The sequence below is a fragment of the Chiloscyllium punctatum genome, chromosome 40 (assembly GCF_047496795.1).
Source record: "Chiloscyllium punctatum isolate Juve2018m chromosome 40, sChiPun1.3, whole genome shotgun sequence".
Taxonomy (NCBI): Eukaryota; Metazoa; Chordata; class Chondrichthyes; order Orectolobiformes; family Hemiscylliidae; genus Chiloscyllium; species Chiloscyllium punctatum.
The window spans coordinates 17,853,518-17,997,696 of record NC_092778.1 but is presented as its reverse complement, the minus strand read 5'-3'; the positions used below and the strand labels follow the sequence as shown (position 1 = coordinate 17,997,696).

General features: G+C 40.7%; 3 protein-coding genes across 3 annotated transcripts in view; 1 reads left to right on the top strand and 2 right to left on the bottom strand.

Moving 5' to 3' along the window:
- LOC140464403 (uncharacterized) overlaps positions 1 to 2,747 on the bottom strand; it is a 3,621-nt gene extending 874 nt beyond the window's left edge. Inside the window, exons 1-3 of the mRNA XM_072559403.1 lie at positions 2,618 to 2,747; positions 2,276 to 2,425; positions 1,652 to 1,781 (exon numbers count right to left, since the gene is read on the bottom strand). Of these exons, the coding sequence (XP_072415504.1) occupies positions 1,652 to 1,781; positions 2,276 to 2,372 (227 nt within the window). The 5' untranslated portion in view covers positions 2,373 to 2,425; positions 2,618 to 2,747. The remainder of the gene's footprint in view (positions 1 to 1,651; positions 1,782 to 2,275; positions 2,426 to 2,617) is intronic.
- Positions 2,748 to 34,306: 31,559 nt separating this feature from the next.
- Positions 34,307 to 102,842, top strand: ift70 (intraflagellar transport 70). The gene is made up of 19 exons (XM_072559401.1): positions 34,307 to 34,484; positions 40,829 to 40,894; positions 43,297 to 43,506; positions 45,760 to 45,816; positions 48,616 to 48,751; positions 50,206 to 50,310; positions 53,686 to 53,814; positions 55,210 to 55,259; positions 58,537 to 58,689; positions 60,467 to 60,532; positions 63,275 to 63,328; positions 65,261 to 65,326; positions 67,403 to 67,479; positions 71,215 to 71,425; positions 85,553 to 85,624; positions 92,486 to 92,589; positions 95,297 to 95,375; positions 99,712 to 99,841; positions 102,183 to 102,842. The coding sequence occupies exons 1-19, from the start codon at positions 34,431 to 34,433 to the stop codon at positions 102,317 to 102,319; spliced, it is 1,956 nt and encodes a 651-aa protein (XP_072415502.1). The 5' UTR covers positions 34,307 to 34,430; the 3' UTR covers positions 102,320 to 102,842.
- On the bottom strand, positions 102,825 to 137,888 carry c40h16orf89 (chromosome 40 C16orf89 homolog). The gene is given in 9 exon segments (XM_072559402.1): positions 102,825 to 104,133; positions 107,776 to 107,835; positions 111,515 to 111,616; positions 114,627 to 114,789; positions 118,699 to 118,816; positions 131,945 to 132,095; positions 133,242 to 133,394; positions 137,649 to 137,865; positions 137,868 to 137,888. Coding segments are annotated over 9 exon segments (1,116 nt in total). The 3' UTR covers positions 102,825 to 104,002.
- Between the last annotated feature and the right edge of the window lie 6,291 nt (positions 137,889 to 144,179).

Here is a 144,179-nt window from a genome sequence, read left to right as displayed (position 1 = left end):
TTTCACAGTGCACCTTTATATTCTTAGGTTAAGCTATGATCCAGCTCAACTTCCTTGATGCATTAAAGGGGCTATTAATACAATGGTAGGTGTCTTTTTCCATCTTTTGTCTATACTGTACAAATCTGATCGATGAATATACTTCAGTAGTGCCTTTGCAAATGGTTTCTCATTTTGGCCAGTGCACGTTCCTTCCAGAATGAATGGGTTTGAGGTTTCTATTTAATCCTGTGCCGTACAACCTGAATTTATCCGTAACTATCATCTGGACGGTTTGTATCGGATTTCCTGCTATTGTAGTGGAATTCGTACCTTGTTTAAGAAACCAACAGGAGGATACAAGAGGTACTTCTCCTAAATAGTCAAGAACAACTTTTGTTTTAAAGATCGTTTTTCTAACTGATTTATAAGTATTGCCATTACAATTTACTGCATTAACCTATTCATGTAAGTTGCTGATAGGAATGTGGAAGTGATGTTGGTCTGTTTCATGTGGCAGTGGAGACATTGTGAAATGTTCTAGCCAAGAACTGGACCCAAGAATGATTTTCTTGTTCAATATTTGCTAACTGTACAGGGGTTATCTGTGTGTAAAGATATTATTTGTAATGGGAATACTAACGGGCCATATACTAAGCTCTACAAAACTAAGCCGCCTCACAAGTGGCGCATATTGCCCATTCCATGTGCTCTGGAGATTGCTTTAAACTCTGTTTTATACATGACCACAGCTATAAATATTTGAGATCTGCACCCATTTCAAATACTTAATGTTTTGGGGTGATCTGGAAAACCCAGAAACATTTCTGATTCTTTTACATTCTCTTTCCTTTACTTTAGCTTTCCAAAGTTCTGAAATAATATGACAACTAAGCCAAACGCGTTCGTTACTTTACAATATTCGAAAGCCACCTAGTCTTATGAATGTGGAGTGCTTTGTTAAAGTTGCAAACTTTGGATCTTGCTACGGCCAAATCCAATGCCACATCAAAACAAAATGCTTCTGACTGCTGGAGGTGCCTGCAGCATTGGCATCCAAGATTGTGCCAACGTGGGATATGTTATTCGGAATTCCTCAAAGCCAAACTGCCTATTTGCTTTCCAAAGCTGTTTTTTTTTAAAGAAAACCACAACACTTCTGTTTTACTTTCAGGGGCAGATTTATAATTATTTTTGATGTGGCACAGACTCCAGAATGACACATCCAGATGCAAAATGATGGTTCCAGCTACATCACTGTAAGTGGCCAAACCAAACATTCCTCTGAAATATTTACTCAGTGCAGTTCCAAAATAAGTTCAGTCCAACAATTGGATCAAGGTAGAGAATCAGCGAAAAGTGCCAGCATTTCTAATGAAATCCCAACTCAAACCGGCTGGGAAACAGCCACGTTTACACTTTTAATGAAGCAGGTCGTATTTTTTAATTAGGCGTACAGAAACAAGTTCAAACATCAATTCCAACCAAACACTGAACATAGAATTTGAAACTGAATCCACCAGCTTTTACTTAATTCAGCAGCATAATCATAAATTTAGCACTGCTGGAATGAAACTGTAACTGAAAAATACCCCACACTAACTTGAATTTTAGTCAATGTAATTAAACACATCATTGTAAATTATTGCAGTATGCAACAAACATCTGTCACCTGGCATAGTCTGGGAGGAGGGACTGGTGGCCATTCATCAGCATGTCTCTCATCTGAGTCAAAATGTCAAATCTCCAGTTGTCCAGTATCTGTGTCAGATTGGCAACTCCGCGCATATTAACTTTATCAGCTACAAAAATAGGGTAAATACTTATAAATTATAACTGAACTGCTCTGAAAACAAAATTGGCATAACAAAGCATTGTAAACTGCCTCAGAAACAAGTCGCTCTGCGATTTCTCTTCATCAGCTGACAAGCAATTTGGAGCAGCAGCATGTCACTTTACAAACAAAGATTCAAACACAAACCCATGTCATCCTTATTCTCGCAGAATTCACCCATTCGATAGTGATAGCACTTTTAAAATAAACAGCCCGAACAACGCTAGAATATTACCTAAGTATAAGCAACATTCTCTGTGTTTGTGATACTGTTGTTTTTTTTATATCTATCCCAAATTAAATATTTCAAGTTTACAAACACTAGATGTCACATTCTTCAATGAATACAAGTCATCAACTAAAAACGTATTCGCATTAATTATTGAAGCAGGATTTCTTTTAACTAATGAAATTTTACAAATGCAATTGCTGTAAATCAGATACGAGAGGCATTTTACTTACATCCATCTTTGTAGTTCCAGTCACCACTTTTAACACCTTTTCTGCCCTGCATCCCTGGCAGGAGAATTAGGAAAAAGACAAAGAGTCTGAGGAACATCCTGAGTTGAAAAGTAGGAAATTGTCCTTGTCAACAGTCCTAAAGTGAGATGACTTAAAATAAAAGCAAACAAGTTAGTTGTTGCATTTATTGAAATACAAATATAAATACCACAGAGGATTAAATGAAAAACTTTTAAAATATCTATGAGTTTTAACAGACTTTAAAATAGAAACAATGCAATATTAATATACGTCTTTTCAAAATGACCTCTATCACAGTGAAGCATAAATACAATTGCCTACCCTATGTTGAACCGAGAAGTGAAGTCCTTTCGTGCAACAAACACTATGAGATGTTTAATCTGGAATTGATTTTGATGTTTTACTGGAACATGCAGAGATGGCTGGCTGCATCACATGCTCAGGGTGTGGAAAACAGAAAATAAGCACTTAACATCTGCACAGATCTAAAAATGTCTCTGCCACATGTTTTAGATTTATTCAACACAATAAACATGAACATTTGTTTACACTATGTCCTCTTAACATGGATCAATTCTGATGAAAATAAATTGTTTTCACACATTTTTAATAAATACTAATTCTAAATCTATACACTGTTTCAAAGAATACCAAAAATATTCTTTGTGTATTCATATTTCAGGCAACAGTTTGGTTTGGCAGCTTCCAATGCAGTAGCTAGAATAATCATTTTGCAATTTGGTGGATCACTGTTATTTTCTGCATCCCATACACTGTACATTAAAACTTACTGTAATGGGAGAAATAGCAGGAAAAGTAACTTGTGAATTGTAGACTTTGATTGTCACATTGTAAATATAGCAAGAGATTGCACACTCCTGTCAGTTCTTAAAGGGTGAATCTTGCAGGTTTTGTTTTGGTTCGTTCCAAATTATGTTGAGTGTTTTGAAGCACTCCCTATCGCAAGGTCTAGCAAAATGATTCTCATTTCAAACTAAGCTTGTCTACTTTGCTAGCTACTTGCCCCTATGTTATCCCTTACATCCACATCTATTCCTATCTTACCACACACTATTTCAAGAACAACACACAACTCACTGGATATCTGCTGAAAGACCAGTGTCCCTGGTGTCCAGACCATGTTTAAAAGCTCATAGTGCACCCAAACAGTCAATCCAGAGTTGCCCTGCATGGTTCCCGATATGGAGGGGCAGAGTTAAATTCAAATCACGCTTTGCTGACTGTGACATTTTTGATTCACGCCTCAGACGTGGGCGTTGCTGGCTGGCCATCTACCATCAGTTCTGAGGAAGGGTCACTCTATCTGAAATGTTAATTCTGATTTCTCTCCACAGATGCTACCAGACTTGCTGAGCTTTTCCAGCAGCTTCTGTTTTTATTCATTTATTTCCCCATCCTTGGTTGCCCTTGGAAAGTGATGGTGAATGACTTCTTGAGCCTCTGCAGTCCATCTGCCGTACGTAGGATGGTGTCAAGCTGCTTGTGTGTTGTTGGAGCTGCACCCATCCAGGTCAGTGGGGAGTATTCGATCACACCCCTGACTTGTGCCTTGGACAGGCTTTGGGAAGTCCAGAGCTGAGTTACACAGCGCAGTATCTTTTGCACTGATGATGCTGGGTTCTTCCTTCATTGAGGGTGGGGATATTTATGGAACGTCCTCCTCCAGTAAGTTGTTTAATTGTCCACCACCATTCACGATTGGGTGTGGAAGGACTGCAGAGCCTAGACCTGATCCGTTGATTGTGGGATCACTTGCTGCTTCTGCTGTTTGACATGCAAGTAGTCCTGTTTGGTAGCTTCACCAGGTTGACACCTCACTATCAGGTATGCCTAGTGCTGCTGCTGGCATGCTCTCCTGCACTCTCCATTGAACCAGGGTTGATCCCTGGCTTGATGATAATGGTTGAATGGGGGATATGTGAGGCCATGAGGTTTCGGATTGTGCTGGAGTACAATTCTCCTGCTGTTGATGACCCACAGCGCCTCCTGGAGGTGAAGTCTTGTGTTGCTAGTTCTATTTGAAGTCTGTCCCAATTAGCATGGTGATAGTGCCACACAACACAATGGAGGGTATTTTCCATGTAAAGGGAGGACTTTGTTCCACAAGGACTCTGTGGAGATTGCTCTTAATGGACAGATGCATGCACAACTGGCAGATTGGTAACGATGAGGTCAAATACACTTTCCATTCCTGCTGGTTCCCTCACCACCTTTGCAGACGCAGTCTAGCAGCTATGTCCTTTAGGACCCAAGCAACCTGATCAGTAGTACTGCTTGTGTGGTGAAAATTGAAATCCCCCACCCAGAGTACATTTTGCACCATTGCTGCCCTCAGTATTTCCTCCAAGTGTTGTTCAACATGGAGGAGTACTGATCCATCAGCTGAGCGAGGGTGCTATGTGGTAAACAGTAGATTTCTCTGCCAGTCACAGAAAACGTTTCAGCAATGCAGCAGGAGCTCCTTCAGTGACAACTTTCAGATCTCCATTGGCCTGCAGTGGGTGGACTGTCCAACCACAGGTAAAATTACAGTGAGGTTGGTGGAGTTGGGTAGATACTGGGAAAACTACTTGTGATCTTTTATCCAATTTTATTTTGCCAATCCATCTCAAGGGCAACTTTAAACACCACCCATTGACATTGTTTTTCTCTCTCCTCAGTGTTTCCAGATGTTCCAGTTCTAATATTCCCAGAAATAAACGCGGGCCCTTTACAGACTAAAACAGGACTGAGTATATTTGTGAATAAGGAAATGGGGGAGACATTAAATATGACGCATTCTATTCAACTTCCCAGTGGCAATCATGACAATATTCCAGGATCAGTGGACAAGCAAGGGTCTAGTGACAATGAAGTTAAGAAACAATACTGTAGAAATTAATCAAACTAAAGTCTAACAAATCTAATGGCTACCATCACATGGTTTTTAAAAAGAACTAGCTGCAGAGCAAACAGGTGCATTCATATGTATTTTCCAAAATTCCTTCGCGTGTGAAGAATCCTCACAGGTTCAAACATAAAACAGAGAACATAGAACAATACAACGCAGTACAGGCCCTTCGGCCCTCAATGTTGCACCAATCTGCGAAACTGATCTGAAGCCCATCTAACCTACACTATTCCATTATCATTTATATACTTATCCAATGACCAGTTAAATGCCCTTGAAGTTGGTGGGTCTACTTCTTTTGCAGGCAGGGCATTCTACATTGCAGACCTCGCTGTACTATTCAAGAATGGAGGGAGACAGGAAAGAGAAAATGAGAGGCCAGTTAGTTATATAAACATCAATAGTAACCAAAATACGATAATCTGTTGTAAGGAGCATTGTAACATGCTCCTTAGCAATCATAATAGGATTGAGTAGAGTCAACAAAGATGACAGATTGAGTTTATTGATGAAGATAGAGAGAGGGCTGCTGAAGGTAATGATGTTGGTGTGATACAGTATTTGATAAAGTGCCACACTTGAAGTCTGCCAGTAAAGCCAAGGCCCATGAATTGAGAGGGTCAGTGACACTTTGGATACAATGGATACCTTTGGCTGTGACAGGAAACAGAGAACACCATCTCAAAGAGAATGGTCTGTGAGAGACTGAAATGTGTGCCAGAAAATGGAACTTAACACACTTTTAGCCCTTTGTGTTGCATGTAGATTTTGATATACTTCTGATTGTAGAGTCTAAACCACTTAAGTCAATATTGAACAGCAGTGTTCAAAGTACGAAGGTCACTTTCTAATTCTGTGGATGCAAGTGACTACTTTTAACCAAGTAATGGCCTCCCTCTATTTGGCCCAGCATTGTATTTTAGCCCTTTAAGGATTCCATGGTCTGGAATTCCCACCATCGTGACCTATGTGGTCCCCAGCATGTAATGGGAGTATCATCAGAATATCCTGATCAATTTATCTTCTATCTCGGGAAAATGTCAACTCAGTTGACAGGACATAGACAAATGGACTCCTTGAATAAATAAATCAGATCAGAAAAGTGGCTTAAGATGTGTCATAACATTATAAATGCAGAATGCTGTGATTTTTTAAAAAATTTGCATTCTGGTGAATCTCACTTTTCTCGCTATTTTATGCACATGTAAAATTGCAATGAGGTTGGTGGAGATGGGTAGATATTTGAAAAGGCACTCGTGGTCTTTTTTTTTGCCAACCCATCCCAAGAGCAATATATAATTCCACCCACTAACAATGTTTCTCTCGCAATGAAAATGAGACTCCCGGTGAAATGTACTTTCCTAAGCACTTTCTGTTCCTTTGTCACCCTCAGAGCTTCTTTCAAGTGATGCTCAACAAATCATATTCCTATTATTCCGCTCAGTTTAACGTAATTCAGTCAGGCAGAACCCAATAGTCACTCTTCCTCTTTAATATGAGATGTCCATTGGCTGATTTTGGAGGCCAAGCGGGAAGATTTACATTCATGGCCAAAGAAAAAGAAAATAAATATTGCTTGAGAACACATGGAACTTATTAAATTATACATTTGATATTTTTAAACTAGGTCTGACTCAATCACATTAAAATCAAGCTCAACATAAACAGGCGTGAAATGTTTTTCTCCTGTTTCAAAAATAATTATTTTACCTGAAACAAAAATTGAATCGCACTTTTGAGGGATTTGATTGAGTTAACCATTGTGGCACTGAGGAAGTTATTTTAGCAACTTAACTATTCCATAAATAAAATTAATCCTTCATGTTAAGCATGTGATGTGGTGTTAGACTGGTGTGGACAAAGTCAGAAGTCACACCACACCAGGTTATAGTCCAATAGGTTTATTTGAAATCACAAGCTTTCGGAGCACTGCTCCTTCATCAGGTCACCTATTTCAAATAAACCTGTTGGACTATAACCTGGTATCGTGTGACTCATGCTAAGTATAGTTTACAGCTTACTCAGTTTATAATTATGTCTTTTGCCTCTTTATGCTGGTTTTGCATGAGATAATTGGGTGATTTTCCAGAATTAACAGTTAACAGTGAGGCTCAGAGTGGTGGGCAGAGGTCCAGAACTGCCAAAAGGCTGCCGCTGATATAAGATTCTTAACACACTTGCTTTGGAAACTTCCAACACACTCTCATAATTGAAACAGCTAACAAGTCATTTTGATATTTGTAAAGTGGGAGAAATTGGAGTACAGTAGCAAGCTCGCAAACGATATCAAAACAGAGAGTAAAAGCTTCTACAAAGGATGAGGGTAGCTGAGGGAAGTGTTGGTCTCTTGGGGTAATTAGTAATGGGAAATATGGACATAGCTGAAACTTTAAACAAGTGTTTTATATATGTCTTCATGGAAAACATCCCACAAATAATAGGAAATTAAGAGGTAAATATAAGGGAGGAACCAAAATAAATACAATTAGCACTAGGAAAAATAAGTGGACAAGGGCAGCACAGTGGCTCAGTGGTTAGCACTGCTACCTCACAGCACCAAGTACCTGAGTTCAATTCCACCTTTGGCAACTATCTGTGTGGAGTTTGCACATTGTCTCCATCCCTGCATGAGCTTCCTCCTAATGGTCCCATTTCTTCTGGCAGATGTGCAGGTTAGATGGATTGGCCATGCCAAATCACCCATAGTGTCCAGGCGTGTGCAGGCTAACCGGGTTAGCCATGGGAAATGCAGGGCTACAGGGATGGGGTGAGTCTGGGTGGTTCTTGGAGGGCCAGTCTGGACCTGATGGGCCAAATGATAGGGATTCCGTGATTCTAAAGGTTGACAAGTTTCGTAGGTCCGATGGCCTGCATAATAAGTCTTAAAAAGAAGTGATGGTGGATATATTGGTTGCAATCTTTGACTATTCCCTACAGCCTGGAGAAGCCCCAGTAGGTTGGAAAGCCATAAATGTAACATCACTATTCAAGAAAGGTGGAAAATTGAAACAGAAAACTGTAGGCCAGTTAACCTAATAATTATCATTGGGAAAATACTAGTTTCTAAATAGCAAGGCATTTAGAAAGTCCTAATAGTATCGGGCAGAGTCAATGTGGTTTTGTAAAAGGGAGACTGTGTTTGACAAATTTGAGGGCTTTTGATGATGAAAAAGGCAGGGTAGACATATGGGAACCAGTTAATGCATTGTCTTTGGATTTACAAAAGGTCTTTGATAAGGTGTCACATAAAAGATTACTGCACAAGTTAAAGCTCAAGACATTAGGAATGATATGTTAACGTGGATGGAGAACAGATTAACTAACATGAGGCAGACAGTGGGGAAAATGGGTCCTTTACAGATTGGCAGCACTGTAACTAGTGGGGGAACCAGTGGTGGCATCTCAACTGTTTACAATCTATGGAGAAAGTGAGGATTGTAGATGCTAGAAATCAGAGTCAAAAAGTGTGGTGCTGGAAAAACACAGTAGGTTAGGCAGCATCTGAGGAGTGGGAGAGTTGATGTTTCGGGCATAATGCAGGGCTTCTACCCAAACATCGACTCTCTTGCTCCATGATGCTGCCTGACCTGCTGTACTTTTCCAGTGCCACACTTTTCGACTGTTTACGATCTTTGTCAATTGACGGGACTTTCTGTGATGATACAAAGGTAGATGGCAAAGCAAATTCTGGGGAAGACACGTGGCTGCACATGGATATTAAAAAGTTATGTGAGTGGGCAAACTATAGGCAGATGGAGTAAATTTGGAAAAATTACACATTGTTCACTTTGGCAGCAAGAATAGAAACCCAAAAATTATTTAAAATGAAAACAGAAATTGTTGGAAAAACTCAGCAACTCTGGCAGCATCTGTGAAGAGAAATCAGAGTTAACGTTTCAGGTCCGGTGATCCTTCCTCAGAATAATATTTAACTGGATAGAGACTCCAGAATACTGCAATACAAAAAGCCTTGGGTTTCCTTGTGCATGAATCATAGAATGTTAGCATTTAGATACAGGAATTAGGAAGCAAAGTATAATCTTGACCTTTACTGTAAAGGGATAGAGTATAAAAGTAGGGGAGTCTTCATATATCTTGTATGAGACATTAGTCAGGTTGCATCTGGAGCACTGTGTATTGTTTTCATCTCCTTTATTAAGGTGGGTTATAGTTGTACTGGAGGCAGTTGAGAGAAGATTCACTCGGCTGATTCCAGGGATGAAAAGTTTGTCTTATCAGGAAAGGTTGAGCACCTTGAAACTAAACTCATTCCCCCAGAGAAGAATGCAAGGTGATCATACTGAAACAAAAAAAAACTGTTTAAGAGGGGGCTCCACAGGATAGGTGCTGATGAGATTAGTTCTCTCATGGGGGTGGCTGGAACAAGGGAACGCAGTGCAGAAGTAAGAGGTCCCCTGTTTGAATGGACATGGAACAACGTCTTCTCTCAGAGGGATTTTAATCTTTGGAGAGACTGGGTCATTACATCTGCTGAAGATCAAGTAAGGCTGATTTTTAATGACAAACGTTAAGAGTTATGGGGAAGTGGAGTTAAGGTTAACAGCCAGAGAGTCTGTTTGCTCAGACCCTTGAGTTGGGATGATATGTTCAGGTTGTACAGGATGTTTGTGAGGCTTCTTCTGGAGTACACTGTGTATTTCTGGTTACTCTGCTCTAGGATGGATATTATTAAGCTGGAAAGGGTTCAGAAAAGTTTAACCAGGACGTTGCTGGGATTGGAGGTTTTGAGTTATGGGGAGAGATTGAATCGTCTGGGGCTTTTCTTGCTGGAGTATAGAAGAGTATAAAGGCAGTAGGAATATATTTAAGAGGGAAATCATGGCAAAAAGGTGACATGAGATAGCTTTGGCACATAGTGTTAAGGAGAATCCAAAGATATGCCACAAATATATTAAGGACAAAAAAGTAACTAGGAAAAGAACAGGGCCCCTTAAAGATCAGCAAGACCATCTATGTGTGGAACCGCAGAAGGCGGGGGAGATACTAAATTAGCATTTTGCATCAGTGGTTACTGTGGAGAAGGAAGCTGGAGAACTTGGGGAAATAAATAGCGACATGTTGAAAAGTGTCCATATTACAGAAGGGGACGTCTTAAAACGCATAAAGGTAGATAAATCTCCAGCGCCTGAATCAGGTGTACCCTAGAACTCTGGGGGAAACTGGGGAAGTGATTGCTCGGCCTCTTGCTGAAATATTTGTATCATCAACAGTCACAGGTGAGATGCAGGAAGACTGAAGATTGGTTGACGTAGTGCCACTGTTTAAGAAAGGGTGGTAAGAAAAAGCCAGAGAACCAATGAGCCTGACATTAGTGGTGGGGAAGTTATTGGAGGGAATCCTGAGGGATAGGATTTACATGTATTTGGAAAGGCAAGGACTGATTAGGGATAGTCAGCTTGGCTTTGAGCATGGGAAATCATGTCTCACAAACTTGATTGAGTTTTTTGAAGAAGTGACGAAGAAGATTAATGAGGGCAGAGCAGTGGACGTGCCTATTTGGACTTCAGCAAGGCATTCAACAATATTCTGCATGGGAGACTGATTAGCAAGATTAGGTCACAAGGAATCCAGGGAGAACTAGCCATTTGGGTACAGAACTGGCTCATAGATTGGAGACAGGGGGTGGTGGAGGAGGGTTGCTTTTCAGACTGGATGCCTGTGACCAATGGTGTGCCACAAGGATCGGTGCTGGGTCCACTGCTTTTAGTCATTCATAGAAATAATTTTGATGTGAATATAGGAGATATGGTTTGTAACAAAATTGGAGGTGTAGTGGAGAATGAATAAGGTTACCTTAGAGTATGACGGGACCTTGATCAGGTAGGCCAATTGGCCAAGGAATGACAGATGGAGTTTAATTTTGATAAATGTGAGGTGCTGCATTTTGGAAAGGCGAATCAAGGCAGGACTTTTACACTTAATGGTAAGGTGCTGGGGAGTGTTGCTGAACAAAGCGACCTTGGAGTACATGTTCATAGTTCCTTAAAAGTGGAGTCATATATAGATAGGATAATGAAGAAGGCATTAGGTACACTTAACTTTATTGGTCAGTGCATTGATTATAGGAATTGGGAGGTCTTGTTGCACCTGTACAGGGCATTGGTTAGACTTTTGGAATACTGGCCTCCCTGTTATAGGAAACTTAAAAGGGTTCAGAAAAGATTTACAAAGATGTTCAAGGGTTTATGCATTAGGGAGAGGCTAAACAGGCTGAGGTTATTTTCCTTGGAGCATCAAAGACTGAGAAGTTTATAAGATCATGAGGGGCATTGATAGGGTGAATTGTCAGGGTCTTTTCCCCAGGGTAGGAGAATCTAAAACTAGAGGGGAAAGATTTAAAAGGGACCTGAGGGGCAACGTTTTCACACAAAGGCTGGTATGTGTATGGAATGATCTGCCAGAGGAAGTGCTGAAGGCTGGTACAATTATAATTGGAGGTTTTTGAGGGAAATGTAGGCAAATGGGACTAGATCAATTTAGGATACCTGGTCAGCATGGACAAGTTGCACCAAAGGGTCTGTTTCCATGCTGTACATTTCTAAGACACTATGACTCCATGAGGTTGAGGGGTGACCTTATAGATGTTTATAAAATCATGAACATTATAGATACGGTGAATGGTAGGTGTCTTTTTCTCAGGGTGGGGGATTTCAAGACTAGGGGGCATATTTTCAAGGTGAAAGGAGAAAGATTTAAAAGAGACATGAGGGACAAGTTTTTCATACAGAGAGTGATTCATGTGTGGAATGAACTTCCAGAGCAAGTGTTGGTTGCGCATACAGTTACAACATTTAAATGATATTTAGACAAGGACATGAGATAGAACTGTTTGGAGGGATATGGGTCAAGCACTGGCAGGTGTGACCAGTTTAGTTTGGGGCTATGTACAGCATGGACAGGTTGGACCGAGGACTGTTTCCATGCTATATCACTCTATGACTCGGGTTCTTGTCTTTCTAAATGCATGGAAGTCCTGCCCCTCAGAATCCTCTCCAACAACTTACCCATCACTGACATCAGGCTCACTGGTCTATAGTTCCCTCGATTTTCCTTACCACCTTTCTTAAGTACTGGCATCACGTTAGCCACCCTTTAGTTTTCCAGCACCTCACCCGTGGCTGTCGAAGATACAAAAAGCCAGCAATGGGACCAGCAATCACTTCCTGTTTCCCACAATGCTCTGGGGTACACTTGATCAGATCCCAGAGATTTATCAACCCTTATGCATTTTAAGACTTCCAGCACCTCCTCTTTTGTAATATGCACACTTTTCAAGACATCACTATTTATTTCACCGAATTCCTTAGCTTCCACATCCTCCTTCGCAGTAAGTACTACTACCAAATATTCGTTTAGTATCTCACCCACATCCTGCAGTTCCACACGTAGACAGTCTCGTTAATCTTGAAGGGCCCTATTCTCTCCTTGGTTACTTTTTTGCCCTAAATGTATTTGTAAAATCTCTTTCATTGATATATATTGAACAGGAGCCCTTTTTCAGGAAGAAGGGCTCATGCCCCAAAACGTCGATTCTCCTGCTCCTTAGATGCTGCCTGACCTGCTGCGCTTTTCCAGCAACACATTTTCAGCTCTGATCTCCAGCATCTGCAGTCCTCACTTTCTCCTATATATTGGAAAGCACAGGAATCAGAACGTTAACCCCTGGGGGAACTCAACTACCAACCTTCCACCAGTCTGAAACACATCCTTAAACCATGTCTTTGTTTCCTAAAACTCAGCCAATTACCTAACCATGCTGCTACTGTGCGTGTTATAACCCAGCTCTTTGGTCACAAATCTACTGCATTGACTACCTTCTGGAAAATTATGGACATCACATAGCCTGCAGACTAGATTTAAAATGTAAAAAATTACTAATGATGCAAATTCTATAAATTTAACTATTATAAAACAAACATATTTCATAAAGCTTAGTCAAGCAGTTCAAAGCTTGTTACATAACTTACTCAACAGACGCAAAGCAATGAATATAATGAGCCCCATTCCACCAGCAAATGTTTCAGATTATATTATAGTGCCAGGTCGTTAAAAGCAGTTCCTTGGAATTATTTACAAGCCTATGGGTTACTTTTGAGAAGATGTTTTCTTCTGTAATGAACGCATATAATAGGCTGCCGTGCTGTGAAATTCATCATTAAATTGTAGACATCTGGCGAATATCCTGGTACCTGCAGTTCAACTTCGATTATTTTTAGGGTATTTCCATGAAGGAATATACTTTGATCAAGGCTGTGCAGGTTACTGTATTCTTTAAAACTATTCTAAAGGACAAAGTTGATTTCTGGGTCCGTTGACACAATGTTAGCCAATATTGAAAGTTCTAAAGAGAGGAAAAATTCCTTCAACATCTATAAATAAATGAATCTCCGAAAATATATGTTTTGCAGAACACTGGTTTGGCTGAGACAAGAAAACTGAGCAGAGTTTCGTGATTTTGTGGCTTTTTCTTCCATCGTCGCCAACCCATTGAATGAAACACTCAGCTGCCAGCGAAATTGCTTGCACATTTCATTTAACAATGAAATCTGCAATAAATTACTACTTTCATTCATGGCTGTTTTGATCTTTGAAAGTGGAAGAGTATTTAAAATGGAGTATTGCTCCAATGATAGCTTGTAAAATCTAACTGTCTTTTGCCTTGAGAAACTAGGCAGAATTGTCCAGGCCGAAAGGAAGCTTTAGGAGAGGTGGCCAGGGGAACTTAATTGGGCGAAATGTCAGTTTCCCAATGAGGGGTTTTGCTTGTAGATTCTCCGAACCTTTCAAGCAGGTCAGCTTTCCCCGCCTTTGTGATCGGAAACCTGTGACGGAATCATTAACATTTCATTCATACTTATCACTATCGCAGCCTTATGCAATTTCATTGATGGGCACAATCTCGTTCGGCACAAACCTGAACCAAATGTGTCCACAAACTGGGCCATAGTTATGATACATTTACCTGATGGTACATGTTCATTCTTCCAAGATCCAACACCAACAAATTTCTTGAGTTACTTGACTTCTTCATAACTAAGTCAATTCCTTTGTGCAAATGTTTATAATGCTGAGGATGTGTGGAGGCTTCAGGATCCTGGAGGAAACTTATGATGATGTCGTGGAGCTGCGCATCACTGAATATAAGTAGCACAGAATGGGTGGAGTCAGAACACAATGGAAATTTACACTAGACTATAACAAGACTGTATTCCAGAATGAGAAAGAACCTTGAGAACACATGGATCTGATGACAGAAAGAAGATAGATTAGTCTTTACCTGATAAAACGATAAGATTAGCATTTAGTTTTGAAAGATTACCCCGTGTGCAACAGTATTTAGTATTCATTATGTATAAGACATAATGTCCAAACATGAAGACATTTCTCAAGTTTGCCTTTTCATTGATCAGCCTGCTTTGGAACCAAACTCAGATTGTGAGACCAAACCACGTGATAAAACAAAGCGTCTCCATGTTGATCAGCTCATGAAAAACCTCGCTGTATTCAGTCTAGTTTGTTAATGTTAAACGCGTACGGTGTTAGGGATCAAGCCTGACTGGGCCAACAAGACTTCCCAAGAGGGGCAGCCATGTTAACTGATGCCAGCAAACATGACCAGAGCTGGGTTTAACTCAAAAGGGAGCTTTATTACAAAGGCTATCATTTGTGGTCGACCGTAAGCCCACGCAAACTTTTGGTGAAAAGTTATCAGATGTGTACCTCCTCCTAGTCATGATGCAAGATCAATGGCCTGAGAGGATGTAAGCTTTTAGAATCACTGCTCCTTGTATATTTTAAGTAAAAGTCCTCGCAAATGTGTATGTTGCAGTATATCACCGTGGTGCCAATAGTGCTATATGGGTCACTGCAATGAAGTCACAGACATTGATTTAACAAGAAATATCCACGGAGATGCCTGGCACTCAATCTCCTGTGTGACAGCCCTCTGCAGTAGCAACCTTACGGTGCTACGGGTGAAAAGTGCCAACAGTTGCCTCAACATTGCCTTGTATGCCTATTAGCACCAATCCAGCATCTTCATCAATCAAATCAAGGGATTCTTCTTTCCATCAATGTACAGTTTGTCTGTGACCAAAGACCATGCATCATACATGTCTATGTTACTATCCTGCCAGCAGCTGTAAGTACATTGAGATGAAGGCTCATGATTTATTATAATTGTTTGAATATTGCGTTTTAAATTGGATACATCGAAGTTTGATTTGTATTGCATGTAATGAAGGGAATTACATGGGTTTTAGCTTAATTCTTGAATTCTACGTTAAAAATCACACTACACCAGGTTTATTTGGAAGCACTAGCTTTCGGAGCGCTGCTCTTTCTTTAGGTGATTGTGGAGAATAAGATTGTAAGACACAGAATTTATAGCAAAAGCTTACAGTGTGATGTAACTGAAATTATCTATCTTATTTGTTGCTGCAATCCCATCTGATGGTAATCTTGGACAAGTCAGATCCTAGACTGAGACCTGGCTTGATAGACCATGAGTTTTACTTTTGCAATTTGTTTACTGTGATGCTCAGTCATTCATCACATTCACAAGCAGCTGCTAATGTACCTTGAAGAAAGAAGCATAAAAGTTTATTACAGACAAAAATGAAAAATATACTAACTATATTACAAAATACAAGAACATATCTTTTTCAATATATAATTTCAGTTACATCACACTAAATTTTGCTATAAATTCTGTCTTAAAATCTTATTCTCCACAATCACCTGATGAAGGAGCAGCGCTCCAAAAGCTAGTGTTTCCAATCAAACCTGTTGGACTATAACCTGGTGTCGTGTGATTTTTAATTTTGTACACCCCAGTCCAACACCAGCATCGCCAATTCTTGAGTTCTGTCAGTCATAGTGAATTGTCTGAAAATTTGATCTTAAGTGTATTTATAATAAATGTTTACAGTTTTGAAGTAGATCTTGCAGTAAATGCATTCGGAAAAAACGGTAGAAACAATAACTGCTGTTGCCTAGTGACAGAGATACAAGAGCCCAGGATCACAGAAAGAATAAACCATTCTGAAGATCAGGTAGTGCTCATGCAAGTTCATTCAAAGTGAAAGGGAGTCATGGCTGGGGAAAAGGTCTTGAGTGGTTTCAAAGAAAACTTTAGAAGCAAAAGATCGCTGGAAGTTGAAGCCATTTGTGTTTGCTCAAAAAGTGCTTAGAAGCCATAAGAGGAAAGTTCCAGAAACCAATTATAGCTATTCCAACTGAATGAGAAACATTGACGTGGAAACAGAGTGAACCTTCACTGAGATCTGTTGTTCAGGTAAAATGGTTAATTCTTTATTTCTGTTCTTGTGTTTTATAATACAGTTAGTTTATTTTTCATTTTTGTCTGTAATAAACTTTTATGTTTCTTTCTTCAAGGTACATTAACAGCTGCTTGTGAATGTGATGAATGACTGAGCATCACAGTAAACAAATTGCAAAAGTAAAACTTATGGTCTATCAAGAGGGAAGTCAGGAGGGCAAAATGGGGACATGAGATAGCTTTGGCAAATAGAATTAAAGAGAATCCAAAGGGTTTTTACAAATATATTAAGGACAAAGGGTAACTAGGGAGAGAATAGGGCCCCTCAAAGATCAGCAAGGCGGCCTTTGTATGGAGCCACAGAAACTGAGGGAGTTACTAAACGAGTATTTTGCCTCAGTATTTACTGTGGAAAAGGATATGGAAGATATAGACTGCAGGGAAATCGATGATGACATCTTGCAAAATGTCCAGATTACAGAGGAGGAAGTGCTGGATGTCTTGAAACGGTTAAAGGTGGATAAATCCCCAGAACCTGATCAGGTGTACCCGAGAACTCTGTGGGAAGCTAGAGAAGTAGTTGCTGGGCCTCTTGCTGAGATATTTGTATCATCAATAGTCACAGTGAGGTGCCGGAAGACTGGAGGTTGGCAAACGTGGTGCCACGTTTAAGAAGGGCAGTAAAGACAAGCCAGGCAACTATAGACCGGTGAGCCTGACCTCAGTGGTGGGCAAGTTGTTGGAGGGAATCCTAAGGGACAGGATGTACGTGTATTTGGAAAGGCAAGGACTGATTTGGGATAGTCAACATGGCTTTGTGCGTGGGAAATCATGTCTCACAAACTTGATTGAGTTTTTTGAAGAAGTAACAAAGAAGATTGATGAGGGCAGAGCAGTAGATGTGATCTATATGGACTTCAGTAAGGCGTTTGACAAGGTTCCCTGTGGGAGACTGATTAGCAAGGTTAGATCTCATGGAATATAGGGAGAACTAGCCATTTGGATACAGTACTGGCTCAAAGGTAGAAGACAGAGGGTGGTGGTGGAGGGTTGTTTTTCAGACTGGAGGCCTGTGACCAGTGGAGTGCCACAAGAATCGGTGCTGGGTCCTCTACTTTTTGTCATTTACATAAATGATTTGGATGTGAGCATAAGAGGTACAATTAGTAAGTTTGCGGATGACACCAAAATTGGAGGTGTAGTGGACAGCGAAGAGGGTTACCTCAGATTACAACAGGATCTGGACCAGATGGGCCAATGGGCTAGAAGTGGCAGATTTGGGAGGTCATGTTGCAGCTGTACAGGACATTGGTTAGGCCACTGTTGGAATATTGCATGCAATTCTGGTCTCCTTCCTATCGGAAAGATGTTGTGAAACTTGAAAAGGTTCAGAAAAGATTTACAAGGATGTTGCCAGGGTTGGAGGATTTGAGCTACAGGGAGAGGCTGAACAGACTGGGGCTGTTTTCCCTGGAGCATCGGAGGCTGAGGGGTGACCTTATAGAGGTTTACAAAATTATGAGGGGCATGGATAGGGTAAATAGACAAAGTCCTTTCCTTGGGGTCGGGGAGTCCAGAACTAGAGGGCATAGGTTTAGGGTGAGAGAGGAAAGATATAAAAGAGACCTAAGGGGCAACTTTTTCACACAGAGCGTGGTACGTGTATGGAATCAGCTGCCAGAGGATGTGGTGGAGGCTGGTACAATTGCAACATTTAAGAGGCATTTGGATGGGTATATGAATAGGAAGGGTTTGGAGGGATATGGGCCGGGTGCTGGTCGGTGGGACTAGATTGGGTTGGGATATCTGGTCTGCATGGACCGACGGGTCTGTTTCCATGCTGTTCATCTCTATGACTCTATGACTCTATCAAGCCAGGTCTCAGTCTAGGATCTGACTTGTCCAAGATTACCATCAGATGGGACCGCAGCAACATATAAGGTAGAAGCAGGAGTGGTCCATTCAATCCCTCGAGCCTGCTCCACCGCTGATAAAATCATAGGAGGTCTGATTATGGTATCAACCCTACTTTCCTGCCTACTCACCATCACCTTTAACTCCCTTGTCAATCAAGAATGATGCTGTCTACCAGTTCTCTGGTGAAGAGAATTCTTCAGACTGATAACCACGCTGAGTGAGAAAAAAGTCTTCTCATCTTTGTCCTAAATGGAACAAATCATTATTAAACAATGTTCTCTAGTTTCCAACACTTCCATAAGTGGAAACATCCTCCCAGTATCCACCTCAAGGTCTATTCCCCTCAAGGTCTTTCAGTAAGGTCACCTCTCATTCTTCTAAACAACAGATACAGGTCCAACTTTCTTCACAAGGTAACCCATTCAACCCTAACATCAGGTCAGTGAACTTTTCTTTGAACTGTTTCTCATATAATTGCACCCTTCTTGACTTGATTTATTATTGTCACATGTACCAAGATAAAGTGAAAAGTGTTGTTTTGCGTGCCCTACAGGCAGATCGTACCTTAGAAACTAATTAAGGATCTGGATGTAGGTTTGCTTGCTGATCCAAGATTCATTTTCAGACGTTCCGTCACCATACTAGGTAACATCTTCAGTGAGCCTCTGGACAAAGCACTGCCGATGATTTCTGCTTTCTATTTATATGTTTGGGTTTCTTTTGGTTGGCGATGTAATTTGCTATGGTGATGTAATTTCCTACAGTGACGTCATTTCCTGTTCATTTATCTCAGGGGGTGGTAAATGGGGTTCAAGTCAATGTGTTTATTGATCGAGTTCTGGTTGGAATTTAATGCTTCTAGGAATTCTTGTTCGTGTCTCTGTTTGGCTTGTCCTAGGATGGATGTGTTGTCCAATCGAAGTGGTGTCCTTCCTTATCTGTATGTAAGGATACTGGTGAGAGAGGGTTATGTCGTTTTGTGGCTAATTCATATAGCCTGGTGGCTAGTTTTCTGCCTGTTTGTCCAGTAGTGTTTGTTACAGTTCTTGCAAGGTATTTTGTAAATGACATTAGTTTTGCTTGTTGTCTGTATAGGGTGTTTCAAGTGCATTAGCTGCTGTTTTAGTGTGTTGGTGGGTTTGTGGGCTACCATGATGCCAAGAGGTCTGAGTAGTCTGGCAATCATTTCTGAGATGTCTTTGATGTAGGGGAGAGTGGGTCGGGTTTCTGGACACATTTTGTCTGCTTGTTTGGGTTTGTTGCTGAGAAATTGGCAGACTGTGTTCATTGGGTACTCATTCTTTTTGAATACACTGTATAGGTAATTTTCCACTGCTCTGCGTAGTTCTTCTGTGCTGCAGTGTATGGTGGCTTGTTGAAATGATGTTCTGATGTAGCTTTGTTTGTGAATGTTGGGGTGATTGTTTCTGTAGTTCAATATTTGGTCCGTATGTGTTGTTTTCCTGTAGACATTGGTTTGAAGTTCCCCATTGGCTGTTCACTCTATGTGACATCTAAGAATGACAGCTTGTTTTTTGCCTCCTCTTTAGTGAATTTTATGCCAATAAGGGTATTATAGATGGTCTTGAAGGTTTCCTCTAATTTGTTTCGTTTAGTGATGACAAAGGTGTCATCCACATAGCGGACCCAAAGTTTGGTTTGGATGGTTGGCAGAACTAACCAATTCAGGATAATAGGACAGTATGCAGAATACAATGTTACAGCCATAGGGAAAGTGCAGAGAAAGATCAACATTAATATTTCAGAGATTCATTCAAAAGTCTGGTAACAGCAGGGAAGAAGCCATTCTTGAACACATTAGTACGTGTATCTGTTTGTTTATTCTGCCTGACGGAAGAGGGTGGAAGAGAGTATAACTGAATGGGAGGGGTCTTTGATTATGTTGACTGCTTTCCCAAGGCAGCGGGAAGTTTAAATGGAGCAATGGATGGGAGGCTGGTTTGCGTGTTGGACTGGGCTGTGTTCATGACTTTCTGCAACTTCTTGCAGTCTCAAGCAGAACGGATGCCATATCACGCTGTGAAGCATCCAGATAGGATGCTTTTTATGGTTTTCTTTAAGTAGGGAAACCAAAATTGCACACAGTATTCTAGTTGTGGTCTCATTAAGGCCCTGTAGACATTTACTAAAATTTATTTACTTTCAATTTCAATTCCCCTTGTAATAAATGGCAATATTCCATTTGTTTTCCTTATCAGTTGCTGTATCTGTGTACTGATCTTTTATGAGTCAGGGTATTGAAGGAGATGGCTAGAGTGATGATGAATGTATCAGGTGTTACCTTTTGAAAACTTCATAGATTCTAGAAAAGTTCCTGCAAACTGGAAATAGTAAATGTAAGAAGAAAGAGGAAGAAAGACTTGTTGGTTTGACATTAGCAGTAGAAAATATGTTAGAATTTAATATAAAATATGGACTGGTTAAGCTAAAGGGTCTGTTTCTGTGCTGTATGATTCTATATAACATTTGAATAAAATAGTAAAATTGAGTAGAGTCAATATAAATTTGTAAAGAGGAAATCATGTTTAACAAACCTCTTGGACGTTTTTGAGGGTATTACTTATAGCACAGAAAACAGAAAGCCAGTAGGTGTGGTGCACTTGGATTTTCAGAAGGCCTTTGATAAAGTGGTCAGGAAATTAGAGTGTGTGGGCTTTGGGGTTAATATACGAGTGTGGTTGATAATTGGTTAACAGACAGAAAGCAGGGAGAAGGAATAAACAGACCATTCTCAGGATGGCAGACTGTTACTAGGTGGAGTACCACAAGGATCAGAATAAGGTCGATAGCTGTTCACAATCTGTATAAGTGATTCAGATGTTGCGACCAATTGTAATATCTCTAACTCTGCTAATGACGTCAACCTAGGTCAGAAAGTGAGTTGTGATGAGGATAAAAGGAGGCTTCAAGAAGTTTAGTCAGGCAAAGTGAGTGGGCTGGAATATGATAGATGGAATAGAGAATGAATACATTTAAGGTATTTCACTTTGGAAGATATAGAAAGAATATTTCTTAAATAGAGAGGTAGAGAAGGTCCTGTGTCCAAAGACCTGGCATTCCTTGTCAATGACTAACTTTAGGTTAGCTGGTGAGTAAACAATTTGAAAAATGCATTCATACTGGTATTTGTTTGAAGGGGATTTGAGTCTAGAAGTAAAGGTGCCTTGCTGCAGACTAGCTGGAGTGTGTGTGCAACTTTGGTCTCTTATCTAAGGAGGAACATACTTACCAGAGACAAAGTTCAATGGAGGTTCAGCAGATTAATCCCTGGGATGAAGGGATTGTTTTATGAGAAGAGATTGAGGAAACGGAGTCATATTCCTGAAGGTTTTGAAGAATAAGATGTGACTATTGAAACTTAGAAAATTCCTCCAGAATGGACAAAGATAGGATCCTTTCCATGGCTGCTGAGTCAAAATCCAAGGGGCAGATGTCAGCATAAGAGTTTGACCCATTTAAGACTGAGGTGAAGAGGAATTTATTCACTCAGCGGATATTGAATCTTTGGAATTATTAATAGAATTAATAGAGGCTTTTAAGAAACAACATAGACAAAGGAGAAGATGTGCTGTACCTGGATTTCCTGAAACTGACCTATTTATGTCTATTCTCTGCTTCCTGTTGGCTAACCAGTCTTGAGATATCCAAATATGTTATCCCAAGACCATGAGCTTCCATTTTGTAACATAACCGTTGATGCGTTACCTTATCAAGCCTTTTGGAAATCCAGGTAAAGTACATCTATAGTGTTCCCCTTTGTCAATATTGCTTTTTTACTTTCTTAAAGGCTTCTATTAAATTTGTCAAATGCACTTTTCCTTTCACCAAACCACATTGACTCTGCTTGACTATATTGAGATTTACAAAGGGCCTAACCTCCTTAATAATATCAATGCTTCTTGTATTTTCCCTATGACAGATGTCAAGCCAAAATTCTCTGCTTTCTATCTCACTATTTTCTTGAATAGAAGTCATATTTACTGTTTCTAAGCTGATGGGATCTTTCCAGAATTGAGGAAAGTTTGGAAAATTACAAACTCTGTGTCCACTTTTTCAGTGATCACTTCATGTAGTTTTTGCAGTAGTCTTCCCCTGGTGATTATAATTCCTTCTGTCAGTTCACCTCTTGACTTATTAATATTTCTAGGATGCCATTTAGGTCTTCTACAGTGCAGACATACACAAATATCTGTTCAATCCATCTACTATTTCCCTATTTTCCATTTTCATTCCATAAACTCACTTTCTGGAGGACTGATGTTCCCAAAATTGTTCTTTTTAATTTTCAAATAAATATAGAAACTCTTACTCTCAGTTTTTATATTGCTAGCCGACTTTTTCTCATACTCTAATTACTCCTTTTGTTTCTTAAAGTCACTCCTTGATGATTTTAAGTTCTGTTTCATCATCTGTTCCACCATCTGTTACAGAATTCTTCCAATTTGATATTGTCCTTAACTTATTTAGTGAACTGAAAATGGTGCCTCCTTCTTCTGGAATTTTTATTTCTAACTAGAATGAATCATTGTTGAGTGTAATGAAATATCTCCTACTGCATCTCCACTGATCTACCCTTTAGTCTAATTACACAGTTCATCTTAAGCAGCTCTGTCTCAATATCTTTGTAATTGTCTTTATTTATGTTTAAAGTACTCATCTTAGATCTCCTCTTCTCTCCCTCACATTGAATGCAAAGTCAATCATGTTAAGATCATTGATACTTAGAGGCTCCTTCACTATAAGGTCATTTATTAATTGTCTCATTGTGTATTACCAAGTATAGGATAATCTATTTTCAAATTGGGTCTACAATTTGCTGCTGTAAGAAAGTGTCTCAAAAACACTATAAATTAATCTTCCAGGCTATCTTTACCAATCTGTTTCATCTCATTTCAATGCATGTTTAAATCATTCATGGAAGCACGGTGGCTCAGTGATTAGCACTGCTACCTTACAGCGCCAGGGACCCAGGTTCGATTCCAGTCTTGGGCTGGATCCAAACTCTGTGTGGAGTTTGCACATTTTCCCCATGTCTGCATGGATTTCCGCTGGGTGCTCCAGTTTCACACCACAGTCCAAAGATGTGCAGGCTAGGTGGATTAGCCATGGGAAATGCAGGGTTATAGGGATAGAGCAACGGGTGGGGCTGGGTGAGATGCTCTTCGGAGGGTTTGTATGGATTTGATGGGCTGAATGGCCTGCTTCAATACTGTTGGAATTCTATGATAATTCCAACACTTTTCTCACAAGTGTCCATTAGCTTTTCCTATATAACCTATGCTAAAATGGAACAAATGCTAGGAAACCTCTAAACTACTTTGAAAGTGACCTCTTACTGTTTCTATTTTTATCTCTTTACAAACTAATTCTACCACCTCAACCTTTGGAATGAAGATCATTACTCACTATTGTGCTAATTACTTCCTTACCTAAAATAGAGCGACTCCACCACCTTTCCCTGGCATGTGGTATTTCCAAAATATCAGGAAATCTAGAACATGAGGTGCGTACCTCAGTAACCTTGCAGTCACATTTCAATCATAGCTACTTATTTCTATTTATGCTAATGACTCATCCAATGCTCTTCCATTCAGAAGCAAAAGAAAGCCTTCAATTCTGCTGTTTGTCTCAGTTTGTAAACCCTGAGCACTATCTGTTGAAACACTAGCTCTCCGGAACTTGTCCAGGATGTGTCAGCACAGTGACAGCGCAAGTCGACAATAAGAACCATGTTACTACATCAAACGTCATTGAGTCATAAGATGTACAGCATGGAAAAAGTCCCTTCAGTCAAACTCATCCATGCCGACCAGATATCCTAAATTAATCTAGTCCCATTTGCCAGCATTTGGCCCATAACCGTCTCAACCCTTCCTATTAGTGTACTTATCCAGATGTCTTTTAAGTGTTGTAATTGTACCAGCCTCCACCACATCCTCTGGCAGCTCATTCCATACATGCACCACCCTCTGCATGAAAAGGTTGCTCCTTAGGTCGCTTTTATACCTTTCCCCTCTCACCTTTAACCTATGCCCTCTAGTTATAGACTCCCCCACCTCAGGGAAAAGATCTTGTCTATTCACCCTGTCCATAAGGTTACCCCTCAGCCTCTGACACTCCAGGGAAAACAGTATCAGCCTATTCAACCTCTGGCTAAAGCTCAAACCCTCCAATCCTGGCAATATCCTTGTTAGTCTTTTCTTCATCCTTTTCAACATCCTTCCTATAGCAGGGAGACCAGAATTGAACGGAAAAGTGGCCTCACCAATGTCCTGTACAGCATGATTGAACAATTTGCATGTTTAAGCGATATCTCCACCTTTTGGCCTATTTAGGATGAACTTTGCTGTGCGAGTCTGACTGGATATCTGGCTTTGTCATCCTTTCCTGCAACTATAACAACATTGTCATCATGAAGGATCATCTCTGATCGCCACCTACACCATGAGATTTGCAGCCAGCAGGATCTGCATTATAAACAATGGCAACGAGAGTAACTGATTAAAGAGGACTTCATCAAAGCAATCCTCTTCTATCCCTAACATCCCAACAATACTGTGCTATTTTTGGGTAGAAGAAAGGAGCCATCAGTCAGTAGCTCTTACGATGGTAATACAAAACTGGAGTGGGTGGGCCGGTAATTTAATATGACTGTAAAAGTCAGCTTTTTTCTTCAAAAAGGATTTGACCACCTGGACCCTATACTTAACTTCCCCATTTGATGTTGCTATCTTGACGAGCTTGTTACATGTTCACGTCCAGAACTAGCTGGAAGACTCATGACCAAACTATGGCCCATTGTTTGACACTGCTGCATCAATGAACACACGTGTAGCAAACATTTCTTGCAAGATCCTTACAACAGCTTCTCTGGTTGTGTGTGTGGCCAACCATCAAACACAAATAGGTCTGTTTAATTTAAGAGCTACTCACACAGTAAGTGCCTAGACAATCAGCAGGAACTTATGAAAAGAGAAACAAGGGAGAAATAGCACATGAGGCTAAAGCCTTCACTTCTGACCTGGCAAAATGTTGTGGGAGAGGCTGTATGGGTGAAAGAGAGTTGAGGATAGTCCCACCTATTATGATCCTGGCTGACAATTTGACAAGTCAGATCCCAGAATGCAATCTGGTTTGATGGAATTTTTCATGTTTCGTTTTGTGTTTTTCATGTGGTTGGTGTTGGCAGGTGGGCAGAAGTAGGCAGCCATTTTATATAAAGTTTTCAAAACAATGGGAAGGAAAGGGGTGCTATCTTTGGAGCAAAATCTTTGTCTATTGATGTACCTACTTCTCTTGAGAAATTGTACCCCTCTTCCATCTTACCTCACCCTATGTATGTTAAAATTCACCCTCCAATGCACTCCCCCCTCCCTCCACCACCCCCCCCCCCCCACCCACCCACCCCCCCCCCCCGCCCCCCCCACACCCCACCTCCACAATGTGGCAAAAAGTTAGATTTAATAATGGTAAGAATAAACTTACTGAATTGTTATAAGAACTCAGCAGGTCTGGCAGCATCAGTTAACGTTTTGGGTCCAGTGACCCTTCTACAGAACAAACTCGAAATGTTAACTTTGATTTGTCACTTCACAGTTGCCTCCAGACCTGCTGAGCTTTTCTGGAAATTTGTGTTTTTGTTTCTAATTTACACCATCCACTGTTTTTTTCAATTGTTATAAAAACTCATTTGGTTCACTGATGTCTTTTAGGGAAGGAAATCTGCCATCTTCACTCTGCTGGACCTACAGACTCTGGATGCACAACTATATGGTTGACATTTCATATTTTTATTTGTCCTTGGGATCTAAGTGTTGCTAACAAGGTCAATATCTGTTATCCATCCCGAATTACCTTTGAAAAGGTAGTGATGAGCCATCATAACTGCCCTCTGAAATGGGTGTTGTATTAAGCTGCTGAAGTCAATAAACAATAAATAGTGAGTCCAAATGGACTCCCAAAATGCAAGGATACATCCAGCTGTGTTGACCCTTCAAATTCTAACTCATCAACATATGTGGGCTTATGTCATGGAAAATCAGGATCATTATCCCACAGACCATTCAAGCAGCATATTATAGTCATATCCACCAAATCAGACCTTACATCCAATGCTTATCTACAACCATCCCTGATTATGGATTAAATCAATAGTCGATCAGTTAGGCTACCTTCTATGTTCTTGAATGCAAATTTCTGGTTGTAGTTTTCAATCTTATTACAAACGTTGGTAATAGACTCGTCTAACTCCTGACTGAAGCCTTGAAATGACTACTGGAATTTCCGATGACTTGAATTTGACTGGAGAGTTGATTCAAAGGGTCTGTTTCAGTCTGTATGACTCTATGTGACCTGAATCCATTATCTGCTCTTTCTTGCGGTCCTCTTCTGCAAGCTCCCTCTGCTGAATAAATTGGATTCTTCCTTTCCTATCCTCTGAGTAATGAGCTCTTGAGACAACACTGCAAGATATCTTACCTGTTTTGAAATGGAGTTTCAAGTGAAACCATTTACAACCTGATGTTTTCCACTGTTTTCTGGGATATCGGAACCTCACAGTTAGCACATAGCCTGTTGGCATTGTCTCTGAGTGTAAACATCTGCACTATATTCCCATTGAAACAATCAAATCTAATCATCAAAGCAGCGAAGCTTCCAGTCAAGCAGACCTCAGTACAGGTCACACAATCCCCTTCTTTTTCACCTTATACTTAAGAAACAATCAGAAGAGAATGTTATAAACCTCATAGTTCTAACATGTTCAATTTCACCTGCCAAATCTATGACCTTTACCAACTCAAAGGACAAGGCAATAGATGTAGGGGAACAACATCACCTGAACCCTATTAAAAGCTCAGCTTCACACAGAGAAACTGACAGTTATAGTGCCTGAATAACCCGAATGCCGTAAATACATGAAAGAATAATCCTTGATAAAAGCAGAAATTGCTGGAGAAACTCAGCAGGTCTGGCAGCATCCTTGAAGAGAAAGCAGAGTCAATGTTTTGGGTCCAGTGACCCTTCTGCGGAACACCACTTCTTCACTGGACCTGCTTTCTCTCCAACGATGCTACTGAACCTGCTGAGTTTCTCAACCAATTTCTGTTTCTGTTTCAGATTTCTGTAGTTCTTTGTTTTATTTTTGAGGATGATCCTTGTTGCACAGCAGCAAAATAGTCTTTAACATGCAGTGCCATTTGGAACACACAGAGAACTGGTTAGCTGTTTCCACATTTTCCAGGAGGGTTCTGCCAATCTCCTGTATGAGTTATATTTGTAAGTCAGAGAAATATCAATCGAACCACTGCCAAAAATGTTTGTCTTCCTGGAAACCTGATTTAAAACATTAAGTTGCCATTGACAGGTTCATCTCAATATGGCATAAACATTGATGTAAACCTGGGAAAGCTTACAGGAAAATAATATTTCAAACTTAGGAAGAAACAGTTCATGTGGAAACAGAGACAAATTTGCTATAAATTGCTGTTCTCTGTGTAAAGTTGAAGAGAATGCTAAGATGAAATTTTAATGTGCTGAACGACTCAGTATATATTCTGAGATAAACATAAATCGCGTTGCATTGCAATCTTCTTCAACGCAGTACTACAAAAAAAAAATCTTGGCTCCAAAAGGCTAGTAACATCCTGAAAGTTCAATGAGAGCAGCATGTGCCAGTAATAAAATAATCTGGCTACGTGGCACTTCTATTATGGACCTATTTTCTTTACAAAAACGGCAATAAGCATTCTTCCATTTATGATTCACATGACTATACTTAAGAGAGAAGGTTAAGTTAAACCAAGTATGATTTATTGCCTAAAAACATTTGTACATTTTACTTGAATTAGTTAACTTTATGTACAGAAGACATCCCTGACCTTTCCCTCTGCAGTCTCAATAATTTACACAGACTACGCTCCTCTTCCAAACTGTTTGTGCACAACAAACCAGTCCCTGATAATTCCACTTCAATAAATATTTTTATTTTGACCATATTATAAGTATTAACATTCCTGCAGTAATAATGAATGGAAGAAAATATTTTGCAACACTAAAAATTAATCCAAGTAATCTCTTAGCAGCACTACCAGCCCATGACAATACTGAAGAAGGGTTACACTCAAAACATTGACTTCTCCACCTCCTGATGTTGCCCGACTTGCCTCTTGCTTGTCTACCATGTGAATACTGAACCTAAATTGCCCATAGTGTCCAGGGATGTGCAGGTTAAGTGGATTAGCCATGGGAAATGCAAGGTTACAGGGATAGGGTAGGAGGGTGGATCTGAGTGGGATGTTGTTTGGAGGGTTGGTGGGCTCAATGGTCTGCAACACTGTAGGGAGTCTGTGATTCTGTGATTCGATAACTGTATCCATGTCTAGTCCCTGGAGTGAGATGTGAGGGAGTTGTCTCATTATCGTTCAACCAATTTGGAATTTTGTTAGCTTCCTTTAGTCCAGCTTCAGTAAACAGTCTGTTTGATTGCTTTATATTTTGTTTTGGCTTCATCAGTCTAATTTCTCATTCTTCAATGGACTAATTATGGTGGCTATTTTTGTCAATCTCAAACTAATGTTTGTTTCACTTGGAACTTGAGTTCTACTGGCTGGTGCAATTTCAAATTGTGTAAAATTGACCAGATCACATTGTAACTGTTCTTTTGAAATCACTATCCAATTTCCCATAGCAATATAACAAGAGTTGTCTTCTTCAAATGTGGTAAATAGAGTCCATTTCTCACTGAAGTTCTGTCAGCTATGGCTTTCTTGAATACATCGCTCTTAATCTTATGAGACAAAAACAGAAACTGTTGGAAAAGCTCTGCAAGTCTGGCAGCATCAGTGGAGAGAAATCAGAGTTAATGTTTGTGTCGGGTGACCCTCAGAATTTCTGAGGAAGGGTCACCGGACACAAAACATTAACTCTGATTTCTCTCCAGAGATGCTTGCTGAACTTTTCCAATAGTTTCTGTTTTTGTCTGATTTATAGCATCTGAAATCCTTTCAGTTCCTTTTAGTCTTAATTATTTTAGCTTTTAATTTGAAAGTAGTATCATGATATTTAATTGTATTTTCTTGGCATTTTTCTATGTGTCAATAACTTTAGCTCATTTTGTTGTCTACCATTTCCGGGTTAATAGGTTTTAATGATACTTTTACTGTTACTGAGTGTTTAAACCTGCTTCTATTCCAAAGGCAATCGGCTCAAAGAATGAATTTACACTTCATTATTTCGGCTGTTACATCAATGACCTTCCATTGATCAGAAGTGGAACTGTTCCCTGAAGACTGAACAATATTCAGCATCAATCATGACTCCTCAGATAATGAAGCAGCCTGAGTTCAAATGCAGCAAGACCTGGACAATATTGAGATTTGACTGACAAGTGGCAGGTAACGTTCTTGCCACACAAGTGCCAGACAATGAGAATTTAATCATTACCTCTAACTTTAATTCTAACATTACCATCACTGAATTCCCAACTCTCAAAGTCCTGGGGGTTACTATTGACCAGAAAGAACTGGCCTTGCAGCATAAATATTATAGTTACAAGAGCTGACTCCCCAAAGTCTGTCCACCGTCAATAAGGCACTAGTGACGAGTGAGATCTAATACCCCTAACTTGCCTGGATGAGTGTGGCTTTAACAACACTCAAGAGGCTTGACGCCATCCAGGACAAAGCAGCCCACTTGATTGGCATCACGTTCATAAACACCCCCTCTCTCTATCACTGACACTCATTAGCAGAGGTGCGGACCATCTACAAGATGGACTGCAGAAATTCACCAGATACTCCTTAGGCAGCACCTTCGAAACATACAAACACTTCCATCTAGAAGGCCTTGGTGGGTGCAGTAGCAAGATAGAGAGAGTGCGAAGTAACTCACCCTATCCACTGAAACCTCCGCATCCCCATCTGAATGACAGTGCACTACTTTCCCGTTGCCTGCCACATCCAGTACAAATGTCATGAACCATGCATGGGCACCTCCACAGCGCCAGCACATGACAGGCTTTTAAAACTAATACCGGTGCCAGGGATCACAGAATATCCCAAGAGTAGTAAATACTTCCATCTACAGCAAATGGAAGAATCAGGCTAGTATCAGATAGGTGGGACATTCATGAAAGTTTAGGACAATTTGTCAAGAAGACCCGCTACACTTTGTGGACAGAAACCCTCCATGATGATAAAAAGTTCATGTATATTTACGAACACAATAACGTAATTGCATTGAAGCATCACCAATGGCAGCCACTTGTCCTCAGTTGGCCTTTTTTCCCTTTCCTTCCCACTGTGTCTCAGTTCAATGCCACTGTCTGGAATGGCAATGCCTGTTGGCCTTAGAGTTTTGAGACCCTGGAGCACTTGTGGCTAGAGTGTCAAGGAGCTTTCATTTATCTTATATTTAACCATTTCAATGACCAAACTATCTTAGAAACCTAAACAAAAGCTTTCTAAAACAGATGAATCATGAAAGTACATGCTTGTAATAATATTCAGGGAGGCAATGGGAGCTAATAATCCAATCTTGTGAGAGGTGAGGGAGTTACAGGTTCAGTGCCGCTGGGTCTGCAACAAAACCAACAAATGGAGCAGATTTTAAAGAGAGAGGAGAGGAGAGACGATGAGGAAGGAGACCCTGCATGGAAGGCACTAACTATCAATCATCGGTCTGTTATGTGGACTACTCTTAGCTCCATCTAACCCAGGAGCAATTCCTATGGTAGCTCAGGTTCATTAAGGAGCTGGCCACAAATTTCATAGAATCAAAGAACGCTGCTTCTCCCAAACATTTTCCCTCATGTGACCCATTCCATGGCTTGAACATTTTCACAGCCACTGGGTGAGAACTGAGAATATAGAACAAGAGCAATTATAACTCAGTCAGAGTTCCATGGCAACGCTTGATGTTTTGAAGCTCACAATACCAAAAGGTCAGTTCGTGACCCGACTTGGAATCCTTGGGAAACTCTGTCATGAAATGATTCTAGCTCAGGAGAGGCCATTTTCATCTTCCAGGGTGTGTATGCTTTATTTTATGTTCTTTCTCATTCTTCTCTATTCTTTTTGCTTCTGACTGCACATTTACAATATTCTTTGTTCTAAACATTCTGACTGAGTGAATGGGCTTTGCACAAGTTCTGTAATTCAATCAATCTGTGGGACATTTTTGGCTGTTATGAAATTGTGCGATCATCCATTGTGACCCAAAACCATTAGGATGTGCTCAGCCTGGGCAGGAGGGAAATAAATATATTTCCTAGCTTTGGCCAGACTCTTAGTACCATGGAGGAATGGTATCTTGGAAAGGGGATGGGTGCACCTCGGATGACCTTGTCTAATCTCATTAGGTGCCGTGACCCCTGCCATGTGATCCCATTGGCTGAAGCCAGAGAACACTCCAGAAGGGCTCAGAAAGGGGGGATAAGAGGGGACACTTAATGACCATTTCCTCAGTGAAGACTCAGCCAGCAAAGACTCTGCGTAAGACGTACTGTGGTACCAAGAAGATCCTGAAAGCACCCATCGACACAGCTCAGTGAATTGAATCCAGCAGCCCAATCGCATTCACCAGATGGGTAGTATATGCATTTTTCAGGCAGTCAGCCTAGTTTGGTGAAAGGTTAACTGAATTTGTTGTGTAGGAATTGTTTCTTTAACTCATGTGTTTCAATAAAAGTTTGAACCACATTCCTTTGTTTGTCTCACATAATAAGAGCACCTGGGTAAACATGTTTTAAGAGTAATAAATTGGTCAAAACCTCTATATAGACTAGTTCACAGGCTACAGATTTTCATCCATCTAATCCAGCATTAATTCTGTTGATAATACTTGAGATATATTCACAAATACCTGCTGCCAAAATGTTGTGAATTGTCAGCAATGTTTATAATAAATCACACATATGGATACAATCACTGAAGATGTCAAATTTATTTCTCAGCCCTCCCTGTGTGCTGCAGAATAATACATTATCATTCAGGACGGTAGTGATGCAGAATTCTGGGTTTACATGTGCACATGAACATATCAATATAGTTATTAAATCTATTCAGATACCACAAAACACGTCATTCTATAATTTCTCCTCATGTTATCACCACTACAGTAAGGTGAATTTTCATCATTTGTCTATACTTAGGTCCTTGTAAAAGTCCTCTTTCAGTATGGACTCCACCCTCTACACTGGATCCAATTCTCTCTCCTTCCTTCCTTCCATTTGTTGAAACTTCTCTAGATTAGCCATGGGAAATGCAGGGTTAGGGGGGCTGGGGCTCTGCGAGATGCCCTTTGATGGGCCAAATGATCTGCTCCCACACTGTGGGCACTATGATTCTCCAGATCTAGATGCTGGACAGTGGGCACACCCAGACCTCGGCACTCGTGCACACAGCTGGACCTAGATGTTCACATATCCAGCCCTGTACATTCAGACACTTAGAATGGAACATTCACACAGCCAGCCAGCTCTGAGGCTGAATCTAAAATCCTTGCTTTCAAAGGCAAGGTGGGTGTAGCAATATACAGAAAACTGACATCATTTAGTAATTTCAACCTTATACCTGTCTAAACAAAACATTGTGCAGTCAAGGATGGGCATCTGCAAATTTTCTTTCATGTTTCTGGGTCAGTGTTATGGATATGAACTATGAATCCCTGGAGATTTGTATCAAAACAAAGAAACCTAACTTTTAATTCATATAATGAGACCTTTGGTGTTTTGTACATCACATCACAGAATGGCTTTTCGGATTTTGCAGAGGAACAAACTGAACAGAAACGGTGGCTCAATGGTTAGCACTGCTGCTTCAAAACGCTAGGGACACGGGTTCGATTCTCACCCTCAGGTGACTGTCCCTGTGGAGTTTGTACATTTTCTACGTGAGTTGCCTCTCCCAAAGATGGTGCAGGGTTAAGTCGATCGACCATGGAAAATGCGGGGTTTACGAGGTAGGGGTGTGGGTCTGGCTGGGCCGCTTTTCGGAGGGCCGGGGTGGATTTGATGCGCCGAACAGCTCTGCTTCCACACGGTGGGGATTAAATACCAATTTAGGGTGGTACACTAGCTCAGTGGTTAGCACTGCTGCCTCGCAGTGCCAGGGACCTGAGTTTGACTCCAGCCTTGGGTGACCGTCTGCATGGAGTTTGCACATTCTCCCTGCCTCTAAATGTACAGGGCTGGATATGTGAACATCCAGGTCCAGGTGTGTGCATGAGTGCCGAGGTCTGGGTGTACCCACTGTCCAGCATCTAGATCTGGAGAATCATAGAGTGCCCACTGTGTCTGCTCCAGTTTGCTCCCACAGTCCAAAGATGTGCAATTCAAGTGAATTGGCCATGCTAAATTGCCCATAGTAGGGAGTAGGGGAATGGGTCTGGGTGGGTTACTCCTCAGGGGGTCGGTGTGGACTTGTTTTGATGAAGGGCCTGTTTCTGCACTGGAGGGAATCTAATCTAATCAATTTAATGAAATCTTCAACATGAGTAAAAATCCTGAATCTCAAAGAAATTTAATACCTTAAATAAAGTAGTAGAAATTTATTGTTGATTTGCCGTTTATATAACTTTCTGTTTTGATTCGGTCATCATTTCATAAATTTTAAATGATCCATTCATTGTTCTGCAGACAATAAACTTTCAGTTTCTAATTATAAGTGTGTGTGTGTTTTACTGAAAATGTTGGGAAAATACAGAGACTGCGCCAGTAGTAAAGATGGCGCCCAGCGTTCAAATTATCGGAAAAGTGGAGAATCAACAGTGCCAACAAGAAAGATGGCGGCCGCACCGTTTCACTCACCATGGTAACCGGTGCGGTATTTCCGGTTCTACCTTCATTTCCGTTTGGTTTCCATGATCACCGAGGTAGTGGTTCCGAGCCGCTGTTTTTGCTGGAGAGCTGATGGGATTTTACAGGAAATTTATCTTTACCCTTTTTTATTCCGGACGCCGCTGATTCTGGGCTCTGTCTCATCCAAATGGCGCTGGTGCAGATAAAGGACGGGGAATACACAACGACCATCTATAGACTGGTCAGTTTAACACCAGTGTCTCACTCTGTACCCGGGGGACACTGGTCAGTCTGTACCCAGTGGGCAGGGGGCAATGGTCAGTCTGTACCCAGTGGGTAGGGGGCAATGGTCAGTCTGTATCCAGAGGGTAGGGGGCAATGGTCAGTCTGTATCCAGTGGGCAGGGGGCAATGGTCAGTCTGTATCCAGTGGGTAGGGGGCAATGGTCAGTCTGTACCCAGTGGGTAGGGGGCAATGGTCAGTCTGTACCCAGTGGGTAGGGGGCAATGGTCAGTTTGTTTCCAGAGGGTAGGGGGCAATGGTCAGTCTGTATCCAGTGGGCAGGGGGCAATGGTCAGTCTGTATCCAGTGGGCAGGGGGCAATGGTCAGTCTATACCCAGTGGGCAGGGGGCAATGGTCAGTCTATACCCAGTGGGTAGGGGGCAATGGTCAATCTGTATCCAGAGGGTAGGGGGCAATGGTCAGTCTGTATCCAGTGGGCAGGGGGCAGTGGTCAGTCTATACCCAGTGGGCAGGGGGCAGTGGTCAGTCTATACCCAGTGGGCAGGGAGCAGTGGTCAGTCTATACCCAGTGGGCAGGGGGCAGTGGTCAGTCTATACCCAGTGGGCAGGGGGCAGTGGTCAGTCTATACCCAGTGGGCAGGGGGCAGTGGTCAGTCTATACCCAGTGGGCAGGGGCAATTCCTGATGAAGGGCTTTTGCCCAAAACGTCGATTTCGAAGCTCCTTGGATGCTGCCTGAACTGCTGTGCTCTTCCAATATCACTAATCCAGAATCTGGTTTCCAGCATCTGCATTCATTGTTTTTACCTCAATGGCCAGTCTGTACCCAGTGGGCAGGGGGCAGTGGTCAGTCTGTACCCAGACGGTAGGGGACAATGATCAGTCTGTACCCAGTGGGCAGGGGGAAATGGTCAGTCTGTGAGGTAAAAACAATGACTGCAGATGCTGGAAACTAGATTCTGGATTAGAAGAGCCTTTGCCAGAAACATCGATTTTACTGCTCCTCGGATGCTGCCTGAACTGCTGTGCTCTTCCAGCACCACTATTCCAGAAAATGGTCAGTCTATACCCAGTGGGCAGGGGGCAATGGTTGGTCTATACCCAGGGGGCAATGGTCACTCTGTACCCAGGGGGCAATGGTCAGTCTGTACCCAGGGGTAGGGGGCAATGGTCAGTCCGTACAGTGGGCAGGGGGAAATAGTCAGTGTGAATCAGTGGGCAGGGGGCAATGGTCAATCTGTACCCAGTGGGCAGGGGGCAATGGTCAGTCTGTATCCAGTGGGCAGGGGGCAATGGTCAGTCTGTACCCAGTGGGTAGGGGCAATGGTCAGTCTGTACCCAGTGGATAGGGGCAATGGTCAGTCTGTACCCAGTGGGTAGGGGGCAATGGTCAGTCTGTACCCAGTGGGTAGGGGGCAATGGTCAGTCTGTACCCAGTGGGTAGGGGGCAATGGTCAGTCTGTACCCAGTGGGCAGGGGGCAATGGTCAGTCTGTACCCAGTGGATAGGGGCAATGGTCAGTCTGTACCCAGTGGGTAGGGGGACAATGGTCAGTCTGTACCCAGTGGGCAGGGGGCAATGGTCAGTCTGTACCCAGTGGGCAGGGGGACAATGGTCAGTCTGTACCCAGTGGGTAGGGGCAATGGTCAGTCTGTACCCAGTGGATAGGGGCAATGGTCAGTCTGTACCCAGTGGATAGGAATGGTCAGTCTGTACCCAGTGGATAGGGGCAGTGGTCAGTCTGTACCCAGTGGATAGGGGCAATGGTCAGTCTGTACCCAGTGGATAGGAATGGTCAGTCTGTACCCAGGGTGTAATGGTTGGTCTGTAACCAGTGGGTAGGGGACAATGGTCAGTCTGTACCTGGGGATAGGGGGCAATGGTCAGTCTGTACCTAGGGTGTAATGGTCAGTCCATACCCAGTGGGTAGGGGGCAATGGTCAATCTGTACCCAGTGGGTAGGGGACAGTGGTCGGTCTGTACACAGGGGTCAATGGTCAGTCTATACCCAGTGGGTTGGGGTGTGGGGGCAATGGTCAGTCTATACCAAGGGGGAAATGGTCAGTCTGTACCCAGTGAGTAGGGGGGCAATGGTCAGTCTGTACCCAGTGGGCAGGGGGCAATGGTCAGTTTGTAGCCACATAGCAATGGTCAGTCTGTACCTAGGGGTAGGGGGCAATGGTCAGTCTGTACCCAGGGGGCAATGCTCAGTCTGTACCCAGCGTGTAGGGGGGCAATGGTCAGTCTGTACCTGGGGATAGGGGGCAATGGTCAGCCTGTACCTAGTGGGCAGGAGGCAATGGTTAGTCTGTACCCAGGGGGCAATGCTCAGTCTGTACCCAGTGTATAGGGGGGCAATGGTCAGTCTGTACTCCGGGTGTAATGGTCGGTCTGTACCCAGTGGGTAGGGGGGCAATGGTCAATCTGTTCTCTGGGGGCAATGGTCAGTCTGTGCAGAAGACTCAGCAGTAATTCTGTGAAACTAAGCAACTTGACTGATTAATCTCTAATTTGATGATAATGCATTCAAAGTCTAATGTAGCTAATCCTTTGCTACTCAATACCTGTTTGTTCCCTCCAGTGGTAGTGCTGACCTGTTGAGTAATTTCAAAATTTCTGATTTGGTTCTTGATTTTTTTTTTGGTGATTTGTATGACTGTGTAACGCACAACTTTGATTTTAAAAAAACCCAGAAGACTGTTACCAGCAGAATTCACCGATTCCTTGTTTATTGTGATTTGTAGTCTTGGACTCAAATATAAGGATGTGATAAAGTCTGGAGATGGTGCAATCATTGGCCATATTGCTGATGGTGACAAGGAAAGCCACAGGATAGTAAAGATGGTCTGGTCAGTTGGTCAGAAAACTGGATAATGGAATTCATTTCAGCAAGATATTGAATAAGATATTTGCAAAAAGGAAGGGAAACTGAGGATACTGCATAGTGTGGAGGAACAAAGGAATCTCCGAGTGCATGTCTATAGAGCCTTAACATTAGCAAATCAGACTTATAAGCCGGTCAAGTGGCATTTTACATGTTTTCTGAGGTCAAAGTCAGGAAGTGTGGTACTGGAAAGCACAGCCAGTCAGGCAACATCCAAAAAGCAGGAGAGTCGACGTTTCAAGCATAAGCTGTTCATCAGGAAGAGCTCACCATTCCTGATGAAGAGCTTATGCTCAAAAATGTCAACTCTACTCCTCCTCAGATGCTGCCTGACCAGCTATGCTTTTCCAGCACTCTGATCTCTAGCATCTGCAGTGCTCACTTCCTCCAGGTTTTCTGAGGTATTGACTATATGTGCAGGAGGTTATGATTGAGCTGAATCCAATGCTAATGGGACCACAGTTTGAATACTGTGTGCAGTTCTAGTCACCACTAGAATCTGATTGGATTGGATTGGAGAGGGTGTAGAGGAAATTAATGAGAATATTGCTAAGATTGGACATTTTTAACCATTTGGAAAGATTGGATAAATTGGGGTTACTTCTCTTGAAACACGAGGCTGAGGAGTGCCCTCAATTGAGTATATAAAGTAATGAAGTGTCTAGATAGAGTGATAAACAGGTTATCTTGGGGGAAGATGGTGTCAAAAAGCAGGGGACATAGATTTAAAGTCATTGGTTGAAGAAATATTGGGAAGATGAGAAAATGGTTTTATTCCAGGAGGTTATAATGACCTAGCAATCTGTGGTTCAGGCAGAACCTCTTCCCCACATTTGAAAAGCACTCAAACTTCCATTTGATGTGCAGGATTGGTCTGGGTACCACTCCATCAACCAGCATGGATTATGATTGGTCAAATTGCCTTTAGTTTCATGAAATTTCCTCTAATTTCAATGGTTATGGATTTTTAAAGCCAAATTGTGCCTAAATCAATTTGAGTTCTTCACTTGAATAATGAAAGGGACTAATGAAAGTGGTGCTGTTGGTGTGGTGCTTTCAAAAGGTATTTGCTAAAGTGCCAAGAAATAGCAAAATTGAACCCTTTGCATTTAAAGGACAAAGGCAACATAACTGAAATTGTCTGAGACAAAAAGTGCAAAGTATTAAAAAAAAACTTACTTTTCAGATTGGAAGAGAGCATACAATGGCATTCCCCTGATTTTAAGATCACTGTTCATTTAATGTGGACTTGAGGATATGGATAACAAATTCAAAGTTTGCAAGGAGGCAGGGGTAATATCATTGAGCTACTACTCCAGAATCACAGGCGAATGTTCTAATGGCATGGGTTCATATCCCAACATGGCAGATAGTGAAATCCAAATTCAATAAAAATCTAGAATTAAAAAAAAACTACCTTAACAACAATCACTGTCAAAGCCTATCTAGTTCATTAATGTCTTTAAGGGAAGGAAATCTGAGACCATTACCTTGTCTGGTCTGTGACTCCAGTTGAACAACAACTTGGATGACTCTTAACTACTCTCTAGTAATTAGAGATGGGTAATAAGTATTGGTCTATCAAGTAATGCCCACATCCCTTCTGTGTTTTTTTTTGAAAAAAAAATTGTAGCAGACTTCAGGATTGAATGGTGAAGGGAACAAACACATGGCAGACAAGATTTAAAGTTTAAAAAAAAGCATGAATTAAGACATGTTTAGATTAAGGAAAGATGATGAGAGGCAACTTAGAGTAAGTTATATAACTTAAACAGGATTCAGACATGGAGATCCAGGTGTTACAAAGAGAAATCCTTGAAGAGAGCACAACAGACTCAGAAGCTGTTAAAAAGGTGTATGGTTTTGTGCACTGAGTAGAAAAATTGTATGTACAATCTAACTTAGGATATTATGCCCAATCTACCATGTTAGAAAGAATATAGCAATGTTGTTTCCCCCTCCCCATTCAAAGCAAAACACTTGGAGACACAGTGCAGTCTTTCGTCTTTTGTCTTTCGTCTTTCCTGGAGGGAGAGCACAAATGATCACCCACATGCACAGACAGATGAGTTCTCAGTCTTCTCTGGAATAGTAGTTTCTTAATCAATTATATAGTCATTTTACAGGGGGATCATCCAAATAAGGCAACATACATATTGATTGGGTGACCATTATAATCAGTGAACATCAATAGTAAAGATTAAGCCATCTGCTGTTACACAGGAATTTTCTTAACCTTGTTAACTGGCTTCACCTGATTAATACTTTTCACATTGTTTACTGACATTACATACTGATTGCTACCTCATCTTGTTAAATGGCTCTACGTAATAAATGCTTTTCCACCTTGTTAACCCATTACCTTTGCCTTCATCACCCCATTGTTAATTCTAAGTTCTTATCTGATCTGAGTCATGCTCAGCTGAATCTCTTGTATCACAAAACTCAGAACTTAACTCTTTCCCTACCTGCTTATACTCTATACACATTCTCAGCAAGACTTTGGGTTAAGTGCTGAAGCTGTTTGAGATGGTACCTGGGATGAACGCTTTCAGTTATTTGGAGAAGCTGGAAAACTGAATTGTTCACCTTAGAACAGAGAAGGTTAAGAAGAAATTATGTAGATATTCAAAGTGATTATTTTGAGAGAGTAGCTGGAAATATATTTTCATCAGCAGAAAGCTCGGTAAGCAGAGAAACAAATAATATAATTAATAAAAATGTCAAGGAGGAGATGAGGAAATTTATTTCTCTGTAATGCACTGCCTGTAAGTATGTTGGGAGCAGATTGAATGGTAACTCTTAGAAAAGAATTGGATTTGTAATTAGAAAATAATATTTAAAGGGCCAGGGCAAGCGAGAAAGAAAGTTTGACCAATTGGCACTTTTGCCAATAGATAGCCTGCTGCAGAATGGGGTGAATGGTTCCTTCGACGCACTATGATTTTTTGATAATGAAATAGTATTTGTATGTGTTTTTAAATGTTTATTCCATGTTCTCTCCAGTTATACTGTGATTTTTTTTGTCTCTCTTTTTCTTTTTCTAATCTGAAATTCTACTTTGCAAACATTTTTCTGAAGTAATTTGCCTTTCTAACTTCCTTTCTTAGTGCTCATTTTACAGTTATCAGTAACATTTTATTTGAAACATGTATTCATTAGCTGGAACTAATTTTGAAATGATGCTTATGTTGTCCAGACTCAGGTCTCCTGTGGGTGAAGTATTGAGATGAAAATGCTTTTATGGAAGAAAATAGAAGTTATGTTTTCTATTTGTTTGTTAAAAAGCACTAAATTGTTCTCCAGTTGTTGCAGAAAATCATTGCGAACAAAAAATCTTTTTTAGTTTATAATTGATATGTCATCTGAAATGCTCTTAGGTAGTGGCTTGTGCTGTATCTGCTTACAATAGCAAGTATTTCCACTGGTATCTCTAATAGTATCTTTTAATTTTTCAGATTCGAGATGGGAGATATGGAGAAGCCATTCATATACTCAATAATGAACTTCAGAAACATTCAAAAGTAAGTTGCAGTTTGTATTTTTGTTTTAGGTCATGATGGTTATATTTATTTGCAAATAAAACAATGTGCATCTAATTTGAAGAAAATCGAACATTACAAATATTGAAAATAAATTTCTGATAATGCATTAACCTTGGTGAGACTCTTTGCTAACCATTTGCAATGATGCAGAACATCTAAGTTCAATATTGTGGCTGAAAGATCCAGAAGCTTTGACATTAGTTGTCAATAGTTTGTAATTTTATTAATCTGTTTATTATACAAATATATATAAAGGCAAAATTCCTAAGGAAGTTTACCAGAACTTGTAATGGGGTGAAAAACTAAGACTGTTCTCTTCATAACAGTTAAGGTTAAGAAGTTATAGTCATGGAGATGTACAGCATGGAAGCAGACCCTTCAGTCCAACCCATCCATGCCGACCAGATATCCCAACCCAATCTGGTCCCACCTGCCAGCACCCAGCCCATATCCCTCCAAACACTTCCTATTCATATACTCATCCAAATGCCTCTTAAATGTTGCAATTGTGCCAGCCTCCACCACTTCCTCTGGCAGCTCATTCCACACACGTACCACCCTCTGTGTGAAAATGGTGCCCCTTAGGTCTCTTTTATATCTTTCCCGTCTCACCCTAAACCTATGCCCTCTAGTCTGGACTCCCCAACCACAGGGAAAAGACTTTGTTTATTTACACTATCCATGTCACTCATAATCTTATAAACCTCTATAAGGTCACCCCTCAGCCTATGACGCTCCAGGGAAAACAGCCCCAGCTTGTTCAGCCTCTCCCTATAGCTCAAATCCTCCAACCCTGGCAACATCCTTGTAAATCCTTTCTGAACCCTTTCAAGTTTCACAACATCTTTCCGATAGGAAGGAGACCAGAATTGCACGCAATATTCCAACAGTGGCCTAACCAATGTTCTGTACAGCCGCAACATGACCTCCCAACTCCTGTACTCAATACTCTGACCAATAAAGGAAAGCATACCAAACGCCTGCTTCACTATCCTACCTATCTGCGACTCCACTTTCAAGGAGCTATGAACCAGCACTCCAAGGTCTCTTTGTTCAGCAACACTCTCTAGGACCTTACCATTAAGTGTATAAGTCCTGCTAAGATTTGCTTTCCCAAAATGCAGCACCTCGCATTATAAACTCCATCTGCCACTTCTCAGCCCATTGGCCCATCTGGTCAAGATCCTGTTATAATCTGAAGTAGCCCTCTTCGCTATCCAGTACACCTCCAATTTTGGTGTCATCTGCAAACTTACTAACTGTACCTCTTATGCTCACATCCAAATCATTATATAAATGACAAAAAGTAGAGGACCCAGCACCGATCCTTGTGGCACTCCACTGGTCACAGGTCTCCTGTCTGAAAAACAACCCTCCACCACCACCACCCTCTGTTTTCTAGCTTTGAGCCAGTTCTGTATCCAAATGGCTAGTTCTCCCTGTATTCTGTGAGATCTAACCTTGCTAATCAGTCTCCCATGGGGAACCTTGTCGAGCGCTTTACTGAAGTTACCTAATAAGGTTTTTCCAGTTGTTCATATATTTTGGTAGGATAGATGGGTAAAGGAATTTTCACTGGTGAGTAGGTCAATTGCAACTACCATTACTTTGAATCATTGTCAAAAGATCCAGAGGGGAGTCTAGAATTCCTTGCACTTAGTTGTCGGAATCTAAAATCTTCTAAGTGAGAAGGCAGCAAAAGCTGACGTCGCAAATAATTTTAAAGTGGAGTTGGATAGCTACTTAGAGATGTCAAACTTAAGATAGTATGGATAAAAAAAACAGGGTTGTGAGACTAGGCATGATTGCTGTTTCAAATAGCCTGCAGGGACATGACAGGCCAAATGGCTTTTTTTCTGGGCTGGAAGATTTTACAAAAGTCTGATATATTGCAATATTTGAATTCTGTCTGTATCAGCTGTTTTTGCAGAGAAATTAAATGTTTTTTTTGCATAGGTTTGTTGCTTGGTCTTTAACTTGTGTAACAATGGTACAAAAACACAGCACAAGCTTGTTTTACTAAATCAGTCAATGATAGATCAGTGAATAAGAACAAAATATTGCAAATGCTGGAAATAAAAACAGCATGTGCTGGAGAAATGCAGCAGGTCTTACAGTCCCTGTGGAGAGTGAAATAGAATTATCGTTTCGAGTCTAATATGACTGTTCTTCAGAATCAGTATCTTTATGCTCATTCATTGAGCTTATATTACAACATTACAACTAATTGCTTATGTATTGGCCGTCAGTGTTTGAAAATATATTGTTCAAATAAAATAGTTTGCTTGTACAAACTTATTGTTATTATTGTTAAATATTGGTATGCTCTTTTGTTTCCTTTTTATCTATATATAAAAAATTTACATATGAATTGTTTTCAGTCCCGGGCAGCACTCTCTCTACTGGGTTACTGCTACTTTCAGATGCAAGATTTTTCCAATGCTGCAGACTGCTATGAACAATTGGTACAGATTCATCCAGAAGTGGATGACTACAAACTCTATCATGCACAATCCCTTTACAAGGCATGCTTGTATACAGAGGCTATGAAAGCAACATTTCTCATAGATAATCCAGTTTATCAAACGAAGGTAAGATTAGACATACATCATGCTATATGTTTAGACCTTGCACTTCTAAGAAAGTCATTATTTTATTGGGATATTCAAATCTGTATTTTGCCTGATTCAAAGGGAAATTTGTGAAATAGTATTATCAGACCTTGTAGTTACCTGTTTTGGAGTAGTTAACTATATATTAAAAATATATCATCATCATAAGTTACGCTCCTCTGAAGAACAACTTTGTTCTATAATTCTCTATCTTATGCTTTTACCAATTGATGAGGTAAACCTTAACTCTTTGATTCTCACAGTTCTGAGAGAAGAATCCTTGACAAAAAAGGCTAGAAGAAAGGTCATTCTAATTGTTTGAGACGATTCCTTGATCTAATTTTTGGAGCGATAACATAGAGTTAATGTAACTCCAGTTGAATTTGATTTTGTTTTTCTTTCCAATATTGGTGTATGCATACTCCAGAATGATTCCACTCCGATTTGCAGAATATATTTACTTTTTATTTTAAGGAAGCTTTCTTGTACAGTTTTAATATCCAGTGCAAACATGCTGTGGGTTCTTAAAGAAATACATTTATTTGAAGAATATTTACATGTACTTCAGTGCCTGTAATGCAGTCATAGCTCTATTGATTTTTGATTTTGATATTATTTTAACTAAGAATTTTCTATTCTTTAATATCCTGCTTACCACGACTGTTGCCTGCTTATTTAGTGTTTCTATTTTTGGTACCACAATATTGTTATGAATTATTTTTAATCACCTCTTCCTAAATGTTATGAAATACCTCTGAGACAGAGAGGACTTGAATCATCTCTCCCAGAAGTAAGGACACTGCCACTGCACCACAACAGCCCCAGAATGATTGTTATATTTTTGCATATTTTAATGTAATTACTTTGTCTAAGTGGGAAACTTTGTCATTCAGTCTTTGGGCTGAAAAAGTGATTTTTTTCAAAATAAAAAGTTAACCAAAGCAGAAGCCTGGAAATTTAATTGAAGGTTCAGAAATTGCAATGCATAAAAAAATGGCTATTGCTTTTCTTTGCACTTTGCACCATCTCCCTTTTCCTCAGATAATTTCACTACTCTTAAACTTAGCAAAAATTATCCATTAGAAGTAAGCCGCAGAATCTTTAAGATCAGTGGTGGAGCGTTTCCATTTTGGGTTCAATTGGCAATTGAGGTGCAAAACAATTTGCAAAATATTTTGTTTTCTCTTCAGTTTCCCCTCAAACTCAATCGCATATCACCTGTCACACATTCTACCAAATGGGGCTCGGCTACTTAAAAAAAAAAGTAGGTTCTTGTGGCAGAGTAGTAGTGTCCTTACCTCTGAGCTAGGAGGCCTGGGTTCAAGTCCCATCTTATCTAGAGTTTCATAATAACATCCCTGAATAGGTTGATTTAAAATCTGAAATTAGGCAAAATTTCATGGCACTGCTGCCTCACAGCACCAGGGACCCGGGTTCAATTCCAGCCTCTGGCGACTGTCTGTGTGGAGTTTGCACATTCTCCCTGTTTCTGCGTGGGTTACCTCTGTGTGCTCCGGTTTCCTCCCACAATCCAAAAATGTGCAAGTTAGGTGAATTGGACATGCTAACTTGCCCGTAGTGTGCAGGGATGTGTAGGTTGGGTGGTTTAGGGGTAAATGTAGAGTAATAGGGTAGGGGAATGGGTCTGGCTGGGTTACTCTTCGGAGGGTTGATGTGGACTTATTGGGCCAAAGGGCCTGTTTCCACACTATAGGGATTCTATGATCCTGAAATGTAGTTTTGCTTTAAAATATATTCCTTTGTGCATTTGATTATTATAGCTTATAAGTCGTCAATCGCAAAAATAAGCTGATGCCACTCCAGCTCTTGGCAGTAACTTGGTTTTAGCTTCTTGAAAATTGCTTTTAAAATTTGCTAGGTATAGTAGTACCAGTTTCTCTAGTTAAAGAAAAATATATACTAAGCTTGCACAAAAGAACCAAATTAATTATTAGACCTTCCTCAGAAACATGCAAGAAAGTGAATGAGGCAGATGCCGATTTCAGGCACAAATCAAGTTTGTTGCAGAAACTTGATTTGTGCCTGAAATCTGCATCTTTTTGCCTGGTCTTGAGATTTCAGGAGAAGTGCTCGAAAAATACAGCTCAACCAAGTGTAAACTGCATGCCGAACTGTTTTTAGTATCATTAATCATTAAAATTTTACAATGCAAAGCTGATTTTCTAAAGAAAAGTACAGTGATAAATAAAGGAATTCTGATTTCTTAACCAGATGTTGAAATTACAAGCTGCAATTAAATATGGAGAAGAAGACCTTTCAGGAGCAAAAGTAAGGATAGATTCATTCCACTTTACTTTCAAAATGCTCACTGTTTAAAGCAAATCTAGAAATTTAACTTGATCATGTATCTAAACTGTAAATTGTAAATTTATCTTACACACTGATTATGCTAGAAGTTTATGTATTGCCCACATTAAACCGCACGAAATCTACAATAATCAACAAGCAATTAATCTGCATTCTCAGGTACTTCATTAGAAGATGATTACATTTTTATGTCCTAGTCAGTTTCTGCAGTCTTCTTCTGTTCTGGTTTCCTTCCCAAAATACCCTATTTCCTGATTATATCTTGCTGGGAGAGCTCCTGCTTCTGCACCTCTCTCTGTTCACCTTGAAAATCTTCTCAAAACCTTCCTCTTTGATGTAGTTATTGGTCAACCCTCCTCACCTCTTGCTGATTCAGAATCTTATCTCATTATATCTGTTCATAACATGTCATGGGCTTTTCTTTTACATATTAAAGACACAGGGCTAGAGTTGCCATTCAAGTGCTGGTAATATAGGTTTCCTGGGTGGAATCTGCCAAGTCAGTGTTTACCTTGTAGAATTTTTAGTTCTGCCTTGCAAGGTATAACTTATGTTGTGTTTGATTTGATGTTTCACATTGACTTAAGATTTCATTTGAATGGCTCAGGCTATATCTGCAAAGCTGACCACTTAGCTACTAACAACTGGAATATTTGGACAAACTTTCTTAGGCACACAGGTATTGGAAGGCATACTTTAAAAGTGCTTTCACATAAAAAGAAGTCATTTGCAAAGGAGTTGACAAACATGGACTAATTAAACTATTAAATAGGTAAATCCAGCTGTTTCCAACAATGTTTATATAGTGTGACTTGTGTGATTAAATAGCCCAAGATGCTTTGTAAAGGCAGTTATAAAACCAGCCATGTCTGCATAAGTTGTCACTGTGACTCTTGGGGGAGCACTTCCTGCACTTATTTCCCCTACTGCCTTGCTATAAAAAACACTCAAGCAAAGCACAAGTGCATTATATATCCTTGTAATGAAACAAGGAATACCTTTCAGGCAGACAAATCCCTCTTGAAATTCCAATTTTCATCTCCAGAGTTCTCACTTACACAGATGCCTGGCTGTCTCAGAATATCCAGATTCATTAGAAGCTTTTGATGTCCCATTGTGATAGACTGACTTGACTTATAGTGACAAATAACATTCTGGTTTTTAGTTCGTACTGTTTTTGTTATTTGTTTGGGATTATGTGACTTTGTTTGCTATCATTTAGTGAATGAGGATTTCAAATGGGGTTAGCAGTTACAGAGTAAGGTGATTTGAGGTCAGACGGTGAAAAGTTTCATCAAGTGTTTTAGAGAAGGAGAGTAAGGTCAAGAGGCATAAGGACTTGCTGTCAGAGTTGGAAGACAGGTCCATTTGAGGCTCAAACAGTACAGCTCCAGAGTTGATTGAGAGCAGATGACGTTTGTGTACTGGTAGCAAAGTGGTAATTCCACTATAGGGTTCCTGTGGTGCAGTGGTAGTGTCGCTATCTCTGGGCCAAGATACTTGGGTTCAAGTCCGATTTGCTTCAGATGTGTAATAACAACTATGAATGGTTCAAACAGAAAATAGGTGCATAACAAGTAGTAATGTAACTGCACGAGTAATCCAAAGCCCAGACTAATGTTAAAAAGACACTTGTAGCGCCGTAGCATTGTCCTCACCTCTGAGCCAGGATACCTGGCTGGCCATCCCACTAAAGATGGGTAAAAACATCTCTGAACAAGTTGATTAACAATATCTTATAAGAGCTTAGTTCTGATGCAAAACAAGAGAGCTGAGTTCTTTACTAATTAAACAAACCAGTTACAAGCATTGCTCATCAGGGGCAGACGCTGTGATTGGTGGGAGTCTATTTAAACAAAGAACTGAGTTCTTATTCTGTAATGCTGTGGAGTCCATAGACCATGTATAGAGAGGTGTCCACTATGGGATGCATTATTTCCCCCATAAATTCCATTTTGATTTAGTCCCCTCCTCCATCCCCCAGTGGGCAGTATTCGTTATTTGATAGTTAGTTATCTGGTGATTTGGTGTTGGGTGTTTCAATGTAGGAAAATTAGCTGAGTTTTTGTAATTTGGTTAATTTAACAAAAAAACTGAGTTCTTGGCTCTTATCTACAGTTATGAGCATGCCTGGAAATCCTTAAAGAAGGAACATGGGATGTCCACCAGTACCCTCAGAAACTCTGTAGGGAGGTGAGCACCATGGGGCTGAGTGCATTTTTCTCCATTGACTCTATTTTGATTTACACATTTTGGTATTTTTGTTATTGTAGGCTGTGTTGTTTGTTGATTGGATAGTTTGGTGGTGAGTTTCTGTATTTTAAAAAATAACAAAAAATAAACATCACTACTGTTTCTCTCACCTGAGTTTCTGACTATTTCTAACATTTTCTGTATTTGCCCTTGCAGCATCTGCAATGTTTTGCGTTTGTATTCAGAATGGATTAGGTGGTTGAAGTAAGAAGTCATGGAAATAGGTGAACACATTGTCCTGAATCACTTGCTCAAGTGGAGGACAAGTTCTTCATCTCCTAACTGCCCAATCAAACCGACTGTTTCTCTTTTAGTGCTATGTAACTTTTGGTTGACATTATATTAAAAGAGTAAAGTTCAATTCTGTTGATGAAACAGATTATTCCTTATTTTGATGAGAAAGAAGTTGCAGTTTACACAATTATTCATAATCCCTGAATTGTCATTTCTAAAACACATTTTCCTTTATATTTGTGCAATGCGCTGTAACTAAATGTATTTTTGTAGAGTCTTGTGGAGCAGCAGACTACTGATGATCCAGACACTGAGATTAATCTAGGATGTCTGCTCTACAAGGAAGGACACTATGAAGAGGCCTGCAAGAAATTTACCACAGCTATGCAGATTGTGGGCTACAAACCAGGTAAACTGTTCGCAAAAGTTGATGGTTGACTGAGTATTTGTAAAGCTTTTCTTTTGTGAATTGTTTTGAAGTCCTTACAACGCTTCTGTTTTGAGTCTCATGGAATGATACAGCACAGAAGATTGGCATTCAGTCTAAAGTAGGGTTATTCAGTTTATCCCTAACCTCTTTCCTCTTGATCTTGTGTCTTTTCCCTTTAAGTATTTACCCAATTCCTTTTCAGATATTTTAGTGAATCTCTTCCATAACTTTTCAGGCAGTACATTCTAAATGCAACAACTTACAACTTTAAAGAATAATATTTCCTCATGTCACCTCTGACTTTCTTCAGTCACCTTAATTCTGTGACTTCTGGTGACAGATTCTTTTCTCGATTTTTCTTTTTTCTATTTCTTCCAATGTTAAATAATCCTGGACAATGTTATGAATTCTGGTAATTGAGCCGCTTCGGTTTAGATACTTTCTGTTTACTCTTTAAAGGAAATTAGTTTTGATTTACTTTATTTAAAAAAAGTACTACTTATAAAATGCAAACATTCTTATTCATATTCTCAAGTGACTGAAATTCACAGCATGCCAGGGTATAATATTCACTCTGTTGGTTTGAATCTTTTAAGCATCGATTTTAATACAGAATTTTTATGTGATCTTTCCTTATGAAAATAAGAAGCCGCTGGTCATACGGCTCCTTGGGCCGCCTCCACTATTCAATAAGATCTGTTTTGTACTTTGAAGTCCACATTCCCACCTGCCCCCAGTTGCTTTTGGTTCCAATTCCTAACAAAGTTGAGAGAAACTTTAGTTTTTCAATTTAGCCTAAGGAGATTGAAATCCTAAAAATGGGCCAAAGATATGCAGATTAGGTGGATTGTTCATGCTAAAGTATCCTGTAGTATCGAGGGAAATGTTCAGGCTAGGTGGGTTAGCCATTGTTGAAATAGAAAACGTGTAGGGTTATGGAGATGGGGTGTGTCTGGGTGGGATGTGCTTCAGATGGTCAGTGCAGATTTGATGGACTGAATGGCCACCTTCTGCACTGTGTGGTTTCTATACTTAAAAAATTCTGTCTCTATATAGATTTATATACGATATATAGAAAGTATTTGAAAGAAATTGCTGTTAAAGAGAGATTTAATCCTTAAAAAAGATTAAACTTTTAAATTCCACACTAATCAAACTCAATGGATGAAGAGCTTATGCCGAAAACGTCGACTCTCTTGCTCCTCGGATGCTGCCTGACCAGCTGTGCTTTTCCAGCGCCACATTTTTTGACTCTGACTCTCCAGTATCTGGAGTCCTCACTTTCTCCTACACCAAGCAAACTCCCAAGCACTTTGCTCTGTTAATTTTGGTTGTATTGGATTAGATAGCTACAGTGTTTAAAGCAGGCCACAGCTTGCAACTTTGAGATGTATTCTGATTTTGTTTAAATATATCACTGTGCTTTCTTTCAGATTTGACCTACAATATTGCCCTCTGTTATTACAGCATGAAACAGTATGCACCTGCTTTGAAATACATTGCAGAAATAATAGAGCGTGGGATAAGGGAACATCCAGGCAAGATGCTTTATCCAAATTACCTTTTGTTTGTTGTGATCACTAAAACTTATAAATTAAAATATCTGGAATCTCAGCATATCCCTGTTCTGTCAAACCATCATGCCAGGGAATCAACCTGGTTCAGTGAAGGGTGCAGGAAGTCATGCCAGGAGCAGCGCCATAATTAAAAATGTGTTGTCACCTTGGTGAAGTTACAACACTGGACTACATGTACGCCAAAAAGCAAATAGCAAAAGTGATAAATCAGGCAAGCAATTACACAATCAGTGGATCAGAATATAGTTCTACAGTCTTGCCACAATCAGTTGTGAATGGTGATGAGCAATTAACCAACTCAGTGGAGGAGGAGGAGGAAGCTCCTCAATGATGGGAAAACCTGACATGTTAGTGCAAAAACAAAGGCTGAAACATTTACAACCATCTTCAGCTAGAGGTGCCATCTTAGCCACCTACTAGAGATTTCAGCTTCACAGATGCTAGTCTTCAGTCAAAATCAACTGCAGATAATATGAAGAAATGGCCGAAAGAATTGGATGCTACCAAGATTATAGGCCTGTCAGAACTCTGAAAATAGTACTGAAGGCTTGTTCTCTAGAATTAGCTGCATCCAATTCCAAGCTTTTCCAGCAAAGCTATAACTCTTAGAGTATGGAAAATTGGACAAGTTGGAAGCTGTCATCCATAGTGCTATTAAGAGAGACTTATTCAGCAGTATGGGTCGTTCTGCTATAAGGCGACAGTTCTGTTTCTCTGCAACCTTGTACTATAGAAAATCACGTTATGAAAAACCGCTATAGAAAATCGTGCTGTAGAAGATCGGCAATAGAAAATCGCTATACCCATTCACTGAAAGTTTGTGTTATCCAAATGTACACAATCTGTCAATCGCATTATGGCCAATTTACACTGACAAAACACACGTTAGAGCAGAACAACCTGTACCTGCTCAGTGATGCTCAGTTCAAGTTGTTTGGGCCACTCAAATTCTGATCTACAGCTTTGGTTCAAGAATTGGCAAGAAGTGAGGAAGACTGTTCAACACAGGGCTCAAAATACACACAAGGTAGGGGAGGGGGTGGTAGTGAAGGATAAATTTGCCCTGAAAGCCTCTCAAACAACTGGGAAGATCCAAACGTGGGGACAACCAAATTGAAAAAGGTAGTCCCCATATATAGAACGAGGACAACCTCCACTCACCAGTGGTTCACCCCCATCCTTGCTGCACAAACATGAGAAACAACCTTTGATTGGACAAGCAGCAGCAAGCAATTAGGAGACACAAATGCAAGATGTTCCTGAACTTGAAGCTCTACCATCTGACTCAGTTTGGTATCAAGGTGTCCTTATAAAACTGGGGCAACAGCTTCTGTTGATTGCAGCACAAAGGAATGTGTTTGTGTTTGTTGGAGACTAATTAACTCAGCCCCTAGAGAATTGTGAGAGTTCCTTGAGCTAGCATCCCCAGATCCAACCAAATTCTGCTGCTTGGTCAGTGACCTTCCCTCCAAAATAAGGTAAGAAATGGAATGTTTATTGATGTTTGCATAATATTCAGTACCTTTGCAACTCCAGAGATACAGAAACAACCTTTGTCTATATGCAACAATTCCTGGAAATGTTGAGGCTTTGCGTGAAAGTAACATTTACACCACTCAAATGCCAGGTAATAGTCATCTCCAAGAAGAGAGAACCTAACCATCTTCCCTCATCATTCAATGGCTTTACCATAGAATTCCCCCACTACTATAATCTCAAGGGTTACCATTAACCAGAAATTGAACTGGACCAGCCATGTAAGTACTGTGGTTACAAGACCAAATCAGAGGCTGGAAATTCTAGTTTGTGTGATTCAACCCCCAACTCCCTAATGCCTCCCACTATCTGCAAGGTACAACTCAGGAGGTTGCTGGAATACACTCCACTGGCCTGGGCAAGTGCAGTTTCAACAAGGCTTCAGAAGGCTGAAAGCATCAAGCACTCTGTCTGGTCTACATGTGACTCCAGATGCACAGCACTATGATTGTCTGACTGTCCACTGACCTCTGGACAATTGGGCATGGACAATGAATATTGATCAGGCTAGTAATGTCCATGTTCCATGAATGAATACATTTAAAAAATGCCCACTAGATGGGCACATCCGGCACCATTCTGAACATTCACTACCTCTACCACCATGGGAGCAGTGTGTTCCATCTACAAGATAAATTGCAGCAACTAACCAAGGCTCCTACTTCAGCACTCTCCAAGTGTACAACCGTTACCCCCTAGAAGGACAAAGATTCAGGGAAGTGCTATCGCCTGCAATTTTCCCTCCAAATCATGCACTCTCTTGATTTGGAACAATATCACTGTTTCCTCATTGTCAATAGTTCAAAATCTTGTAAATGCATCTCGAACAGCACTGAACCCCCTTAAATACAGGGGTTCATAAAGCTGGCTCACCACCACCTTCTGTGGGGCAATTACAGATGGGCATAAATGATCGACTTGCCAATGATGCCTACATGCTGTGAAAGAATAAAGCAATTTAATTTTCACTTGTCTGTTATAGTACCAGCTTTTAAAAGGATGTTTGTTTTCCAGTCTTAATACCATGGGTTAAACTGCTTTATGATTCCTCTGTAGGTTTAGAAAGATTTGTTCAAACAATCATGCTTTTGCAATGCTGAATTTTAATTGCTTGGGTTTAGATATACATAGCATTTTCAGCACAGAAACAGGCTTTTGACCCAAAGGCTCATGTTGGTGATTCGATTCTGAGTCTCCTTGCAACCTTTTCCAGTAAAATTTCCACCAACTTCTTTCTTTATGTTAATATAGTTTCTCACTTAACGCTTCTATATTATGTGCCTTCATTGTGCTTTCAGTAGGAAGCTCTACGTTCTAAGCAGGCTGGGCTAAAAATATGTCCTTAAACTCCTGTTGGATTTTTTTAAAATAACTCTCTAATATTCGTCATCCCAGTCCTGGTTTCACTCAAGTGGAAGTAACTGTCTGAATTCAATCCAAACCTGATATATCTTAACATTAAATAAACTTAAATATTTCTTTCAAGTCATCCATTTTTTATGTTTAGCGAAGAATCCTAAACTCTGTCTTTCCTGGTAGATATAACCTTTCAGTTCCCACATCATTCTAGAAAATCTTGTTTTACACCCTCTCCAGTTGCTCTGTATTTGATTTTGAATGATAGAAACCATAAATGAACACAGCATCCCAAGCATGACCTAAAGAAAGTTTGACATAACACTTCTAGTTTTCCGTTTTATGCCTCAGAAGCGAATGCCCCTGCTTTCTTTGATTTTTTAAAATACAACTTTATTAAACTACACCACTACTTTCATGATTTGTTATTGTGTTTCTTTTCAGAACTTAGTGTTGGTATGACAACTGAAGGGATTGATGTGAGAAGCGTTGGGAACACATTAGTGCTCCATGAAACTGCACTGATTGAAGCTTTTAATCTTAAAGCAGCCATTGAATATCAACTGAAGAACTGTAAGTGTTTAAGTCAAAAATAATTGGAACTGTTTTATAACTTGTGTCGTACTTCTTAGTGAGGCCGAATGAATTTTTGAATGTTTCAAAAAGTTTGCAAAGTAAATTGGAAAAAAAACTACATTGTCCTCTAAATAATATTGAGACAGGTCAAGTTCCTTGATGCAAACAGATCATAAGGAATAGCTTAAGACATTGAAATGAAAACCATACATGGGATGCAATTCGTGAGGAGCAAAATTTAAACGGAGTTTTATTAGATAGAATCTTATTAAATTTGCTTGGAGTTTTAAATAAGGTCCTGGTCTCTCTTGGAAGTATAATAGTGATTTACAAAAATGACAATAGACAGAGGGTCATTACTCTCAAGGAAACAAAGACTTTTCTCTTTTTTTCTGTTTTATCAGTTGTTTGTTTTACACAGCTTTGTTAAAATATGCTTTCAAGAATTTGTAAGATTGTGATTTATGCTTGCTTCATGTTGACTAACTTATCTTGTGACCCTGGCCTGAAAGTTCCTCAGAATTGTTCTTGCTTCATGTGCTTTGCCTTCTCAAATTGGCAGAGTCTCTGTTAACAAGGTTTGTGACTCACTCCTGTCTAAATTACAGGAGGAAATGAGCACAGTTGTAAGGAAATTCTGGTTCTGATTCATTGGTTCATTCAATATTAGGGAGAAATCCTATCCATAATGTTACATATAAAGATACTTTGGCAGACCATATCAAATGCCATGCTCCATTGCAGAATCGCAGCAGACAACATGCCAATCATGTTCAGTCAGCCCATATTTGCAATTCTCAGAAAAATATATCCTCCATTAGATTCTTCTTTTGGAAATCATTTAAATAATCCAGACTGTGCTAAGAGTTACAACAGAAATCAATTTCAGATCATCTGGCTCACAGTCTGATGCATTTCTGCATGCCACAAGATATATATGCAAATACACAGGACTCTGTTTTATGTAGGCGAAGTGAATTTGTACCTACATTGTACATTTTTTATGAGAGGGGTTTATGGAGACAGCCAGTCACTGCTACATCCACACACTGACCAATCAGAATCTACCTGCTTGAATCTAAGAATGAAGGTTGACAGTTAACTGTTCCAGGCCAATTAGTCCGACCAGTCGGCACTCTCTTCACTTGCTGCATAAATTGGTGGGGTTTATTTCCTAAGTATGTTTCTTCCATTCTAGTTCTGATGGTTACAAGATGTAAAGCTTTGACTCCCTGTGTCTTTTTAGCAACGTTTAAGTTCTGTACTAACCAAGCAATTATTTCTGATGATCTTCTGTGTTGTATATTTATTTGTAATCTGGCTTCAAAGGGTTATGGTTGTAGAATATTGTTACAGTGGCAATCATACTTTCCATCCCTTGTCATCAAACAGATGAAGCAGCTCAAGAAGCATTGACAGACATGCCACCACGATCCGAAGAGGTAAGCTGATTTATAAAAGACTTTTTTTTAAAATCCACAGTTAAAGATACCATAACTTGATGTGTTCTCAAGTAATTAGAATGCCCTACATAATCCACTTGTATTCTAATATGGATGAAATTGTGGGTACAGTGTTCGTTTTTGTATTGCTGAATGAACCTGCCAGCTCTTGAACCATGCAGTATTTTCTACTTGAATCTTTGTTGCAGAGGTTTGTGAATTAAAATCAAAGGATAAAATTATGCAAATGCTTTGCCTTTCAGATCTAGTTAGTAAGAACCTTCTGATTTTGCTTGAGTTACAATCATTCAGAGGTTGTAATTTGTTTGTTTAATCGCACTACCCTTTAATTTCTATTGAGATTTCTAGAACCTAGGATAAAACCAATAATTTTGAAAGCCACTGGATTTTGCAAAGAAGGGGCCTAATGCCAGTTAGGGATAAGGAATCTCTGCAGTTTAGTGGAATTCTGCCACTATAATCTTGGAATTCCACCCGTTCAATTTGCTTTCCTGCCCCAGGGAACCATCACTCCTCTAATTCTGACCTGACCGTTCCTCCCTTTCTGTGTGTGAGAGATGGAGAGGTCATGCTCCCAGAAGCTGCTGTTCCCATATCCACCCTGTAGGGGGCCTTCCTGCTCTGGGCAATCTGCATGACTCTGAATCGGGCAACCAAAGCTGTGCCATAGGGCAGTTTGAGTCAGAGTGGATCAATGGATCAATTTCACATGGATTAATAGGTCAATGTTTCAGTAACAAGGGGAATAAAAGTGATATTTCAGAGGCTGAACTATTGGAATGAATAATGGAGGTGTTGAGGCAATCAACACCTATTGAACCCTTCCAAGAAAACCACAGCATCATTCCTTAATTCCAGGAGATGGCAGAAAATGTGAAGGCATTGTACCTGCAAAACAGCAACTGCAAGCGTTAAATGTAGCAAACAGTGTTGATGCTGCAGTCAGCTCACACAAAGCTAGTGTGGCACTGTGTGGTAAATGCAGTCTGCCGCATCCAATAGAAACTTGTCCTGCATTCCAGGATCTGCTCAAGGCAAAAGGATAAAAGCACGTTGGGTTGACCAGTGCAAAAATTATGGCTGCAAAGATGCAAACTGAAGTTATAACAGGTCACAAGCAAACAGAACACAGCTGCAACCATAGGGCCACAGCAACGGAGAGTGCACAAGAGACCAGCATAAACTTAAGGCAATCTCTGAAGTTCACAGTAAGGCAGACATATATCAAGTGGAACAACCTCCAACCAGAAGCTTTCCACCTTGTGAGTGTAAGCACATTGTCGGGAAAAAGCCAAACCTGTGCCACAATCAACATAATTTGCTTAAGACACTTAGAGACAGTTTTACTTAAATATCTGAATTCTCAATTAAGTGTGTACAATTGGTTGGCAATCCCTTATATTAGTGCAGTAACAAAACAATGTATACAGTTATGTAGATATACAGCACAGAAGCAAACTCTTCAGGCAAACTCATCCATGTTGACCAGATATCCTAAATTAATCTAGTCCCTTTTGCCAGCTCTTGGCCTGTATCCCTCTAAACTTTTCCTATTCATGTATCCATCTATTTTAAATGTTTTAATTGTACCAGCCTCCACCACTTCCCCTAACAGCTCATTCCATACATTGATCACCCTTTATGTTGAAAAGTTGCCCCTTAGGTCCCTTTTAAATCTTTCCCCTCTCACCCTAAACCTATGTCCTCTAGTTCTGGACTCACTCACCCCAGGGAAAAGACCTTGTCTGTTTGCCCCATGCATACCCCTAAGATCACCCCTCAGCCTCCGACACTCCAGGGAAAACAGCCCCAGCCTATTCAGCCTCTCCCTACAGCACAAACCCTCTAACCCTGGTAACATCCTTGTAATTTTTTTCTGAATCCTTTCAAATGTCACAACGTCCTTCTGATAAGAGGGAGACCAGAATTGCACACTATTCCAAAAGTGGCCTAACCAATGTCCTGCACAGCTGCAACACGATCTCTCAACTCTTGTACTCGATGCTCTGACCAATAAAGGCAATCATACCAAACACCACCTCCAATTTCAAAGAACTATGAACCTGCACTCCAAGGTCGCTTTATTCAACAACACTCCCCAGGACCTTACCATTAAGTGTATAAGTCCAGCTCTGATTTGTTTTTCCAAAATGCAGCACCTCACATTTATCTAAATTAAACCCCATCTGCCACTCCTCAGCCCATTGGCCCATCTGATCAAGATCCTGTTGTCCTCTTAAGTAACCTTCTTCACTATCCAATACAACTCCAATTCTGGTGTTATCTGCAAACTTACTAACTATACCTCTTATGCTCACATTCAAATCATTTATATACATGACAAAAAGCAGAGGACTGAGCACCAATCCTTGTGGCACACCACTGGGCACAGATCTCCAGTTTCAAAAGCAGCCATCCACTACCACTCTCTGTCTTCTACCTTTGAGCTAGTTCTCTGTCAAAATGGCTAGTTTCCCTTGTATTCTAACCTTGATAATCAATCTACCTTGAGGAACCTTGTCAAATGCCTTACTGAGGTCGATATAGATCACGACTTATACAATTCGGCAAAGTTATTACAAAATATTACCTTAGAGACACAAGTGGACTAGTAATGGCAGGACTAACAACATGTATAGCTCTCAACATCACAACTGTCTACAAGATCTTCAAGATACCCCTGGCTGCAGAAGAGAGACGCAGTGTGCTCACATTGAATCAATCCACGGTGGCTCAGTGGTTAGCACTGCAGCCTCAGAGCACCAGGGTCCCATGTTCGATTCCAGCCTGGTGACTGTGTGGAGTTTGCACATTCTCCTCTTTTTCTGCTTGGGTTTCCTCCGGATGCTCTGGTTTCCTCCCACAGTCCAAAGATGTGCAGGTTAGGTGAATTGGCCATGCTGAATTGTCCATAGTGTTAGGTGTATTAGTCAGATGGAAGTGGGTCTGGGTGGGTTCCTGTTCGGAGGGTTGGTGTGGACTGGTTGGGTCGAAGGGCCTGTTTCCACACTGTAGGGAGTCTAAAACAAAATCCAGCAGGTCTGGCAGTATCTGTGGAAAGAGAAACAGAGTTGGTGTTTCAAGTCCTTTAGCTTATGGATAGAAATTAATTAGATGATCTTTCAAAATATTCTAACTTATTTTAAGACTGAGGCAAAATCTAATGTCTTTGGGAAAGCTTGTATTGTTCACAGTTTGTCATTTATTTGAATAAGGATAATCAAGCATGGGTTCATCCACTGTATTTTCTTTCTAGGAACTTGACCCAGTTACTCTACACAACCAAGCTCTAATGAACATGGATTCCAAGCCTACTGAGGGATTTGAAAAACTACAATTCTTACTTCAGCAGAACCCATTCCCACCAGAAACCTTTGGCAATTTGCTTCTGCTGTATTGCAAATATGAAGTGTGTTTGCTGCTATTATTTTTTCTTGTTCGTATGTGGCATGCTGTACTTACTGTTGGATTACTTATATTTATGCAAACTGTTTCTTTTAAAGTTATTTCCATTTTGCATCATGTCTGGCTATTCTTGGCGCTGTTATCACTCTGTCTTCAATTTGTCTTCAATCTGAAACAATGTTAAAGTGTGAGTCATAATTAGAGACTGAATATTATTCCCCTCAGTTGAGCTAGTTATAGTTTTGTTTCAAAAAGAAAATTAAAATTAATGGTTTATGCTGATGTACGTAATCTTTATAGATTTTGATTTAATTTTTAAAAATTTTTTAAATTTAAAAATTTCTTTAAAATTCCAAAATTGTGCCTATCTTTCTACATGTCAAAGCAACCTCTTCTATTTTGGATAAGTCTTCATCTCTGTCATGCTAACTTATATATAGTATGCAGAATGTCAAATATGCGTTCTTAATAAACAAGATCAATGGACAAACAAGTTCCCTTATACATAGGCAAAGTTTTCAGCTAGCAAATTGAATTGTAAGATTTTCTGACTGCACTGCTCTAGGTTAGAAGTTCTGTTTATTTGTACTTCTGTATTTTTTTTATGAATTTAAGGAATGCGAGCACCATTGGCTAGATCAGCATTTATTTCCCATCTTTAATTGACCTAAGCAGTTGGTGATGAGCTGTCTGTTGAACCGTTGCCATCCTTGAAGTATCAGTGCACCCACAATGCTGTTAGGATTTTGACACCAAGAGTGAATAATCAGTGACATAGTTTCAAGAGTAGTTTGGAGGAGAGCTTGCAGATGTTGGTGTTCACATGTATCTGCTACCCTTGAAGGTGGAAGAGTTCATGGATTTAGAAGGAGCCTTGGTAAGTTGCAGCAGTGTAACTCAGTGCAGCTGAACAGGTTGCTGCTGAACTTGATAGCTCTGCCATCAATTTGCTGATGACTGACAGTAAACTGATAGGGTTGTAATTGGCCAAGTTAGATTTGTGGACAGGATGTACCTGGGCACTTTTCCCCATTGCCTGATAAGTGCCAGTATTATTGCTGTATTGGAACAGCCTGGCTAGAGGCATAGCTAGCTCTGGAGCACAGGACTTCAGTACTATTTCTGGAATGTTGCCAGTGTCCCTCACCTTTATGGTAAACAGTGCTTCCAAAAATTTCTTGGTAACATGTGGAGTGAATCAAATTGGCTGAAAAATAGAATCTATGATGCTGGGGACTTCACGAGAAGAACAAGATAGGTAATCAATTTGGCTCCTCTGGCTGAAGATGGACGCAAATACTTCAACCGTGTTTCACTGATGTGCAGGACTCCTTCATCATTGAGATAGGGCTATTTGTGCAGACTCTTCCTGTTAACTGTTTAATTGTACACCACCATTGATATGAACTTGGTTCCTGTCCATTGGCTTTGAGATTGATTTATATGACTTGACATGAAAGGTGAAACTGATCTGCGATTCAATCCTTTACAAATATTTTAAAGTCTAAGTATTAATAGACAGTCTTCCATTACATTTATGGGCATATACAGACAAATTTGCTGATTAACCTTTATTTAATAATGTGTAATTGAAAACACAGGTAGAGTAATTAAGTATCAAAATTTCATAATTTTCATATATGTGTGATATTTATTTGGGATTAAGAAGAACCAGTAAAATTCCACTTTGAATTTTAGCGTATAGGTCACAAATTTCAAACAATAATTTAGTGGTGCAATTTAAAATAAAACTGCTAATTTTTAAAAATTTACTTTTTCAGTATTTTGACCTGGCTGCTGATGTCTTGGCAGAAAATGCTCATCTAACTTACAAGTTCCTCACACCGGTAAGTTAGACAGAGGCAATTGCTATTAAGGTAGCTTTATCGTGCTAAAATGTTAGAAAAATTGGTTGATAGTGGGACATAAATCAGTAGGTCATAAAAAGATAGGAATGGACTGGTCAGGTGATAGATAAATAGAAACGTAAAAGATAGGTGCAGGAGTAGGCCATTCAGCCCTTCGAGTCTGCACTGTCATTCAATATGATCATGTAATCTCAGTATACCATTCCCATCCTCTCCCCATACCCTTTGATGCCTTTAACCACAAGGGCCATGTCCAGCTCCCTCTTGAATTTTTTTAATGAACTGGCCCCAACAGCTTCCTATGGGAGAGAATTCCACAGATTCATAATTCTCTGAGTGAAGACATTCTTCCTCATCTCAGTCCTGAATGGCTTATGACATATTCTTAGACTGTGACCCATAGTTCTGAACTTCCCCAACATCAGGAACATGCTTCCGCATATAACTACTCTAGTCTCATCAGGGTTTTATATGCTTCTATAAGACACTCCCTCATTCTTCTAACTTCCAGTGAATACAAGCCCAGCTGATCCAGTCTTTTCTCATTGTCAATCCTGCCATCCCGGGAATCAGTCTGGTGAACCTTCGCTGGGTTCCCTCAATAGTAAGAATGTCCTTCCTCAGACGAGGAGACCAAAACTGTACAGTGTTCAAGGTGTGGCATTACTTAAGGCCCTGTATAACAGCAGCAAGACATTCTTACTCCGATACTCTCATCCTCTCGCTATGAAACCCAGCATGCCATTAGCTTTCCTCATCGCCTGTTTCATGCCAACCTTCACAAAATGTTCCACCATGACACCCAGGTCTCATTGCACCTCGCCTTTTCCTACACTGCACAAAAGTGAGGACTGCAGATGCTGGAGATCAGAGTCAAGATTAGAGTGGTGCTGGAAAAGCACAGCAGGTCAGGCAGCATCCGAGGAGGAGGAAAGTCGATGTTTCAGGCAAAAGCCCTTCATCTTTTCCTAAACTGCCACCATTCAGACAACAATTTGCCTACCTTTGAGACCAAAGTTGATAACCTCACGTTTATCCACATTTTATTGCATTTGCCTGCTCAGCCAGTCTGTCCAAATCACCCTGTAGCCTCCTCATAGCACTCTCTGCCACCCAGCTTAGTGTCATCTGCCAATTCAAAGATATTGCATTCAAATTCCTTCGTCCAAATCGTTAATGTATATTGTGAACAATGGTAAACAAAATTCAACCCAAGTGCGAGGGTAACATATTTGGAGGGGACAAACAAGACATTATTTGTTTATGGTATAATTAAAAGATAAGATGCTGAGAAGTCCAAAGGGACTGAAGAACTTTACATTTTGCATCTAAGGATCCCAGAAATTAGTAGGTTAGTTCAACAAGGTGGCTAAAAAAGCATACAATGAGTTATTAGTTGAAGCACATAATAAAGGAGCAGGGAGATTATGCTAGAATAATGTAAAACTTTAATTAAACCACAAAACTGCACACCATTCTGGTCATCACATTAGAGGAAGGTGCAATTGCTCTGGAAAGAGTGTTGTCAGGATTGGAGAATCAACAGAAGCATTTTAGCACCAGCTAAACCACTCTCTTAGAATCCAATAGTTGCAATATCTGAACCTAAAAATAACCCATTTATCTCTACTGTCTGCTTCCTGTAAGCTAACAAGTCCTATTTGCATGATAATATGTTTCCTGTACACCAATTGCTCTTAGTTTGTGTAGTAATCTTTGATGTAAACCCTTGTCAAATGCCATTTAGAAATTCAAGTGCAGATTCTCTTTTACTCACATTGTTTGTAACTTTTCCAAAGACTCTGAAAACTTAGTCGCGAGTCACTTCCCTTTTACAAAACCATATTGACTTTGATTTTATTAAGAGTTTCCAAGTGTCCTGCTATAACACCCTTAATAATCAATTCTAGCATTTTACCAATGATGGATTTTAAGATGATTAAGTTTCCTGCCTTCTGTCCTGTTGTTACCACAGGGACTGTTAAGGGGTCTTGAGAATGGGTGGGGAGCAATGATGGGTGTGAGTTGTCATGTATGAGAATGAAGTGATGATGGGGAGCAGGGGGCATGATGAAGTGTGAGGAGTGACAGCTAGATGGCCTAATAGCTCAGAAAATAATGGGACAAACCTCCAGAGAATCAACATAGACCTTTTAAACCACCCCAACTCCATCTCATGCTTAGGGGTACTGATTCCCAAGACAGGTGTGGCAAACTGGAAAATGTGTCCGTCTGCTATGCAATTTGTGAGTGAAAATCCAGCCTAAGCCTTTTGTTGGCCTTGAGAGGTTTTCATTGTCAAAGATGTGTTAACATAGTTTTTAGAAGGCTGTACAGGCACAGCTTATCCAGTGTTGGGTCTCCTCATTGGCCTGTTAACAGAGGTAACTGTTTAGGTTTTGGAAGCGTACAACGTTCTTGAGAATTTCTATGTAATCATATATGGAAAACATGTATTCACTATGCGGGAGCACCGTAGACTGCTGTAGTTTCTTGGATTTAATTTTATCTATTAGTGTTGCATTTCTGTTTGATATATTTTGGGAATGCTACCCAAATGCAAGAAGTATAACATGTTAATATTTTACACAAACGTTCCTCAAAATCAATTAGTTAAACTTTAGATTTATACTCTGTTAAAAAAAAGTCAACATTGTCATAGCAGATTCCAAAAATAAGTTGATATTTGTTTCAATGATTCACTGGATTTTTTTTGTGCAGTACTTATATGAGTTCTTGGATGCCATGATAACATGTCAGACAGCACCAGAAGAGGTGAGAACTCCAAGGTTTCTCCTTTCTTGTTCTGCAACTGTTATACCTCACCAAATACAATTGCATTGTCATGTATTAAAAACACTGTAAACATTGTGAATTAAAAATAAGTTTTGCATTGAACACTTTAGGGCAATATAGCTGAATGCTTAATTTGTTCAGTTCCAATATTTTAACGTTGTTACATGAGATGCTAAACATTATAAAATAATAGGGTTCAGCTTCTTTAAAAGCAATGAGAGTGTAATTGAGCAGAATATGATGGGAAAAGAAGTTTATAATAACAGCAGATTTGGCCAACAAGAACTAATGGCTGTTCTAGAAATTGTCATTAGTTCATGTTGCTAAGATCTAGCTTGTATGTACTAAATGAGTAATTTGATCAGAACATATTGCTTTTTTATTAAGACTTGGATGCGGAACCTCTAATAAGATAGAGCAAAAGATTTCCCCACCTAGAGGTGGGGAACCTTTTCATTTTGGAAGGCCACATTATGTTAGTTGTTATCTAATAAGGCCGCATCCAATAAACTTCAATTATATATTCTTCAAAATTCACATTTTTTTAATTGTGGCGGTCAGTCTGTGAGGATTATTTCATTGAATTTCCTTTTACTCTCTGGTATTTTAAAAACATTCACTTTAAGATTAAAATAAAATAATAAAGGATGAAAAAACATATTAATAAAAAATAAAAGATTTGTTCTGCAAAATTTGGATTCATTCAAAAGGCCACAGACAATGGCCTAGACGGCTGCAGGTTCCCAACCCCTGCCCTAATCCATGAGGAACGCAATGCACAATGAACATGAGAGGGAATTACAAAAGGGTTACCAATCTGAAGACTTAAAAATATACATTTGGAGGGCAAGAAGATTCCTTTCTGGAAGAATATTTGCTTTTTCGAAGAACTTCCTTGAAGGCATTTACTTCAATCACCAAAAGACTTCATTTCTTCGAAAATTCATGCACTCTATTTTCAAAATAAGATCGTTTCCAAATCATACTCTAGTCAATTGTTTCCATTTTGTGCCATTCAGTAAAGCCAGGTCAGCCGAAAGTTATAGTTATTATGATACCAGTCTGTATAGAAGGTTGCATGAGGGCTTTTGTGATACAGTGCTAGGTCTCTGCCCATGTGCTGGAAGGCCTAGGTTCTAGTTCCATCATGTCTGAACACCATTAATTAAAAATATCTACAAGGTTCGTCTTCTGAACTTTTCTCTGACCCGTATTGCCATCAGAGGGAATAGTTTCTCTCACAAAGTTACATGAACCCTGTGCTGCTGCACAGTATTAAAGGTAAAGAGGTCCTGAATTAAAGATTTGCTTAGCATTTTGATAGATCAAAATGTTGTTGATGGTCAGACAGCATGGGGTAGGGTGGGGCCTTTTTCTCCTCCCTGGGTGGCACTATCACCCCACCTCTGAGCTCCACAACCTCCATCCCCATCACCACAGTGCCCTAACTGGTACTGGCCCAGCTACAAAAGGTGGGTAAATTGGCCAGTGTCCAAAGCCATATGGCTTCATTGTCATTTAAATTTGGCAGGGTGGTCAAACATGAATGATATCATGCTTGTTTGGGAAAAGTATGCTATTGTGGCCCTTTTATCTCATGGACTTCTCATTTGTATTCTCTGCTGTCACTGCATGACCTGCCTTTGCTGGAAAATGCAGGCCTTGTTATTTCTTCTGATTTTATTTTCATTTCTTCTCTATTGTGTGAGATGAGAATCATGAATGACTTAGGACTGTCAGAGATGTGAGAAAGTATCTTAAAGAATGTTGCCCTCAATAGTTATCCAATGAGTTGATTCGACACAAAGAATGAAATGCTCATAGATAATTATAATTATGGCATTTCAGACAATGTTCTAGTAGTTTTTTTCAAACATTAAAATTCATCAGTAATTTTCTACATTTTTCTAGGCATTCAGAAAGTTTGATGAAATGGCAGGTAAACTTACTGAGCAGTTACGGAAATTGACCAAACAGGTAATTAACTAATTTCAGAAATGGTAGATCGTGATTTAGATTGGATTCTCGTCAGCGTTTGTGTCATTTGTTGTTACTCGAGGCCTATTTAGCTTATTAGTATTACTAAGTTTCGGAATAATTAGAATTGTGCTTTAACATAACAATGCATTTCTGTCTCGTAACTGTCAAACTATTGCCACACCTATTACAAATCTATAATTATTTCTGTCAAGTGTCACAGGGCTTTCTATTCAAAGCCTAAGTTTTGGAAGGAGAAACGTGTAATAACTATTGGCTACTTCTCACTGTTCAAGAAAACAGTAGCAACAATTATAATATGCGTAACTGAAATTTTATTAACAACGCTGTTCTTTTATCTGTGATGTGCCCAGTTTAACTTTAAACCTATCGGCCTGTCTTATACCAAAAACCAGCCAAGTGTCAATTTCGGTGAGTTTCATGGAGAGTTTTTTCTGTTTCACTGAGCTTTGGTGAGTTATCTCCCACATTGTGATGCTGCTTACCTCAAACTTGCACTATTGTGCACTCACCAATGGTGGGTGTTCTCAGGGCCTCCCAGGATTCATTACACAGGCTCCGTACTTAAAGCCAGCTGTGCACCAGGTCAGTCACTGCTAGTCACAAAATGCCCTTCACAGTGCACACAGTGGAGTCAAAGAGCAACTTTGTTTGGCATATAGGTGGCACAGGTGACAGTTCATCGGAAACAGACGCTCATGAGAATAAATGTGTTGCTATTTATTATCTTCAACGGTCTGATCAACTATAATTGTAACTGCAGCTAAAAGAATCATTCTACACAGGCTACCTGTCCTTCGTGCCGTACCACCTGAGAACAATGTCGAAGGGACAGCTGTTCACACACCCAGCATAGCATAGCAGCTTATTTTAGCATAGCATTGTGTTGTTGCTCAATGTGGGACCATCGCAAACTGGAAAGATTCAAACAGTTAAAACTGTTCAGTGGTTAGCACTGCTGCCTCATAGTGCCAGAGACCCAGGTTCAATTCCAGCTTCGGGAGACTGTCTGTGTGGAGTTTGCACATTCTCCCTGGGTTTGTGTGGGTTTCCTCCGGCTGCTCCAGTTTTCTCCCACAGTCCAAAAACGTGCAAGTCAGGTGAATTGGCCAATATAAATTGCCCACAGTGTTAGGTGCATTAGTCAGAGGGAAGTCGGTCTGTGTGGGTTACTCTCTGCGAGGTCGGTGTGGACTTGCTGGGCCGAAGGGCCTGTTTCCACTATAGGGAATCTAATCTAAATTATTGGACAGCAGAAAAAACAGAGAAATAGCAAACAGAAAAAAAGCTGTATTTGCTCTGCAAACAGTCAGAGGCTCCCACTATTTTGAGCAACAACAAATTTACAGTCCATGAATAATCGCTTCACTTTATTGGAATTGAATGTCAACTAAGTCTTGTCTGGCTTGTTATGTTTGACGGTGCATTGCTGTATCATGCAGAAGGCAATGTTCCTCTACTCTAAAAATGGCCTCACCAACATCCAGTACAATCTCAACATGATGTCCAAACTCCTATACTCAGTGGTCTAAGCAAGGCTAACGTGCTAAATTCCTCCTTAACTACCCTGTGAAGCAAGTTTCAAAGAACTATGTACCTGAACCCTAGTCTCTGTTTGACAGTGCTACCCAGGGACCTCCCATTAACTGTTTAAGTCCTGCACTCATTTCTGTTACCAAAATGCAATACCTTGCATTTATCCAAATTAAACTAGACCTGGTCAAAATATAAATTCAAGGTTTTTTTGTATTCCCAGGAGACTAAACTTTTTTTTAGATTAAAGTTGTCTCCTAAATGTTTGTGAACTTGGTTATGTATTTTCATCAAAGATTTTTTTTAAACACAGTTGAATATTTAGTTGAGCAAAGTTCGGTCCTGATTAAAATTTTGGAGACTAGTCTTGTTGTGAGAAAGGGTTATCGATCAATATACTGATAACTTTGTAAAATCTGGCACTTCAGTAACGTATAGTTGAAAATGGTTGGTGAGTCTTTGATATTCAAATCAACTTTCTAATGAGTGTCATAAATACAAAATAACAAATTTTCAATTTAGGTACAAGAAGCAAGACATAATCGAGATGATGATGCTGTGAAAAAAGCAGTAAATGAGTACGATGAAGCACTTGAGAGGTGAGTTGGATTCTGTAAAATTCTTCAATTATGTACTTCAGTAATTGCTGGGGAAAGAAACTACAAAAAGACTTCAGAGCAGATAATTTCCACGCACTCCCTATACCCTTCAAGTTATTTGTGGTAATTCCTTTATCTGCTAGAGATCCATGTTCTGGATTTTCTTCTGTATGCCCATCCAACTTCCTTCACATCCAATTCTTCAGGCAAGCTTTTGATCATTCTTTCCAATAGAGTATATCTTTCTCAGATTGTGGATTTTTTTTTGTAAAAAATATGCTTCTGCAATATATCTGTGCATCTTTCTACATTGAGAGAAGAATGCAACAATAGGTTGGATTCTCCAAAGTTTGGCAATCCTGGACTATTTTTTCAGATATATGGACAGTTCTTTTGTAGTGCAGAACTGAGAGGGAGGCAAAACATGCTCACTTCTCACAGCAGTCAGCTGCCATATTCTCGAATTTAAAGATTGTGACAGACCACTTTGACAGCTGCTGTCAAACAAAATATATGTAAGATAAATGTTGTATCAGGGTGCTGGTAGGAAGAAGTATCAGATGTGTAGGGCACCTGGTAGGGGCGGGGATAGAGTGGCAGCTGGGTAGGGGTCCCAGGGGATGTCAGGTCGGGCCTAGGTGTGAGTAAGTGGGAAAGGTATTTGGGAGCTTGGAGTTAGACTCTATTAAATAATCTTAACTTTTCCTGAGTAACTTCCCACCTAATTTCATCGAAATCAGTCAAAGTCTCCTGTTTCAGTGTAGACTTTCAGAGGATTCCAAGTGTAGCAGACTTGCCCAGATCATTTCTTTGGAGTCTGCTGCGATGGGGCTTGCACAGCTCCCAGCTAAACTGGAATAACAACTGTTCGGCCAACGTGACCATAGTTTGTATGTTTGAATATAAATGCCACAAGGGGACCAAAATGATATCCAATGCAGTGCACGCAATTCTGAAAATTGTACAGGATGTCACCTTTGGTGTAATCATTAGAATACATGTAGCTACTGACCTAAGTGCCCTGAGCAGGCAGATCGTGACATTAATGAAGACATAACATTGATTTGACACCAGTGGTGCTATCTTGGACCTGATTGCTGATTCATTCCCTTAATCTCACCCTGCTGAACGCTTCATGAGCAACAAGGAAAACTGTCTACCAGCACTATTTAAAAGACTCATCAACTATAGCAAGTTTAAAATTTTGAACTGTTCCTTCAAGATCTAATCCACATACTTTGTGCGTTCCCACCTTGGCTATGGAAAGTCACACGTGAATGGAAGCAGCTCCAGTTAACTTGTGCCTCTGTAAATGATGAATTTACAATTTGTAACCTTCCCCATTCCTCAAGCTCACTGCCTATGAAAATGGTGGGGTTTGTATTTCTGGATTTCATCTTTTATGTCATTCTTGAAATAATTGAGAGGCTGTGCGAAAATTCAAGGAATAGAAAATAAAAGTGTGTTTGATGAAATCTAAACCTTCAGCTAGGTGTAATTTCTCTTAGCAGCAAGCACAACTTCTCCCTCCACTTTTAGCATTCTAAAGTGACCATGCCCTCTGTTACACGTTTGCCCTGACTACCATTGCAGTATCTGATCCATTTCTCCTTGCATCTCCCCGTGCAAGAACAGGGGATGTAATGCTGCCCTTCATCTCCTCCATTTTCTATTTACCGGACTCCCAACTCTTCTAAATGTCTACTTCCATAGCTCTGATCTACCATTTCTGTTATCTCCTAAAACAATTTGCTTGTACTTTCTTAATTTGAGTATAACATATATAGAAGATGCAGTCTCCTTTACACTTATCATGGTTATTAATAAATCTGTAGTGTACTCCGTAGGAAGCCAAAGTATCCTGAATTGTAAGTTTTTTAAAATCATCTCTTTACTGTTTTAGGGAATCACCTGGAGACTTCAACCTCTTTTACAACAATTGCCTTCATTAATGCAACAGGTTTGATTAGTTTCTTTCACACAGGGCTAGCAACCTCATGCAGTCTCTGCAATGTCCTGTGATTCTGTCATCCCAAACCTTTCATAGTTGCACATTTATTTCCATTCACAGCTTACTGACATTTCCTTTCCACCTGTCAAGTTTTAGGCTTATCATGCTGCCTATCAATATCTCTTCACAGCTTCCTTTCACTTTCTGAAACATTTGACATCTCTGTCTTTGAGCTTAAATGAAAATCATTGACAGCATTAAAAGAATAGGCTACAGAATGAACCCTGTGGAAATGCCACTGACAATTAAATTATTGATTTTTAACTTGCTGTCTTACGTTCCATCTGTACCACACCGACTTGCACAGCTCTGATCAGCCACATCTTTTAGCTCCTAAAATAATTCTATTTATCAAGTGCTATCATACATGAGGAAAGGCAGGAGTGACAATTCCTAAAAATCCAGACCTCATTCAATAAAGCATGGCAACAAGGATCCCTAGAAAAACTGGAATCAGTGGGTATCAAGGGGCAAACTCTCTGCTGATTGGAGTCATATCAGGCTCATAGGAAGCTGGCTATGGTTGTTGGAGGTCAATTATCTCATCTCCAGGACATCTCTGCAGGGTAGTGTCCAATCATCTTCAGCTGCTTCTTCAATGAGTTACACTCCATCACATGGTTAGAAGTGGGGGTGTTTGCAGATGATTGCACAATGCTCAGCGGCTATTTGCGATTCCTCAGATCCTGAAGCAATTCAAGTTCAAATGCAAAAAGATCTGGACATTTCTAAGCTTGGGCTGACTAATGACTGACCATACAAATGCTAGACAATGACCATCTCCAATAAATGATAATCTAACCTGTGCCCCTTGATATTCAGTGAAGTTACCATCACTGAATTCCCCAATATCAACATCCTTTGAATTACTATTGACGAGAAACTTAACTCGACACAGCATATAAACACAATGGCTACAAGAGCAGGTCAGAGGCTAGGAATAGTGTGGCGAATAATTCATCACCCGATGCCACAAAGTCTGTCCACAAGGCACAAGTCAGGTGTGTGATTGAATTCTCTTCACTTACCTGGGTCAGTGCAGCTCCAACAACACTCAAGAAGCTTGACATCATCCAGGACAAATCAACCCACTTGATTGGCAACACATCCATAAGCATCCACTTCCTCCATCACTGATGCTCAGTGACAGTATGCAGAAATTCACCAAAAATCCTTACATGGCACTTCCAAACCCCTGACCACTTCCATCTCGAAAGACAAGGGCAGCAGATGCATGGGAACACAACCATCTGCAAGTTCCCCTCCAAGCCACTCACCATCCTGACTTGGAAATATATCGCCATTCCTTCACTGCCATTAGGTCAAAATCTTGAAAACCCCTCCCTAAGGGCACTGTGGGTCAACCTACAGCATGTGGACTGCAGCAGGTTAAGAAGGCAGCTCACCACTACCTTGAGTAACTAGCAACAGGCAATAAATGCTGGCCCAGTCAGCAACAGCACACATACCACAAGTGAATAAAAGGAAGGGGAGAAATTCAGAAGGACAGTCCTTCGTGGTAACCTCAGCTTGGTGTGGGAATTGAACCTACACTGTTGGTGTTAATCTCCATTGCAAGCCTGCCATCCAGTCAATTGAGCGAACCAACTCCAGGCTGGAAAGTGCATTTGAAATTAGAGATCAGCCACAATATAACTGAATGAGAGTTCAGACTCTGCTAGCCCTGCTCATGTTTCTTACATTCTTTCATTCCTATTTTTCAGGTATATTCCAGTGCTTATGGCTCAGGCCAGAATCTACTGGAACTTGGAAAACTACCAAATGGTTGAGAAGATCTTCCGAAAGTCAGTGGAGTTCTGCAATGAGCATGATGTTTGGAAATTGAATGTTGCCCATGTTCTCTTTATGCAAGAAAACAAGTATAAAGAGGCAATAGGCTTTTATGAACCAATTGTGAAAAAGCATTATGACAATGTAAGGCACCAACGTTCACATGTGGCTTCTTTTTTTAGAAACAATAGTGAATTATCATTTTTAAGTGATTATTGTTTTGTTCCTTTCCTCATCCCCAGTATTTTAACACCCTGTCCCTGAAGATTTTATCACTTGTTATTTATACTTTAATAGGCATCAAATTACTATAAGTGAAACAAAAACAGAAATTGCTGGAAAAGTTCAATCTGTGGAGGGAACTGCATTCTGAGGAGAAGTCACTGACCCAAAACATTTCTCTCCGCAGGTGCTACTAGACTTGCTGAGCTTTTCCAGCAAAGTCTGTTTTTGTTTCTGATTTACAGCATCCACAGTTCTTTCCTTTTTTTTCATAAATGAAAGTTCAATAATTTAGATAATCAGTAATATTTACATTTTCAATTGGTAGTTATAATCATAATTCATATTTGTTGAATACTGCATTGCCATATCCTGAGATGCATTTTCAAATAAGTGGTCAGGCCTGTGGCCTTAACCTGAGCTCTTCTAGAATTTTGCAGCCATAGTCGAAATCCTATGGTTTACTTTGAATTTGTAAAGTATAACATGGTTCAGACAAAACTGAAACTTCAGCAGTGTCAGGCAACTGAGTGATCACTAGCTGCTCTTTTCCGTGATGTTATTAGGTTTTTGCAAGTTTTCCCTTTGTGTGAAAACTAAATTTAGCACATTCCATGATGAAACAAAAAATACTTCCTTACTGAGCATAGAACTAAACTTAAATTTACACACTAATTAGTGCTGAAGTACTTTTATTTGGTGATTTTTGTCTGTCTATTTAGTCACAACAGAACACGTACCATTTTTTTGGGGGGTAGATAACGTAATTTTTAGAGATATCGAATTGGAAAATGCCCTATCTCTAGCAGTTTACATTGGATTTATTCCAAAGACAAATAAGGCTGCCCATTTCTTCGATTAACAGATTTTTATGCTGAAAATCTGTTATTCTGCAAAGTTAGAAAGAATGTTGAATTTTAGATCAATCACCAAAAGCTGTATGAGCTTCTCCAATATCCCAGAATTTCCTAGATTCAACAGAACAAAAGCACCCTGTGAAGAACTTAATTTAAAACCCATTTAAGGAGATATTACACAATCTTGTTTAGCAGCTTGAAACATACAAGAAATTAGATTAGTTTTTTAGAACATAGAACATAGAACAATACAGCACAGAACAGGCCCTTCGGCCCACGATGTTGTGCCGAACTTCTATCCTAGATTAAGCACCCATCCATGTACCTATTCAAATGTTGCTTAAAGGTCGCCAATGATTCTGACTCTTACCACTCCCATGGGCAGCGCATTCCATGCCCCCACCACTTTCTGGGTAAAGAACCCACCCCTGACATCTCCCCTATACCTTCCACCCTTCACCTTAAATTTATGTCCCCTTGTAACACTCTGTTGTACCCGGGGAAAAAGTTTCTGACTGTCTACTCTATCTATTCCTCTGATCAACTTATAAACCTCTATCAAGTCACCCCTCATCCTTCGCCGTTCCAACGAGAAAAGGCCGAGAACTCTCAACCTATCCTCGTACGACCTATTCTCCATTCCAGGCAACATCCTGGTAAATCTTCTCTGCACCCTCTCCAAAGCTTCCACATCTTTCCTAAAGTGAGGCGACCAGAACTGCACACAGTACTCCAAATGTGGCCTAACCAAAGTCCTGTACAGCTGCAACATCACTTCACGACTCTTGAATTCAATCCCTCTGCTAATGAACGATAATACACCATAGGCCTTCTTACAAACTCTATCCACCTGAGTGGCAACTTTCAAAGATCTATGTACATAGACCTCAAGATCCCCCTGTTCCTCCACCTGACTAAGAACCCTACCATTAACCCTGTATTCCGCATTCTTATTTGTCCTTCCAAAATGGACAACCTCACACTTGGCAGGGTTGAACTCCATCTGCCACTCCTCAGCCCAGCTCTGCATCATATCTAAGTCCCTTTGCAAACGACAAATGCCCTCCTCACTGTCCACAACTCCACCTATCTTCGTATCATCTGCAAATTTACTGGCCCACCCTTCGACTCCCTCATCCAAGTCATTAATAAAAATTACAAATTTTTATGAACATAATCTGCCAAAAAGCTTCACGTAATATTTTTAAAATAATTTTTACTTTATCTGTATATTTTTAAATAACAGACAAATGGTCTAAAGGGAAAGTTTTTTTTTAAAAATCAGAAGTTAAATTAGACCTATTGAATTCATGTTAATTAAGCTAAAATAACTAAAATTGCCAACATGTCCAAATCTATACTATGTAGCAAGGGCTAAGAATTATTGATGTGATCCACCGAAAAGGAGTTGAGTTGTGAATGTTAATCCAGCTATAAAATATTTCAGCATGCATTTTCTGGCCCCAGGTGAGCAAGCTCTCTAGCATTTACATATACGCAATAACACAAAAATAGAAGCTTATTATGTGCAAAATAATAAATTAAGACGGCAATCAAAATATGATATAAAAATTATTGATTTTCAATGTTCTTGATGAACATTATGGACTAATGCGTGGAGTTAATTAAAATTAATACAGAAACAGGCTGAAATTTAGAGTGGTGCCGGAAAAGCACAGTAGGTCAGGCAGCATCCGAGGAGCAGGAAAATTGATGTTTCATATTATTTGCCCACCCAATCCTTGTGAATGTCTATTCTGTGTGGTCCTGATCCCTTATGCTTGTCCTGCTGTCATGTTTCATTTATTTTCCTTTCAGCACACCTATTCTTAAATATTAGTATGGTCCCTGCTTCAGTGCACTAACTGATAGCACTTTTCAATATCTCATTGCCTATTGTGTAAAACCATTTCTCCTGCTGTTTACTCTTTTTTTTATTGTATCTAAATTTGTTTTTGTACCTTTACAATCTCTGCCTCTCAATCACTGGGAACAAGCTGTTTCAGCATTATCATTCCTTTTGTTAACAGTTTTGAATATCTCTGTCTAATTATTCCATAACCTCTCATGTTCTAACTAAAACAAGAGCAATTTTCCAAGTCTTTATTCACATTTGATTCTACTCAAATAAGGTAAAATCTTCACAAATCTTCATTGAACTCTTTGATTGTTCAACATCTTTCCTGTAGTATGAAACTCAGACTAATTTCTATATCAACTGCTTCTAAATATTTCCTTTTCAATCCATTTAAGAATTTAATCTTTCAATACAGGCACCAAACCTTTCCTGACCACAGATAGAGTCATAGAGCATGGAAACGGACTCTTCCGTCCAACCCGTCCATGCCAAATATAATTATAATCCCTAACCAAACTAGTCCCATCTGCCTGCACCTGGCTCTTATCCTTCCAAATCTTTCCCATTTTTGTACTTATCCAAATGTCATTTAAATGTTGTACTCTCATGCACAACTTTCTCAGGAAATGCATTCCACATGTGAACCACCCTCTATGTAAAGGAAAAATTGCCCCTCACGTCTTTTTTAAACCTCTCTCCACTCACCTTTAAAACTGTCACCTAGTCTTGACCCCCCCCCCCCCATCCTAGGTAAAAGACAACTACCATTAATTCTATCTATACCTCTCGTTATTTTATAAACTTCTATAAGGTAGCCTCTCAATCTCCTATGCTCCAATGAAAAAAAATCCCAGTTTATCAAGCCTTTCTTTATGACTCAAAACTTCCATACCCAGCAACATCATGGTAAATCTCTTTTGAGCCCTCTCCAACTTTTTTAAACCTCTCTCCACTCACCTTTAAAACTGTCACCTAGTCTTGACCCCCCCCCCCCGCCCCCCCCATCCTAGGTAAAAGACAACTACCATTAATCCTATCTATACCTCTCGTTATTTTATAAACTTCTATAAGGTAGCCTCTCAATCTCCTATGCTCCAATGAAAAAAAATCCCAGCTTATCAAGCCTTTCTTTATGACTCAAAACTTCCATACCCAGCAACATCATGGTAAATCTCTTTTGAGCCCTCTCCAACTTAATAATATCCTGAGCCTGTCATTACTCAGGTTGGTTCTGTCTTTTTTTGTATAGCATGAACCTGTCTTCAGTTTTCCTGTGCACAAGCACCAACTGTAGAACATTGAAATATATTTCCGAGACTTACCCTGCCCCAACCTCCTATTTCTCTCAGCCTCCTCAATTTCTGGTAATCAAACATAGAATGGGTGTCATTAACAGCAGAGGCAGAAGAGATCTACCAGAAAGGTACCTCGGAGGAGGGACTAAAATTAGTAAAACTGTAATAGTTGACTTGAGAACAGAGACGTTTAAGGTCCATAGAGGTGTTCAAAACCATAAAGGATTTTGGCCAAGTATATTAAAATAAACTACTGCCACTCACCAAGGGATCAAATAACATGAGGTGAGGGATAAAAGAGCCAGAGGTGAGGTGAAAATTTATTTTAAGCAGAGAGTTATTATAATCTATGATGTACCACCTGAAAGGGAAGTAGATTCACTGATAACTTACCCATGATAGTAGAATAAATACCTTGAAGGGAACAAAATTGCAGGATTATAAGGATACAACAGGAAGAAGAACTCTTTCAAAGAGCCTGTGGAGCAACGATGGGCAATTATATAATATCTCATTTTATAGGCAATAGAGACAGCTTTTCTCCAGCATTGTTCCAGTATTGACAAATAAGAAGAAAGTAATTAGGTATTGCTGCTAATTTCCATTCATCATCAATTGATTCACTACGTTCTTGGATCCCACTTCCCATTTGAGAATCCACTCTTTGTTAATATATTTGAAAAGTACTTTATTGTTATTTTTAAATTCTCTTGATATCCTTCATTGTTTTCCTATGCTTTTCTTAATCTTCAGTCATTTTCTTTCTTTTCAATGTTAACAGATCTATAAGCCTGATGACCTTTTCTCCTCTCCTAGTTTGTTTTAACCTCTTTTTGTGGAAGCATTATTCCTAAGCGATACTTTTAATAGTGTATATTTAGAGTCATAGAGATGTACAGCATGGATACAGGCCCTTCGGTCCAACTCAGCCACGCCGGCTAAATTAATCTAGTCCCATTTGCTAGCACTTGGTCCACAACCCTTCCTATTCACATACACATCCAGATGCCTTTTAAATGTTGTAATTGTACCAGCCTCCACCACTTCCTGTGGCAGCACGTCCCATACACACCCCACCCTTTGCGTGAAAAAGCTGCCCTTTAGATCCCTTTTAAATTTTTCCCCTCTCGCCTTACACCGTCTAGTTCTGGACTCTCCCACCCCAAGGAAAAGACCTTATCTATTTACCCTAAACATGTCCCTCATGATTTTATAAACCTCTGTAAACTCTAGGGACAACAGCCTCAGCCTATTCAGCCTCTCCCTATAGCTCAAACCTTCCAACCCTGGCAACATCCTTGTAAATGTTTTCTGAACCTTTTCAATTTCACAACATCCTTCCGATAGGAGGGAGACCAGAATTGCACACAATATTTTAAAAGTGGCCTAACCAATGTCCTCTACAGCCACAACATGACCTCCCAACTCCAATACTCAATGCTTTGACCAGTAAAGGAAAGCATACTAACTGCCTCTTCACTATCCTATCTACCTGCGAGTCCACTTTCAAGGAACTATGAACCTACACTCCAAGGTTTCTTTGTTCAGTAACACTCCCCAGGACCTTACCATTAGATATATAAGTCCTGCCCTGATTTGCCTTTGTAAAATGCAGCACCTCACATTTATCTAAATTAAACTGTAACTGCCACTCCTTGGCCCATTGGCCCATCTGATCAAGATCCAGTTGTACTCTGAGGTAACCTTCTTCATTGTCTACTACAGCTCCAATATTGTTACTAACCATATTTCCCATATTCACGTCAAAGTTATTTCTATGAATGACTAAAAGCAATGGACCCAGCACCGATCCTTGTGGCACACCATTGGTCACAGGCCTCCAGTCTGAAAAGCAACCCTCCTCCACCACCCCCTGTCTCCAATCTATGAGCCAGTTCTGTACCTAAATGGCTAGTTCTCCCTGAATTTCATGTGATCTAACCTTGCTAACCGGTCTAACATGAGAAATCTTGTCAAATGCCTTACTGAAGTCCATTTAGATCACATCCACCACTCTGCCCCCATCAATCCTCTTCATTGCTTCCTCAAAACACTCAATCAAATTATTGAGACATGATTTCCCATCCACAGAGCCATGCTGACTATTCCTAATCAGTCCTTGCCTTTCCAAATACGTGTAAATCCTCTCCCTCCAACAACTTGCCCTCCACTGATGTCGGGGTCACTGATCTATAGTTCCCTGGCTTTTCCTACCATTTTTCTTAAATACTGGCGCCACGTTAGCCAATCTCCAGTCTTCGGCACCTCATCTGTGAATATCTTAGCAAGGGGCCCAACAATTGCTTCACATGGAGTTCTAGGGTACACCTGATCAGATCCTGGGCATAATGGGTTTTAAGACATCCAGCACCACCTCCTGTGTAATATGGACATTTTTTCAAGATGTCACCATCTATTTCCCTACATTCTATATCTTCCATGTCCTTCTCCACACTTGTTTAGTACCTCCCCCATTCCTGTGGTTCCACACCTAGGTGGCCTTGCTGATCTTTGAGAGGCCCTATTCTCTCCCTAGTTATCCTTTTGCCCTTAATGTATTTATAAAATCCCTTTGGATTCTCCTTTACCCTATTTGTCAAAGCTATCTCATGTCTGTCTTTTGCCCTCCTAATTTCCCTGTTAAATATACTCTTACTGCTTTTATATTCTTCTATGGATTCAGTCGATCTTTACTATCAATACCTGACATATGTTTCCTTTTTCTTGACTAAAATCTCAATTTCTCTAGTCATCCGGCATTCCCTACACCTACCAGCCTTGCCTTTCACCCCAACAGGAACACACTGTCTCTGGACTTCCATTATCCCATTTTGAAGGCTTCCCATTTTCCAGCCGTCCCGTTAATTCCGAACATCCACCCTCTATCAACTTGTGAAAGTACTTGCTTAATACCGTCAAAATTGGCCTTCCTCCAATTTAGAACTTTTAGATCCGTCTGTTCTTTCCATCACTATTTTAAAACTAATAGAATTATGTTCACGTGCCCCAAAGAGGTCCCCCACCTCAGTCACTTGCCTTGCCTTATTTCCCAAGAGTAATCTTTGCACCTTCTTTAGTAGGTACATCCACATATTGAATCAGAAAATTTTCTTGTATGCACTTAACAAATTCCTCTCCATCTAACACTGTTTATTCTGCAACTTTGCAATTTCCTTTTTAAAAGTGTATGGTTGTCAATGTACAATTCTGAGCATCATTATTTCCTTCTACCTCTCCTGACTCATTTCCGGTTCAAACTTTTTAAAAATTAATTTGTTTTCCTTTTCTATTGACTATGGGCTGTCCTTGACAGAGAAATTAAATAAGAGGAGGTTTAATCCAAGCAAATAGATTATGATGGGAAGAGAACATATGTTCCCCATGATCTTATGGAACAAGGTCTATGGGATAAGAGTTTAGGAAAGAGATATGTAGGGAGTCTTTTTGCACTGTGAATGATAATGGTCTAGAACCCATTACCTACAAAGATGGTGGGAGCAGAGATGATGTATGATCTTGGAATAAAATTGGACTGCACATAAATGGCATTAAATTTAAAAGATAGAGCAAGGGAATGGGACTGATTGGATTGCTCTACGGAGAGTCAACATGGACTTCATGGGCTAAATGACCTCCTTTTGTACCATGATGACTCTATGACCTGCACATCTTTCCATCAATTATCTGAACAAAAATGGCAATTTTAAAGGCCCTGTGTACTAACAACCATATGATGATGCTAGGCAAGTGAATGCATCAAAATGCTCATGTATATGTGACCCATTACAACTTTATTCATTTTAATACCGTTCCAATGCTAGTAACTCATAGAGTAGATTCTACAACCATATTATTTATATGCTTTATTAGAAAAAGTCCATTAGGTATTATAGCAAAAGGGAAAATTGGAACTAAAGCTGTGAAAAAGATTGCTTAAGAAGATAAAATTGTTGTAGTACATTGTTCCAAAACAGAAAATATAAATGTTGCTTTAAATAATGTAAAAATAATTTTTGTAAAATATCATTTCTAGTTGTTCCATTTTAAGGGCGATTGTTCTTAAAATATTGCATCTATATTTCATCAGGATTTGTACTTGAACATGGCAAAATTGCAGGTAATTTAGCGTCCATTCTAATCAGAATTTTTTCGAACTGTGCCAAAATTAAAATGTTATTAAGTGACACTAGGCAGATGATAGATGTAATTCTGTGAGTTACCATTAACACTAATAAATAAAGAGGATAATGTATCAATTGCTGCTTAATTTATGCAAGCATTTGAACCTCTACCTGTGTTTACTACATTTAGGAAAATATAACATCACTTCTCACCTCTGTCAGCTGTAGTTGGGCTAGCCTGACATGAGTTTTCCCCACCTTTCACTGCCATTGGGCCAATATTAGATAATGTTTCCCTTGTTTATCCATATTTGGGCCAGGGTATCATGTAAAGATGTTCCTGCTGAAGAAGACTCAGTAAAAACAAAATCTGACAGTAGATGTTTTTTAACTGTTGAGCTGATTTAACAGAGCAGTATCTAAATGTGAGAAGTGTTGTTTAGTATTATGGTCATACGCTTTCATTGTAATGTAACAGTAAACCTTGCAAGATCTTATCTCAAGGTTATGTCAAGACATCTGTATTGAATCGCCATATCAAATCAATTCTAATTGTAAAGTGAGTTACTACATTTCTCCAAAATTATATAATTTCAAGGAATTGTTTTAAAGCTGGCATGGAGATCTATTTTTAGTGTCTGCTAGGGACCAATAATAATGAAAATTAATTCTGGAAATGATGAATTAGATGAGCTAATTAAAGAAAGTATCTTGAAAACTGATTTTGTAGTAAGTGGTAGTACCACTTGTGTTGCACAGGTGAACTTTTTTTTGACTTTAAATTGCTGATTTTACTTTAAATTTTGCCAAGTTTCAGAATGAGGTGACTGATTTGGTTGGTTTAGCTCAGTTGGTTGGATGGCAGGTTTATGATGCAGAATGATGTCAATAGTGGGGGTTCAGTTTCCGCACCAACTGAGGTTACCGTGAAGGGTTCTCTTTTGCAACCTCTCCCTTTGCCTGTGGCATGGTTACCCTCCGGTTAAACTACCACCAGTCATCTTTATGTAATGAAAGAGCAGCACTATGGTCTGGTAAGACAATACTGACACTGGTTCCATGACCTTAGTGCAAAGTTCAGGTGCAAACAAGCAGCTCCTGAAGAAAGCCTTTAAACTTGGTATCCTGATGGCAGAATAGGAGGCAAGCCATTTATGCCCTCTGACGTTTTGCTGGTTCTCACTTAATCCCAATGAAAGAGCCAGTGTCATGCAGTGGAGATGCTTGCCATCACATAATGGGAGGCATTTTTCAGTGGTGAAACCCACTGTTAGCTGATGATATGGTGATATAAGACCCTTCTGCCCAAGATGGGAGGTTCCCCATCACAGCCATAGCCTTCCTATCCAACTCCAACTTGCTATGAACATAAGATTTATTGAGAACACAAAGGTGGCACTTGTACTTTTCAAGTGAAAATTTCATTTGTAAATATCCTTGGCTACATTTTATTCATCTGTATGATTGTCACTTGTTGAGACTAGCTTAGGGTGAAATGTAGTGACGCGACACATGGTTTGCACACATGGATGGTTATGAGGGCTAGGGATAGTTCTTTATTGTGTTTTTTGCGTTCAGTTCTTTATTGAATGTTCTGTGGGACAAGGGTGAGCTTGCAAGTTCAGCAGGCCTTTTCAAAGCATTGTAAAGAAATTTTTCTGTGGGGTAAATCAAAAGCCCTTTAAAGACTCTGCTTGTCAATACTCTTGCAACAAATCCACCTGTAGGCAATTCTGACACTATCCTTTGTCCTTCGAGGTGGTAGACATCACAGGTTTGGAAGGTAGTGTCGAAAGAGCCTTTGTGTTTTAACTACTAGTATAACTACCAGTTTACTGTCGTGAATTGAATAGTTTCTTGTGTAGTTCTTAAGGAACTGTATGTCCTTCATACAGCATAGTGGAAGTTACTGTCAACAGTTGTAAGGCATTGAATGTTTTTTTTAATTCATCCCAATTCAGCTGCAGGAGTAAATGTTTCACTGTGATTTTTTAGTTGGAATTCACTTACCTGTTCTACATATCTGTACTCTTTCAATTTTTTTTCTTAAAAATGGAATCCAAAAATTAACTGGTTATTGGAACTGAAATTTGTTATTTTTGTTTGATTAGACTGTTCTTAATATTCTATTCACTAGTTCCAAATAGAAAAATACTCAAAGAGGTCACTTAACACATTGGCATTACACCATGACTAACTCCAAAATGGGAGCTATCTAAATCTAATCCCACTTTCTTGCCTTTCCTTTAACACCTTTTTGGATTCATTTCAAATACCCTGTTAAAACTATAACTTTTGCTTCAACAGTCATTCATTTAAAGAAGTGCAAATTTCAGTTTTAAAGTACAGAAGATTGGCAAACTATGTTGAAACATAATTTATAGATTATAAAATAGCTAGTGTCTGCGATAATTTCAATACTATTGTGTTGGAACAACTGGAATCTAGCACACATGCAGGCTATTTGGCTCAACTGATCTGTGCTAGTATTTATGCTGTACATTTAGCTTTCCCCTGATTCATCTCAACTTCTCCATGTGCCTCCAAATTCCACAGTCTTCCTTTTAAAGGTGTTTCATCTAAATTGCCGATTCTATGTAATGGTGAATATTTTAGCTTTCTGACCTTGATTTTGGTCTCCCCAATGGAAAACATTTCTCCATGGCTAGCAAACCTCTTCATAATTTTCAAGTTATCTCTTTGGCCTCCACTCCACTTTCTCATTTCTAGAAAAAATAGACTACACCTGTTTAATCTTCTATCCTTTCACTTCTAGTATCATCAGTCTAAACCTTTTCTTGGTCTTTGAACAATGGTGCAATAGTGTTTACGCTGTAATATTGAGCCCAAAACTGCATTGTATTCCAAATGTGGCCTGAGCACATTTTGGGTTTAACCCAACTTCTGTGCATTTCAATTTTATGGCTTTAGAAATCAAACAATGTATTTTTGAGGTATTATCAAGCTCTGTCACTAATTTTAGCGATGTGCTCATTGTACCCCAAGATCTCTTTGTTTCCTTACTGTATCTGCACTCCTTTAAAGCCGTTTGCCTCCTTATTCTTCTTATCCAAATGTTATAGCTTGTACTTATACTGAACTTCATTTTCCAATTACATGCATATTCTGCAAGTTTGTGAATGGCAATGCAGTTCACTGAAAATATTCCTGATGGAACCTACTTATAATGTGTGTTTGCACCACAATAATTCAACATCAGCATTTTACATGTTGATTTTACCAGGTGAATTAAAAATGACAATGCTAGTCCCATATTGTCACACTGTTCACCCCTCATATTTGCCATTTTTCAATCCTGATATATTGAAAAACTAATCCCAGACTTCCTTGAGTTCTGCCCCTTCCTCATTTAACTGAATGAGAGGGAAACTTGACAAAGGGTCTGAAGTTGAAGTTGAAGCCACAATCTTATTGAATAGATGACTTGTATTCCATATGTTCTTGTATTTAATGTTGCATATCTCAACGATGTTGTTTTCTGAAGTTACTTAGTTCAGGCAATTAACCTCTAAACATCTTTAAGGAGAACAGGAAATAGGAGCTTGTGTGATTTTTAACTTTATCCACCTCTGTCCAACACTGGCACCCCCTTCTTGAATATCTGTAACAGCTAGACCTCCACAGCCCTGTGTGGAGAGAGTTCCAACAGCTCACCCTGAGTGAAGGAAGTCCTCTTCATCTCAGTCCAAGTGTGCAACCTCTGTGGTTCTATTCCCACGTCCAGACGCCTCCCGCCAACCCCCCTTCCCGGCCAGAGGAGATTGCCTCCCATTTTCTACACTCTAGTGTAGGCCCATTCTCATCAATCCCTTCAAGGGATAGGACAAGTCAGCCATCCGAGGAATCACTCTGATGAACCTTCATTCCATTCCTTCTGTGGCAAGTATAGCATTCCTAAGATAAGGAGGCCAAAATGTACTCAGCCTTTATACAGTTGCAGGAAGTATTGTTTATTCTTGCACTGACACTCTCTTGAAATAAAGGCCAAGCACTATTCGCTTTCCAAGTTGCTTGCTAACTTCCATGGGGCTTTCAGTGACTATGGACTCAAATACCAAGGTCCCTTTGAACATGAACAGTTACTAATCCTTCCCTGTTTAAGAAATTTTCTAAAATGTCTGTCTTTGTTACCAAAGTGGATACCTTCCCATTTTTTTTTCTTTTTCCACTTTCATGCTCACTTACTTAGCCTGTCTAAATTCCCTTGAAGCCCCCTCACCATATCCTCGCAAGCACCATTCCCATTGGAGACATTACATTTGGTCCCCGATTCTTAGGACTGTTTAATTCACTCAGGATGGAATTTTCCCACCTTCAGACTAAATCTGAAAGAAGGGATTTTGTGGAGAAAAGCCCATAGCCTACTTATTCGGTGAGTCTAGTAGAACCAATGTTAGTCAGGATTCTTTTGGTCTTTGGTGGGATTTCTAATGAAGTAGATTAGGTTAGATTCCTGACAGTGTGGGAATAGGCCATTTGACCCAACAAGTCCACACTGATCCTCTGAAGAGTAACCCATCCAGACCCATTTCCTTCTGATGAATGCACCTAACACTATGGGTAATTTAGACTGGCCAATTCACCTAACGTGCACATCTTTGGACTGTGGGAGGAAACCGGAGCACCCAGAGGAAACCCACACAGACACCTGGAGAATGTGCAAACTCCACACAGACAGTCACCTGAGGCTGGAATCAAATCCGGATCCCTGGCGCTGCGAGGTAGCAGTGCTAACCACTGAGCCACCGTGCCGCCCCCATTATGAAGCTGGAGCAGCATATCCGGCTCAGTAATGCTGGCCAACAACAGGCTGTCATCACCAAGAACTCACCAGATTATGCAAGTGAACATAGCTGCTGGCAGAGCGCCACCCTCTGGAGTCCTAGCTGGAAGATTAAAGGAAAAAAATAGCAGGAGTTGTTTGGTCAGTTGAATGTTCTTGACATTGGGGGTTGCAGGAAGTGGGGGGAAGGGGTGATTCTTAGGCTACACCCTGCCCTAGGTCAAGTTCTTCGGTGTTGCACAACATAATGTAGATCAAGGGGACCTCCTTGACCAAACTGACGGTCAGCCCAGATTGCTAATTAGGAAAGCGAGCTCCTTCTCTCCCTGCGTGGAGCTGAACTATCTGCAACCTGGCAGAAAGAGACCTTTGTTAATTACTCACTTAACATCGCTATTTGGCAGTGGGATGGGCAGGTTGACCATCAGCTTTATCAAACAGAATTTTATTTCTGAGCAGGCAATAGAGAAATGGGATTTCTCCCCATCCCACCGATTATTTAGCCTGTCCCTGCTACCTTCATTGCCACTTTCAGGGAAAATCCATTTTTTTTTATGAAATACAAATTAGAAATTTTGTGCACAAATTCAACAATAATACTCCATGTTGTGCCATTTTTTCAACGAAGAAAAGATACTTTTCCTCTTTCGTCAAGTTAGGTTTTGGTAGATTTTAAAGTTGCTGTCAAAAGTTTACACTTTCTCTTACGTGGGTAGATTGATTGGTCAATGAAATAGAATATGCTGTCTTCAAATAGACTAATGCTACTATAAGTCACTTTGTTGACCTTGCTTATACATAACAGACTGTACTATAACAACCGTTTTGAACTTGTGGAATAAATAAATTGTAACATTATAACAATTTGTATGTATTCCAATTATGTTTGTCATACTGTGCAATGCTTAAACATGCAACAGTTAATTGTATTGCTTAAAGTGCTTTAACTGCTCATACCTTTAAATGTCTGATTTAATATTATGTACATTATAGTTGTCACTTTGCTTGCATTGATTTTGAGATCTGCTTAGGTGTAATTTATCCCCTTCACAGTTATAATGCACTATTACTTTTCAGTTGACAAATACTGAAACTTATTCTATTTTGTTTCCAGATCTTGAATGTGAGTGCCATTGTCCTTGCTAATCTCTGTGTTTCCTATATTATGACCAGTCAAAATGAAGAGGTGAGTGAAAGACCCCCATTTACTGACGACCTATGGAAAAACAATCTTTTTTTAATTTTTACATTAACTACATTTGTTTCAATGTATGTGTCTTAGCTTCAGTCATTAAATTTGACATCTGATCACCACCTCATCTTATGCCCTGGGACAGCACACCAGTACTCAATGGAGTTTCAAAGGATAGGGGGAATGCACTCTGATTGAAACTTACAGCATCCTAAGAAGTCTAGATAGAGTGGATTTGGAAAAGTCGTTTCTAATGGTAGGAGAGGCTAGGACTCAAGGGTATAGCTTCAGAGTGAAGGGATGATCCTTTAAAACTGAGATGAGGAGGAATTTCTTCAGCCAGAGGGTTGAATCTGTGGAACGTATTGCCATAGAAGGCTGCGGAGGCAAAGTCATTGAGTTTATTTGCTCATTGAGGGTAGGTTGGTAATTGATAGGTACGAGGACCGATGGTTACAGGCTGAAGGGAGGAGAATGGGATTGAGAAGTATATCAGCCATGATCAAATGGCAGAGTAGATTTGATGGGCCGAATGACCTAATTCTGCTCCTATATCTTATAGTCTTATGGTCTTATGACCTGCTTACTGACAGTCAGTTTTGATTCCACAAGAGCCACTGGTCTAAACATGGACAAAAGAGCTGAACTCCAGAGATGAAGAGGAAGTGTCAGTATTTAGTGAGATTGCTTTGTGTAACCTTGAGGCTATAAATATTTAAAATGTTGTCCTGTGTTTTGTCTTAAGCACAATCATGTGTAGAAAAAGAAACGCCTAATAGTAAACTATAAAGTAGATATTGTCAGTAATCCAGATTAATATGGTCAAGCAGCTTGTGTGTCTAGACTGCAGTATGTGGGAGTTGTGAGCTTTCCTGAGTGGGCCTGTTTCCATAGATTCTCCAACTTGAGACTCGTTGGCTTAATGCATTGAGCTAACATGCAAGTTGGGGAAACTCCAACACAAATGAAGGAGGGAGCAGTCTCAGCACATTTTTCTCAAGACAGCAGGCGTACTTAAGAGAGAGGCACAAATTCAGATCAGGATTGGTGTGACTGATAATGTGCTGAGTGAGGAGTACCCAGGTGAGAGAGAGAATGAAAATCTACAGAGCCTGATCTTATTCCTGAGATACTTGCAAATTAGTGCAGATTCGGAAAGAGAACAGAAAATGCTGGAGAAACCGAGCAGGTCTGACAGCATTTGTGGAGAGAGAAACAAAGTTAGCGGTTCAAGTTCAGTCACCCTGACTTTCAGTGACTTTGGAACCTGGATTGAAATGCTAATTCAGCTCCTCTCCTCACAAATGCTGCCAGATTCATTATTTCTGCAGTGGTTTCTAATTTTCATTTCCTGCATCTGCAGTATTTTGCTTTTATTGGACTGAGAGCCTGTGATGGAAGGTGTGATGGGAGAAAGAGGGTTTTCATTTCATGGGAGACTGACACCAGTGTAGCAAGAAGTTGTACCATTTGGATGGGCTTCACTTGAACTAACCTGAGGGCAGAATCCGAGCAGGAAGGATCTACATGAACCCATTGAATGGCAGAGCAGTTTCGAGGGGCCGAATTGCCTACTCCTGTTCCTATTTCTTATGGTCATATACATGGTCTTTAAATGGTAAATGAGGAGTGAGGGAAAAATTTCAGGTGGTAAAGGTAATATGACTAATAGCTCAGAACAAAAAAATAAAGCAACGAGTTAAGTAACAGTCAGACATTTTGCTTTAGGCATTACAGGTATAGAGTAAACTCAATGATGTAATTAAAACTGGGGAGAGAACTAAGAAATTTGAGAATATAACCAAGAAAAACAACAAGTTGTGGTCTAAGTAAGAGTTTCTTTACCTGTGAAAAGCATAGTAACATTAAATAAATTGCAGGCATAAATTCAGCCTGAAGGGCATAATATTGTCACCATTACACAGAGATGACTGAATTCAGGTCAGAGCTAGAAACAAATTATACCAGATTGAAGGTGTACAAAGTCAGAAGTCACACACAACAATAGGTTATAATCCAACAGGTTTATTTAAAATCACAAGCTTTCAGAGCACTGCTCTTTCAACAAGTAAAGGAGATGGGCTCGGAAAGCTGGTGATTTTAAATAAACCTGTTGGACCATAACCTAATGTCATGTGACTTCTGACTTTGCCCATCCCAGTCCCCCACTGACATCTCCACATCACAGGTGCACAAAACAGTTAGAGAATGTGGTAGAGGATGAGAAGTAGCTATAGTGTTTACAGTAAATATGTTCACATGTAGGCTACCGTTAATGATGGCCACCAGGAGCCATCTGTGCATACACTGCTCCTGTAACAACGGTCAACTGTGACAGGAACACCTTTTGACATTATATCTCTGCGTGGGTCACATCACTAAAGTTGTGCATGTTGATGTTAGTATACATAGCAGTTCCACATCATCTAAGTTTCTCTGAAGTGTTTGTTCATAACAATGACTTTGGAAATTAACCAGAACAGTTCATCATTCTGAGGAATTGCTGACTATTCAGAGCAGCGAACTTCCTTTTTATTTAATTGATCACTACACTCAATGTTAAATCACATGTCGCTATTCTCATCAAAGTCCATGGTAATAGCAAATAATTATTCACTATATTGATCATGAATATCTTTCACGTTCCTCATTATACAATTGGCAACTCAACATTGTAATCAGGATCAGTTGATGCAATTCTCAGCTTTATTTTTAATGCAATATTTAGATTTCTGACGCTCAGGAGTTTGATTCCATCCAATGAATATATGGATAGCACTGTCTTTTTGATAGGTTTTAGCCGCTCTGTCCCTTAGCAGTGACTTAGCACTGGAATGCTCTGTTTGTGCACATGCATGCTCATTGTTCCATCTAACAGTAAAATTGTTGATAAATTAAGAATTTTACAGATAGAATTAAGAAATATAAACAAACTTAGAACTATGGGACAGTTTCCATAGGTTGCAGCTGTGAAATGATATATTGTGTAAACGCAGCAAGTTTACATTTATAGAGCAGTGGTGGTTTAATCAGGATATTTAACTTTAATATCAATTGAGGCTATCTGACATGTAAAAGTTAGTGGAATTCTTGACTGATGCATCAAATTGTTTTAAGTTGTTCACAAGATGTGGACATCACTGGCTAGCCCAGAATTATTTGCTAGTTGCCCATGGATAGGCGGTGGTAAGCTGTCTTAGAGCTATAGAGTCATACAGCACGGAAAGAGACCCGTCGGTCCAATCAGTCCATATCATGCCGAACATAATCTCAAACTAAACTAGTCCCACCTACCTGATCTTGGCCTAGATCCCTCCAAACCTTTCCTATTCATATATCCGTCCAAATGACTTTAAAATGTTGTAATTGTACCTACATCCTCACTTCCTCAGGCAGTTCATTCCACACGTGAACCATCCTCTGTATAAAAAAAATTACCTCATATGTCTTTTTTAAACCTCTCTCCTCACCTTGAAAATATGCCTCCAGTCTTGAACTCTCCTATCTTGGGGAAAAGGTAACTATCATCAACTCTATCTATACCTTTCATCATTTATAAACTTCTATCAGGTCACCTCTCAACCTCCTACACACCAGTGAAAAAAGTTCCAGCCTGTCCAGCCTTTCTTTACAAGTCAAACCTTCCATACCAGGCAATATCCTGGTAAATCTCTTTGGAACTCTCTCCAGCTTGATAATATCCTTCCTATAACTGGCAACCAGAAACGGACACTATTCCTGATGTCCTACACATCCTCAACATAACATCCCAACTCCTATATTCAAAGGACTGAGCAATGAAGGCAAGCATACCAAATATCTTTTTAACCATCCTGTCTACATGTGACATAAACTTTAAAGAATTATGTACCTGCCCCCATAGGTCCCCCCGTTCTACAATACTACCCATTAATTGTATGTTTGTGGTACCAAAATGCAATACATCTCATTTTAATTGAACTCCATCTTCCATTTTTTCAGCCCATTGACCCATTTCATCGAGATCCTTTTGAAAACTTAGAAAATCTTCACTGTCTACTGTGCCACCAATTTTGTTGTCATCTGCTGTTCTTGAACTGTTGCAGGTCATGAAGTATGGGTACATCCACAGTGCTCTTAGGGAGGGAGGTCCAGGATTTTGACATAGCAACACTGAAGGAATGTCAATATAACTCCAATGTTAAAAATCACACAACACCAGGTTATAATCCAACAGCTAACTGATGAAGGAGCAACACTCCGAAAGCTAGTGCTTCCAAATAAACCTCTTAGACTATAACCTGGTATTGTGTGATTTTTAACTTTGTCCATCCCAGTCCAACACCGGCCCCTCCAGTTGGGTGGTGGTGGGGGTAATGCATGAATTGGTCAATGTCAGCACTGGGGCTGTAAGGAGCCTTGGGAAAGAGGAGAAGGTTATGAGTTGGCAGAATGGATATGAGGGGTCATTAGGTTGGAGCATGATTTGCACAAATGGCTATGAAGGGAGCACAGAGATGATCAAATATCAGGGATGAGGGCTAGAGGACCTAATATCTTACAACACAACTCAAACAAAGCCTCAGCAAATTGAGGTGGACCTTTTTACCACCTCATCATAGCACTTGACAGGCCCTGTGTCCATTGTAGTAGGCCTAAGTCTATCCCTCATCCACACCCCAGTATGAAAGTCGTGCTGTCACCCAAGGCCAGTGTGCCAAATTTGGAAATTTCCTGACTCCTGCTACTCTCCACTTCAGGCTAATCTATGCCACTGAAAGCCAAATCTAAAAGGTAGGTGCATTGTGACTGGATCAGGTGCTGGAAGCTGTTGCGCAACTCATTCTGTGGTAGAAAGTGGTTGAATAATGAGATAACAAAGTAGAAAGTGGGTTTCAAGATTTTGTGATGCTTCATAAGAAGCATTTCTTAAAGTGCAGAGGTTTAGAAATGCATTCTATTCACTGCAATCCAGCATTCCGTCCTTTCAAATTCTCAGGAGGCAGTGGAACCAGACAGCTGTGGGAGTCAGTGCTAGGATATGAATGCAATGCTGTGAAAAGATTAATTATCTCCCATAAGTGGTCAAGACCAGCAAATCCATCTTCAAATGCCATAACCTACTAACAACCTTATTTGCTGTTCAATGGAACATATTCTCATCATTCACTCAATCTCCATCAAGCAGAATTCATACCTAACATACCTTACCCACCTTCCACCAACATTTATGTCTGTACCATGAAGTCAGAAGTCACTTCCTAAAGTGAAAATCGAATCTGCTTGTTCAGTGTAGAGTTTAATTAAGCCACCAATTTGTAATGCAAACCTGTATGTCCTATATACCCTGCCCCTTTCCTCTACCGGTGAGAATGGAATCTGTTGCAAATGGGAGCAGGCCTTACAGATGAAATTTAATGTCATTCATTCTAGCTCTGAAAAAATCTATTAGCTAGCCAATTATCTTAATGAAGTTTGTTGGATTTTTCTGTACTTCTATTTTGTATTTTCTTATATTGCAACTGTCACTGTACCTCAAAAATATTGCTTTGAAATATTGCGTTGGTATAAGGGATATTATAAGGTTTAAAAAAATGCTGTATGAATTGCATGTCTGTCTTTTCTTTCTGCAGTTTTTCACATTATCCTTAGAGATGGGAAATGTACTGTGGTTTTTGATTAGGCGAGGAGTCTGCAGTTTCTCTCCTCTTCACTAGATTCCTCATACTCTGTTGTCAGTTGCACATTCCTCAATGTGTATCCATACCCTTGGACTTGTTAATATAGTATCAGCCAAAGAATCGGATATAATGGTTTCTACTCCAGCTCCCTGTGAAATAATCACTGAAGGATTATTTCTTAATCCTCTCCTATTCCTCATAGACTGATAGAATAGGCATTTATGTATCGTACAAAGAAAAGTGAAATGTTTGGATTCCAAACTCTGTTTAAATTAATTCCAGGTTTCTTCCTTGATGATCTTTACCCCACTCAAAATCTCTTCTTTTACAATTAGGTCATTCTGCTATAACGTGCATTTTGTTAATGCAAATTGGCTATCGAGCGATTGGCAAATATGGGATGCTGTTTCTAAAGTGGAAAGTTTTAAAATATGTGTTGGCTATAACGCAATTTCATTGCCACCATTTTAAGTGCTATATTAATTGCATGAATTTTATATACCACGGGGTCACACAAGAACGCAATCGCCCTATAGGAGAAGAATCTGTATTAAGCTTCTACTGAGGAACTCCTTTGCTCTGACTTGTGTTCCCATTGGGGTCTTCCACAATGCCCCGCTGACCCATTCAGGGTCCTGCACTGTTTAAATTCACTTCTTCTTTCTCCAGCAATGCCCCCAGTGTGGTTCCCTGTGTTGTTTAAATTTGCTCCAGACTTTTCTCATGGAGCTGCATGATTTGAATTGAACTCACACTATCATATGTTTAGCATAACAGTGTCTTCACTTCAAGCTGCTGAATTGACAATGATACAACTTTTTATAGCTTTGTTACTAGCTAATGTTGAAAAGTATTACATGTACAATGTACACAACGTGTATAAATGCACAAAAGTTTTCAAATCATTCTGGCTGCTGAGATAATGGTCATGTGAATTAGTAATGTGTAAGGGATGTATTATGGCAAAATATGCTTTAGTGAATTCATTTTAAGTCCTGACTATTGAATGTCTTCCCTCATTGCCTTTATTGCACTTTTACATTTAGCACCACTTACAATACTATTATTCAAATGTACGTTTTGAATTTGGTCAGTCAGTTGGAAATAAATATGTTGGTTTTATGAATTGATTACATTAGGTTCTATATTCATTTAGATTATTTTGTCATAATGTTTGCATTGTCTCCCTTGAAAGGCAGAGGAGCTAATGAGGAAGATTGAAAAAGAAGAGGAACAACTGGCATATGATGACCCTGACAAAAAAATTTATCACCTCTGCATTGTTAATCTTGTAATAGGGTAAGTTGTATGTTATTTGACACTGGCATATTAAGTGCAAGAACTACGCAATCCCATGCAGTATATTAGAGGTTTCATCTCAGAAATCAATGATAGCATGAATGGGGTTGTTGCTGCAAATAATATTCAGGAGGATGGAATAACTTTCCAAAGTAGATGCTGACCCTAAGCAGTGATTAGGAAATGCAGCTTGTGTCGCAGTAGACAGCAGAGCTTAGTTAATACAAGCAGCAGTTGCACTAAGAAAACTATTAATGTTAAACATTTAAACAGCAGTTTTAAAGACATATGAATAATATGCAAAGGAAATGAATTTCAAATATTTGATAATTTAATTGGTAACAATTAAAAGTATGGACTAATAAGTGATTTTAGAATTGTTATAAGGAAGCAGTTAGAAACAGCACATTCTGAAAACTCTTCAGTTCTGTTAACGTCAGGAAAACTGCAACAACCATCAACTGAGTATTGTAGCTTTTGTCGTGTGTTGCCAATACAAGGTGGCCACCAAAGATGGTGACCAGTCACCTTCACATGTGACGGTGGCCGTGATAATGTACAACCATGGCAGAACGTTCTGGCCATTCACCTGATCCTCCCATTGGCTGCCGCTCCCACCCCCTTTGCCCCAACATTTGGATATTATAAAGAAGTTTTATTTGGAAATGGTCCAAATGTAAAGTAGAGAACGCTTGCAATAAAATTCACAGAGATGCAGATTTTAATGTTGTGAAAATGTTTGCTGAGTTCTATCCAAAATCCAGTCACCTCAGGTCACTTCAGAAGATCGATGATACTTCAAATGAATAAGACTGGCACATGTTAGAGAATCTCACTGCCATCTGATTTAACTTGCTTCAAATAATATGGAAGAATCTTTTAACAATTTTGATATGTTAGAATAATTCTCGTGTTTTGGGGCAATCGTGCCAAGATAATGCACAATTTTTTCAACTTTGGAAATCCATCCAATATTGAAATCAGTACCCATTTGTTTTTACCTTCCAATAAACAAGGTGTCCTCTATAATTTGACTTTTTTCTTTAAATCATAAGTAGTTCAAATCGTACACATCCATAAAATAAATATGAACATATGAAGCATAGGACTATGTGGTGCAAAAGCTATATATCAGAGAATCCCTCCAGTGTGGAAGCAGGTCATTCAGCCCATCTCGTCCACATTGACTCTTCCAAAGGATACCCCACCAGACCCACCCCATCCTTGTAATCCCTGAATTTCCCATGGCTAATCCATCTAACCTGCACATTCCTGGACTGTTGGAGGAATCCAGACTACCTGGAGTAAATCCATGCAGACACTGGGAGTATGTGCAAACTCCACACAGTCACCCCAGGGTGGAATTGAACCCGGGTCCCTGGTGCCATGAGGCAGCAGTGCTAGCCACCGTGCCACCCCTATTGCATCTTATTGTGAATCCTTGAGATACATTTTATTTACAGTAGCAGATTTCCTAATGCTTGGATCATTTATTGGTAAAGGTTTGTTTCAAGTTATCTGTCCTTCTAATACATGTAAATGAAGCTAGTTCGCAGTCAGGCCCGGGTTCAATTCCTGCCTCAGGCGACTGACTGTGTGGAGTTTGCACGTTCTCCTCCGGGTGCTCCAGTTTCCTCCCACAGTCCAAAGATGTGCAGGTCAGGTGAATTGGCCATGCTAAATTGCCCGTAGTGTTAGGTATGGGATAAATGTAGGGGTATGGGTGGGTTGTGCTTCGGCAGGGCGGTGTGGACTTGTTGGGCCGAAGGGCCTGTTTTCACACTGTAAGTAATCTAATCTATTGGGCGGCACGATGGCATAGTGGTTAGCATTGCTGCCTCACAGCGCCAGAGACCCGGGTTCAATTCCCACCTGAGGCGACTGACTGTGTGGAGTTTGCACGTTCTCCCCGTGTCTGCGTGGGTTTCCTCCGGGTGCTCCGGTTTCCTCCCACAGTCCAAAGATGTGCAGGCCAGGTGAATTGGCCATGCTAAATTGCCCGTAGTGTTAGGTAAGGGGTAGATGTAGATGTAGGGGTATGGGTGGGTTACGCTTCGGCGGGGCGGTGTGGACTTGTTGGGCCGAAGGGCCTGTTTCCACACTGTAAGTAATCTAATCTAATTGTGGAGCGAGGAGTGTTTGCAGCAGAAGGGCCTTCTAACTATGTAGCTCCAGAGCAAATAAAGATATATTTCTTACCTCTTCAAATCATGTACAGAACTTCCAGCATTCATAAATGGATAATGTTTAATACTTTATGCTATTTGGCAAGCAAGTATTTTGTGATAAAGGAATGAATTGTTTCAATCTAATGGCATTACATTGTCAGAGAAGAGGGAATAGTCTCATGCTAAAGGGTGATGAAGATAGCTGGAAGTGGAGCTCAGTGAGGTTATTTGCTGCTGATTATGGAAATCAAGACAGTGCAGGCTTTGATGGAAAGTTTCAGAATTTGTGTATTTTTAAAATTATTTACATATTAGAATAGATGACAAATACATATTCATGTCAACCCTGCTTGGGTTTTGATCCAGTTGTTAAGTGTCCGGTTACTGTAAGGAAGTTAATGACTTTCTTTAAAACAAGAAATAAGTGACTCTGATACAATTGCTTCATTTATAAATTGACGCTTTTAGTAATGAATTCGCATTGACCTTTACAGATATGGTGCTCTTTATATGTAGTTTTATGTTCTCAATTCTCTCAGGACCTTATACTGCGCTAAAGGAAATTATGAATTTGGCATTTCAAGAGTAATAAAGAGCTTGGAGCCATACAATAAAAAGGTAAGATGAAACAAAAATAGCACGTTACATCAAGTGAAAACTTCTAACCAAGTAGGGCTTCCAAAATATCCATTTGATATTGAGAAAAATCTGGGTAATGTAGTTAGTCTACAAAGTGAATCCCATGAACCTATTTTGTTAATCTAATTCTGGCTTTCAAATTTATCTCTTTACTCGAGACAATGAATAATTTTAATGTAATCATGATTGTTTACTTTTAAAAAATGCAAAAATGCCAAATAAGATCATAAGATGAAGGAACAGAAATAGCCCATTCAGCCCACTGAGTCTACTCGGCCATTGAATGAGATTATGGCTGATCTGACTATCTTGAACTCTACTTTCCTGTCTTGTTCACATTACCCTTGATGTGATTACTTGATTAAAAATCTGTCTATTGCAGTCTTAAATGCACTGAACAAGCCAGCCTCTACCACCCTCTGCAGCAAACTGTTCCACAGAGTCACTATCCCTGAGAGAAGAAATTCCTCCTCCTCTCTGTCTTAAAGGAGTTACCCTCTTACTCTGAGATTATGGCCTCTGACCCTAAACTCTCCAACAAAAGGACACAACCTCTGTACAATCTACTCTGTCAAACCTGCTAAGAATGTTTTATATTTCAGTAAGGTCTTCTCTCAACTCCAATGAGTGCAGGCCCAGCCTACTCAGCCTTCCTTTCTGCATACCTAAGATTAACCATGATCCTTCTCTGGACTATCTCTAATACTAATAAATCTTAGATAAAAGGACCATAACTCTTCACATTAATCTAGATGTGGTCTAACTTGTGTCTTTAGTAATATTAGCAAGACTTTCCTATTTTTATTCTGCATTCCCTGTGAAATATAGGCCAACATTCCACTTGCCTTTCCTATTACCCGCTGAACTTCAATACTAGATTTTTGTGAATCATTTACAAGAACCTCCAAAGCTGTCAGTGCTGAGGCTTTCTGTAGTCTTTCTCCATTTAGCAATATATTAATATTGAGCTCTTCAGATCCACTGCCAAAGTGTATAACCTCACGTTTTTCCACATTATATTGCATCTGCCAACTTGGCAATAGTATGTTGATTTTCTTAAGTGTGGCCCCAGCACCAATCCCAGTGGCATTCCACTAATTACAGGTTGCCATCCTAAAAATGGCCCCCCTTTGTCCCAACTCTGCCTTCTGTCAGTTAGCTAATCATCTATCCATACTAATGTACCATCCTTACACCATACAGTCTTATTTTAGTAAATAGCCTTGTGCGCAGTACCTTTATTGAACACAATTTGGAAGTCCAAATATAGTGCTGTATATACTCATGTAAAAATCAAATGTTGTAGACATTTTTAAGGTTATATTTACAGGGTCGACTATTACCTGGATACTACTTTTGAGAGGCTGAAATTCATGCTACAGTTCAAAATACCAGATCATTAACAGAAGCCCAATTGATCTCTAAATTAATTCTTAAAAACACAGCGAATTATGGCAATTACCTGAAAAAGGTCATTATTACCTGAAAAAGAAATCCGTAGCCTAATGTTAGTGTGAATTGTACACACTAAAGAAAACAAATAAATAAAAAATTCATTTCCTCATCGTAACATTTATGTTCAGGATAATGCCTTGACTCACAAATGGCAATCTATTATCTGTGAAGAACTAAGATTGACTTTTACATGAGATACGTCTGGAAACGTCCAGATTTCTTTGGTCAAAATTAGAGGCTGACTTTTACATGAGATAGACTTTTGCTCCAGTATATACGGTATAGCTATTGGGCCATTCTTTATCTATTCAACTTGTTACCTTCTCAAAGAACTCTACTAAATCTGTCAGGCCTGATTTCTCCTTCATGAAGCTGTGCTGATTCTATTTGATGTGTATTATGTATTTCCAGATGCTGTGCTATTATCTATTTTATAATGGACACAGCAACATTTTCCCCATGACAAATGTTAAGCCCATAGTTATTGTTTTTTTTTTGTTTCCCTTTCTTTTTGAGTGTTACATTGGCAGTATTCCAATCCTCTGGCACTTGCCCAGAATCTAAGGATTCTTGCGGGAATACCATCAATGCATTCATTATCTCAGTAGCTGCAATTTTGAGGAATTCAAAAATACAGTTGTCTTCATGGCACTTGAATAATTCCAGTGGTGTCCCACAGGGCTCACTTTTGGAGTCCTCGCTGTTGTGGTATAGTCATTTAGATTTAAATGTAGAAGGCGTGAAAGGAAAATTTGCAAACAGCACAAAAATTGGCAAGTAGTTAATACTGAAGAGAACGGCTGTCAACTGCATGATATCAGTGGATAAGTGGGCAGAAAAATGTCAAATTAATGTGGTTCTGTTCGCCGAGCTGGGAATTTGTCTTGCAAACGTTTCGTCCCCTGTCTAGGTGACATCCTCAGTGCTTGGGAGCCTCCTGTGAAGCGCCTCTGTGCTGTTTCCTCTGGCATTTATAGTGGCCATGTAACATTTGCAAGACAAATTCCCAGCTCGGCGAACAGAACCACAACAACGAGCACCCGAGCTACAAATCTTCTCCCAAACTTTGAATGTCAAATTAAGTTCAATCTGGAGAAGAGCAATGTTATTTGACAAAGGTTATGAAAGCATGTACAGGTAAATATGCAATCGACGGGAGGGTAGTCAGAGGGTTTCTTATGGTTGTATGGATAGAGGAGGAGAGAGACCTTGGAATCATGTCCACAGGTCTCTGAAGGCAACAGGTAGTTAAGGCAGTAAAGAAGATCTGTGGGATGCCTCCCTTCTTTGGGAGAGGTATTGAATACTAAAGCAACGATGTAATGGTCAAATTTTATGGACACTGGTTGGGCCACAGCTGGAGTTCTGTGTACAGTTCTGGTTGAGGAGGAACGACAAGATGAGAAGCTTTGACACCGTGTGCCTTTTTACAGCCATCCTGAATAATTGCGGAATTACAATTTCAAGGAAATTCGTACAGTCAAGTTCTGTGCTAACAAACTACTAAATGTTTAGGAAGTAGATTATGTAATTTTCTTTTTTTTAAATGTTTTGAATCATTAGATTAGAATTAGCTACAGTGGTGAGGCAGTTAAAACAATTTTAATTTAGGAATGATGCAAAAGAGAACCAAAAGTGATTTTGTTTTTTAATTGGCATACTGTATTCCATTTGACCCAACACATTCTGTGCAATTACTTCAGGGAAGATAAATATTAGGATTTATATAAATGAAACTGATCTGTTTAATTTGAAAATTAATGTTCTATGTTCCTGTATTTCAATATGCATCCTTTGGCATTAAAGCTAAAATATGGTTTCAGTGTAATCCCCAGAATGATTTTTTTCTTCACTTACAAGCTCTGTATCTGGAGTGACTTTTCCTACTTGTTAATGTCTGGACAGGTATATAGAAAACTGTACATACATTTGTGAGTAAACATATGTGTACATGGTTTTGGATTAGTGATGCTGGAAGAGCACAGCAGTTCAGGCAGCATCCAATTTTGCTGCTCCTCGGATGCTCTTCTAGCACCACTAATCCAAAATCTGGTTTCCAGCATCTGCAGTCATTGTTTTTACCATATGTGTACATATAGACAGCAAATATCCCTAATAGCAAACAAAGTCGTTTCTGTCATAAATCAACCTAATATTTTTGAAATTTCTTTTAAGTCAAATTGGCAAAACCTTACTTTGAATATTCAAGTGAGTCGCTCCCCCCAAAATCTTTGTGAATGATTGATTAAATGTTTTGATTCACAAAATAACACATATCTTTTAAAGGCTGCTGTTTCTATGAACAGAATCATAGAAACATGGTGGGCGGCACGGTGGCACAGTGGTTAGCACTGTTGCCTCACAGCGCCTGAGACCCGGGTTCAATTCCCGCCTCAGGTGACTGACTGTGTGGAGTTTGCACGTTCTCCCCGTGTCTGCGTGGGTTTCCTCCGGGTGCTCCGGTTTCCTCCCACAGTCCAAAGATGTGCAGGCCAGGTGAATTGGCCATGCTAAATTGCCCATAATGTTAGGTAAGGGGTAAATGTAGATGTAGGGGTATGGGTGGGTTACGCTTCGGCGGGGCGGTGTGGACTTGTTGGGCCGAAGGGCCTGTTTCCACACTGTAAATAATCTAATCTAATCTAATCTAATCTAACGTGTACTTTAATCTTGATGTTTTAGACAATTGGAATCCCAATACATTATATTTTAGGGAAGATAAATGCAAATCTTTTTAAGAAAAGGTTTTATTACACAACAGCCTTCAACAAAGGTACGCAGCTGATTTAACATAGAACTTTGGCCAAGTTTCATGAATTAACCCTCGCTAGAAAACACTGTTCTATTTGTTTCTTTACAGCTTGGAACAGATACTTGGTATTATGCCAAACGGTGCTTCTTATCTTTACTGGAGAATATGGCAAAACACATGATTATGCTGAGGGACACTGTTATACAAGAATGTATCCAGTTCTTGGAACACTGTGAAAGTGAGTATCCAGTCAATGTCACTCAAGCTATAGAACCCCTATTGAGAAGTGATATTCCAGTGACCAGACACAAGACAAATGTACAATGCAGAAGGTCTTTTTGTTTAGATGTGTTTAAATTGTGAAGGTAACAATTTCAACACCTTTTTTGTGGAGGTGAGTTCCAAACTCCTACTAGCCTTACTTTGTTAAAAATAAATCTTCTCCCAAATTCACCACTGAAGGGTCTTTAATGTTTAAACTGGACCCACTAATCCTAGGCTCCTCACCTCTCAAGAACAGTTTTATTCTATCTACTTGATCTGTTCCCCTTTAAAATCTTGATAAAACTACCATTAAACCTTCTAAATTCCAGGGAATACATCCCCAGTTCCTTTTAATTTCACCTCAGGAATAATTCTGGTAATTTTATACAGCTCTCCTCCAAGGCTGGTATATCTTTTCTGAGGTGTGGTTCCCAAGCCACTCACAGTACTCCAAGTATCTAACCTGGGTCTTGTATAGCAGTTCCACCACTCTTACCTCCCTTATATTTTAATCCTGTAGATGTAAAGGCCAACATTTCAAGCTGCCTTGATTATTTTCTATGCTTCTTCATGCTGTTGTAATTGTCTAAATTGCTGGATTCCAAATCTCTTTGGGCATCCACTATTTCTAATCTTGCACCATTCAGAAATACCCTGTTCTATCTTTTCAGTGCTTCTCCCAATATTATTATTAAAGAATTGTTGCATTTAGACATGGACTGCTTCAGTATCTGATGATTTGCCAAAGCTGGATGGAATATTGGCCTTTATTTTAAGAACTGAAGTATAGAAATACAGAAGTCTTACTGAAACCAGTCAAGGCATTATCTTGAATCATGTGAACAGGTTGGGGCCCTTATCTAAGGAAATAGACAGTGGCAGTGGAGGCAGTGCAGAGAAGGGTTGCTTGGTTGATCCTGGGTCTGGATGAATTTTAGTATGAGGAGAGGTTGAGTAGGATGAAGCTCTAACATTGAGAAGCAGCCTTATTAAAACGTGTAAGGTTCTCAGGTGGCTTGGCAGGCTAGATGATGAGAGGCTGTTTCCCCTTGAGGGAGAATCCAGGACCGGATGACATAATCCTCTGAGTTCCAGGGATTTGTTCTTCACTACCTTTAATTTCCCAATAGTATTTTTTAACAAAACTTTTTTTTACTTTCACACTCATATTGTGAAACCCTTTGATCTTAATTATTTCAAGGTGACTTGTGTTTTCATCTGTGAAGAAAAACACAAAGTATATGCTTTGTTTCTCTGCCATGTCTTTCATTTCTTCTTCTCATGTCTCCTGTCGCTGCCAGCATTTATTGCCCATCCCTAACTGCCCTTGAGAAAGTGATAGTGAACTGCTATCTTGAACCTCAACAATCCTTGAGGTGTAACTACACCTACTGTCCTGTTGGGAAGTGACTTCCTGGAGTTTTACCCAGAAACAGCGAAGGAACAGTGATATATTTACAAGTCAAGATGGTGTACATCTTGGAGGGAAATGTGCCGGTAGTGGTCTTCCCATGTATCTGCTGCCCCTGTCCTTCTAGATGGTTCCATGCCTCCGAATTCCTAATCTCTGATGTATTCTTGTAGTGAACTGTTTCTGCAGACAAAACAGGATCTAGTAATATTTTATGTGGTTTAGCCGTACATAGCAATGGATGAATAAATTGTTGCCTGCAATATCAGAAAGTCTAAAAATGGAACAAAGGTGAGAGCAGCAAAGGTCAGGGTGAGTTTCTAGGGTATCACGAGTCAGCTCCGCTTAAGCAGATTGGCAGTTACAAAAATGTCATGGTGGACAAAGAACCAAAGGCAAGACAGTTGGAATGTTGTTAATGTAGTTTGAGGTGAATTGAGTTTACTTCCCCCTGTCCCTCCACCCCAAGGAGGAAATAGAAAGAAGCAAGAGTGCGAGCAGGAAGGGGGCTGTGGGTGAGAATGAGACCAGGAAGTGGTCAGAGAGGGTCTTATATGTGATAGAGAGCACAATTGTAATGGGAAGGTCAAGAGTGCATCTGAGAATATTGATTAGGGATTTTATGTAGAACGAGAGATTAAGGGAGGATAGGAGGACAATGAATTTAGATGGAGATTGAAATCACCAGTGATTAGAAGTCACTGAGCTCAGAGTCTGTGAGGGAGGATATAGTTTAAGGTCTCGGTGAGTATTTTTTTCTGGTGCTTGATATAGGGGTCAAGAATTTTAAATGAATCACATAGTGTTGATCTGATGTTGTGAAAAGCACTACATATGTGGATGTTCTTCCCTTTAAAAATTTGCAGTTTTAATAATATTATAATTTTATCTTTGATCTATTTAGTTTATGGCAAGAATGTGTTAGCAGTAATCGAGCAGCCCTTGGAAGAACAGAAACTGCACTCAGGGAAGAATACAGTTACATATCAGGCACGGCTGCTAAAGTCATTGATTTATGAGATCATTGGCTGGAATAACTAGCAAAATATTTATCTTGCTTGAAACAAGGTTGAGCTGCTCAGAATTATCTTACATTTCAACTTCTTTAAAGGGATACACAATTTTTAGAAAACATTTCACCTTTTGCAATGAAATATTGACATACTGGCTGTATAAATTCAGCCGTACTGTAATTCATTTTATATACTCCAACTTCCACAGGTATGTCCTTTATGTATCTTGTTAGAGACATCAAAAACAACTGTTGCTTATGGGAGGGAAATAATATTCCAGATCGTATTTGTGACTTAATCATTTGTCAATCCAGGTGCAATAGAGACTGTGTTTTAATAATACACTTAAATTTTGTTAAGGTCTTTCAAAACTTGTCAGAGTTGTGTTTGTTTTTACTGTTACACATTTTTGGAAGTAAAAGATTCTGGACTCTGATTGCATGTACTTTCGTGAGCACATTTTATTCTGAAAGACCTGTCATATAAAATTGACAAAGGCTCTGCACTTCACTTTATATTTTATTGAATAAAGTGGACAATTTTTTAAAAAAGTACAGCAGTTTATGGTGTATCATTTAATGTAGTGCAGAGTTACATGGTTCTACTGCAGTCAGTATGTATTTTGTAAACTGAACAGAAGCAAGGAGTGCACAAGGGCTAATGATATTGACCTGAAGGAATTGTTGGATTTCAGTCGGGAGTGCACTGGGTTCAGCTAAGGTCCTCTTTGACGAGAGGTATACTTTATAAAACTTCTGAAGAATCAGCTAGGTAAAAGACAGGAAAAAACATGGAAAGGTTGTTCTGCAAACAAAGGTGTCAGGTTAACAGCAATGTTTTGTAAATGGAACAGTGGTCAGACAGCATGGAAACAGTCCATGCCAATCGTACTCCCAAATTAAACTAATCCCAGCTGCCTGCTCTTGGCCCATATCCCTTCAAACCTTTCTCAATCATGAACTTATCCAAATGTCTTTTAAAACATTGTAGCTGTCCCCGCATCCACCACTTCCTCTGGAAGGTCATTCCACACACAAACCACTCTCTCACCTTAATAATATACGTCCTTGTCTTGAAATCTCCCACCAGAGGGAAATCTGTTGTGGCAATTAAGGGAACAGTCCCTTAGTCTTGGATTATACATATGTTAGAACAATTTGGAGGGTGGAGCTTTTCCTACAAATTTGTATAACTTTTTTACCATAAATAATCATTATATTTAACTCCTCCACTGTAAAGTCTGAAGGTGATGCCCTGTGGTTTTAACTTCCATTCTGCGAGCTTATCACTCACATCACTGCATTTCTAAAGGGAAAGATGAGATGCCCTTCCTTAGGGTTAATACCGTCATAAACCCAAATTGAATGCCAGCCCACATCATGCCTGGTTGCTGCTTTAGTATTCATCACTTTAGATAAGATCAGACGTTCCCCATTCCTGAGCAGGGGTTGACTTCTCAAACAAATAGATAATGGTCATTCTTGCAAGTTAGCTTGATGAGTGCAAAATGACAACCTTTGCAAGAAGTCTTTTTTCACCAAATCCTGTACAACCAAATGACTATTTATAAATAGAATTAATATCTTTCTAGAATTCTAACGTGCCAGCTCCTTTCTCAATATGTTGTGTATCTAGGTAGATGATGATAAACAGAATCATACGAATAACTATACTCATTCTTAGATTGAAAAGCAGAACTTGTTATAATGTACTATAAATGATGCATTAAAGCCTTGTTGCTAAGTTGCTGGTGTTCCTGCAAAATTCTGCTTGTTCCGTAGAAACGTAGGTAACCGCCCAAGGCTCCAACAGCAACACCGGTCATGTGATCTGAACAACCACCTGAAACAAAAACACATTTGTGAATTCTTTGATCAGGGAATTTTCCAGACAATGTCAATACCTACTGTACCCAGTTTTATACGCCTTGACATTGTGTTCAAGAAACGAAATTGCAAACACTTAGTGAATTTACATCCATTCTGTAGTTCTGAATCTTTCATCTCATTGATGATTCATTTCTGAAGTTGCGTGCTGTCCTTATGGTCACATGATTTTCCAACATTAACAAAATATGGTAATTTCCTAGGTGTAAGTCTTAAATGTATAAAATAAGTGAGCACACAGGCTCCTAACATATCAGAACTTAGAGTCACAGTCTGAAAATAAAGGGTCAGCCATTTAGAAGTGAAATGAGAAAGTTTTTTTCAACAGAGCAGATGTGAATCTTTCTAACTATCTACCCCAATGGAGCTGTGATTGCTTGTCTTATACATATTTAAGACTGAGCTTCATCTCATTGAGAAATTACAACACAGCTGGAGGCCATTCAGCCCATCAGAGACACTATAGAGCTATCCAATCAGTCTCATTCAAGTGCTCTGTCCTGATTTCCTGAAAGTTTAATTTGCTTGATTTTCCATTCAATTTAATTTCAAAATCATTCACTGCCTCTACTCTTACCATCTTTCTTGATAGTGTGTTCCAGGTCATTTTCACTCCATGTGTTAAAAAAAAGTTCCTCTTTACATGGATTCAGAGTCAGTCGGCAAGGAAACAGACCCTTCAATCCAACGTCGAACTTAATCCCAAACTAAACTAGTCCCACCTACCTGCTCCTGGCCCATATACCTCCAACACTTTCTTATTCATGTACTTATCCAAAATGTCTTTTGAATGTTGTAACTGTACTTGCATCCACCACTTCCTCTGGAAGTTCATTCCACACACACACAACACTAATGGAAATCTAAAAGTTGATGCCCCTTCGTCCTTGATCCATCAATTTGTGGGAATACCTATTCTCTACCCTAACAATAGACATCATTATCTTGTTCTTTTCAACCAAACCTCCTCCAAACTTAAATAGCTCCAATGAAAGTAGCCCATAATCAGAAGAACTGGAAACAAACAAACACAGAAGGGATAAAAATTGAAATTGAACAGATTGTAGGCTAAGGAAGGGCAGATGAGAAAGTGATACACACGATTAACATCAACAACTGCATATTTTTCATAAGGAGATTGCAAAGTTGCAGAATAAACATAAGGAGAAAGTGAGGACTGCGGATGCTGGAGATCAGAGTTGAGAGTGGAGTGAGCTGGAAAAGTACAGCAGGTCAGGCAGCATCTGAGGAGCAGGAGAGTCGACGTTTCGGGCATAAGCCCTTCATCCTGATGAAGGGCGTATGCTATAGAAGTACTGCTCCATGGTGCAGAATAGTACCTCCACAAAATGATGTCAAAGCAAACTGGTTTGGAGGGAGTGACATTATAGAACTGGTAAAATACAAGATAACCAGGAAATATTAAGAAAGGTAGAGGACAGTAATGAAGGAAGTCCGTTTTGCACACTAGTGGAGTTAAAGGGTGTCAAGAGTGCAGGAAACGCAGAATTAAGTAAAAAGGTCAGGCATGATTTTGCTAAGTGTACATAGCATAAGTGAAGTGTCCTTGAAGGGCCAAATATATGCTCAAGTCCCTATTTCTCATATTCTACTGGACAGAATGCTGTCCAGTCTGGAGCAGCATGTATTGAGCTTGGAGAAGGGCTGAATGAATGCAGCTGCGATGAAAGGACATTCAAACAGTGTTCTTAACTTGACAGATTTAATCACTTCTGAAACTTCTTGCAGCATTGCATCACAAGCTGGGACAAATGTTGCCAGCGAAAGATTCATTTTGATATCTTTCCATGGCCTCCACATTAGATGAAAAGCAATTCCTTATTCCCTGAGAGACTTCAAGGAGGCTTGAGCTTTCCACTTGCTGTATCCAGTGCAGCATCAGTGAGCCTGAAGGTGCCACTTTCTCACAGCTTCAGTCATGTCACATCCTCGCAGCGTTCCTTACTGCCACAATTAACTTTCCCTTCTGGCGGTGCTGGCTGGTTTCACAATTGTGCATATATGGTGGCACAGTGGTTAGTGTTGCTGCCAAACAGTACTAGGGAGCTGAGTTTGATTCCACTCTCTGGCAACTGCCTGTGTGGAGTTTACACATTCTCCCCGTGTCTGCGTGGGTTTCCTCCTGGTGCTCTGGTTTCCTCCCACAGTCCAAAGATATGCAGGTTAGGTAGATTGGCCACGCTAAATTGCCCAAAGTGTCCAGGGATGTGCAGGCTATTGATGAGCCATGGGAAATGTAGGGTAAGAGGAATAGAGTAGGGGATGATTCTGGATGGGATGTTCTTCGGAAGGGGATTGGTGTGGGCACGATGGGCCAAATGCCCTGCTTCTACACTGTAGGGTTTCCATGAATATCTAGTTAAAAAATCACACAACACCAGGTTATAGTCCACCAGGAAGCACTAGCTTTCGGAGTGCTGCTCCTTCATCAGCTAGTGCTTCCAAGTAAACCTGTTGGACTATAACCTGGTGTTGTGTGATTTTTAACTTGTCCCCCACTCCAGTCCAACACTGGCTCCTCCACATCGTGAATATCTAGAGCCCACCCCCTAAACCCCAAAAACACAATTATTGATTTTTCATGCTTGCATGGATTTAATTTGATTTCTTTATTGTCACATGTATTTTCTTACGAAATACTATGAAAAGTGTTGCATAATATCACCACTCTCTGGCACCATCTTAAGACAGAGAAAGATATACCTAAACATAGACTATAAAAGCAGGAAAATAAAGTTCAACCTTCCAGTCCTTTGTGTTAAGGGTCTGGAGTGGCCAGACACAAGTCCCCTTGCCGTGCTGCAGAACATGAGTCACCACTCTCCGACACCAGCTCGCCTGTATTCCTCACAATGATTCCCAATGATTTGGGCATTCCCCTATCCACCATCCTGCTGAATTTCTAGACCTTCCGGTCTACGTTGGGTATCGTAACCAAATCTGAAATGGTCTCCTTAACTGGAATATGAAGTTCACAGCAGTAGTGTTGGGACAGATGCTGATTGCTGTGTTTGTTATATGCTTGACAAACAGTAAAATCTTGGAACTCTCTCCCTTAAAAGCACCGTGGGTCTACCTACACCTTCTGGACTGTAACAGTTCAAGACAATAGGGTACCGCCACTTTTTCATGGGCAATAGGTGAATAGCCAAGGTCTTTTCCCCAGGGAGTCCAAAACTAGAGGGCATAGGTTTAAGGTGAGAGGGGAAAGACTTAAAAGGGACCTAAGGGGCAACTTTTTCACGCAGAGGGTGGTGCGTTTATGGAATGAGCTGCCAGAGGAAGTGATGGAGACTGGTACAATTGCAACTTGTAAAAGGTACCTGGTTGGGTATATGAATAGGAAGGGTTTAGCAGAATGTGGGCCAAGTACTGGCAAATGGGACTCGATTAATTTAGGATATCTGGTTGGCATGAACAAGTTGGACTGAGGGGTCTGTTTGCGTGCTGTATATCTCGATGACCCTATCTATCATCAAACATTATTGTTGCCATTTAGTCACAGTTCTGTCAGTTTTGAAATCCAATAGTTTATTAACTAACTACAATGAATATTTTTTCAGAATTAATATCTTACCTTTTAAATTGTTTGATCTTCTCTTCACTCGCTTGTGTTTTGGCAACGTGTATTTTTGCCCTAGTGAGAAATCAAACTGAATTAATGGCAAATGAATTACAAGGTAAAAATCCTTAAGATATTACAAAACAGGAAAATTGAGGCATAGCCCTCACGACTAATATGTAGTTGACTTATTTTTAAGAGGGATGTTAATTTTAAAATGTGTGTTTTGGTACTTGAGGTGTAGCTGACAGTCCTTGAAGGAAAATCTCAGTGAAAATTATTACCTGTTACCCTAGAAGAAAATGATGATTCAACCTAGATAATTCTTCTTTCTTATAAGTCACTGTCCTTTGGTAGTGATCGAGTAAGATCTCTCTTACTAAGGGACTGTTTCAATGATGAAAGGCTTATGCTCGAAATGTCAATTCTCCTGCTCCTCAGATGCTGCCTGACCTGCTGTGCTTTTCCAGCATCATGCTCTCAGCACTGTTTCAATGACGCCAATTACTGGCAAATTCCCACAGCATCTGTATTCTTAAAGGAACAAAACGAGGAGGTGTCCCTTTAAGGCATTGTGAGAATTGCTTTGGACCTGGAGCAACCTCAGGAGGTCACAGCGAACGTGCAACAATGCAGGGTCAGGCCTATTCGCAGGCTGACATGGTTTCGCTACGTTGGAATTGTTCTGGACCAGACGAAAGGAGATAATCCAAACTGCCAGAAATCTGAACACAAACAGAAATGGCTGCGAATAGCCAGCAGATCTGGCAGTAACCCTGGAAAAATAATACTAATGTTCTGGATGTTGAACTCTTCCTCAGGACTGGAAGAAATGACCCAGTTTTGGAAAGAAATGACAGCATTTTTACAGAGGAAAGGAAACTTGTTTAAAACAGGATAGCTGTAGAGTTTGGATAGAGAGTAGAAAATAAATCAAATTGCCAAAGGCAGCAAATTGACGATGTATCATCTATCCCTCAGAACAGTTGTAGCACAGAAGAAGCCATTTAGTCCCACATACCACTTCAGAAGTATCATTTACACCTTCTCTTGGCCTTTTCCCTATTGCTTAAACCACACCCAACTCGATGCTAGTTTAATATCAAGATCTTTTACTTCACTTCACCTTCAACACTGACCAGTTAGGTTGGTGAGGTCACCAAGCTGAATGGAGTTGAGATCTGCTGGATGGAAATTCAGGCGCACCAGGTAAAGCAGAAATGCTTCTCTTCAGTCCCCTGACAACCAGCAATTTCCCACACTGTAGGGATTCTATTTAATGTGGCGACCAGCACGTTTGGCAATGCTCTGCACGTACTGTCCAGTCACCGAATTACATCGAAGAGAAGCAGCAAAAGTACAAAGTACCAGACAGGCTCAGCATGTTCAGCACCTGTGGTGAGAAATCAGGGTTAATGTTTCAGGTCGGGTGACCCTTCCTCAGAACCGAAAGGTCAATCGACCCAAAACGTTTACTGTGATTTCTCACCACAGACCCTGTCAGACCTGCTGAGCTTATCCAGCAATACCTATTTTTGTCTCTGATCCACAGTATCTGCAGTTCTCTCAGGTTTTATCTCAGAGGAGAGGGTTTGTGTGGGATTTGCAAGCACGGGTTGGTTGAGTACAGTATGCCCTTAGCCCATTGCAAGCATTTGATTTGCACTAACCAAACCCACCGCCCTGTGGCCAAACACTTTAACTCTCCCTCCCACCCTGCCAATAATGTAAGTCCTGGGCTGCCTCCACTGCTAAACCCTAATCATCTGACGCCTGGAGGAAGAATGCCTCATCTTCAGCCTTGAGACCCTCCAACCACACAGGATCAATGTGGATTTCACCAGGTTCTTCATTTCCCCTCCCCATACCTTATCCCAGATCCAACCTTCCAATTCAGCACCGCCTTCTTGAATGGTCCTGCCTGTCCATCTTCCTTCCCATCCATCTGCTCCACCCTCCTCTCTGACCTATTACCTTTACCCCCCACCTTCTTCCACCTATTGCACTCTCAGCTACCTTCCCCTAGCCCCACCCCTCCCTCCCATGTATCTCTCAGACCCCTTGGGCCACCCCCTCATTACTGATGAAGGGCTCATGCCCAAAACATCGACTCTCCTGCTCCTCAGATGCTGCCTGACCAACAAGTACTTTTCCAGCACCACATTCTTCGATTTAATTTAATCAGCCAATTCTGGCGATATATGATCTACGCTACTGGCACTGACATTGATTCGGGATACTGTCGAATTGTGTGCAAGACAGAACCTTCTCCCGGACTGACTACTGAATGCTCTTAATTGGAAAATACCACCTGCATCACCTCTGCATCATAACAGCATGAAATACCTTCCGAACCGGCTGTTCAAATCTTTGAGTTAGTTTGCCTTTCCAGAACAATTTGAGGTATCCCAGGTTCTTTATGGATCTGAAAGGGGGAGCCTTTGGCCCAGTTATAAGTCCATGCAATACACAGTGAGCAACAATCTGATCAGCTTGGTCAATGCCTTCAAGATACCTTTCAACGTCTGCACCAAACTTCAAGATGAGCAATTTGCTTGGGCTCTATGTTGTCAAAAAGGTTAAATGTGAAATTACACAATCCCAATCTGGAGATTGACTAGTGAAGGCTGGATTCAAGTCGAGATTAGTGGAGAACCCAGTGGAATTCTTAAACTTTTAGCATTTAGACATAGAGGGCAGGATGTGTTTCGGAGTCACGTCGACATATTGCGACACAATCTTTCTAAATCAACACATAAGTTCATAAACTCATAAAATATAGGAGCAGAATTAGGCCATTCGGCCCACTGAGTCAGCTCCACCATTTGATCATGGCTGATATGCTCCCCACCCCCATTTTCCTGCCTTCCATCCATTACCAATTAGAAATGGGTCTAACTCCTTAAATTTACTCACTGTCCCAGCATCCACTGCACTTTGGGGTAACGAATACCACAGATTCACAACCCTTTGGGAGAAGTAGTGTCTCCCCAACTCTGTTTTAAATTTGCTGCCCCTTATCCTAAGACTATGGCCTCTTGTCCCAGAATGCCCCACAAGAGGAAGCATCCGCTCCACATCTAATTTATCCACACTTTTTATTATCCTGAATACCTCAATTTGATCTCCCTTCATTCTTCTAAACTCTAGTGAGTATAGGCCGAAACTGTTCAATCTCTCTTCATACAACAACCCCTTCATCTCTGGGATCAATCTAGTGAACCTCCTCTGAACTGCCTCCAAAACCATTATATCTTTCCCTAAACAAGGGACCAAAGCTGTGCACAATATTCCAGGTGCACATCAACAGCTTGTACAGCTGCAGCAGTACTTCCTTACCTTCATATTCTATTTCTTTAGCGATAAAAAAAATTCCAGTTGCTTTCTTTATTATCTGCTGTACCTGTGATTCATTAATGAGTGCACCTAGATCCCTCTGCACCGGACCACCCCTAAGTCTCTCCCCATTAAGATAATAGATCACCTTCCCATTTTTCTGACCAAAATGCATGACCTCACACTTATTCCTCACACTTAAACGCCATCTGCCAGGTTTTGGTGCACTCCTCCTAACCTAACTGTACCCAGTTGTAAGTTCCTCGTCGCAATTTGGTGTCCTACCTATTTTGGTGTCGCCCACAAATTTGGCTGGAGAGCCTTCTATTGGTTTTTCCAGGGTTGTTAAGGTAGATTGTACATGTGAGACATGTAAGGGGTTTTAATTAATATTCCTTGTTAAAAAGGAGTCACTCACCAGATTTCCCAAAGCAACCAGCTGGCAGTTGCCACGCCAGGATGTGGTCAAGCCATTCGGCCTTGAAAAACTCTGAAAATCCAGCCTGCCCACAAAGCATCACTGCAAACGGGAAATATGTCATCAATAATTGTGCATTCAAGCAGCGAAAGTCATCCCGCGGGTCAATGTATTTCCCCAGCTGCTTTCAGCTACTCTCAAGTGACAACAGAGAAAGGAGCAGGCCACGATGAGACCCAATAACCACCTCTCATACTATGCCACCAAAGTGACCTCTCCAGTCGGCAGCAACCCTATCGCAGCTCCTCTGGATTTTCTGGATGTCCATGATCTCACTATGATTAAACTGGAAAGGGTTCAGAAGAGATTTAGCAGAATGTTTCTGGGAATGGAGGGTTCGAGTTATAAAGGAGAGGCTGGGACTTTTCTCACTGGCGCGTAATAGGTTGAGGGGTGCCCCTATCGAGTTTTATAAATTCATGAGGGGTATAAATAAGGTGAATAGCAGGTATCTTTTCCCTAGGGTGGGGGTTTTCAAACTAGGGAGCATGTTTTTATGGTGAGAAGAGAATGATTTAAAAATGACATGAGGGCAACTTTTTTTTACACAGAGTGGTTCATGTGTGGAATGAACTTCCAGAGGAATTGATGGCTGGAGTACAGTTATAATGTTTAAAAAACATTTGGAAAAGCTTATGTATAAGAAACGTTTGTGGCGATATGAGCCGAGTGGAGGCAGGTGGGACTAGTTTGGTTTGGGTTTATGTTCGGCATGGTATGATTGGGCCGAAGGGTCTGTTTCCGTGCTGTATGGAAGAGTACTGATGACTGAGAAACAGGGAATAGTGGATCATCTTTCAACACTTCTCCATCACAAAATTCATGCACCACCTTTCAAATGCTATGGTTCCTAATCCATCAATTAGTAAAACATTGTATGAAATTAGAAAGTGGGTCTTTATTTTCTTGTTCAGTACTGACATTATAATCAGAGCAGTACTGCCACTGCCCTGCTTTAGCCCTGTCTCTCCCAAGTTTCTTTTTCAAGTGCCCCACCAATTTCCTTTTGAACTTATTGATCATCTTGACTTACATCAGCTTTGTAGAACAATGAGTTTCGTTGTCTATGGGTCGTAAAGGGTAGATGGCACTGGAGAGTGCCACCCAAAGCAGAGTGAGGCCTAATTATTAGGTCTTGCTGAAAATTTCTGTCACTATGTCTATCATATCAATATAAACTGTAGCTGGAGAATAACATGCAATCAACTAGGTCTTGTTAAGTGCAAGAGCCTTTTCAAATTAGACCAGAAAATGGCTTTCCTCAACCATACTAGACTAAGGAAAGGTCACTGGACCCAAAACGTTAACAGTTTCCCTCTCCACAGATGCTGTCAATTGCTGAGGTTCTCCAGCAATTACTGTTTTAGTTTGCTGAAGATTATGAGGGGTCTATTTAAGGTAAAGAACTGGTGTTCCCCATGTCCCGATAGATCCAGGACTATGAGGTGCAAAGTTTAGGCATGAGATGTTGAGGGATTTTTTTTTAAGCTGTAAGTGATGATGATGTAAGGTTGAGGACGGTGGCTCAGTGGTTAGCACTGCTGCCTCACAGCATCAGGGACCCAGATTCAATTCTAGCCTCAGGCAACTGTCTGCGTGGAGTTTGCACATTCTCCCCGTGTCTGTGCGGGGTTTCTTCCCACAGACCAATGATGTGCAGGTTAGGGTGGATTGGCCATGCTAAATTGCCCATAGTGTGCAGGCTAGGTGGACTAGCCATGGGGAAATGCAGGAATAGCGTAGCTGTGTGTGTCTGGCTGGGATACTCTTCAGAAGTTCGGCGTGGACTCGATGGGCTTCCATACAGTAGGGTTCTATGATTGTATGATCGGGAACTCACTGCCTACAAAGTTGTGATGATGAATAATTTTGGAATTAAATTGAACGGACCCATAGACATTAAAATAAATATGCACAATGGAGACTGATTAGGTTGCTCATCAGAGATTCTGGTGAAGGGCTTTTGCCCGAAACGTCAATTTTCCTGCTCCTCAGACGCTGCCTGAACTGCTGTATCAGCATCTGCAGTCATTGTTTTTACCTTGCTGTGCTTTTCTAGCACCACTCTAATCTAAACTCTAATCTCCAGCATCTGCAGTACCCACTTTCGCCTTGCTCATCAGAGAGTCAATATGGACTCAAAGGACCGAATGGCCTCTTTCTTTACCATAATTACTCCAATTCCATGCCACCTTCAACCCTTCATGCCCGTCTATGCTCACGTCCAACACTATCCAGGACCACTCATCTGCACTATGCCAACCAATACCCCTCTAATCACCACCCTCTCCCTTTCTAGATCCTATTCCAACTAGTGCTAACTCTTACAAACCCATGTCCCCACCCACCATAGATTGGATTTCACAGCTTTGCCAATGCTTTGACTGTCACAGTGGGTTTATACACATTTAGGGACATTCGTACCTACATTTTGATGTACCTTACCCTCTCACAAGTCTGAGCGACCCTTTGAAAGGCACCCAAACCTGCCCCCCACTTCTATGTCATTGAAAACCCCACAAAGGCCAGCTGCCCGCCCTTCCTCCCAAGATGCCCTGGGAGCATCTTCAGAGAGATACCACATCTCTGTCAAACAAAGACCTGTGACAGTTGTCAATCAATCTTAAAATTGATTGTTCTTATAAGAGCCAAGTTGAAATAATTTAAATGCATTCAGTGTTTTATTTTAAATCAATGAGAATTTTCTTTTCAGACAGTCATGTGATCATGAGGCAAATCACTTTATGTCACCATGGCAACTGGAGTTTTTCAGGGTTTGCATGAGGGAAGGGGAAGGCAATGGGGACGGCGGCGGGGGGGGGGGGAAGATACAAGTTGGCACTAAGTTGGCACAGAGACGATAAAGGGATAGAGTGACTGGTACACAGCTTAGCATAAGCAGTGAGACTCTGAGCCACAGGACGTAAAAGCACATTCCTAAAGGAATTAAGCCAAATTCCAATAGATAATGGATATTAAAAATTATCCTATTTGGTAAAATATAAAGCTTGTTTACTGTTACCACTTTGTTTTTAAATGAAAATTACTTTACCGTATTCCAGAAATAAATCTTGTTCAGACAATGGATAACCATTCTTTTCAATCTGCAGATTCATTTGCAGCATATTGGAGCAGAAAATCTTCTTATAGCCCTGAACAAAGAGGGATGCCCGAGAATCCATGTGTTGAGCTTGTACAATATTTGAGCATTTTTTCTGGAATTTTCAATGGAAAAATAAATCATTTGGGAAGGAAAGAGACTTTTATCGAAATTAATGTGCCCACGGAGTTGGATTTGCCTCACTTGAACCTTGACATTTTTCAACAAAATAATTAGCAATGTTTTGCACTGTCTTATGTTACATTTATGTTGTCCACAATTCCTTATCTTTGAGCCATCAGCAAATTTAACCATCATATGATCAGTCCCCTAATCCAGGTCATTGACAGAGGTTGTAAACAGTTGAGGTCCCAGCACCAATCCCTATGGGACTCACTGTTCACATTCCGCCAACCTGAAAATGACCCATTCATGCCGACTCTCTAGTTTCTGTTAGCTCGTCAATTCTCGATGTTACATCATGAGCTCTGGTTTTATATAGTCACCTTTAATGTGACACCTACCTTTCTAAACCCAAGTATACCACATCTACAGGTTTCCCCCAACAAAAGCAAATTGTGCAGATCCTGGAAAGTTACCAAATCCCAACAGTGTGGAAACAGGCCATTCAGCCCAACAAGTCCACACCAACTCTCCCACCCAAACCCAGTCCTCTACATTTACCCCAGACTAATGCACCTAACCTACACATCCCTGAACACTATGGGCAACTTAGTATGGCCAATTCACCTAAACTGCAAATCTTTGGATTTGTGGGAAGAAATCCAGACAGACCATCAACCGAGGCAGAAATCGAACCTGGGTTCCTGGTGCTGTGAGGCAGCAGTGCTAACCACTGAGCCACTGTGCCATGGAATATGCAACCAAAGCAGACAGAGTGGTTAGGAAGGCGTTTGGCATGTTTGCCTTCATTGCTCAGACTTTTGAATATAGGAGTTGGAACATTATGTTGAGGTTGTACAGGATGTTGGGGAGGCCTCTTCTGGAATACTGTGCCCAGTTCTGGTTACTCTGTTATAGGAAGGATATTAGGAAGCTGGAGAGAGATCAGAAAAGATTTGTCAGGATGTTGCCAGGAATAGATGGTTTGGGTTAAAAGGAGAGACTGGATAGGCTGGGATTTTTTTCACTGGAGCGTAGGAAGTTGAGAAGTGACCTGATAGAGGTTTATAAAATACTGAAGGGTTTAAATAAGGTGAATGAGAGGTGTCTTTTCCCTATGGTGGGGGATTTCAAAACCAAGGGGCACATTTTTAAGGTGACAGAGAGAGATTTAAAAAGGACATGAAGGGCAACTTCTTTACACAGAGAGTGGTTTGTGTGGGGAATGAACTTCCAGGGAAAGTCATGGATGTGGGTACAATGTTACAGTGTCTAAAAGACATTTGGATAAGTACATGAATAAGAAATGTATGGAGGGATATAGGCCAAGCACAGGTTGATGGGACTAGTTTAGTTTGGGATTGTGGTCAGGTATGGACAGTTAGGACCGAGAGATCTATTCCCATGCTGTATAACTCTAAGAGCTGGAGAAACTCAGCAGTCTGGCAGCATCCATGGAGAGAGGAACAGAGTTAACCTTCCGAGTCCAATACAACTCTTCCTCAGTAAAGGAACATATTGAAACTCAAAATATTAACTCTGTTTCTCTCTCCATAGATCCCACCATATCTACTGGGTTTCTCCAGCACTTTGCTTACAAATTAATCAAAAATGATTTCCCTTTCACAAACCACGTTGACAACTTTTCTTGTCAAACTTTTCTTGTACCCTTCAGCTGAAAACGTCTTTTAGGCCAACATTGCCAGAAATGGACACTAATATTGACAGGGCAAGGTCAACAAGGTCATAGAGTCATACAGCATGGAAACCAATCCCTTGATCCAATCAAACCATGCTGAACATAATCCCAAACTAACCAAGTCTCACCTGCTTGCTCCTCCCCCATATCCCTCCAAACCTTTCCATAACCATGTACTTAACTATGTATCTTTAAAACATTGTACTGTGCCCATATCAATCTTTGTGAACAATCGAAGCAAGTGAGAAAGATAGGTTTGGTGCAGAAATGGAGGAGTTGAGTTACAGGTATTGAAAATGAATAAAAGGAAACAAGTGGAAGATTGGGTTAAGAACGAAAAATACAAAGGAAAGGGAATTTTTAATCCGATTTTGAGAAGTTCCCACAACAATTAACACCTGAAGGAATGAAACTCCGCAGTTATCATAGCTAATTGTCCATAGTGCAAAGGCAGCAACTAGCAGTTAATATATTGTTATAAAGGTTGCTCTGTCGAGGAATAAGGTGATTAAACAGTCCATGGTGAGTTTAATTGATCTCCACCACAGAAATCCATCAACTTAGTGGGATTTATTATACGTTCCCCATGAACATTTGTCTGCTTTTGCATATCTAATAGTGGGACGGGTTAGTCACCAATTTTTAGACATTTCAAGACAGTTCTGTTCCGCGTCTGAAGCTGCTGCATGTTAATAATGACGGCGAGTGCCATAAAGCACACCATTATTTTGACTGCATGTTCTGACCTATTATTTTTCCAGCAAAATTCAGCCCCTTGTCTACAGTGAATGTAGAAGGTCTATGGGTACAGTTTGGATTTTGATGAGTGATGACCATTGTGTGGTTGGAATTGAGAATAAAATCACTGGAATTGAATTCAAGTAACAACAATGAACCACCGAGCACTGGTGGGATTTACTTGCTAAGTGAATGGTTTCCACTTCAGTCAACTCATGTGTAATATTTCTCCTTTCTGGGCTTAGTGGCGATGTACGTGAAAGTCAATATGTGCAATCTTCCTCTCCCAGAGACAGAAGGAGTGGCAAGAAGGGAAATAATTGACTCACCCCACTCCCACCTTCACCAATTACAGTCTACATGAGCAGTCTACATGCTACTGCAGACTATTCCAACTTGCCAATGATTAAAGACCTTAAGTAATCAATTAATGGCTTCTTAAGAGCCTCAACTCCCTGATCGCTAGCTTTCACAATAGACAAGAAAACTGGATGGTTTCCCAACTGGGGCCAGGTTCAAGGGAACCTTTGTTCTACCCCAATCCAGAGGCAATCAGAGGGAGAGTCAAGACTCTGAAAGACAACCTGGCGCCCTTGCCACTAAACTCCTCTGAATCCTCTCTCCCCATGACGCCCATCTCAGGGGATGTACAAGAGATAGACCTACCTTCTTGTCATTAGATTCATGGAGGTGTAGGCCTCAACCTTGAGAAAGCAGAGGCCTCTGGCCTTTCTGACTTGCCAGCAGATCCTAGTGATCCAGGGAACCATTGTCAAGGCCTGCAACAGGGTGGGAGGGTCACCGAAGCTTTCTGATCAGGTTTTAATGAAGTGATTGGTGGGAGCTAGGGTGAGATTTTAGTTGCAGAAGGCAGAGAGTTAATGGACCTCTAGGATGCCTGCTCTCAATGTGATGTAGTGGCTCAGTGGTTAGCACTGCTGCCTCACAGAGCCAGTGACTCAGGTTTGATTCCAACCTCAGGCGACTGTCTGTGTGGAGTTTGCACATTCTCCCTGTGTCCACGTGGCTTTCCTCTAGATGTCCCGGTTTCCTCCCACAATCCAAAGATGTGCTGGTTAGGTGGATAGGCCATGCTAAATTGTCCCAAGTGTTCAGGGATGTGTAGGCTAGGTCAGAGGCATTAGTCAGAGGTAAATATAGGATAATAGGGATGGGGAATGGGTCTGGGTGGGTTACTCTTTGGAGGGTCGGTGTGGACTTGTTGGGCCAAAGGGCCTGTTTCCATACTCTAGGGATTCTATGATTCAAGTTGGAGAAAGGGAAAAGTTATAATGTTGACTAATTTCTGGAAGTGGACCAGATTCTTACTCTTTTGGTTCAGGATTGGAAGTTGTCATTTTCTTCAAATATTTTCAGATGCACCACTGGATAGTTATAAACAATATATTCAAAGCGAAAACAAAGCAGTTTTAAATCACAGCTTTTAATGAACAAATTTCTTACGTGCTCCACAATAATGAAGTACAGCAGCTGGTGTGATAGAGAGTAACCTTGACAGTTTAAAGTCGTCATCATTCTCTTACATAAGTCGGATTCCAGGCAAGAGACTCCATAGTTTTCCCTTCAGTTAAAGGAATGAAAATAAAACAACGTTTGTCAAATTATTTTCAGTGTAGTTTTAAAGATATCACCAACTCACACGAAATTACACTGCAAACCAATAATCTGGAATAAACAGCTGGATTAATGATAACCATGTAACCCTTGTCAATTGTCATCAAAATCTGTCTGATTCACTGATGTTCTTTTGTGAAGAGAATAAATCATCTTCACCTGGTCAGGCCTATATGTGACTCCAGACCCACAGCAATGTGGTTGACTCTCAATGCCCAGCTGCCTAGCCTGCGATGCCCACATCCTGCAAAATGAATAAAACAAGCAAAAGAACAATCATTTCGCTGTTTGGATATGGGGCAGCATGGTGACTCAGGGTGGTTAGCACTGCTGTCTCACAGCGCCAGGGACCTGGGTTCGATTCCAGCCTCGGGCAACTATCTGTGTGGAGTCTGCATGTTCTCCCCCCTGTCTGCGTGGGTTTCTTTCCAAAGATGTGCAGGTTAGATGGATTGGCCAGGCTAAATTGCCGATGATGCGCAGGTTAGGTGGGTTAGCCATGGGAAATGCAAGGTTGTAGGGATAGGGTTGGATGCCCTTTGAGGGTGGTGTGGATTCGAAGGGCCGAATGGCTTGTTCCAACACTATGGGTTCTATCCTGTTTGTTGGCCAGGACCATGTTCCACCATTTCCTCCAAGCATCCTGTGCAGAGGCAGCAGCGGGTCCTAGTTCCTGGGACACAAACACACACACATTGTCCCTTCCAAGGACACCTACCTTGAAGCAGTTCTCCTCCTCTCCCTACAAGGATCTCAGTGAATCTCTTTCTCACTGCACCCCACAGGTCTATCACCATCGCCCACCCCTCCCCCTCAATATTCATCTAACTATCACGTTCCCAGCTAGTGTCCCCTCCCCCCCCCAGCTCCACCCCCCTCCCATTTATCTCTCAGTTTCCATCCCTCCCCCCCCCACCGGCCTACAAGCCTCATCCTGATGAAGGGCTTAATTCAATTCCCCTGCTCCTTCAATGCTGCCTGACCTGCTGTGCTTTTCCAGCACAACACTCTCGACATTGTCTGGATCTCTCTGGAGGGCAGTCCCCGCTGTATGAATTTTCACAGTAGATCTGCATTGACTGTCTCCTCCCTTCCGGCTTACACTGGGCTGGGTCCCTGGCTCAAAATCTTGGATTGATGTTCAGTCACAGAATCCATAGCCTAGTCAGATTGCTAAGGCTCGCTTCAAATTGGAGAGCTTAGGGCTATGCAGATAGTTACTACAAGACAGATTACATTATTTTTCAACTCTGTCCTTGAGAATCATGATGAGATTACATGTAGTAAAGTTACAGTGAATGGGATTCTTTCCCTATTTTCTCTTTATACATAATTATAGAACATAGAACAGTACAGCACAGTACGGGCCCTTCAGCCCACATTGTTGTGCCAAGCATTTAATTTAATCTAAGATCAACTAAAATTACACACCCTTCAATTTACTGCAGTCCATATGCTTGTCCAGCTGTCGCTTAAATGTCCCTAATGTCTCTGACTCTACTATCACCACTGGCAGTGCATTCCACCACTCACTGTGTAAAGAACCTACCTCTGACATCTCCCCTAAAGGTTCCTCCTATCACCTTAAAATTATGACCCCTCGTGACAGCCATTTCTGCCCTGGGGAAAAGTCTCTGGCTGTCTACTCTATCTATGCCTCTCATTACCTTGTACACGTCTAACAAGTCACCTCTCTTCCTTCTTCTCTCCTGTGTGAAAAGCCTTAGCTCACTCAACCTCTCTTCATAAGACAATTCCTCCAGTCCAGGCAGCATCCCGGTAAATCTCCCCTGCACCCTCTCTAAAGCATCAACATCCTTCCTATAATGAGGCAAACCAGAAATGGACACAATATTCCAAGTGTGGTCTAACCAGGGTTTTAGAAAGCTGCAACAAAGCCAAAACATTATGGTGGCTCAGTGGTTAGCACGGCTGCCTCACAGCACCAGGGTCCCAGGTTCAATTCCAGCCTCAGATGACTGTCTGTGTGGAGTTTGCACATTCGCCCTGTGTCTGTGTGGGTATATTCCAGGTGCTCCAGTCTCCTCCCACAGTCCAATTATGTGCAGTTTAGGTAGATTGGCCATGTTAAATTGCCCCGTAGTATCCAGGGAATGTGGTGGGTTAGGATGGGAAATGTGGGGCTACAGGGATAGGTTTGGGATCTGGACGGGATGCTCTTCGGAAGGTCAGTGCAGACTCGATTGGCCAAATGATCTCTTTCTGAACTATAGGGATTCTGTAATGTGTGCTGGATACTTTCATCAATCGTATTTAAATATTTCATTTCTTGTATTATAAATTAACATTTTTTTCATGGAATATTTTAGAATAGCAAAGAGATCTCAGCATCATATGTTTGTTTGATTTAGCTATCAACATAGTAATCACATCTAAAAGTGTCATTCTAACACTGGCATTTTTTGTTGTATTTGTTCCTGAGATGGTGATTTATTGCCTGTCCCTCATGGCTCTTGGGAAGCTGGTGGTGAGTCAACCTCTTGGAACACTGCAGTTATCAGGGATGTCGAGATGTGCTCAGTGCTGTTACCATGGGAGCACTGGGGATTTGAACCAGCAACACTGAAGGAAAGATGGTTTGGTTTCAAGTCAGGATGTTGGAAGCTTGCAGGGGGAATGTTGAAAGTGGTGATGTCCCCATGCGTCTGCTATCCCTGTCCTTCTGGATGGTGGAGTTAGTGACTGTGGAAGCTGCTGTCATAAGGAACCTTACTGAGTTGTTGCAGAGATTCTTACTGTGTGTCATGGTGGAGAGAGTGAATGGCTAAGACATTAATGGTTAATGGATAAAGTGTTGATCAACTGGGCTGCTTTGTCCTAGACATAACATAAAATAACCTGTACCACTCCTAAACATTTCCCCTTTATAGCTTATGACTATTTCCTTCTGAATTAGGCCCTTTTGGAATACTGCACTTATTTCTGGTCTCCCTACTGTGGGAGGGATTCATGAAACTTGAAAGGGTTCAGAGAAGATTTACAAGGACTTTGCCATGGTTGGAGGGTTTGAGCTGTAGGGAGAGATTGAATAGGCCGGGGTTATTTTTCCTGGAGCGTCGGAGGCTGGGGGGTGACCTTATAGAAGTTTGTAACATAAGGTGCATGGATAGGGTGAATAGCCAAGGTCTTTTCCCCAGGGTAGGATAGTCCAAAACTAGAGGGGTTTAAGATGAGAAGGGAAAGATTTAAAAGGCAGCAAAGGGGCAACTTTTTCACACAGAAGGTGGTGCGTGTATGGAATGAGCTGCCAGAAAAAGTGGTGGAAGCTAGTATAATTGTAAAATTTAAAAGGCAGCTGGATGGGTTTAGAGTTTAGAGTTTAGGAAGAGTTTAGAGAGATATGGGCCAAATGGTTAATGCGCCTAACGGTCTGGGCAATTTAACGTGGACAATTCACCTAACCTGCACACCTTTGCACTGTGGGAGGAAACCGGAGCACCTGGAGGAAACCCACACAGACACGGGGAGAATGTGCAAACTCCACACAGACAGTCGCCTGAGGCAGGAATTGAACCTGGGTCCCTGGCGCTGAGATGCAGCAGTGGTTACTCTTCGGAGGGTCGGTGTTGGGAATCTAATCTAATGTTAGTAAATGGGATAGATTAATTAAGGATATCTGGTCAGCACAGACAGGTTGGAACAAAGGGTTAAGAACTTCTGCACACAAAGCAAGAACAGCTAAGGACATATTTGGAATGTTTAGTCTTCTTAAAAAAGTCAGTCTGGATTGATAATAAAGCACACACAAAATGGTTGTAAATATGGTAAAAAGAAATGAGGCTGATACCAATCAATAGCTAAAGGACTAACAGAATGGGCAGGAAAGCGGCATATACAAAAACAGAAAGCGATGGAGAAACTCAGCAGGTCTGACAGCATCTGTGCAGAGAAAGCAAGAGTCAATGTCTTACGCCCTTCAGCAGAGGCAGATTCAATCAGTTAGAGAGGTCGGAAGCCATGCACTTTGATAGAAGTAATACGGTGATAACATTGTCTGAATGACACCATTCTAAAGAGGGTTCAGGAGCAGAGGGACCTGGGAGGTCACGCGCATCAATCTTTTAAGATAACAGGACATCCAGAGAGAACAGTTAGTAAAACGTGAGGGACCTTGGGTTTTATAAATAGAGAAACTGAGTATAAAAGCTAGGGAGCTATACTGAACCGTTACAAAGCTCTTTTCAGGCCACAACTGGATGGCATGGTGGCTCAGTGGTTAGCACTTGCTACCTCACAGCACCAGGGGCCCAGGTTCGATTCCAATGTGGGCAACTGCTTGAAGTTTGCAAAGCCTCCTCTCGTTTACCTGAGTTTCCTCCCACAGTCCAAAGATGTACAGGTTAGGTGAACTGCCCAGGCTAAATTGCCCATAGTGTCCAGGGAGGTAAAGGCTGGGTGGATTAGTAAAGGCTGGGGAAATGCAGGGATAGGGGAGAGGGGTGGGTCTGGGTAGCACGCTCTTTGGCGCGTTGGTGCGGACTTGATGGACTGAATGGCCTGCTTCCACATTGTAGGGATTCTATAACCAGAGAATTATTTCCAGTTCGGTCACCACGCTTTAGGAAGGAAACGAGGGCCCTTTACCGCATGGAGGGGAGATTTACCAGAATTAGAACATAGAACAGTACAGCACAGAACAGGCCCTTCAGCCCATGATGTTGTGCCGACCATTGATCCTCATGTATGCACCTTCAAATTTCTTTGACCATATGCATGTCCAGCAGTCTCTTAAATATCCCCAATGACCTCACTTCCACAACTGCTGCTGGCAACGCATTCCATGCTCTCACAACTCTCTGTATAAAGAACCCACCTCTGACATCCCCTCTATACTTTTCTCCAACCAGCTTAAAACTATGACCCCTCGTGTTAGCCATTTCTGCCTTGGGAAATAGTCTCTGGCTATCGACTCTATTGATGCGTCTCATTATCTTGTACACCTCAATTAGGTCCCCTCTCCTCCTCCTTTACTCCAATGAAAAAAGTCCGAGCTGAGTCAACTTTTCTTCATAAGATAAGCCCTCCAGTCCAGGCAGCATCCTGGTAAACTTCCTCTGAACCCTCTCCAAAGCATCCATATCTTTCCTATAATAGGGCGACCAGACCTGGACGCAACATTCCAAGTGCGGTCTAACCAAAGTTTTATAGAGCTGCAACAAGATCTCACGACTCTTAAACTCAATCCCCCTGTTAATGAAAGCCAAAACACCATATGCTTTCTCAACAACCCTGTCTACTTGGGTGGCCATTTTAAGGGATCTATGTACCTGCACACCAAGATTCCTCTGTTCCTCCACACTGCCAAGAATCCTATCCTTAATCCTGTTCTCAGCTTTCAAATTCGACCTTCCAAAATGCATCACCTCGCATTTATCCAGGTTGAACTCCATCTGCCACCTCTCAGCCCATCTCTGCAACCTGTCAATGTCCCACTGCAGCCTACAACAGCCCTCTATACTGTCAACCACACCTCCAACCTTTGTGTCATCTGCAAACTTGCTGACCCATCCTTCAATCCCCTCATCCAAGTCATTAATAAAAATTACAAATAGTAGAGGCTGAAGGAAAGAGCCCTGCGGAACACCACTCACCACTGACTTCCAGGCAGAATATTTTCCTTCTACTACCACTCGCTGTCTTCTGTTGGCCAGCCAATTCTGTATCCAGACAGCTAAGTTCCCCTGTATCCCATTCCTCCTGACCTTCTGAATGAGCCTACCATGGGGAACCTTATCAAATGCTTTGCTGAAGTCCATATACACCACATCCACAGCTTGACCCTCATCAATTTATGGGCAGCATGGTGGCACAGTGGTTAGCACCGCTGCCTCACAGCGCCAGAGACCCGGGTTCAATTCCCGCCTCAGACGACTGTCTGTGTGGAGTTTGCACGTTCTCCCTGTGTCTGCGTGGGTTTCCTCCGGGTGCTCCGGTTTCCTCCCACAGTCCAAAGGTGTGCAGGTCAGGTGAATTGGCCATGCTAAATTGCTCGTAGTGTTAGGTTAGGGGTATGGGTGAGTTGCGCTTCGGTGGGGCGGTGTGGACTTGTTGGGCCGAAGGGCCTGTTTCCACACTGTAAGTAATCTAATCTAATAATCTAAAAACTTTTCTAGTCACACCCTCAAATAACTCAATACGTTTTGTGAGGCATGACCTGTCCCTCACAAAGCCGTGTTGACTGCATTTAATCAAGCCAGGCTTTTCCAGATGGTCATAAATCCTATCCCTCAGAACCCTTTCTAACACCTTGCAGACGACAGACGTGAGACTTACTGGTCTGTAATTGCCGGGGATTTCCCTATTTCCTTTCTTGAAGAGAGGAATTACATTTGCCTCTCTCCAGTCCTCAGGTACGACTCCAGTGGAGAGCGAGGATGCAAAGATCTTCGCAAGTGGCGAAGCAATTGCATTTCTCATTTCCCAAAGCAGCCGAGGACAAATCTGGTCCGGGCCTGGCGACTTGTCAATCTTAATCTTAATTGTTCCAGGAATGGACATGTTGCCTACAAGGTTCAGTTAGAGAAGCTGCTTGGAACAAATGAAATTATGGGAAGGAGTGATATATGTTTACATAAGGTTTTGCTGAGGTAGACAAAGCTGTTCCCATTAACTAATGGATCAATTAAATTAAACCTGCCTTATAAAAACATTTCAACAATCACAATAAGCATTTTAATTCATTACACTTCCTTCAAAAATTAATTGATGAAGTCAGCATAATTGTTAAAGAGTGTAATCATTGTTCTAGGTGATTGGAAGTGTAGATAAATGCCTAAGTGGACAATGGGATTAAGTAAAAATGGAATGGGAATGCAGAATAATAACATGCCGACACAGATTTTAAAGACGATTGCAACTGAATCAAGGCTAATGTAAACTCTTTTTTTCACACAGTGGGTAGTTAGGGTGTGGAATGCACTGCCTGGAAATGTGGTGGGGGCAGGTTCAATTGAGACTTCAAGAGGGACAATGGATGTGCGCAAAAGGCATGAGATTGGCACTAGTGAATAGAATCAGTGCAGTCCTAAAGGGCTGAATGGCCTCTTCCTTCACTGTAAACAGTTCTGGGATCCCATGAAGGGTCTAAGTTTGCAATAATTCTGCATTTCGCACAGCTTTGTTCATCAGTATGCAATAATCCAAAAACAGTCATGCATCAATAGATGGGAACGATAAGTGTAAAATCATAAGACAATGTGCAAGTGAAAATACGGGGTGCACACATTAAACGTCATTGTGGCTGAGGTAAGAAAGCTAGAAATATATCTTTTCAGAAGATGATTAAAAGCAGTGCACACAGGCAGGTGTGCTAAGAATTACAGCTGGGTATGAGATCTCTGTTAAAAAATGACATATTTTGAATGTTTTGCTAAGTTTGATGAGACAATGTTTAACCACAGTGTTTTGTTGGGTCTCAGATTTCGCTGCGCAACGTGGCGAGATCACTGGCCCCAGCTAGACCTTCAATCCCGAGATGAAGTGCCCAAGCAGTGGCTCAATTGAATTGTAGTCAAAGCATGTGGTGCTGGAAAAGCACAGCCAGTCAGGCAGCATCCGAGGAGCAGCAGAGTTGATGTTTCGAGCTTAAGCTCTTCATCAGGAATGCTTGAAACGTCGACTCTCCTGTTCCTCGGATGCTGTGTGACCGGCTGCTTTTTCAGCTCCACACCTTTTGACTCTGATCCCCAGAATCTGCAGTCCTCACTTTCTCTCAACTGAACTGTCCAAACTTTTCTGGAGAATTTGTATCCAGGAAATTTTTGTTTGGTGAAAAAGCTGAAAGTTCAGGAACTTAATGGGATGTTTGGAAAATGCGTGAGGTGAATAAACCTTCTGCACAAAATGTTACAAAGTTGTTGTTTTTTTAATTAGTTCCACCTATTTAGTGTGCAACTGTTAGGAGTCAGTGCATTATTTTGATAATTATAGCCTTGTGTCCTATTCCCACTGACCAAATAGCTTCTCCTTCCGACTTGCTTGCTCAGTGACTTTGGAAATGGTTCACTCCCCTAAGGTATCACCTACATCCCTTACATCACTATCATTAGTTATTCCCTCCTTAAAAATATTCTTCCAGTGCTCTCCAAGACCCTTAAATATGGTCATATAATGGTCTCATAATAAATCACTTGTCAGGGATTGATTAACCTCTTGGGTTCGTTTTAAAACAAAGTAAACCACAGTATAAGTTAGAAAGGGAATATGACCGCAAACCAACTGATTTCTGTGTGTGCAGTTTTCAAACCCATTCGTGGACTAAGTGGCAGCAGAGTCACCATGCTGTACACACAGCACAAACTCTCTTAAAGACAAATCTTCCAAATCCATGTTCTGCTTCCCAATAACCATGACTCAGCGGGGGACCTGGGTTCGATTCCACCCTCGCACGACCATCTGTGTGAAGTTTGCACATTCTCCCTGTATCTCCAGGTCCTCTGGTTTCTTCCCATGGTCCAAAGATGTGCAGGTTGAGTGGATTGGCCATGATAAATTGCCCATAGGGTCCAGGGATGTAGAGGTTAGGTAGGAAAGGCAGAATTATGGGGATAGGGCAGAAGGCAGGATGCTCTTTAACAAGTCAGTAATTATCTGATGGGCTGAATGGCCTGCTTTCACACACTAGGGATTCAATGCTGGAATGTTTCCAGCCTTAAAACAGTGCTGAAATCTGCTTTTTGCCCTGTGTCCAGCTTATATTTACAGATTTTCCATTAGCGATATCATTCACCAGAATAGCAGGTTATTCAAAGTTTGTGAGAAGATTTGTAGCTCGGGTGCTCGTTGTTGTGGTTCTGTACGCCGAGCTGGGAATTTGCGTTGCAGCCGTTTCATCCCCTGTCACCGGAGTTGTTCATATGTGGCGCTTAGGCAGTTGGCACAGGATTCCCATTTCCTGGCTTGTCTTAGCGTCTCTCGCCCGTATGTGTTCAAAGTCTGTGAGAAGATTTGTAGCTCGGGTGCTCTTTGTTGTGGTTCTGTTCGCCGAGCTGGGACGAAACGTCTGCAACACAAATTCCCAGCTTGGCGAACAGAACCACAACAATAGCAGGTTATGTACACAAATGACACACGATCTTTGCTGTCCACAACCCTGCTACTACTGTGTGTTCAACATGTTTTGCTCACTGATATCTGTTGACACATCTTTAGTCAAACAATGGAAATTGGAGAGTATTTTCCTTCGTCTTCACCACTGCCATCTTTAGCTCAGTGATAGCACTAGCATCACAGAGTCAACGATTGGTGGGTTTGGATCCCATTCCGAAGACAAATCGAATCTGGTAATTAGGTGCAGCGCTGAGGGAGCACTGAACTATCAGGGGTACCACTTTTTAACTGAGACATTGAATATCTTCTTAGCTGATAGTCAAACATCTCAGAGCGCTATTTCAACGTAGGTTTGCTCACCAGTGCTGCAGCAAAAATAGACTAACTGGCCATTATTGCATTGCCATTCAGGGAAACTTGCTGTGCACAAGTTAGTTGCTGGTGACACCTCATTGGAAGATCATGAAGGCTGCCACAGAAATGTAAGCTTAGCCTCTCTCTTCCACTCATATCCAATCCCTTCATGGTTTGATGAAATATAATAGACTGGTAGATAAGATAGTGATGAAGGCATTTGGTATGTTTCCCTTTATTGGTCAGAGCGTGAGTATAGGAATTGGGAGGTCATGTTGCAGCTGTACAGGACATTGGTTCGGCCACTTTTGGAATATTGTGTGCAGTTCTGGTCTCCCTCCTTTCAGAAGGATATTTTGAAACTTGAAAGGGTTCAGAACAGATTTACAAGGATGTTCCCAAGGTTGGAGGGTTTGAGCTATAGGGAGAGGCTGAATAGGGTGGGGCTGTTTTCCCTTGAGTGTTGGAGGCTAAGAGAGTGACCTCACAGAGGTTTATAAAATCATGAGGGGCATGGACAGGGTAAATAGACAAGATATTTTCCCTGGGTGGGGTAGTCCAAAACTGAAGGGCATAGGTTTATAAGGTGAGAGGGGAAAGATATAAAAAGGATCTAAGGGGCAACTTTTTCATGCAGTGGGTGGTGTGTGTATGGAATGAGCTGCCAGACGAAGTGGTGGGGGCTGGTACAATTACAACATTTAAAAGGCATCTGGATGGGTATATGAATAGGAAGAGTTTAGAGGGATGTGGGCCAAATGCTGGCAAATGGGACCAGATTAATCTGGGATATTTGGTCAGCATGGACGAGTTGGGCCAAAGGGTCTGTTTCTGTGCTGTACATCTCTATGATTCTATAAACGGCCTCCAGATGTCTAGTCTTTCAGGGTGAACAAGTTGCTTGGCAATCTTAGCATCTGATTTAACCCTGAACTGAGCTGCTGGCTTCAAATTCTCAGCATTACATTGATCACCAATCTCCACCCCTGCAACATCCCATTCCTTAGACCCTGCCTCATCGCATCAGCTAATGAAACATTAAATATTGACTTTATTAACTCTGGGGCAATTACTCATACTTTCATCACTGACCCCTGTTCAATCCCCATTACCATTCTGAATCAACTTTGATTCATTAATAAAGTCTGTTCATCCATCCACTCTGTGTTTATCAAAATACACTAATTCCTGGTCATACCAAACTCAAATTTATCCTCTTGATCCTTTTGCCCGTTCTTATCTCTGTTACCTCCTTCAGCTTTGCAAGAGTTGTGGCTTCAGCAACCGATTACCTGGGTTCCAGAAGCCCCTTCCAAACCATTAATTCTATCCTTCCCTGTTTTCAAGACCCTCCTAATGGCTCTCCTTTAACTCAGTATCCATTTATTTTCGATTGTACCTCTGTGAAATATATTTTCCATGTAATAGAAGTTCATAAACTGAAGGTGTTATTATCACATGAAAAGAAATATATTTCTACAACATTTGCGCTGAACATTTGTACATTATAGAAATCAGAAAATGGGAAGGGAGACAATTCTACCTACTTCCCAAAATGTAAGTCTACTTCAAGTGTGGTGATGGACTAAACCCTAAGCCATCCCCCAATAAAGTGTACAAAAGATGACAAGACCGATTCACAAACAGTTATTGCTCCTAATCTGAGCACACAGAAACAGGCGAAGGGTGGTCATTGCTACATTCTGTGACAGGGAAAGATTTGGTCCTACCCCATTCTGAAAAGATTCCTCTGAAATTTGGTGTAGATCTTGTCCAAATCCTATGTTGTTCTCAAATTTTAGTGGGTACTGTATTGCTCAAGTGTACCATGACAGAAGGTGAAAATACAAATGATTGGTTCTGCTTTTCTCCAATTCTCAGTCAGTCAATCTTAACCCAGAAAAGCTATCACATAAAATAAGAAGATTAGGAACAGAAAAGGCTAAGTTCAGGAATTGTGCTGTATATTTCTTCAACAAGCAAGATAAATATTAATATTCAAAGGTTTGCACGATAGTTGAGGGTAAGGAAGAAGAAAATACAAAGCTCCTGTAAATGTCCAGTTACAAAACCATGCATTGAAAACAATGCTTTACTTATCACATTTATAACATTAGGCTGCAGTGATTAAATTGCATATTTTTTTATCTGGGGACACCTAGGCATTTAATGTTGTTACTGCATTTGTGATCCAGAGACCAGAGTGAGGGGTTCAATTCCTGCCAAGGCAGCTGGCGGAACTGAGCTCTAATGAATAAATCTGAAACAGAGATGGTGACCATGGCAACTATCATCAGTCGTATTAAAAATCCATCTGGTTCACTCATGTTCTTTAGAGAAGGAAATACGAATGTAAGAAACAGGAGCAGGAGTAGACCATCTGGCCCATTGTGCCTGCTCTGCTATTCAAAAAGATCATGACTGATCTTTCCATGCACGCAGCTCCACTTACCCAAACCACTCACCCTAACCCTCAATTCCTTTACTGTTCATTGCCTTAAAAAATATTCAACAAGGTGGCCTCAACTGCTTCGCTGGGCAGGGAATTCCATCGATTCACAACCCTTTGGGAGAAGCAGTTCCTCCTCAACTCAGCCCTAAATCTGCTCCCCCTTATTTTGAGGCTATGCCCCTTACTTCTAGTTTCACCCACCAGTGGAAACAACATCCTTGCTTCTACCTTATCTATTTCCTTCATAAATTTACATATTTCTAAAAGGTATCCCCTCATTCTTCTCAATTCTAAGTATAGTCCCAGTCTACTCAATCTCTCCTCATAAGCTCACCCTCTCAACTCTGGTATCAATCTAGTGAACCTCTTCTGTATCCATTTTTCTCAAGTAAGGAGAGCAGAACTTTGATGTGCCACACTTCATCCCCAACTTCAAGTTATCTATGTAAATGGTAAACAATTGCAGTCCCCACACTGATCCCTGAGGCACACCATTAACCCCTGATTCCCAACCAGAAAAACACCCATTTATCCCCACTCTTTGCTTTCTGTGAGTTAACCAATCTTCTGTCCGCGCCCATAATGTCGTTCACCCCATATCTAATGCAGCAGCCTTTTGTGCAACACCTTATCAGATGTCTTCTCAAAATCCAGATATACCACATCCATCGCTTCCCCATTGTCCACTGCGCTTGTAATGTCTTCAAAGAATTTCAGTTCATTAGTGAAGAATGACTTGCTTATCATGAACCCATGCTGCATCTGCACAATGGGACAATCTCTATCTAGATGTCTCACTATTTCTTCCTTGATTATAGATTCAAGTATTTTCATACCTACCTGGTCTGACCTACATGTGACTCCAAACTCACAGGTGGCTCTTAACTCGCTTTGAAATGGCTTACAGACCCAATCAGTTCAAGGGCAATTTGGTTTGGGCAACAAATGTTGGCTTTATCAGTAACATAAAAGAAGTTTTAAAAATTATAAACCCTAACCCTATTAACCAAATTCACCATGGAACTAAGTTCCGCATATTGTAGCCTATAGTAAACTAAAACAGATTCATTAAAAATATTTACCTTTTGTAGAAGTGTAACAGCTTAACATAGTTTTAATTCTATATAAGTATTTTAATGTTTTAGGTTCATTTGCTATTTTAAACATCGAACATTTGTAGAATTCAAAGACATGACATACCAAGTACCCAGGAGCTGAGTCATGCATCGGTCACTGATATTCTCTCCAAAACACTCTGTAACCCTTACTTCAGGATAAACTAGTTTGGTATCTGTTTTAATCCACTGAGGATCAAGAGTCCAAAAGTCAATGTGCAGTGTTGTTTGAAAAGCTGTGAAAAGAGAAAGCAGGACCATGTTAATATAACACCATGAAAAGGAGCAGAAGTCAAACATTTAAGCCTTTGAACCAGTGCCACTATGTAATATGATCATAGCTAAACCAAATAAGTTAATAAGAAATGGGAGCAGGAACATGGGCTCTTGTGGTGCAGCGGTAGTGTCCCTAGGTCTGAGACAGGAGGCCTGGGTTTACATCCAACCTGCTGCAGAATAACTCTGTACAGGTTGAGCAAGGAAGTAGCTCTCGAATAAATACATTCAAACAAGTAAGAAAATCTCAAAAGGGTACTCAAAAGATAAATGCATTATTTGCACATTTGTGGTGTAGTGTTAGTGTCCCTACCTCTGACATAGGAGGACAAGTTGCACCTACTCCAGAGGTGTGAAACAACAGTACTGAACAGACTGATTAGGAAAATATCTGTAGAACACACAGAATAGATATATTCCAACAAGTAAGAAACCTCAAGAGTAACGCTCAGAAAAAAAGTACATTATTTTGAGCCCCTGGAACTATATTTGTGTCATTGAGTCAAAATCTCACAAATTCCTATCTAAAAAACTGTGAGTAGGTACATATCCATGGACTGCAGTGGTTCAAGAAGGCAGCTCACCACCCTCTCAAGGAGTAATTAGGGATGGGTAATAAATGGGCGATGTCCTTATCCCATGACTGAACTATTTTAAAAAAAGCAGAACAAGGTGATGCAATTTTCATGGAAACCTTTGCATTGACAATAGCTACAACTCTGCTAGGAACCCAGTCAGTCACGGAATGGAATCAGCGACATCGGGTGAAGCATGGTAAGGTCAAGGAGAACTGGGTCAAAGGTTGACAATGCCACATAGGGGCCACTCAGATTTCCATAGCCCCACCCTGTGACAGCTTGACCTAGGAAACCTCTTCCCATCATTCTCTCCAGTGATACTGCATAAGCTGCTGAGTGTACAAACTGGAGGCATTAGCTTCTATTAGTCTCTCATTGATACTCACATAAAACCTATCTGCAAATTATTTGCAATATCCTTGAGACATGACAGTGCTTTGATTTTGCTCTTGATTTCTTTTCACAGGAATTAAGTTTGGAAATGCCATGAAAATGACTGTCAAGCTAGAGCACATATAAGGTAATTACCATTAAAATACGCAGGGTCGGTCACTTTAACTGTTTCAATAGCTTTTGCTGCTGTGAAGTCCAGTCTTCTTACTAGATCGCCAACCTTTTTGAACTGTGATGCAGCTTCATGTCCCGACAGTGACCATCGCTTTAGTGTGTCTTCAAGCTCAGCTGTGGGAGCAAAACAGAACCACATGTATTCAACTTCAGCACCACTCTCAGGTGATAAAGTCTGATGGCCAAAACCATCAACAGGGTCTGCAGTTTCAAACAACAACTTATACCATTGACACTTCCAGGGGAGAGCTAATAGACTTAGAATCATAGAATCCCTACCACGTGGAAACAGGCCCTACGGCCCAACAAGTCCACACAGTCCCTCTGAAGAGTAACCCACCCAGACCCATTCCCCAACGCTATTATTCTACATTTCTCCTACACACGCCTGAACACTACGGGCAATTTAGCATGGTCAATCCACCTAACCTGCATGTCTTTGGACTGTGGGAGGAAGCCGGAGCACCCAGAGGAAACCCACGCAGACACTGGGAGAATATGCAAACTCCACACAGTCTTAAAATGTTAATGCTGTTTCTCTCTCTATAGATGCTGCCAGGCCTTCTGAAGTTCTCCAGTACTTTGTGTTTTATTTCTGACCTCCAGAATCTGTAGCATATCACTTTTAATGCTGTTTTTGTTTGTTTATTGTAGTAAACTTCAATGTACTTTGACGGTTTGGGGCACATTTTAATTTTTGTCGCTGGGCCAAAAGTTGATGATTGTTCATTCCCACTCAACTTCTCTCGTCGTTGTGGAAGAGAAAACATGTTCCCTGTCCTCACCCTCTCCAATCTATATACCCCTCTGGTCTGAAACCGAGCGGGTTAATTTATTAAAGGTAAAGTTCTGCAGATGCTGGAGATCTGAATTCCCAAAGCTGAAATACTACAGGTCTGGCAGCATGGACGGAACAAAAAGCAGAGTGAATGTTCTGAGGCCAATAATGAGTCCATGTCAGAAGTGAAGCAAGCTGGAAATCTGATGGATTTATGTTGTCCAAAAAGTGGGGAGGAGGAGCAAGTAGAGCGGATGGGAAAGGTACCTTGGAGCAAAAGGGATCGGAAATGCTGATGGTAGAGAGGAGATAGAGCTGATGAATGGGTGGCATGGTGGCTCAGTGGTTAGCACCACTGCCTTACAGCACCAGGGACCTGGGTTCAATTCCAGCCTCGGGTGACTGTGTGGGTTTGCACATTCTCCCATTGTCTGCGTGAGTTTTCTCCCACAGTTCAAAGATGCGTAAGTTAGATGAATTGGCCAGGCTAAATTGCCCGTAGTGTTCAAGGATGTGTAGGTTAGGTGCATTAGTCAGGGGTAAATGTAGAGTAATAGGGTAGAAGAATGGATCTGGGTGGATGACTCTTTGGAGGGTTGGTGTGGACTTGTTGGGCCAAATGGCCTGTTTCCACACTGGAGGGATTCTATTTTAAGAATTTTTGTTAATGGTAGCTGTTAATAGCAGAAAATAGGTTAGATACACTGTGAACTAACCATGACTAGTAGTGGAGGGGGTGTAAGTGCAGGAAGGAATTCTAATCAAATTGGAGGGCAGTGTTCATAGTTTCAAGATGTTAAACATACTGTTGATTCCTGAGGCTGCAAAGTACCTAAGCAGTGGTAAATGAGGTGCTGTTCTTCCAGCTTATTTTGGCTTTTCTGTAAAACTGCTCCCTTTCCTGTCTCTTTCTCTGCCTCTGTTTCTCCCCACCCTACCCCAATAGTATTCAGTGTCTTGTTTTTTTGTGGCTTTGCTCTCAGTGGAACTGGTTTATCTTCTGCTACTCTTCATTCATTCATCCTATCTACTACCATTCCACATTGTAGAAGGGAAAGTGATAGAGGATGCAGAGGAGATTTACGAGGGTGTTGCCTGGGCTGAAGAGTCTCAGTTATGAAAGGAGACTGGACAGACTGGGGTTGTTTCCCTGAGAGCAGAAGAGATTGAAAAGGGACATGATAGAGTTATATAGAAAGAAGGAGGGTTAGAGATAGAGTATATAGGAAGGAACTTTTCCCCTTTATAGAGAGATCAATATCCAGGGGCATTGATTTAAGGGAAGGGGCAGGAGGCTTAGAGGAGATGTGAGGAAAGTCTTTTTCACCCAGAGAGTGGTGGGAATCTGAAACTCATTGCCAGTAAGGGTGGGAGAGGCAGAAATCCTCATAACATTGAAGAAGTATTCAGACGTACACTTGGGATGTCAAGGCATACAAGGCTATGGGTAACTGCTGGAAAATGGGATTAGAATAATGAGCTGGTTGTCTTTGACCAAAGCACACTTGATCTTTTTCTGTTTTTAGCATACCCATTGCCTTTTCCCTTTGAGGCAACTTTACCATTCGTTCCGATCCTTCCCTCCTGTCCTGCAATGGTTCAAGGAGATGGTTCATCACCACTGCCATCCTCATCATCACAGGGCAACAAATGTCAAATGGTTAGGTGCACCATGCACAGTTTGCATTTTTCATTAAATGACATGCTCACATATTCTCAAATCTGAACAGGTTAGGTGATTGATTAGGTGACAGAGAACAGACAGGTCTTTCTTCAGCAGTAGATGTAATCCAGGATTATATGTTGTCTTCCAATGCCAGGATCAAGGATGACACTGAGTGGTTGCACAGCACCGTGAGGGGGAGGGTGAACAGCCACCAGTTGTGGTACACATTTGTGCCAACAAAAGAGACAGGGAGAGGATTGCCTTTCTGCAGTTAGAAATCAGGGAGCTGGACAGAAAATTAGCAAGCAAGACCTCAAATGTAGCAATCTTCAGATCACTCCCAGTATCCCACATATGTGAGTATAGTAGTCAAAGGATAAGGCAGATGAATGTGCGGCTGAAAGGATGATGCAGGAGGGCGGGCTGTAGACGTGAGGACCAGCTCTGGGAATCATGAGACCTCAGCATGTGTTGCTCTTGAACAGAGCCGCGGTGGCTTTAAATGAACTCAGGGTGACATGGTGGCTCAGTGGTTAGCACTGCTGTCTCACAGCACCAGGGCCCCAGGTTCGATTCCAACCTCTGTCTGTGTGGAGTTTGCATATTCTCGCTGTGTCCGTATGGATTCTTCTGGGTGCTCCGATTTTCTCCCACAATGCAAATATACACATCAGGTGGATAGGCCATGCTAAATTGCCCATAGTGTGCAGGCTAGGTGGGATAGAAATGGAAAATGCAGGGTTACAGGGATGAGGTGGGACGGTCTTCAGAGGATCAATGCAGATCGATGGACCAAATGGCCTCTTTCCATACTGTTGGGACTCTATATGCATGGGAGCTGGGAGAGAATATCAGGAAGACCAAAAAGTATGAAACACTAGGATAAATAGACAGCACCAGAATAGGAAATAGCAAATTAATCCTAGTACAGGTGAGCATTATAGTGTCTCCCTCAGGATTAATGTGCATGTATGCAAATTCACAGAGTGCGGTAAATAATTTTGGTGAGTTGTTTATTTCAGGAAAATGATGTTGTGATTAAAACGCAGCCTTGACTCAAAGAAGGGAAGGAGTAAGTATTATATATTCCCGTTCTAATTGACTATTGCCATTTATGACATGAAATATTAAACAATCCGTATTTATATTTTCAAAATCAATTTAGTACACATTGTGCTTCACCCAATGTTTACTAGTTTCCTTTTATTCATATTTTATTGAAAATAGTCGGCATTGGTGGAGAAAGTGAGGACTGCAGATGCTGGAAATCAGAGTCTAGATTAGAGTGGTGCTGGGAAAGCACAGCAGGTCAGGCAGCATCCGAGGAGCAGGAAAAATCAATGTTTCGGGCAAAAGCCCTTCATCAGGATTGAGGCTTATGCCTGACCTGCTGTGCTTTTCCAGCAACACACTCTCGGCGTTATGTCTTCGTCGATTACAAATGGATATTGAGAGTGCACTATGCCCAATTAATGAATACAAGATCCCTGAGCAGAAGCAGAATTTGCCTGCAGTTCCAACGCTTTTTATGATTAACAACACAGCAGAGTGAGTGTTGAATCCTACAGCCCGGACTCACTGTCCAAAATTATCACCCTGCCTTGTTTTATTTCACACCAACTTCCCACAGGTTCGCACGTCCTGTCAGAACTGCGATCCCTTAATAACTTTGGCCAGGTCAAACCCCACAGACACAGACAGCAGCATGAATGTCACTGTACAGCGCAGTGACACTCCACAGTCCATTGGGTTATTTCCCTGTCAGTTACAGGTGGAGATGAGACTGTGTCATTTACTCACTGGGTAGTTCACGGGGGTGGAGAGGCAGCACACGCACACTCCCTGACGGTATTCTGATTGGCTTCCCACCCAGTCACCCAACTCCCTCAGGACCAGGACCTGCTGCAGTTAATCTCCCGTTTACCTTGTAACATCCGAAATCCCACCACTCCGTCCAAAGTGAAGCGCTCGTACTCATTCTCGAAGAACAGAATTGCTTTCTCCAGGCCGGAAATCACATCGTTCAGCCCTGACTCCTTTGCTGAAACGAAACCAAGAATGGTGAATGCAATCAGAGCCGAATTCATCCTCCACTTCAGTGTAGACAGCCTTCTGAAACCTGGTGGTTCTGAGCTGTGTGGGGACAGCACGTGACTCTGTGCATCCTCCCAATAATCCTAGCTTTTTAACTTTGTGTTTACTAGATTTTAGTTCCCCCGCCCCTTCATCAAAGCCCGAGAGCAAAATCGGCTTTAAGCATGCATGAAGTCTTCTTAAAAAAAACCCACACATCACAAAGAGCTTTGATTGCAAATTGAAGCTACAGCACCAGTTTTAACTGGTTATACTTAATATCATTTTTGCCTGCATCCCCAATCCATTATGGAGTGATATAAGGATTGAATCTTTAAATGGGATTGTTCAGGGATTTGAGCTTTTTGGTCATAAAACTCACTAAACTGCTGTTAACACTCAACCATCCAGACAAATGATTTATTGCTCATTTATTGTAGTTTTGTGTTGTTGCATTAACATTTTATCAAACAGCATCTCCTGTTTCTCCCTCAGGGTCACCAGTTTTTAAGATGGTGTATAGAAGTCTCAAGGCTATCTTCACCCACTCTTGACTTAAAATAAAGTCAGGTTTTCTCTGATTTTTTAATAGCATGGGCTTCAATGAAACAAAGCCACTCCTTTGTTTTAAAATAAATTTGTTGTATTTATCATCAGCACACTTGCCTTCATCAGAGTATTGAGTAAAGGAGTTGGAAGGTCATGTTGCAGCTGTACATGATATTGGTAAGGCCATTTTTGAAATACTGTGTACAATTCCAGTTGCCCTGCTGTAGGAAGGATGTTGTTAAACTAGCAAGAGTACAGATAACATTTACAAGGATGTTACTCGGACTAGAGGGTCTGAGTTACAGGGAGAGGATGGATAGAGTCATAGAGTGCCACAGCTTGGAGACAGGCCATTTGGCTCAAACTGGTCCATGCCATCCAAAATGTCCATTCATGCTAACTCCATTTCCCTGCATGTGGCCCATATCCTTCTAAACATTTCCTATTCATGTATTTGTCCAAATGACTTTTAAACGTTGTTGTTGTACTCACCTTAACCACTTCCTCTGGCAGCTCATTCCATATGAGTACCACACACTGTGTAAAAATGTTGCCCCTCAGGTTCCCTTTAATTCTTTCCCCTCTAACCTTAAACTGATGCCTCCTAGTTCTTGATTCCCCAACCCTGGGGAAAAGACTGAGTGCATTTCATCTATCCATGCCTCTCATGATCTTATACACCTCCACAAGTTCCCTGCCTCAGTCTCCTACGGTCTAAAGGAAAGGTTCGAGCTTGTCCAACTTCTCCCTTTAACTCAGACCATTCAGTCCAGGCAACCTCCTTGTAAATGTCTTCTGCATTCTTTCTAGTTTAACAACATCCATCCTATAACAAGGTGACCAAAACTGAACACAATATTCCAAGTGTGGTCTCACCAATGTCCTGTATAACTGAAACATAACTTCCCAATTTCTATACTAATTTCCCTGACTGACGAAGGCCAGTGTGCCAAAAGCCTTCTTCACTATCCTGCCTACCTGTGACCCCACTTTCAGAGAATTGTGAACCAGAACTCCAAGATCTATATATTCCACTACACTACTTAAGGCCCCACCATTCTCAATGAAACTCCTGAGATAGGGTGGGCATTTTTTCCCTGGAGCATCGGAGGTTGAGGGGTGATCTTATAGAGGTTTATAAAATCATGAGGGGCGTGGATAAGGGTAGGGGAGTCTTAAACTAGAGGGCATAGGTTTAAGGTGAGGAGGAGAAAGATTTAAAAGGGACCTAAGGGATATCTTTTTCATACAGAGAGTGGTGTGTGAATGGAATGAGCTGCTGGATGAAGCAGCAGAGGTGGGTATAATTATAAAATTTAAAAGACATTTGGACAGCTACATGGATAAGAAAGGTTTAGAGGGATATAGACCAAACACAGGCAGGTGGGAGTAATTCAGTTTAGGATATCTGGTTGGTATGGACAAGTTGAACTGAATAGTCTCTTTCCATGCAAAATGAGCCTATGACTCTAAGACACATGGCGGGAATGAATGATATCAAACTAGAATGAAGAGACAACTCCCACAATTATAAATGAAAACCCCACTACTTGAATAAGTCACCCCTCCACCTGGGTGCTGTCCTTTGTTCCTTTTTAATATAGCCTTAGGGGACCACTCTCCCATTAGAAAGAGAGAGATGATTGATTGGCAGTCGTTTAACCTGAGTGTCACCGTGCCTCAGGCAAGGGACGGGATTGAAAATGAAGAGTCCTTCGTGGTGCCCTCAGCCAGTGCAGGAACTGAATGAATACTGGTGGCATTATTCTGTGTTGCAAACCAGCCATCCAGCCTACTGCTCTCCCTGACCCACAAAATCAGCAGCCACCCTCCCTACAAGTCAAACTAACCATAACGTCATATGCAGCATTGATTAAAAATTGAAATCCTCTAACTATGTCACATTTTTCAAGAAGATTTTCAGGACTTGCTGATATCGTTATACTATTTCCTTGCAACATTCGAAATCCGACCACTCCATCCAAAGTGAAAAGGTCAAACTCATTTTCGAAGAAAACATTTGCTTTCTCCAGTTACTCCGAATATTTAACAACAAAAAGATGAATGCCAAACAGAGGTTATCTGAGAGAAACCATCTCCAACTTGGGCTCTGGGTCTCCTTCTCAAATCCCAGCTTTCAGCTTATCATTTCAGTTTTAGTTTGATCCTCAGGCTGCGCTCCTGCCTGCAGATGAGGAAAGGGTACCAGGATCTGTCAGTGATTGATTTGCCCTGTGTTCTAGATGTAAAGTTGCCTTGGACAGTCCCTGTGATGGTTCTAAGCTGGCTCCATATATCTAGCAGTAAGATTTAAGTTGTCAAGAAAAATTGAGAGATGCTGATCCATGGCTCGGCTGTGATTCCAATCCTTTGTGCTCCCTGCAATTTATCCTCAGTCACCCAAACTCCCTTTCAGTTCAATATACTGCACTGAGAGAGCCAAACCCTCATACTCACACCCACCCTTTGAAAGAAAAGCACCAAAATTCATCCACAAATGCCTCATGCATTTCTCTGAATGTGAATAAATGTAGGTGACCAGGCGAAAACAAGGTATGGAATTCCTGCTGCTTAGGTGTCACGAATTCCTTTTCTTTTCTTGTTCCTGTGATTATTAGAAAACTGAAAACTAGCAGATATTCTTGAAATAACTCATAGAATCTCTACAGGGTGGGAAGAGGCCATTCAGCCCATATCAACCCTCTGAAGTGCATCTCAGCCACACCCATCTGATCCCTGTAACCCTGCATTTCCCATGGCTAACCCAGCTAGCCTGCACATCCCTGGACACTACGGGCAATTTAGCATAGCCAATCCACCCAACCGGCACAGCTTTGGACTACCCTTCGGTCAAATCAGTCCATGCCAAACACAATGCCAAACTAAACTATTCCCACCTGCCTGCTCCTGACCCATGTCCCTCCAAGCCGTTCCTATTCATGTACTGACCCAAATGTCTTTTAAACATGCTAATTCTACCCACATAACCACTTCCTCCAGAGATTCATACCTATCCAGATGCCTTTTAAATGTTGTAATTGTACCAGCCTCCATCACCTCATTCCATACACACACCATTCTCTGTGTGAAAAAGTTGCACTTATGGTCCCTTCTAAATCTTTCCCCTCTCACTTTAAACCTATGCCCTCTAGTTTTGGACTCCCCTACCCTGGAGAAAAGACCTTGACTATTTACCCTATGAGTTCCCCTCATGATTTTATAAACCTCTATAAGGTCACCCCTCAGCCTCCAAGGCTCCAGGGAATGCCCCAGCCTATTCAGCCTCTCCCTATAGCTCAAACTCTCCAACCCTGGCAACATCCTTGTAAATCTTTTCTGAAATCTTTCAAGTTTCACAACATCTTTCTAATTCCATTTTTCAGCATTTTCCCATAGCCTTGCATACCTTGACATTGCAAATGCACATCTTAATATGTCTTAAATGTTACAAAGGTCCTCACTTTCTCCTGACCTCTATCCGTGCTGTGTTGATTGACTGGAATCAAATATTTTTGGCTACAAGATTAGGTTCAGGGAGCTGAATTAAGAAAAATCCAGTGGGTGAATCATGAGCAGATCATGAAATTGGTGCCTAACACTGATTTGACAGTGAAGTTTCCAATTTTGACCTCATCATCCCTGTTAATGCCCTCAGAATCATCGATAGTTGGTCATCTGTCAATTACACAAGACCCCTTTAGCAACACTATTTAAAGGGTTTGGCATTCAGCTTAGGTGTTTCTGATTATCTGTTTGCTGCTGGAGATTTAATAGAAGTACTGCATGTTATTACAAACAGTCCTCTTAACATTCATTAGATTAGTAACAAATTAAATCAGTTTATCCTTTAACTTCCACATAAAGAGAAAATTTACAGGTGGAGTGTTCCAAACAAGTCAGACACACTTGAATCTTTATTAAGTAAAGGAAAACGACAAATATACACACGTTATCAAACTGGAAATGGCATTGCTTTATATGATAATCCTTTGCTTAACCCTGAGTAGGTTCAGTACATTCACCCAATATTTTGTGCAATTTATGTACAAAATATCATGTAACATTGTCAGCAAATCAGGTAAGACTCCGTGTCCTTGTTTGTTTTGACTAGTTCATTGGCAAAAACGTACATTCTCTATAGCTGACTCTGAGCATAGTTCCTAGACTGATCTGTTACATTAAGTCTTTTGCTGTCTGTCTGACTGATTATTGCAAGACAACAGTAACAATTATGATATAATAATATTTCTTCTTTGTCTTTTTATCGGTCAGCTCCATTTTAGTAGTGCTTTATCTCTCTATGTATTCATAATTCTGACTTGCTCTCAATCACCTTGTTATCTTTCTCTTGCCCTAAATTTTCTCTGTTACTGACTCCATCATACAAAAAGTCAGAAATGTTAATACTATCACCTATACCAACACCAATCCCATATATAATAAGCTGACTCATGAAAGTATTTCCACACTTAGTGAAAAGTGGAGTTTCCACAATGTCTGCTGCAAGAATTCACATTCTAAAACCTTTATCGTAACGAATGTCTGAAACACTATTGAAGAGACTTTTGTACGCAATTTATGGAGTGCAGAAAATGGTGATTCCCAATTACAGTTATACACATCACACTCTCTGTGGAATTATTTGCTGTTTGTAGCTCCGTTCAGTCCTGTTGTACTTTGGTTATTGCTATCTGCACTATTGTCTTGTTTTTACACCATAACTTGCCAAATCTCCCCTCAGGTGAACCATTTCACCTCCATTATTTATTCTCCACTTGCCTGGATGAGTGTCGCTCTAATAATGTTCAAGAAGCTTGACATAATCCGGGACAACTTAATCGATACACATCCGCAAACATACACGCCCTTCATTACGGACACTTAGGAGCAGCAGTGTGTTTCGTTTACAAAACACACTGCAAGAATGTATTCCTCAGACAGCAACTTCCAGATCACTCCCATCTAGAAGGATAAAGGCAGCAGATACCTGAGAACACCACTATCTGCAAGGTCCCCTCGAAGCCTCTCACCATCCAGACTTGGAAACATATCACTGCTCCTGCATCAAGATCCTGGCACTATCTCCCTAAAGGCATTGTAGGTCTACCGTCACAAAATAGATTGCAGCTGTTCAAGAAGGCAGTCTACCAGCACCTCCTCAAGGGCCTCGAAGGATGGCTCAGCTGGTAACACCCATATCCCATAATGTATAAATAAAGAAAGCCCTAGTTATACACTTTACCTGGTTTAGGTGAAGGCTGTCTCAATGGTAGTTTCCCCTTTCTCTTACACAGGTATCAATCCACATGAATTGATATCAATTTCTCCCACACTAGTCAATGAGGCCCCCATCCAACCCTCTAATCTTTATTACCTTATGCCAATTTGTTTGTTGATCATGTAATATATCAGAGATTGTTAGTCTTGTGGGGTTGCTTTTCAATTTAGGCCCTGGTTCCTCATATGTTTTCAGCAAAACCTCTTTCTTGTTCTACCTCTGCTCTTGGTACCCACAGAAATCATGACACTTGGAATATTTACCCGTCCCACTTGAAGCTCCTCTCCAGAGGAAAAGGATGTCCTTAACCCTGGCATTGGGCAGGCAATCCAGACTTCATGCTCTAGGCTACAGGGATCAGTATCTCCACCGTCCTACTACTACAAAATAAGATTTCATCTTATTCCGCCATTTGCATGGTCCCCTGTGCCATGGTCATTTTGCTCGTCCTCCTTGCTCTAGTCCATAGAAGCCGCAAGAATATTGAACTTGATGGTCAATGACCAGGGCTGAGGCTCCCCTACTGCTACTGTGTGTATCCCTATAGCTGCCTCT

Excerpts from the sequence above, each read along its gene's own strand:
- ift70 (XM_072559401.1), top strand. The coding sequence starts at position 34,431 with ATGGCGCTGGTGCAGATAAAGGACGGGGAATACACAACGACCATCTAT. Across the intron at positions 60,533-63,274 it reads CTTACAAGTTCCTCACACCG|TACTTATATGAGTTCTTGGA; the intron begins GTAAGTTAGACA and ends TTTTTTGTGCAG. Across the intron at positions 65,327-67,402 it reads TACGGAAATTGACCAAACAG|GTACAAGAAGCAAGACATAA; the intron begins GTAATTAACTAA and ends TTTTCAATTTAG.